The sequence below is a fragment of the Vanessa tameamea genome, chromosome 20, assembly GCF_037043105.1.
Source record: "Vanessa tameamea isolate UH-Manoa-2023 chromosome 20, ilVanTame1 primary haplotype, whole genome shotgun sequence".
Lineage (NCBI taxonomy): Eukaryota > Metazoa > Arthropoda > Insecta > Lepidoptera > Nymphalidae > Vanessa > Vanessa tameamea.
This window is the reverse complement of record NC_087328.1, coordinates 601,243-732,500: the sequence shown is the minus strand read 5'-3', so window position 1 is coordinate 732,500 and position 131,258 is coordinate 601,243. Positions and strand designations below refer to the sequence as shown.

Here is a 131,258-nt window from a genome sequence, read left to right as displayed (position 1 = left end):
AACATAATAATGTAAACATAAACCTTTCACAAATTGATCATGTTTCTCTTTTGTCAGAGGTTTTGTCAACAAATCAGCAATCATTAAATCTGTTGGCAAATACTTAACATTAACAATATTTTTCTTAATGTTTTCTCTAATGAAATGATGCCTTACATCAATGTGTTTAGTTCTACTATGATACATACAATTAGCAGTTAATTTTTGTGCAGATTGGTTATCATTATATAAAGTAACTTTACATTCAATATTCAACAATTCTTGAAGAAAACCTCTTATAAAAAGTGCCTCTTTACAACTATCAGAGATTGCCATGTATTCAGCCTCTGTGCTGGAGAGAGCAACAGTCTTTTGCTTTCGACTTTCCCAAGAAATCAATGAATTACCTAGCTTAAAAATAAAACCAGTGAAAGATCTACGATCAAGTTCATTCCCACCCCAATCAGCATCTACATGAGCAGTTACATCCAAACCACTCTTCTGAAAAACTAACCTATGGTTCAGCGTACCTTTAAGATAGCGAAGAACGCGCTTCAAAGCTTTCCAGTGAGTTTCAGTGTGACACTCATTGAATTGACTGAGCATACTCACCGCATGAGCGATATCTGGTCGGGTGCACACTGCTATGTACATGAGACAGCCAAGCAAATTTCTGTAATGAGAATTTTCACTTTTATGATCACACTTTGGTAATTTGATTCCTTTTTGTAGTGGAGTTGCAGCTGGTTTGCAATCTGTCATTTTGAACTTCTCCAATATCCTTTTTATGTATCCGACTTGATCAAGTGTAATTTTATTCTCACTTTTAATTACTCTCATCCCAAGGATATGGTGTGCAGGTCCAAGATCCTTCATTTCAAATGTGTTCATAAGTTCACGTTTCACTTTATCCTTTAAATTTGAATTGCTAGAAAACAATAAAATATCATCAACATAAAGTGCAATTATTAACAATTCACTTTTAATTTTCATGTAAAATACACATGGTTCTGAAGATACCCTTTTGAAGTGCATTTTCTCTAACAATACTTCATTTATCTTCTCGTACCACATTTTGGAAGCTTGTTTTAAGCCATAAATAGCCTTATTTAATTTATACACATAATCTTCCTTACCTTTTTCAATGAAGCCATCTGGTTGTTCCATAAATACATTTTCGTTTAGATCTCCATTCAAAAATGCAGTTTTAACGTCAAGATGATCAATGTCCATGTTGAATTCAGCAGCAATAGCGAGTAGAGTTCTAATAGTTGAGTGTCTTACCACTGGTGAAAAAATTTCCTCATAGTCGATTCCGTACTTCTGTGAATAACCTTTTGCTACCAGCCGTGCTTTGTATTTCAAAAGTTTACCATTCAGGTCTCTCTTCTTTTTAAAAACCCATTTGCACTTAATTGGTTTCTGGTTCTTCGGTTTCTCAACTAAAGTCCAACATTTGTTGTAGTTAAACGATTTATACTCATCTGACATAGCTTTAGTCCATTCAGTTGCTTCGTTTCCTGACAACGCTTCTTGAACTGTTTCTGGTTCATCATCATCATTGCACAACTTTTTAACTAACAAAACAGACATTTCAGCCTCATCGAGATCTTCATATTCTGATGAACTTGATGTCATCTCATCCAGTGTTGAGCTTCCTGGAACGTACGTAGGATCCGCAGAACTATTTGATTCTATAGTTGTGTCAATCTCACTATCTGAATCATTCACTGTAATTGTGGTCGACCGTGTTTTTGGTTGGTCATCAGAAAACTGTGGTCTTACGGTGGATGGTTCAGACTGGCTCGGCTCAGGCCGTTCGTCTTGCTGTGAGTACCTGTCACCATCCAGGATTGATTCTGGGTCATGCAAAACACTCACAGGTTTCTTCGAATTATCATTTTGAGGAAACTCAATTAACTCAGAGTCAAAATTATCATCATGTAATCTATTATTCTGAAATTTATTTTCCAAGAAAATGACATCTCTAGCTTTGACACACTTATATGATCTATCAGGGTCTAATAGTCGATAACCTTTAGTATCCTCACAATACCCAACAAAAATATGCTGCTTGGATTTCGAATCCAGTTTGTTTCTAATCGGTTTCACAGCATAGGCAGTACAGCCAAAAATACGTAAATGACTAACATCTACCTTTTTATTCTTCCATTTTTCTTCAGGTACTTGTCCAATTAGAGCCTTAGTTGGTGTCCGGTTTTTGAGATACACGGCGGTATTTACAGCTTCCGCCCAGAATTTGTTATCCAGGCCGGCATCCCTTAGCATACATCTGACTTTCTCAACAATGGTCCTGTTCGCTCTTTCTGCCACACCGTTTTGTTGAGGAGAATATGGAACCGTTGTGTGATGTATGATACCCCATTCTTTCAGATAAGCCTGTAGTTTAGAATTGACAAATTCACCACCATTGTCACTGCGAAGAATTTTAATTTTGTGGTTAGTTTGATTCTCCACAGAAACTTTAAAATTCTTAAAGTGTTCAAAAACTTCATCTTTATTATGCAAAAAATAAACAAATGTTTTCCTACTGAAATCGTCTATAAATATCAGAAAATATTTTGCACCACCAATAGACTGCGTTGGCATTGGTCCACATAAATCTGTGTGTACTATTCCTAATAACTGTGTGGCTCGTGTGTATGACTTTTTAGGAAAGGGAGCACGGGTTTGCTTTCCTTCGATGCATGCCACACAAGGATTAAAAACATTTGAATTATATTTAATACCTGTGACCATACCTTTATTCATCAGTGCCATACTTCTGGAGTTCAAGTGGCCAAGTCGACGATGCCATATTTCCTGTGACTTCTCTTCTACTGTACCTTTTGAGCTAGATGAAGAAATCATTACAGTCATTTCACTAGACTGTACTTCTTTGTTAACTGTACTGTAAGAAGCAAAATTGTTATTACCTGCCCCCCCACACAAAGGCTGATCAATGGTATCAAGTTGATATATACCATTCCTAAGAGTGGCAGTTGCCAAAACTTCATCCTCATCAGATACAATACATTTCTGGTAACTAAATGTTACTGTATAACCTTTATTTACTAAACAACTAACAGAAAGTAAGTTTCCTGAAAGATTAGGTACAAAGTAAACGTCTCTAATGGTTCTCGCACAGTCTTGCAATTTGACACGAACATTACCTTGTCCAGCTGTTGGTAAATTATCACCGTTGGCAACACTTACTTGTGATGTATTTTCTTCATTAAAATCACAAAAAAGTTCTCGATTATTGCACATATGGTGTGATGCACCGCTGTCCACATACCAAACACCACGCTGGATACTAACTGAGAGTGCAGTTAACAGAGCTTTTGATGGTCTATCCTTATCAGACTTCTTGTCTTTTTCTGGCTTCTTATTAAAATTCCTCGGGCAGTCCTTTATAAAATGTCCTGTTTTCTTACATTTATAGCATTTTGGTGCTTTTCTAGTTGTTGCAAATGCCATGGTACCTTCAGTATTATTCCTGCGGTCATATTCTTGTAATAATTTAACTTTGACCATGTCACTCGACAACTTTAAATTTGAATTTTCAAGTGCCATAATGAGTGGATCATAATTACTTGGTAACCCGCTGAGCATGATGACAGCCAAGAATTCATCATCCAGAGATGAATTGATATCATGCAATTGTTGAGATAGTTCCTGCAGTCGGCCAAGGTAGCTTTCCATGCTATTATACTCTGACAGTTTAGTACTGAACAACGTTCTCAACAGACCTAGTCTTCGGCACAGCCCTTTATCCTCATAGGCTTTGCTCAGGTTGTTCCACGCCTCACGTGCATCTTTTGCGTTCCTGACGTGGGGAAATGCACTCGTTTGAACCGACAAACATATTCTCGCTAGTGCCTTCTGCGATTTTTTCATATCTACATCGCTACGTGTTTTTTCTTTTTGCTCACCATCGATAGTGTCCCAGAGGTCTTCATGGATTAGTATCATCTTCATACAAAACTTCCATGTCGAATAATTTTCAATACCTTTGAGTTTCTCGATGCTTTGCATTGGTGAATTATTTCCAGCCATTTTTTTTTCCGCATGAATACGTAGAAGTTATAATTAATTTTTCTTCTAATTTCGTATTTCACGTGAAATATTAATATACCCGTGTTAATTTCGGCATCCTGGGCCCATAACCTGATAGATTAATGTCGGAAATGCAAACACCAAAAAGATTAGAAAAGATTTTTAATCCGTATGTTAATACATTCGAGAACGTTCCAGAAGCAAGTGAGAGATGTCAATCTTTTTTTTAAAACTATACAGCTACGGAACATTCTTTAAGACCCAATAATTAAACATTTATAGAGTAAACATTATGTGAGACCCAATTCATAATTATTTCCCTTATGACATTGTGTTTATAAAGACAGCTCTAATAATACATACATACATACATACATACATACATACATACATACATACATACATACATACATACATACATACATACATACATACATACATACATACATACATACATACATACATACATACATACATTCATACATACATAGATACATAGATACATGGATACATACATACATACATACATACATACATAGATACATAGATACATAGATACATAGATACAATGATACATAGATACATAGATACATACATACATGCATACATGCATACATGCATACATGCATACATGCATACATGCATACATGCATACATGCATACATATGTATATACTCACGGTATCACTGACTTACCTATTTTGTGAACCAACCAGATTTAAAAAATCGAAATGTTAACGTTGAAGAAGAGTAACTATTGAGTTTCTTGCCAGTTCCTTTCGGTAGAATCTGCATTCCGAACCGTAATATAGTTTGTTAAGTGACGATTAAAAAGTGCTTGTAAAAGCCTACTCGAATAAAGTATATTTTGATTTGATTCGACATTAAATATTGTCTTGTAATTGCGAAGTATATGAAATACTAGTTCCCGCACGCGGCCTCGCACGCTTTTTTGTACCCTTGCGTGTAAGCAGAATGTCATAATAATCCTGAGTCTAGTAGTTAAGACGTGAAGCGTGACTAACAAATAAAATTTATAATATTCATTAGGATTAATCTATACTAATATTATAGATACGAAAGTAACTCTATCTCTGTCTGACTGCCTATCTCTTGCTCTTTCACCGCACAAGCCAATGCACCGAATTTGATGAAGCTTTGTACGAATCAAACTTGAACATGAACTTCAAGGAAGTACACGGGCTCCTAGGCTTAAAACCTGACGACCAATCCCTGAAACGCAGGCGATTTAATAAAATCACTTCACTTAGATGTGATATCAAATTGTATGCAAGCTTTTTTTTAAATAGTATGTTTTGATACTACGAAAGTCTTAAATTCCGACGATAGAGTCAAGGCGACGTGTGATGTTATTAATAGTGTTTGTGGGAAACCAAGGAAGTAAGTGTTGCCAATCGAATCATATGTAGATATTAGATATTTAAATTTAGAATAATAACGGCTTGAGAGATATTTACTGCAAAGAAAAAATAAAACTGATAATATCTATAGTCTGAGTATCCGTGTGTGTTTATGTGTGTGTGTGTGTTTATGTGTGTGTGTGTGTATTAAAGTGAAGATATTTGTGTAATTATAAATACAAAATACAACTAAAAATATGTATATAACGAAAAGAAAATTTGTGGTGAGGTTTGTACCAACGATAGGCCTCGTAAAATGTATCTGACCCGCATAAAATGTTGTTCTTGCTGACTGATCGCTGATAAAAATTATGAAGTATTTCAATTTCACAAGTCACCGTGTTTTCGAAACTTCGAGCGTAGTGAGTTAATGATATTATCGATTGCATTTGTCTTGACGTGCGATGCGCCGACAGACAACTTGACAGGCCGCAAGTGCACTCGACTGTTCGTTTCCGATCAAAAGCTCAATATAGGCTTCGTTGTATCGACTTTTAAAAATAGCTTTGTATTTTTAGACTTCTTTATCTAATTATAAATTTTAGGTTTTAGTTTCTTTCCGAAATCGGGTCACCTGTGAGATATTTTTTTAAATCATACATTTATAGTTGAAGATTTTATCTACTTGAAATTGTCAAGTTTCTCCACAAAGTCAATTAAACACGCCGGAGATATTTTCGACATAAAAAAAATGTATATGTTTTATTAAAAAATATATGTTAATAAATAAGGTACATTATTGGTATGTAAGCCCTAACACGTGAAAACTGAAAATAAATCGTGTTATGGAATAACACGAGTTAAAGAGAAAATACTTTTTTATTTACATCCGATCCAATGAATATCGATTTATTGGATCGGATTGAGCTGAAATTTTGTACATATCTATATATAATATAAATATACAGATAATATAACATATATACAGCTAATATATACCCATTTTATATGGAATATAAAAATAACCTCCGAGTTTCTTTCGCCGTTTCATCTCAGATCTGAGTCTTATCTTTTTCGAACCGGATTAATTCAACAGTAATAAGTAAGTTTAAGAAGTAATCCTTCAATATTGAATAAAGGAATTTGATTTGATTTGAGATATATAATGAGCAAAAGCGCAGGAAGCTTACTTTATTGGAAGTAACAACCACCGCCCATCGACATTTACAACACCGGAGTGCTTACAAGTGTGTTCCCAGCCTTTAAGAAAAGATTAGACACTTTTTCGAAGGTTCCCAAGACAAATCAGTTTGAAAAAACCGCTATTGAAAACATAAATTCATACAGTTTTTTTAAATAATTTATTCTGTTTATTTGAGCGTTAAATTATTCAACCGATTTTTGATACAAATTGAATTACGAGAAGAAAATTAGTATCGTATTGAGTTGTCGATCATATATTATTTTAAGTGGCCTGTCTCCACGTCTACGTCATTTGTTACAGTGTATACATATTTCATAGCGAGAACATTCATAAATCAACTCAAAGCGTGATTTCTACACATGTATTGTACTTTAGTTCTTAATATAGTTTGCCTTTGAATTTAATTTATCTTTCATATACAAAATATTAAGTTGTTGAGCAATGATGTGCATTGGCGAAAGTTCTACGCCTGGTAGGGTTTCTGGGTACTTTTAAAATGAGTAACAGAGTAGTTTAACTATATTTTTAGCGTAATTGCCATTGTCTTTTTTTTTTTTTTTGTTAACCCGTTTGATTCCGAATAAACAATTGGACCAATACACGTAACAACTATTAACACACTTAGAAGTGTTGCCTTTTAATAACATTAATTGTGTTTATTATTGCGTGAAGTATGTTAATATAAAAAAAAACATAAGAGCCTCTTTTATATACAAAATATGTAATCTGTGCAGTCGTAATGTAGCTACATACGCGCGGAAGTGGGCGCGATCTCGCTTCTGAGAATCCTGTGTTCAGAACCGTAGAGCGAATATTCATTTATTCGTTCCGATAAAATTGTTCAATGAAATAAGTGTTAGAAATATAATATTTAGTAAAAATTTGTAAAATTGACAATGTCTAAATTTCACTAATATTATATGTATTCGACAGTATGTCAGAAGGCTATATCAGAGTAGGGTATATGCTTCACCCGTGAGCTCACAAGGAAGCACAGCACGGGAGGGACCGAGGAAGCGTTATATCGACACGACCTCGCAGCCTCTCCGATCTGTATGATCCGGGTTTTTGAAGGTATCCACTACGTAAAAAATGTGTCTGTGTGATCCAATATCGTATTATATATAAATATATATGTATATATATAGTGTAATTACTAGTTAAACAAAACAATACCCTTATATAGCGATAACAAACTAAATAAAAAAAATTAAAATTGTTATTAGTATTTATATGTATATAGTCAGACATACGACTCTTTCTGAAAAGCCTTAGCTAATCTGGTTAAGGGTTCAATCCCTTAAGGCCCCTTACACGAAACCGTCCGGGGGGCACTTCGTCCGTCCGTCTGGGGTACTTCTGAGATAGCGTAGGCTAATTGGTTATGATCTGGGCGCCAATTCTACGAACGAATTGATACTTTATAATAAATCTCAATTCAATCGATACTATCAATTTCCCATTCTACTAATACAACAATATCGTTGTGGTTCAGTCGAATTGCGTCGTAATTTAAGGGGGATCATATCAAAACCGATAAATAAATAGAATCGGCCCTCAGTTACGGTTAAGTTGAGGTTTATTTTTGTAAGGAATAGTCGAAGATGAATCGGAAACGTATCACAACCATTATATGATAGTAGAAATACCCCCTGGAAGGTAAAGAGCTTAATCATATGGCCAGAGATGATCGTCTTATTTTGGGAAATCATTTGGTTGAGCAATGAGAGTTGTGTGTTGTATATAGTTGTAGTGTAGTATGGAGGTTGACTTATAGTCGAACTCCTTTCACAATGATTTTTGACCAGCAATCAAATTCTGAATTTAATTGAAATATAAAAAAGATTATAAGATTTAAAAAAAGAATGAGATAGTCGTACGTTGAAATTAGTAACGAAATATTTATTTCGATTATTATTATTAAACTAAGAATTGTAATATAAATATGTTTGAGGATTGAATGAAGAAAATGTTATAAATGAAATTCTATACGTTATATGTCTCAGAGCCGGAGGTCCCACAATATCATCAACGTGGACAAAATAGGTGGGAAGCGAGTCGTTTCAAATGATGGTTCTGTTTTACTATTAGCTTGTGTAGAATATAACTAAACGTTTACACATTTATTTTCTTGTAAATACTGTTTCAGATCTTTGAGAATACTGCTTTTCGCCTTCGAATACATTCGACCACAAAAAATCATTACTATTATTGATATTTCAATATTTTTCCTACTCTTCTATTTTTTTAATTTATAACACTTGTCTATAACTACTTAAAAAAATCGGTTGACAAACAGCGGATAAAAAGGTACTGAACTGTTTTGTATTTAACTTTCTTATAACCTGTATATCAACTTTGCCTATTCAAAAAATTTAGAGCTCATGTCAAAAAAATATTGGTAAATAGGGTATATTACTCAGTATAAGATTATATTACAGATAAAAAAAGCATCGAATTATTGATTTCTAGGCTATATATATAAAAAAATATTTGTACTTTACTGATATAATCTGTAATTAAAATGGTGGCAAAGAGTAACTATTGAGTTTCTTGCCGGTTCTTGTCGGTACAATCTCGTTTCCGAACCGGTAGTAGCTTAACATTTAATTCAACAGTGTAACATGACGATTCAAAAGTGCTTTTATGATCCTATATAAATATATACATATATATATAACCAACCGCCTAGAATATATATATATATATATATATTATATTCTAGGCGTGTTAAACAGACAGATTTTCCTGTAACTATGGATACTCTCCAGATAGATGTATTGTTCAGGTGTGACGTTGGTTCTGGAAAGGTGAATAGTTAAGTGTGAGTTGCTTACGTTCTATGGTTTTATTGGTGAGAGCGCAGATGCAAGCACCCCTGGCGTATGACGCGCATCCATTGTATGAAATTTATTACAACCTGTACATTACTGTTTTAAAGTATTTTATATAATATATATCTTCCAGTTTGTATTTTAAATATACATATGCAACTTTAAGCCTAATTGTAAAACAATTATGTGTTAAATTCAAATGCATAATTTACTCTAGACGTGTAAAATTTAAATTTGTATTCATAGTTAGTCTAAATTTAGTATTTTGTTTTTAAAGTTATATGTGTTATTGAATAAATTATGGGAATAATTATTTTGTCCGCAGCACCCTCGTTAGCCAGGTAATGAACACGTTGCACGTTACAACGCTCACCTCCCCCGTCCGGTCCGGAGGCTGCGCGCTACCCCGATCGATAAAGATGTACTGCACCGCCCATCCCGGGCCAGTCTGCGCCCGGACGCCGCCGCAAGCCTTTTTCTAAGAGCGTTTTTTTATTATTTTTTAACATTTAGCAGTGGTTTTATAAACCCCTTTTCTAGAGTCCCTTTTCGATAGTGCGCGCTCCGGAGTTTTCTGGAGATGGGACGTAGCTAAAGGTAAGTATTATTTTTTAAAACTGCTCACCAATTTTTTTCACCATATACAAAAATAGATATTAAATCTGTTTTCTGAAATAATAATTAGGTAATTCAGTAGAAAGATTACACACTTTTATCGATAACGTCTAGATATTTTTTTATATATATTTTTTTTATATAAAAATTGTATAGATTATTTCTTAAATTTTCGAGCTAATATTGTACATAAAACGTTTACTTAAATATTAATCAATAGCAAAGTATTATTTTCCATTTTATTTCAATGAATCAAAATTTTATTGTGACGTCAATCTCAACGCCATCTGTTGGTGGAAAACATTGGCGACCTCGCCCATATTTTCTCTGAAATACAATGCAATTATGGCGCTGTGGATAAAGAAATAATCTACAATGGAAATAAAGTGTCGAATTGTATTTTACTTTTAATGTTCCAAATCGAATGCTTCTGGGAACAATTTATATCCCATTAAATCGAGCTCAGACGCCATTATTAATTCAGATATATTTGACAGATTCCAAATAGCGGCCATATTTGTAATGGCGACCGAGAAGTTTCCAATATATTAACGATTATATTTAATCTTTATTAAGTTTATATTCATTTAAATGGGTTATTTTTTTACCTATTTATACTAACATTGTTTTACATTTAAGTTATAATAATCGACTGCATCACGATTTATTTTTAAATACTTATTGGCAAAGGTCAAAAAATTTTTTTGCATTACTTAACTGGCGTTTGTTAACTAACGATTTTCATTTGATATAACTAAGACTATATGGGTTAAGTGTTATTAGTTAATCTACCAGCAAACAACCATATCTTGAGTAAGTATGATGTACGTGAGTGAGCCTTGGGCGCTGTCTGCCCTGTATGGGAAGAAAACGCTAAAATAGTGTAAACAGCCTAAAGATATACGAACTGCTTAGAGATACTAAAGTTTTACCTTCAATCCTGACCTTGAAGGTCCGTAGCAACAGCTAAATTTGACTTATATCGTGGCTAATTAACACATATACGATGGTCTTAAAATAGTAATTCCTTTGTTTTATAAATGTTTAAGAAAAATGGAATTCTTTTTTCGACAGTGTGTCATCGGTACGTGATAAATGAAAATCGGTAAAAATATTTATACTTATTTTTTTAATATTAATAAATATATATGCGTTTGGAATAATATCGTATTATTCCAAACGCATATATATTTATATAAGCTAAATAGCATTTAGCATAATATTAATGTTACGTGTGGCGTGGCGTTTATCAGATTTGAAGTTATATTGTAATTTTTTTAGTTGCGTGGTACCGTATGGTACAACAAATTTTTATCACATTAACAAACTTCTAAAATAGTTTGTATTAATTTGTTGCGTTAGATATTTCGTTTATTAATCTACATGAGTATTTTATTACTAATTATGCGAGATTTTAAAATAACAGTTAATTTCTTATTAATTGAACCGTACCTGTACCACCGCGAGGCAAACGCCTGTCTTTTATTTACTGGCAAAAACCTCATGAATGAAAAGCACACGGATCCTCAATTCCGAGCCGAGATGGCCCAGTGGTTAGAACGTACACATTGGTGCCGTAAGCAGTTCCAGCCATTCCTTACATCGCCGATGCGCCATCAACCTTAGGAACTAAGATGTTATTTCCCTTGTTAGTTAGTTATATTGGGGCTCTCTCGTTTTAAATCGAAATACAAAAAACAACTGCTTGGCAGTAGAATCTATATTGATAGCCTACCCAGACGGCCTTAGACAAAGCATAACCTCCAAGTTAATTTTATTTTGAGTATCAATTCTTATAAATCTGTTATATTAATTATTATGTCTCATCTTGGCGAAGGTAACGGTTCTATCAGCCAAAAGAATTTCGTTTAATCTATATAAATTGTAATTCGGTTAATAAGTAGCTTCCTAATGTATATTAAAATAAAAGATAAAAAAAAGTTCTGGTTTTATTTACTGCGATACGCAAATTCCAGGAAGTAAACAAGTTACTGTATATTTATTTGTATCTGTGGTTTGTTAATAAAAGCATAAATGTCAAAATGCAAAGGAATAGAGTATGTTCTTAATTTTTACGAATTAATAATATCAGATGTGATTTTATTTTGTCGGTTTTTTTTTTTTCAATCGAATATTCAACAGACGTATTTTCCGGTTAGGGTGAGTAGCCAGTAACTAGGGGCACGAGGGACATAAACTTAATTTCCAAGGTTGGCGAAGCATTGGTTATTAAGGGACGGCGAATAATCATATAACGCCTTTGTCTATGGACCATTCACCATCAGGTGACACCTATTTCATAAAAAAATATTCTTTATAAAGGATTTCGCGGCAGTTCTTTTTTGATGCGCGAACTGCGCAGTAGATGGCTTAGTACATTAGCGAGTTTGCGCAACAGATGTTCTCTATTTCTTCACTCCTTATCTAATGGGATGCGTTCCAAGCTGCTACTGAAATTATTACTTGATAGGAAAACCCGATAGCTTTTTCTTGACGAGACAGATATCGTGGTCGTAGCTCATGATAATGGATCAACAGCTTTACTAGTAGGGGATGAACGAGGGAGTCATAATATCTGATACGATTTATTTTAGTATTGCTGATATTATTTGAAATACTTCTATGTACCTACATATAAATAAATATAACTCGTAAATATATATTTAATTAAATGATAATTTAATGACGAAAATAATTAACTATAGAATTTCTTGACGTTTCTTCTCGGTAGTATTTACTTTCCGAATATTTTTTTTTTTTTTCATCAAATTGTGTAAAATTGGAATGGCTTTTTAGAGCCTATACGAGAAAATATAATAAATTATTGCGAAGTATATTTTTATATTGATTTTTTATTTCATAGAGCCTACATAATTAAGCCAATAGTAAAATTATATTATATTATTAATTACTTAATTATTAATATGACATAATAATATCATGTCATATAATATCAAGTAGCGACGAAGTACGACGTTCGATAAACATGTTATATTAAATTGAATATAAAGTAACCGTTAAAGTCGCAAATTGACCTGTCATGGTGACATTTACATATTTTGTTGTAGTTCAAAGGTTGTAGATATACAGCCACGGGGCCATGGCTTCTGCGCAGATGCACTGCGTCTAGGTAGATGTCTCCGCTAGCTGATTATATTTGACAGATTACGGTTACAACGACAGTTAGTTACGAGCTGTCTTCATGGACGGACGTGAACAATATTAAGGAAATTAGTGGGATATTAACATGTAAATTATTAGACAGTTTATTTAGTATTTAATTTGAATAGTGTGACATTTAGAAGTGCAATTGGCAAACGTGCGCTGTGGTTATTTATAAAGGCACATACTTTGTGTTTTGAGAATACGCGCGCGCATTCTTGGTTAGATATTTAAATAAAGGTATGATAAATAATTAAAAATAAATATCTTTATTGGTTTGAATATTGAGATAATTTTTTATGTTATTGAAATTATTTTTTTTTTTAATAAAAGTGTCAGGTGGCAATGGTGCAATGTGCATTTCACAAATAAAAAAAAATTACACGATAAGTAAAGTGATATTATGTATTAGGGTGATTGTAAGTAGTACCTAATTAGCGTTATTTTTATACAGCTTACCTTTATTAGCGTATTCCGGTAACTTTTCTGAATAGTTGGCGATTTTCCAATATCTATTTGATGTTAGTTTTGCTGTCACTTTTTTACGTGGGAAAATTTGACAGATTAAATTTTGTTTAAATCTGTGTTGAATTCTTTTGAAGACGTATTTTAAATACAAGTGTAACATTTTTCACGTCTGACATGATATATAAGCACTGAATTTACGACGGGGATTTTATTAATGTGTGGTATATTTTAGCGAATTTAAATCAACTTTTATTTTATTGTCATAATATAAATGTCGACTGACATTGATTTTTCTCGCTTAGTAAATCATTTTTTATTAAGAATTGGAACATAGTTTAATAAAATTCAGTTGTAAAAATTAAATTCAAACAAATACATAAAACACATTAATTGTTATTTAGACGTTAACTTGTCATCATTTTAGACGTTATATTTAAATCAAAGATAAAGTTGCGCATTCTTTTGAGTTGTAGCCACAAATTTCTTAATTCAATGTTGCCATTACAAAATAAAATAGGAGTAACAAGACTAATTTGTATAAAATTATAATAACATTGAGCAACAAACGGTATTGGTAACGTTTGGCGTTTGAAGTTTGGATCAAAGTCCATTCGAATAAAAATATTTAGATTTGCTTTGATCAACTTAACTGCCAAATAAAATAGATAAATTCGCAAGAAGGTAACTAAATTTTTATCACTCTTAATTTTGTCCAGATATGATCACGCGACTTTTATTTAACTCTAAAGTATATAGATACATTGTTACAAAATAACAATAATTATTATAAAATAACGTGTAATTAAAAGAAGTTTAATAAGAAAAATAATAATAAAAAAAAAATCTTGTAGCAGATAAACACTTTAATGCTCTAAGTAATAGAAATTATTTTCTCTACCCAATAGTGGGCCAGTAGGGGTGTAGGAAATTGGGTGGGAGGAGGACAAAAAAAAATAATGTAACGTAGGTTGCATTATTTATCGATTGTCGATAGCGACGCAAACTTCGTTGGTGTCATACGCCATTTCCCTCAAACTAATTTATTTACATCCGCCCTTTTCAAAATGGCGGTCGGGAGCTGATACAATTTTCGTTAGTAACTTATTTAGAGAGGGAGCGTCGAATGTAAATATGTTTTAGGTGCGGAAGTTACTAGGGTTAGTTAAGGTAAAATTGATTTTGTCTGCGATTTTAGTTGACTTTTAAAAACGTTTTTGTTGGTTGTATTGTTTACTTTACTTGGTGGTAGGACTTTGTGCAATCCTGCCCGGGTACCCAGTACCCACTTATCAGGTATTTTACCGATAAGAAGCCTATTTGCTCGTCCGCATATCTATATAATAAAAAAAAACTTAATTGTATGTGAGCAATGTAAAATTTTTATTCTTAAGCCCATTGCGAATATTTACGCACTTTTTTATATTTATAAAACTAATAATAATATCGGAATCAATAAGAAATAAAAATTACACAAAAAACTTTCTTAAAAATAAAAGAAAACGTAATCATTATACATAAATATAATTGACCTTAGAAATTTAGCTTGGCTTTACTTTTTTATTTACATTTTGATCATCGGTAGGACTATCAGTAACTAAAAAAAAAATTAAGTCGACTGTTCTACTGAATCTAAATAAAAAAAAACATTCCTTCATATTCTTTATTATTCTTGACACTGGCAGAATAGTTTGTGCAAAATATAGACTATAATAAAAAAAAATGCATGGCGTTATAAACGTACGTTTCACACGTAGTATGAGTTAAATTATAGCATAATAATACCTTCGTAGCAGTGCTTTTAACAATCCTTTGTGGAGTCACTTGGAATAGTTCTCAGTGTAATTATAGGAGGGAATGTTATAGTGTCGAGTATTTGATAAAGCTAGACGGAACTATGATTGAAGTCGTGCAATTAAATTTAACAATTTATTCATAATAAGTTTTGTTATTAGCAGTATCGTGTATCTGTATAGAAATTTCATATCGTTCCTTTTTGTTTAATATTTTAAAACGTTTTTATAAAGTGGGTAAAATTTTTATTATTGTCATTCGTTTTATTCACTGATTCATTAGTCTTGTTTATATACGAATTCACTAGATACGTTATTATTATTATTATAGAGTTCTCCGGCATATACCTACACATATTGCCTTCTGGCGTACTGTTATAATAGATACTTACTGATTTTGATCTGTAAGTATCACAATCACAATGAGACTAAGACTTTTTGACATTTTGATTTTTTTAACAAAGGAAATTTTCTTCACAAAATAAAAAAAATAAATTAAATTTTGCATTTATATCAGTTGGTGCAAATACACTGAAATGAGAAAATGATGCTCTACACCGTAGTGTACCATATCTTAATACGATTGAATACGAAATGAAAATCTGTGCTCATTTAAAATCTGTACAAACGGAAGCGGAAACATTAACAAGCTTAAAAAAGCTATAAATTTTGTCGCTATTTAATAATAAACGATATCGTTTTAATTATATCTGTGCACATAAAGTTGCATGTTAGCTTATTGCACTCGTATGACAGAAATTTACAATTTTATATGCACGCGACCGCGACAAACTCTGGATACTGTTTATTTTATTGTGAAAAATCGTGAACGTTACTGCGCCCGTGGCACGCAGCGGCCAGTCGTATAGTCTACACCCGAGACCTGGGTTACAACGCGTGCATCTTAACCGATGACTGCGACAAACCCAGGCTACATCCACTGAATATTCATGTGCTTAATTTGTGTTAATAATTCATCTATTCATTCAACTTGAACGTGTCTAGTTTCAATGTAATTCTGTCACATGTGTTGGGAAGACGTATTGAAATAGCGAATGGGACATATTCTTTAATAAACCTTTCTCAACAAATGGGCTATTGTTGTATCTGGCTAGTTATCCCAAGATTCTGAGAAAACAAGCTCTTTAACTTTATATATTAAGATATACAGAATATTAGTCGCATATCATGATTTAGTTTAAATCTATGTTGAAAAAAAAAGTACAATAAATTCAAACAGATTAATTGTTATGCCACACGTTTAAATATTGATTTTATATTATTAAATTCCAGTGTTAATGTAACTAAAACGGTGTTATTAAAATTAATAATGTTTGTAGAGAGGCCAAGATGGCCCAGTGTAGTTGTGATTCGTAATATGCGGTAGGATTTTCAGGGATATTTAGTATTATTGGGATCTTTTGGAAGGGTGAGTGAGCCAGTGTGACTACAGGCACATGGGACATAACATCTTAGTTACTAAGGTTGGCGCATTGGAAGGCGCATTGGCTATGTGGGATAATTACTATTTTTACAGCACCAATCTATGTAGTGGTGACCTATAAATAAACATAAAGTTGAAAGTAAAAGGGTATTTTTACTGAAGTTTTTTTTGTGTTTATTGCAGACAGAGGATGGACGTCACTCGGCCATCATGCGCCCTCCTTGTTCTACTAGTGCTATACATTTTAAACCTCGCAACGTAAGTAACCACTTTGTTTTTATATTATATTAATTGAAAGACTGTGTGTGTGGGAGAGATAAATACATAAAAGTAAGTGCATAAATATAATACGTGCACGTCTTTAATATACGAGCAGTCGAAAAACATAAATATATAATTAGTACAATGTTACAACAGCGTTAAAAGATACAGCTTCGCGCTTCATGACTCGTGGACTATAAGTTCTCTCAATGATTGGGCTATTTAACGAGAAAAGCTTTTCTAAATCAGACGAATAAAGTCTGAAATTAGCAACTTCGCAAACAAACTTGATATTATTATATTAGTATAGATAAGACACAGTAGTGTGTGAAGTATGACAATGAAAGATTTTACGCTCATGCAATACGGAGACTAATATTGTTGCACTAACATTATAAATTCGTAAGCAACTCTATCTGTTTGTTGCTCTTTCACGGCCAAACTACAGAAGCGAAATGGACGATTTGGTATAAAGCAAGCTTGAACTACAAGAAAGGACAGAGTCTACTTTTTATGCTTAACACCTGACAAACAAAACCTAAATCGCGAGCGAAACTGCGAGCGACAACTATGTAGTCGCATATATCAAATAAAAAAATCGAGATATAATATTCAATAAATACTAGATTTTTGTTTGGAATTCGTTGAAATAAACGTTTAATTTGTGAAACGATAATTCAAGTGTGTCGCAAAACTGTGTGACGGAAATTAATCTGGACTCTGGGAATTCAACACTGTGATGTATGATAGTAGTTCCATAAATTTAGAAATAAAACGTAATATTTGCTAGCTGTAATGTTTAATATTTCATAAAATTATTCTAGAGGAGGAGAAAAGCTTTTTTGTAACAGACAATTTAGAGAAAAAGTAGCAGGATACTTGGTAGTCGGGCTATGCGTAAGGCCCCCTGGGAAGTTACCGCCCACTCATCATATATTCTATCGCCAATCAGTAATACTAGTATTGTTGTGTTTTGGTTGTAAGGGTGAGTGAGCCAGTGTAACTACAGTCATGGTGCATAACATCTCAGTTCTCAAGGTCGATGATGCATTGACGATGTAAGGAATGGTTAAAATTTCCAATTCCCATGGGTTGTGGTACTTACTATCAGGTGGCCCATTTGCTCGTCCACCTCTGACAAAAAAAACAGAACTAAAAATTATTATAAAAATTACAATTAAAATAATTAATTCAATTCAAAATACAACTTAAGAATTTTATACTAAACCCTTGTGGCAATGTCAATAGGTAAGTCTGTCAGTCGGATGTGTACCACCTAAAACTGATTTTCAGTGATCTGCAGTTAAGGTCGACGATAATTAGTTATGAAAAATTAAAATCCTTGTTGTGATCAATCCAAAAAAGTGTACATATTAGCAATCGGGCTTAACAATGATCTGGAAAGGTATCTGATCCGACTGGATGCGGAAAACGTCTCTGCCTTGCCTAAATCCTAAAGCTGTAGACTACAGTTCACTGATTGATAGATTGAAATGCGATGGTACAACAAGGGCACGGAACGTCTGTGAGATTCAATAAATATACATGAAAATACGTAATTAAAAAAAAATCGGAATTCCATTCTGTTTTATGATTGTCAAAGTGCTGTTTGTCTAACTGTACTAATATTATAAAAAAGGTAAAATTTGTTTGATTTTATGTAAGTAATAATCTCCGAAATTAACGATCAAATTTCACAATTCGTGAGTGCAATAGGGTATATTATATTTAAATAATATCATTGTCTTCATCGTCGTCATCGGACGGGTGCCAGTGTTCAAATATAACGTCGAGGAATAAATTTGACAGTAATTAAGTAGATTATTTCGCAGACGCGTCGCTTTATCTCGAGTCAAGCAATTGCTACATTTAAATAGAGACTATATTATAGCAACAGGAATTTGAACTATTTACGAATCCCAAGGTTTACACGTACTCGTTCCAACTATGCTGGTGTTTAAAGAATTCAATTGAAAAGTATATTTTTTAATGAAGAATTATTATTGACAAACTGTAAGCTCGGCTTCGTGTGTGGTCTTTCATGTGGATCGAATTTTCATGTACCGTGCAACATCTTTATATTTAGGAATTTTATTAGTAAACTGAATTTTTCTCGTCAACATTACAACATTAACAGCCTGTAAATTTTCCACTGCTGGGCTAAGGCCTCCTCTCCCTTTGAGGAGGTTTGGAGTATATTCCACCACGCTGCTTCAATGCGGGTTTGTGGAATACACATGTGGCAGAATTTCGTTGAAATTAGACACATGCAGCTTTCCTCGCAATGTTTTCCTTCACCACTGAGCACAAGATGAATTATAAACACAATTAAGTACATGAAATTTCAGTGGTGCTTGTCTGAGTTTGAACCCGAAATCATCCATTAAGATGCACGCGTTCTAACCACTGGGCCATCTCGGTTTTTTTTATCGTTAATAGTTAATAATTAGTTCATGAATAAGTTATCAAGGTGAAAGGCCAGTTTTTTATTAAATGGGCAAATAGGTCACCTGATGGCACACAAGCGTTCAACACCCACCACCCAATAGGCATTAGTATCGTAATTAATATTAACCATCCCTTGGGAGCTAAGATGTATCTTGTGCCTGTAGTTACACTGACGTGGTCACCTCTCAAACTAGAACATGAAAGTAAAAATATTTCTTTTTGGGGGTAGGATTTGTGATGAGTGGGTGGTACCACCCAGATTAGCACAAAGCTCAACAATTAGCTATATTGTATTCAATGACTAAAATAAAAAAGTTAACGTCAAGTTAAGTTAGTGAAGTAACACCAGATTGTATTGGCACCACTGAAAGTATGTGCAAAATTTGAATTGGTTTTAAATCGAATTTATACTTTTAGCGCAAACAAAATTAGTTATTCATAAAAGAAGAAAATGTCGCTGAATTTGAAATAAAAAACGTAATGTCGAAAGTTCTAAATAAATAACGTGCTAGCTAACAAATGTTCTAATAAAATGTTAAAAATAAATGACCGGTAAGACAGCTGAAACCGAAGCCGTCAGACGGTTGAAATGTTGACATTGTTCCCAATTACGTATTACAAAATTAGAAAGAACTGTGTTTTTATAGGAATCAGAAATTTTCACTTTTGAAATGTAGAAAAATATTTTCTCTCTATTAAATAATGGAAGGTTAAATTATATAGGTGATGATAGATTCTCCATTGTTATTTCTTACAACATCGGACCAACCATGGAACCTACGATGTAATTCCCCTTGTCTCGTTTTATTGGCATTAGCTGGATACGTAATGTTAATGATAAGATTGTCAATATAATCAATTGATTCATATATTTTTTTAAAGTAGACAACAAATAAATTGCATTGCTCATGTTCAGATGTATGAATGCGAAGATAAACTTCAGGGAGAAAGAGAAACAGATCCTGGACCAGATCCTTGGTCCAGGACGTTACGACGCCCGCATCAGACCCTCCGGAATCAATGGAACTGGTAAGTAACTCATCTTCATAATTATTAAAAAATACATCTAAATTACTGTAAACTTTAAGTAATGTTATGACATGAGGCACAACGCTGCTTCGCACTTTGTCATTATTTAATTGAAAAATATCATTATTTGTAGCAACTGTAGTGATAAAATTACGTAAATACTTTTTATGTAATTCGTCACATAATTTACAATATTTTATATTTCGAATATAATCATGTTATCAAAAACAGAGACAAAAAATAAAGTGTAATATAAAATAGGTCCTTGTGGAACACCGATTTTACTATTCAGCTATTTTTTTTTTAAATATATTTTATTCGAGATTTACAAATTGATATTTCTTTTTTATTTTATGTTGCAACATTTATTAGAAGGATACTGATATAAACCACAAGCGTTATTAAATATTTTAAACAGAGAGGATCCTCCTAAAATTGTTACCATTATAGTTAAGTGAAAAATTGTTCATTGAATAGTGGAAGTGTTATTTAGTAATCGTAAACACCCACACAGTAAAATATTTGAATAGATAATGTAAGCGTCAATTGAGGATATCTGTAAGAAGAAAACTGACTGAAGAACCATCTGCCCAATAGTAGCACTTAAGTCGTAATCTATTCGTATTTGTATATTGGATAAACTGACAATACTCTCGCGAATAAATAAAATGCTTTTATTATGTTGGTACTATTAATAGGTTATCCATAATAATAAGCAAAATTGATTTAATTGTTTTAATTTTATTTAATGATGCTCCTATTAATCATCAATTATTTACCACTTTAATAATTGAATAAATACTTCTGATCTGAGATGCCACACGACTATTTCTTTGTTATTTTGAATATATGTAAGCAATCACATATTGACAATAAAAATAAATAAAAATTGCAGTTACAAATTTCTTTGTTTGTGGCCATTAAATACACCTTTTAAAAACTAAAAAGGTAAATCATGTTTAAATAAATATAACTTTTATTTAAGCGAAGTGTTTTCTTCTAATAATTTCATGTCATCATTTTCAAGACGATTGTGTAAGAATTCACTTAGAAAAATGTGATATGTTTTAACCGACTTACGGTGATACGCCATTTTGATACGTGTACCTTATAAATTTTATAATTATTATAGTGAATGTCGCATACTGGCATTATACGCTCGTTTTCTGCGGCGAGTGTTGAGTTTCTTCTTACAGAATACCTCTAGTTTTATTTATTATTCAATAAGAGAATAATAGTTCAAAAGTTAATATGTAATTGCCAGATTCACTAATATTCAACTGTATACATCATGTTGTATGGAACTAATCTAAATTTACCAAATGATCCTAAACTTGAGTTGTTTATTGAGGCCATTGAAAACACCCTCTATTCAACTCTTCGTTGTTACCATCAGATGACTATAAATTAGTGGAATTTTATTCGAATTACATTACAAAGTTTCATATAAATAGGACATTTTGAAGTTAAATAAATTGCTTTACCCGTTTTGTATAGTTCGTAATTATGATATTTTAAATAATTGTAAAAGTAAAAAGTAACATATTTAAATGAACATCTGTTGGGCTAAGGCGTCCAATTTTTTAGTAGAATATTTTTAGAGTTTATGGCACCATGTAATTTTGTAATTTTAATTACAATAAATATGTTCGTCTGTTTAAGAACATAAAGAAATTCGTATTACAATATTTAAATATAATTAACGAAATAGTTTATGGGTCTAGCGATGTCACAGTCATTAGTTTGACTGGTCCCACCAAATATAAAAGCTATAAGCAATTAGAAAGGAAAATGAGAACATAATTAATTCGTACAAAACAGGCATTTTCGTTATTAATATTTGTTTAAATCGTAAGGAATTATTTATGAATGCCAAAGTACACAATTTCATATTATATTTTATTTGTATTAATAATTATATTTATTCAGAATGTATATTCGCTGAAATTTTCTCTGGTAAGTTATATAATTGGCAGGTGGTTTGTTCTTTTCGAAAACTTTTTCTAAAAAATCTTTAATTTTATTTATATATAATTACCAAAAGATATTGTAATAAATTAAGTCTTTAACTTGTGTTTAATAATAACCCTGTAACCGTTTCGAATTTTTTTGTGTCTTTTATAGGATTAAGAAGATCAGATAAGATATTGTTTTAATAAAAATGAAGTAACATGGTAACATACCACTACTTGGCTAAGACTCTCCATTTTAAGGGTCGGGTTGGAACCTACTCCACTAGGCTGTCTCATTGCGGCTTGATGGATACACGTGTGAAAGACTTTCATCTAACACTATAGATTTTCTCACAATGTTTTTCTTTGTCACCGAGCAAGAGATAACGATAATGAAAATTCTATTCTTCGATCAAGATTCACGTACTCTAACCACTGGGTCATCTCGGTTTATTGTCGTATAAGTATTGATATTGAAAACTTATCAGTCTAAAAAAATTAAAAAAAAAAACGGTATTTATAGTTATGGTAAATAACCGAATCAACGACGATAGGAATAATTCTGAATGTTATCTGACCAGTATATTTGTTGATCTCTATTAATAATAAGATGATATAAAGCAAAAAAATTAAAAAGTCATAAAAAACAATGTAATCAAGTTTTGCTTTATATCCGTTTACCTCGGACCAGACAAAATGCTGTGTCTCGACAGCTGTATTGAGCTAGCCGGCTCCATGTAAGCCCACACAAGATTATCGTTAAATTTGAATTGTCATTATTCGAAATCCTTCTTTCTTCCAATGTTTTCATATTCATAAATCATATTTAACACTCAGGACGTAAGACGCTATAACATGTTTAACAGATGGACCAGCAATAGTTAATATAAACCTGTTCGTCCGAAGTATTACCACAATAAGTGACATTAAGATGGTTAGTAAATTTCAAGAAATAAAAAATAGTCTTCAACGGTCGTTCGCTTTGAATTAAACGTTTGTACGATATCTCATATTGCATATTTCATATGCATTTATTTATATTTATTGATGTTAATTATTTTTTATCGTGGCAACACCGTATTCCTTTTTCGAATTATTGTCATAGACATTTTTTTGTAAACGTATTCTAGATTGAGATATCGGACAATGAAACCGCTTAATCTCTTACCATGGAATTGTTATTAATACTGGTGATTTGATATATTTGAAACGAAACAGCTGTAATTACGTCGTATCGAGAAAGAGAGATAAATGATTTACAAATTATATAATAAAGTAATAAATTTAAGAGCCATTTTGCTGTAACCCTCCATTATTATTAAAAATAAAGCGAATAATTTTTTGATATTACAGTAAATCAATTCTGTTCACCGAAATCCAGTAATAAAACTTTTTTTATATATTTTCGATTAATTACTAATATTCGTAACTCTATGGTAAGGGAGTACCTGTAGGAATCCTGTCGAATCCTGTGTCTTTTTTTTTCAATTATTCCAATCCAATGCCTGAAAGTGATTCTGAGTGTCTTATTCGACGACTTCCGAGACATAAATACGCGAACGTACAACTATTTTTTTTTTTTAATATATCTTAGCAGTGTCGATGGTTTTTAAAAAATTATGTCTAGAAAGTCGTTCATTGTGAGTATTTTAACTAAACTCATGTTACGGCCCGGTGGACTTTTAACAGTTAGTTAAACGCCGCACGAGTGCGGGCGTGCTTCGATTGTTTTAAATAAAAACTTTTTTTTTTTATTTATTATCTGTTGTATTAAATAAAATCTATATTCATTTTAAACAAACTAAATAATAATTTGTCAACTATTTAATTTAATTATATAACGATATCAATAAGTATAATTATAGATTTATAATTGAAATATCAATAATATAATTTGAAACGAGATTAACACTCGTTTGAAGAATCCGTCCATATTGTTAATTCAAAATTATAATATGCATGTTTCTCTGATTTTAACATATAAATCATGAAAATTAAATATAAATACATGTTGGTCAATAACCTTCTTAAAACGACTGTAAACTAAATAACTACGTTACGAATGGTAAAATTTAAATCAGATTTGGCTCATCAATTGCTCGTATAGATTAAGTTATTCTGTTGATTGTTTTGGTCTGTTTTTTTGTTTATTCTTTATCTATTTTAGAAGTAGGAACGCTCATATTATGAAATAAAAGCCACGTGGAGCGTGCGGAACATTATTGTGAAGCAGCAAAAGTAAATACAAAATCTAAAGCGAATACAAATTTCCGGTGGTATGTCTTCATCTTTTTGTTAGTAGTCTCAAGTGTCACTTTAATAAATAATTAATTATTGACGTATTAACAAATCTTTAGTTACCACACTACTACCGGGAACTTGCAATCGCTTTTGAATTTGTATTCGCTTTTCTTGCTTCACTATAATGTTCCGCACGCTCCGCGTGGCTTTTGTTTTACAGTCTGAGTGGGAACGTATACTATTGCAGTTACATTTATTTTCATCCTATCAGTTTTGAGTCTAGTCATTATCAACACTTGTGTTGCACATCTGACGAGATTAACACAATTTTATTACATATAATTTTAATCAGTAAAATTTTATAATATTTAACATTCTTTACAAATAACTGTTTACGTGAATGATAAAGATTTTTAATGATTTATACTTTTTGAATTCCTGGCCTGAACACTAACACAAATTCCTATAAACAAGCCAACTTGTCTTTGTAAGTAAATATTTTAATTTTTGTTTTATACTTTGTTTTATTTTCATCGCCATTACTTTTTTAATGATTATTTCATCGACCTTTGTATCATTGACATTATAGGTACCGTATAGGACTTGAACATATACATTTACAGGGAACAAGGTGAGTAACATAGCAAAGCAAAAGTGTGTGGTTTTCAGAGTCGGCACCGCGTGACACGAAATGTTTGCTCCTATAGGGCTTAGTTATTTTGTAATATAATATCAACCGTATATTTTGCTTGGTACTTAGATGGGCCAGCGGTTGTGAGCGTCAATATATTTGTCCGAAGTATATCAAAAATCGATGACGTCACAATGGTAAGTCAACGACCGATCGGGCCATGCATATAGAATAAGATAATGTATGAGATTGTTTTTATTCCTTTGAATCGGTTTTTCATTTTCTCTAACAAGTCAAATGAATGGGCAATTCGCTCCTTCTGTTTTGTGGAGAGATTTACCCGATTTAATGTAAAGTTCAGTTTTATATAATATTATTTTTTTTCTCTTCCTCTCTTTGGTGTTGACGACCAAAATCGTTTTTAGCGCGATTTATTTTATCCCATTATAGCTGCTTTAAGGGTTCCTGCGATCTCGGATCTAATAAATTATTGGAAGGTCGGTTTGCATTTCACTCGATACTTTCCAGCGATTTATTTTTATTAGATTTTAAATCGATATTGCAATTGGTTTATTAATTTTTTTTTTTGTTAATTTTAGAATAAACGATTATTTTTATAATTTAACGAGTTGATATTTCATCGGCTTATCATAATGGAATGGACCGACGCCCGAACGTGTCGGCTCCATCTCATTGACTGTTTCAATATTTAACATTACTCCATTAACTTTCGTCTCTAAATTATCGTTTGGTTTAACATTTGAAAGGTTAAAATGTTTCATAAGCGAAAGCGGTTAATTTTTTTTTTAAATACCTGTCTTTTTTCTCACAAAGGCGAAGCGCCAACGTTAGTTCGCGTCAACCTGTATCTCCGATCCATCAGCAAAATAGATGATTACAAAATGGTGAGTGGTTTCACGTGACCAATTAACCAGTCACTGTCGCTTTTATTATAAAACAAAGTTATCGTCCCACACGTGTGTCGAGTCCTGTAAATATATATGACGTTTCGAAGCTTTGTTTGTAATAAAATTAGCGATAAACAGATGAATATCTGGCATTGATGCACTGCGCTAAACGTTCTCAAGCTATCGTGTTCGTACATAATTTGGATATGTTTGTGTTTATTTATTATATTCATTTATAATTATAATTTTTTGTTCCTATTTCCTTTTATTTACTTTTATATACATACATTTATGTATATTTTGCACTTTTTTTGTTCCCTGAATGTTCATTAGTCCGAAAAAAGTGTTTATACTTTACACACGTACAAGTCGAAGAGATTATGAATCACGGTGCGGTGCTGCGAAAACTGTAAACTTTAACAAAACGAAAACGTTTTCTTTCGAAATGAAAGTAACCGATGAGAGTCCTGTTATTTTTGTTTTTGATTATTTTAATTTCGGTTTCGTTTTTTTTTTTTTTTTGATTTTTTCTTTTTTTATTATTTTGTACAACCTTGTTATTAGAGGGCACGTTCCGGTACTCTTTGTATAAACACCTGATGGATATTGGCATACAAGTAGTCAGCACAAATATCAACCGCTTCGGTCAGCACGTTTTATTAAATTAAAAATCGATTTGATTGTAAGATATTAGATGAACTCGATTAACGACTCGCTTTATGTATTCGATTAGGACACGAGACAACGCGGCCCGCACCCTCAAACGTTCATCTCATACTTTTGTTTCGTTTCATCTTTTCCATGCTTCAATTTACGTTCTTGTCATGCAATTATTCTTTGGAAAATGATTTGACATAAAAACTATTTTGGTCGTGTACATTGACTGTGAAATAATTGATATTGTCTTGTTCATGTGAATTTGTGTTGTGTAAAGTTATTATTATATCGAGATCAAACGTCGCGTCCGCACTCGGTTCGGTGCTTCTGTTCGGTGGCTGACCACCAGACCGCAATATGTGACCCTCGCCCTGAAGCTAGTAATACCGTACCGTAGCTCTAGTTAACTGATCCTTGAGTCTGCATGAAGGTATAACCAAGCATTCCATCGACGAATGCGAAACGGTGAGTTGGTTTATAAATTGTGCTTGAATTTAAAGGAATGGACGCATGATTCCTTTGAAACATTTATATCGATATAAAATCTTATAAGCACATCACTATCACTCAACGGTCTATAGTCTCGATTCACATAAATTTGATCGTTTCCGTAGTTATATTTTGGGATAACAGTTGCATGATGATTCTTACAGGTGAAAAATTAATAAAACTCCCTAAAATCAACTGAATTCTGTTTATATCGATATATTTTATAGAAGTTAGCTTTTGAAAAAATTCATCGTATTTTCTTGGAATTCCAATATGAAAAATTCCAATGAGATTTTACAAACAGCTTTGACATATAACGGGAAGCATATTGTGTATACCTTCGGCTTCCCTTTTATATCGTATAAAAACTATAAAACATTCGATAAATGGTGGATACGTTACGACTCCCCTCTGGCACGTAGCCAATATTTTAAGTAATCCATTGTGATCAATTTTTTGGGCATCCATCACTGTCTTCCTCTCCGGATACTTTATCTATATAATTATTATCATTACTAAATTATTAGGGTTTTAACGTAAACTTTAATATTCTCCATCCTAATCGAAAAACAATTAAATATTTAGTAAACCTTAGATTGACATTACATTACATTACTGCTGGGCTAAGGCCTCCTCTCCCTTTGAGGAGAAGGTTTGGAGGATATTTCACCACGCTGCTCCCATGCAGGTTGGTGGAATACACATATGGCAGAATTTCATTGAAATTAGACACATGCAGGTTTCCTCACGATGTTTTCCTTCACCGCCGAGCACGAGATGAATTATAAACATAAATTAAGCATATGAAATTCAGCGGTGCTTGCCTGGGTTTGAACCCGAAATCATCGGTTAAGATGCACGCGTTCTAACCACTGGGCCATCTCGGCTCGTATTGATTGATATAATCCATGTGAATTGCTAATAGTTCTCCTATATTGTGCACTACAAACCGTTCTCGATGAATATATTTTTATTTATGATACATACATATATATTCCACTTAATTTTTTATAATTTTAATTTTACTTATAAAGTAAGATACGACATTCATAACGCCCAATTGTAATGTTATGGTTACCACAGTTTATACAAAATCTCGACCAATGATGTCCCGTCAACACAATGTCAAAGTTGTTCGGTTTCTTTACTCATTTTGTGGTTGAAGAGGTTGTATATATTTTTATAATTCGATTATTTATAGAAGATTTTTTTAATCTGTAATTGAATACAAAAGCTAACTTTTATAGCATGTTCTATTTATGTACATAATATTATGTAGCAAGCTTTCTATGTTACGATAATTCATTTGACTTGCTCTTTTGATGTCGATGGATCTGATTTTTTTATATTTTGATGTTATAATAATTTTAAATGAAAAGACCCTTCGACACCAACATTTTTTTTTTCTAAATATTTTTAATTGACTATTCGTTGAATACATTGTATTGATCATATTGGCTAATTAATAAACTATGCACCTAAATTCGCTGGCACAAATTATTATACAGTACGATAAACGAGCAAGTTCGTAGACTTGTGCTGCCCCGTAAGACACAATGACATCAGCCTCAATCTATCAAGGAATTGATATTGTCGCCGACAAAACTGCACCCATTGGCTGAATCAAACACTATTGGCATCGTTGCCAAGAACTTTATAAAGCGACAGAATCTTAGCAATTTAAATTCAATTCATTTTCTCACTAGTGTTCTCAAAAAAAGCTGTGTCAATTTTTCTCGTTCTTCGGCGACAAAATCATTTAATACCTGCAGTCCCAAACAGCTTTTTAGTATACTTCAGACGATAACGATGCCTATAGAATTACGAGATTTGAACCAATTAAATATAGTTTTTTTTTAGATGAAATCCTTGTGGGATTAATCAATATTTTTTTTTCATTCGCCTACGCTCAATAAATTAATGGTTTTGGAAATCATCTTTGATTATATCCCAAAGGATAATTCAGCCTCATGGAACAGTTTTCAAATAATTGGATATGTTTTCAGGAATACTCCGTTCAATTGACGTTCAGGGAGCAATGGTTAGATGAGAGACTCAAGTTTAACAACTTGGGGGGTAAGTGAAATTAAAAACTAACGGCTTTATTTATCTTGTTCAGGGAGTGACTAGTTAAACAATGCTATCTTCTTCTTTCTAATGTCAAATCAGTAATGAGAGAAAGAGATAGATCAGTGTTCAATTAAACATTTACTGAACAACGTTTTTAAATAAGGTCCATTAATTTTATGATATTTAGGAAAAACTAAATTAATATTCCAATTTTATTTTGGTCTGATTATCATTGAATTAAAAATACTTTTATTATAAATGGGGAAGTGTGGTAGCTGGTTTATTTGTTGGTTCTTCTGCCACGCAGTAACGTATCAATGAGGTTTCTTGCATAGAAATACATTTTGAGTTGAGATTTACATATAGGCTCCAAGTTATCTTTTCATTCTTATAATAATTATCATATTCAATTTCATTAAAAATCGTCATGGAACTAAACATAGATTAAAATTTTAAAGTAACTTAATCTTGTCAAAATAATGTTCCGACTTCACTAAAGTTATTTGTCGAAGGAATCTTTGTCATGCTTCGGTGACGTCATTATGGCGGCTCCGTGATGATGAGAACGCAGACTTCCCGAAACATAATTACGAGTATTCCTCAATAAATAACATATTTTTGAAGCTGGAACATTCAAAAATAATATTTATGCTTAAATAGTAAACTCTTTTGTTATTTTAGTTTGAATAAATATTTAAATATCTTCTCGTCCAGGTCGTCTCAAGTATTTAACCCTGACGGAAGCGAACAGAGTATGGATGCCGGATCTTTTCTTCTCCAATGAGAAGGAAGGTCACTTCCACAACATAATCATGCCGAATGTTTACATTCGTATCTTCCCCAACGGAAACGTGCTGTACAGCATTCGAATTTCCCTTACTCTCTCCTGCCCCATGAACCTCAAGCTCTACCCGTTGGATAAGCAGACGTGCTCCTTGCGAATGGCCAGTTGTGAGTATTAAATTATCATAATAGTCATCTCTTTCAATGATAATATTTTTTTTATAAATTGCCTACCTTGCCACCAAGCAGCAATACTTTTTATTATTGTGTTCCGGCTTGGAGTATGGGTGAGCCAGTGTAACTGAAGGCACAAGACACATAACATCTCACCAAGGTTGGTGATGCATTGCAATGTAAATATTGGTTATAGTATTAGGGCACCAATGTCTGTGACGCAGAGGCGACGACTTACCTGTCCACAGATGGTTTTTTAAAAGAGTATATGTTAGTGGTTGGATTTTACATATCAGTTAGTAGTTGTTCGATAAAATCATTGGTATGTTTTCGACTATTTCTATTACGCGTACGTGAATGTTTACGTTCAGTTACGAAAAAGTTCCATTTCTAACCACGTTAATATAAACACAGGTCTCCTTGAAATAAATTCAGATTATACTGAAGCAATGTATGTTAGTATTAACAGAAAATTATCATGGACGGCATTAATAATTGTAATTATTTAAATTAAATTTTAGTAAAAAGTAATCTTTATTTTTAAATTGAATTAATAATACATTTCAAATTAATTAAAGAGGTTGTCCTCTTTACAGCTTTTAGATATCCAAAATTTCTTGATCAACAAAAAAATTGAAATGTAATAACAATTCTATCAATATAATAATTAAAAATGGCAATTAACAACAAACAAAGAGACAACATGTAAAATTGTCAGCTTATTAATGATCGTTTTAAAAAAATCATATGTAATTATATTAATTATATATATTAAGGAAAGTAAAAACCAAATGTATTTCCAAATGTAGAATTTTGTCGCTTACACAATTCCTCCTTTCCACTGATAAATCATTAATTTTAATTCTAAAAACGTGACAATATTCTAACAGATGGCTGGACGACTGATGACCTAGTGTTCCTGTGGAAGGAGGGAGATCCAGTCCAGGTTGTGAAGAACCTACACCTGCCTCGCTTTACGCTCGAGAAGTTCCTCACTGATTATTGCAACAGCAAGACTAATACTGGTAAAAAATTTAAATTAGTTTTATTATTATCAGAAAATGATGCGGTAGCTGCTTAATGCTATGTACTGATTACTTTGATTGTGTGAAAGTGTGCTTTTTAGATATAACAAATAAAATAACCGCCCACTGACTCTTGGGTGCATTTTATTAATAAAGAAAATGATATGGTACAAATATATATACCCTATAACACTGAGGAACAATGTAACTTGTCTACCAGTGAATTTTTTTTAGAAGTATATAATTATTTATGGAAATAATCAGATACAAACAATCAAATTTTACCTCTTTATGAAATCAGTATATACTCTATTCCAACCATAACATTCTGTTAAAAAAAAGCCAAACATTTGACAGCAAATTGACGCGATATCATTGGTCGGGAGCTTGATTAATCTAAGATATTCATTATTTCGTAAAAAATGGCGTTTTGAACGTCGACGAAACTTTTATCGGAATTTTGGAAGTAAAATTAAAGTGGAAATAAGTAGTTATGTGCAATAGTGTTGTATTTAAAATATAGTTACATTAATCATAAACCCTTATTCGTGCACAATATAGCTGAGTTATTAGCAAAAAGGTTTGTTTATCTTTTTTCCTACTTCCATTGTTTAAAAAACTTCGTGACAGGTATGACGACAAAAGTAAAGAAAACTTGGTAAAATTAAAAAATAAAATCGTTTAATAAGCTGCTGGGTATTAACTAACATCGACTTTATTTACTAATGGCTTTCTATACACCCGTGTAGAAGGGAGTATCGATTCACATTTTAACGCCAAGCAGCAATAGCATACGTTTAAATGGTTAAAGGGACGTAACATCTTAGTTTCGATTATTGGTTACTTTAAGAAGTACATTACAATTCTTACAGTGACAATGCGTATATGCGAAGGCTTATACCATAAGGTGTCCCAATTACTTGTATTCAAAACCTAAATTTAAAAAAGAAAATCCGTGCTGGTTATCATTAGAATTAAACTTCGAAAGAGGAAGTTGATTATTATTTTACCTTTTTAATTTTCACCCCGTTCATACATAAATCTTTTGTAATTTTAATCTGAAGGCAGTTGACGAATTAATACATCAGACAAATGCGTCAGTCGCTTTGTTTAGTCACGCTTTATATTGCTTGTGTTTATTACAAAGGGGGGAGTGTAATGAGCTTCAATGCTGTAGTTTTATATGTTTTGGAAACGTAATTCACCATTGTTAAATAAATACTGACAAAATTACTGTTCAAACTTTTTCATAGCCCTATGTTTAATATTAACTCTATCGGTTCCGGTAGTAATGTCAAAGGCAATTGTAAACAACTAATAAATTATATTAATCAAAGACGCAATAAATATAATAACGTAAAAATAATACTGGTAAGAATACTAGCAACATTTTCTTGTTAATTTAGATTTTGTGTTAAATAAATCAGTCGTAACATAAATCAAAGACAAAAAATAGACTGTTGGATTAATAAGGTCCAAGTATTCCACGTGCGATGAACGTCATTTGAAGTTAGAATAATGTATTTTTTTTTATTTCAGGTGAATACAGTTGCCTCAAAGTAGATCTGTTGTTCAAGAGAGAGTTCAGTTACTACCTCATTCAGATCTATATACCATGCTGTATGTTAGTCATAGTATCATGGGTGTCATTCTGGCTGGACCAGGGAGCTGTACCAGCGCGAGTGTCTCTAGGTGATTTTTGTTCAAATTATATACTTGCCTTTTGATAATATAATCGGATTTTGGTCATTTGCTCGAGACTTCCAAACACAGACTCTCTGATCTGATACGATCGGAAAGAGTAAAACGGCCTTACGTGTACAACGGCCTTACGTGTTTTTAGAAGCACGGGGTAGTAAACACTGTTCGGTATTACCCACTATTTTTTAATTGGTCCGATCCAGAGATTTAATCCACTCTACCTCGAGATGTGCTTTATAAGTCGGCCTCGTTAGCCATCAGACTAACGAGGCAGACCAATTTAATAGAAGGCTAAACGATCGTGGATTTTGCAATGCAAGTGCTCTATCGATATTTTGAATAATTAACCAAGAACGTTTGACCCATGCGTGTAAGTTGAGCACGTCACACTTGAAGTAAAGTTAGTTAGTTCACTTGAAGTGAGCTTAGTTCTCCGTCAAGACAATTTCTATCTTGACTTTTTGTAACAGTTATCGATCTATTCCTTATTATTGCAAGCATCAGATTTATTCCGTGTATTAATATTAAAATGTATACGATAGGAGTAACTACACTGCTTACAATGGCTACGCAATCGTCGGGCATCAACGCTTCCCTGCCCCCCGTCTCATACACCAAGGCCATCGACGTATGGACGGGGGTCTGTCTAACCTTCGTGTTCGGAGCGTTACTAGAGTTCGCTTTGGTGAACTATGCGTCTCGCTCCGACATGCATCGAGAGAATATGAAGAAAACGAGACGGGAGATGGAAGCTGCCGCCAGCATGGATGCAGCATCGGACCTGCTGGACACGGACAGCAATACGACGTTTGCGATGGTGAGATCGCATTTGATTAAGATATTTATGGGTCTTGAGTAGATCGATTTGATTTGATAATTTGATGTAGGTACGTTCTAGGAGACTATTTTGATATGATATTTTTAAATTTATATTTGATTTTCATAAGTCATTATTGTATTAAATATTATCTGTCTCTCTCAGTTTTGATGGGATTGTTTTGGCAATTTTGGCATGATTAGAAGATTATTTTCTTATTTCGCTTATTTTAGTAGATTTTAGTATTGTATGAACAAATAAACAGTCTACCAAAAAATCTGTTTAAGCGTTTTTCAAATTTTGTGTTATCTTCTTAATAAGTGTCATGCCTCATTAGTAATAGATTTTTTGATAATAACGAAGGATATTATAATTCAGCTAGACGTAGTTAGATTGTTTAAGTAATTTTGAAGATAAAGTTACATAATGTATTATTCCTACGAGTCGAAAAGTAAAGATGTCTTGTTATATTTTGTTATAAAAGTGAGTTTTTTTGTAATAAAACTTTACTTACAAAATAACATCAAAAGTCAATGAAACCGATCTCGTGGCTAGCAGTCCCAAAAAGTCTTCCAAAATGCAATTTGTCCGTCCTCCCTGACTGGTCTGCAACTAACAGAAACCGCTGATGCGCGGTGGTGTGGTGGACTCCAAGATGCGGCAGTGCGAGATCCACATGACGCCCCCACGGAAGAACTGCTGCCGACTCTGGATGTCCAAGTTCCCGACGCGTTCCAAGCGGATAGATGTCATCTCCAGGATCACCTTCCCGCTTGTCTTCGCGCTCTTCAACCTTGCTTACTGGTAACGCATCGAATTGTTGTCGTTAATTATTTTTAATATAGTAATTTTATGAGAGTATTTACATTTTGACTTTAAGTCGTTTCTTTTTTTATAAAATTTATCTAACGTAATGAATGATTTTTTAACGTACAATTCTGAAGGAAAAAGAGAAACCTAAATAGTTATACTATAGCACCAGCAGAGAGCGACAGGATATCTAGAATCATCAATATCTTAGGACTGTCGCAGCCGATAAATGTAAAACCATCGGCAGCAGACGCGAATGCCTTTCATTCATTAAGGTTTTTCATTGACCGTCCTAGTCCCGGTTTTGTACAACGGTTCCACACGGATGTTTAAATAGTTATTCGATCGTGACCGTCCGTTTCACCTGGAACCAGAGGCACCCCCTGTAAATACTAGAACCCCATCGCTCTCTGCCGGCGTTAGAGGATAAAGGCGGCGTCCGTGCAGGTCGACGTACCTGTTCCGCGACGAGGACGAGGAGAAGTGATTCTCCGTGCCTACGTCGGGCGGCGTGGAGGGGGCGCGCCTCGCCGCCGCCGTGCTCGCGCCCTACGCGCTGTTCGCGCTCGTGTACTTGCTGTGTCTGCGTCCGCGCCCGCCCCGCGCTCCCCGCACGCCCCGCACGCCCCGCACGCGCCACCTCTGACTCCGCCGGCTCCCGTGTGCGGGTCTCGTCTCGTAGATGATCTCTCTCGTCGTCGTTTCGATATTCATCTCGTTGGTCGATGAATTGACGCGATTAAAAACTGAATTTGAGAGATTCGTATAAATTCCAAAAAGCGAAAGGATCATTTGCGATATGAGACCGTTAAATGCAGCGGACGTTGAGTCTGAAGTCTGTGGTCTCGGGGCCGTCGAGCGGTGGCGCCAATTTTGCCGGTGCGCTCGCGCAGTCCGCTTCTTTTGGCTCCGCACTTCCTTCTAGGTCATGAAGGCTTTCACCGGTATTGAGAATGGAAACAAACAGAGTGATCATCGACATCATCATCACATAGTCTACTTACACACTTCGACCTCGAATTGAAGGTTCTGAAAGGCATATACACGTAAAATACATCATATCATCGAAGCATTGGTAGAGCACACACGACTTGCCAAATGACCTCTCAAATTTACAAACATTTGGAATCGTATAAATTACTGGAAGAAATACAATTTAGGACAACATCTAGCACTAAACCTGACTCTGCGGAATTTTGGAGTACATCGCTGAAATTGAACGCATCAGATCTAGCATGGTTCTGACTTTTGGCATTTTAAGTTGTATACGTATTAATCGTTCGAATTCAATCTTCTATTACATATTCATTCATTTCATCACTATCTTCCGCTCAATTTCATTCTGTTTGACAGTTTTCAATTGTGCCAATAGCATAATTTGCCAATGTCACACATCTATCTGCCTTCGGGAATCTTATGTCAATATTAATTTAATTACTAAATCACAAACAATTTGCTTCCAGACTTCTTCAATCTAAACATTCGATACATTTATATTTACATGATAATTTAGCCAAAAAAGACCAAGAATGGACGAACTCAAAATCGATGACGAGCAATCTATTTACACAAGGCAGCGTTCAAGCGCGTAGATTCATTTCATCGTTTAGTTTAAGGAAGCACGACATAATTATATTATTTATTAAAACATTGTAAAATAAACATTATTTTCAATAAAATTTTTTGGATAATTTTATTCTAAGAATTCTACTTCGGTGTCATATATATATGTATGGGCTACTTACTGATAGGAAAGTACAACCAAGTAACTGTTTTATTGTCACTGATATTAATGAACTACGCACATTTAAAATATATGTCTGAACGGTTAACGTGTGAATTACATATAAATTAAGGAGAATTTGATTAGTTGCGGATAAGTCTACTTATTCTTATGATAAATAATATAAATATTGTTTTTTTTGTCTTAAAATAAAGAAATGTTTATAATTGGTCTCACTTTATAATCTTATTAATTAAATATTAATTCTTAAGTTGAATATTTGTTTTTTTTTTCTTTTCTGTCGTGTATATTCTCTAATTACGCGCAAAATATTTTGCCAGTTACGTATAGACAAAAAATATTTTTATTAAAAGAATAATTGTACTTATTCGCGATAATTGTCACTGTGGCTACTGCAATGCCACCCAGTAAATACGGTCTAGATATAGAAGACTGCAAACCCGCGGTCCATAGTATAGAAGTTTGAGAGTATTCAGATCTCATGATAGTATTAAATTGAATTGTGCTAAAATGAACCATAATCCTTATACAATAAGGATCACTTGACACGCGACAGAATCGATTTGGTCAGTAGTTACGAATAAATGTAGGTTTGAATGACTTAGTTTTAAATAGTAAAATATACTACAGTAGGAATTATGTGAACTCGACTTTTATCTTATGGAATAGAGTTCATATTCTCTTAGCATATTTAGTGTCCTTAGTCCATAATGTTCACAATTATTGTAGATCATAGTTATATAGGTGTCATTATGTCTTATGGCATGTTTTAAGAGAAATTCATAACCTAAAAATGATCATGTAACGTAGACTAATTGTAGGTAATGATAAATGAATGTGTAAAATTGTATCTTTTTCAGCACATAATTTACCGACAAAATGTTCCAGCTTCGAAATAACATTTAATCCACCGAACATCTATAGGGTAATTATGAATTGATAATCCGTTTGGAAGAGTTTATTCTTTGCTTTTTTTTTAATTAATAGTCGATGGTTACGATTATTATGCTGAAAAAGTTATCGTTCGTGTACTGTGAAAGTAGGTGATGAAAATGTATATACAGCCTACTCCACACCTGTGTCGCTCACTGTACAGTAAACTATACTTTAGTATTATATTTCTAAGAACTATCTATGTATCTATGTTCACCTCTGTAATCACTATTTGCAACACTGTAAATATTAAATGTATTTAAAGAACATCACAGCATGAAGGTTTTATATAATATTATGTATTTTATGATCATTTTATTTATCAAATGTGTACGAAACTCAACTCAAGAATCACTGAGTACCGATTTTATATTATTAGAATTATGATTGTTTTTTTTTTCAATAATTGTTTTCCTAACTGAGGATTAATAAATTTGAAATAAATGTCAACCTAGCCTTACAACTAACTACAACTACGGGGACTATGACCTCTTTATTGGTGATAAAAAAAAACATGAGAACATTTAAACGGGTTTATGACCTACTTTTGAAATTTTCAAACTAATCAATTCGGAATTTCTTAGTTTTCTATAACATTAATTCGCTCCGTATTGGGGCGGAGTAGAATACATTCCCCAATCCCACGTCGGGATACCAGGGTGTCGTAAGAGGCGACAGAACCCGACAGGTGGTAGGGCCGAGGGGCCTGCCTGGCAAAATACCACCCTCCTGTTAAAGTCTGTTCGAATTTTGCTCAAATTGGCTGCGTCTATCGTGGACTCTTAAACGATAGACTCAGCTGACTTGAGCTAAAATTCGACTGAAATCAGGAGTGCCAGCACATGGTGTGATTTTAATACGCGGGCTGTATTGACTGACAAGTGTTTCGCTTACTTTTTTAAGATTTTAATCTTTTGTGTCTTTCTTTGACGTTATCTTATGTTCATTCTTTTTCTTTTTCTTTTTCTTTTCTTTTTCTTTTTCTTTTTCTTTTTCTTTTTCTTTTTCTTTTTCTTTTTCTTTTTCTTTTTCTTTTTCTTTTTCTTTTTCTTTTTCTTTTTCTTTTTCTTTTTCTTTTTCTTTTTCTTTTTCTTTTTCTTTTTCTTTTTCTTTTTCTTTTTCTTTTTCTTTTTCTTTTTCTTTTTCTTTTTCTTCTTCTTCTTCTTCTTCGTCTTTTTCTTCTTCTTCCTCTTGTTATTTAATTTTACTTCTTCATCTTCACCATATTCATATCATCACCATTACGTTTTCGTTTTAATGCTCTTTAATTGTTTTATCTTTATTTTGACTAATTTAAAAATCTTCTTGGAGTATTCGAATAACTTGCCGATCGATAATGGAAAGCGAATAACTACGTTGAGAATGACAAATTAGTTGTAAGTTTTAGTGTAAGCTAGCATAATTGTAAATATAAATTTTCTTACAAAGAGATTAAATTAGGTCGAACCTTGAAATTACCAATTGTTAAAATTTATTCATGTTGACAAAGGAAGTTGCTCAGTTAAAATAGATTTTACGCCGAAAAAATCTACGGAATCACCTCTATGAATCTTATATTATTGAATATCTAGTATGTAACAGTGGGAACGCACAAACTTAATTATATTTCTAGAGGTATATTGTAACATAATCACCTTTTATATTTGTTTATTCTGTTCGTACATTGATTGATTTTAAACCTAGTAATCGGAATTCCCGCAAAGTGGCTGAAGCGACGAGGAGTCTGACAGGTCCGAGTATGTTAGGTCCGCGTGTCGCAGTATATCTATGGGCAAAATTCATTTTAAACATCTTTAGTATATTTGACATTCATTTAAGTTCTCTAAATTTATTATCAGCTGGTTCCCAAAAGATTCTTTGTAAATAATTAAGGACCTCTTTAGTTGTTTTTTTAATTTGTTACGATTTTGTGTGCGACAGTTTCTTGCGCTTAAGTCGTAACCACACCTGAGGACCAGCTGAATGATACTTTTAGAAATTATTTGTGTTTTTTTTTTCAGTTTATATTTGGACAGTAATTATGTATAATTTCCCGTATGTTTTAATTTGATATTGAGATTCATAGCAGTGATAATCTTTAACTGAATCGCTTTCGGTCTTGACATGGGCAATTTTTAACGGGTGTTTGCGTATGCCTGACACGCAGCACTCCAATAAAATATTTCATATAAATTTTTATTGGATGAATATAATACCTCTAAGGTAACATTATTAATTAAATTGTCAATAGAAAAGTGTAAAGAATATTGGAAAATATTTAATATAATCTGTATAAAATGTAAACCATGGAAACTATACACGATTCTTACCAAATATGTGTTAATATCGTGAGCCGAATAGTGTGCAGTTGTGTATTATTTGCCGGCGGCCTCTTACTTGACACATAAATATGATCATATGCCATTATTATTTACACTTTCTTATTAACATATTCAGTATTAAACCGTGATTGGTAGCTGCTGATGAAAATTACACATGTGTGTAGCTGTACACTGGTGTGTGTTACTGTTACAAGCATACGTATTGAACACACCCAAAATAAATTAAAAATGCATTTATTGAAATAAAACGATCATGCTGTGATGAATAATATATTTAAGTACGAAATCAATGTATTATATCACTATTGCTGTGTTCCGTTATAATAATAATTAAAATGTAAGACACAGTTATCAAATTTCGGAAGCCATTTTGTTTTTTTTTTTACGTATTTGCTCATTTCACTCTTTCCGTCCCTTTATTTCTGCGTTATGAGTTAGGTTGTCTGTTAAGGGGCAAATGTGTAACACTAAAAACTCCTTTGTTATATAATTATAATTTCATTGTTGAGATATAGATGTTGTCGAACAAAAAGTTCGAAACTATTTCGAATATAGACGTAATATATATATATAAATGTAATATTATAAAATTATACACATATTAAAATCGGTGTCTAAATGTTATTAATTAAATTTAACATCAAATGTAATAGATATTATAGTTAATTTTGAGTGCAATATTAACGTTGAAACGGTGAAGTTAAGAAGTAGCCCATTTTAGTCAAACCCTGTAGTTAAATGTGTCATATATATTTATTTAGATATGTTCGTGTTTGATATTCTTGGGCTGTGATGAATAGTTAAAAAAATCAACATTTTATTTTTCAAAAGCATAACAATGACACTGGCAACAAAATAATCTAAGCTTCCGGATACATCGTCTGGTAACATTAATCTGAAATAAAAAAAAAAACAACAATTAGGTCAATTAAATCATTTGTAAAAACATCGTCAACATATCGATAAATTCATTATATTTAATATCGATAAAACTGTCACCACTAATGGCATTGTATGATCGAAATAATCTAGAAATTACGATAAACATCTACGTAATATTTTATTTTATTCATAGGGAAAGAAATTACATGATATTTTTATGTAATGTTGCCATTGTAACTTTCTACCGGAATTTAATAATGTAAATCACTGGTTTCATTTTATTAATTATAAAGGAATGTTGTAATGAGAACGATGCGGAAAGGACTTTAATATAATTATACCCATCTTTGAACGCGTTTTATTTCAACCTTTGATTTTGTATAATACTAGCGACCCCGGCTTCGCAAGGGTGCAATGCTGATACTAAATATACTACATAATGTCTTCATATACAACGTTCACAGCTTTAACCCTGCACTTCAAATCTATAATATCTACGAAAGTTCACTTATAATTTCATGCTGTAAAGGGCGGTATTGATCTATATTATGTAGTGATAAGTATGAGTTAACTTCAACGCAAATAAAGACGTTTACGTAAACGAGAAGTGTTGAAGCCAAAGCTGTGCAAAGCTCCTCCTTATGTATAATTCAGCCCGTCCACACATCATATATATAATAAGAGTATATATATATATATACAAATTTTAGATTTAACTATCAACATAAAAAGAAAAACTCTTGTATTTTTCAGGCTAGGAAAGTAGAATAGTTGAAATTCTCAGAAATAGTAGGGATACTATATATGCATCTATTATACATATAAACATACCTCTTGAATCATTTGAACTCTTGATGAAAATCGCATTACAATCCGTTGTGTAGTTTAAAAGGTCTAAGCGTTTAAAATGAATAACTACAAGGGTAAGTACGTTTTAACTTATGTTTCAATAAGTTATTTAATATATCTTAAAGAATTTTAAGAAATAAAACATACTGTTATAAAGTTTTTAAATCAATATCAATGAATTAAAATATCCCGTATTTACGCTAAGAAAATCCACGCCCGTCGATCTAGAAGATTTAATTTTCAGACTTACGTTAACTTAAATATATTTATTATCTTTATCTTTGATGACCTCCGTGGTCGAGGAGTGTGTACACCGATTTTTCATGGGTCACTTCGAGGTCCAGGGTTCGATTCCCGGCCGAGTCGATGTAGAAAAAGTTCATTAGTTTTCTATGTTGTCTTGGGTCTGGGTGTTTGTGGTACCGTCGTTACTTCTGATTTTACATAACACAAGTGCTTTAGCTACTCACATTGGGATCAGAGTAATGTATGTGATGTTGTCCAATATATATTTATTATTATTTATTATTATCTGTGTCTACTAATAAAAGGTTTGCTATCATTATTTAGCTAACAAACTACCATAAGTGTATACGGCAACAAAATATGAAAGTTGAATGTTCTCCAAATATAAAAAGTTCAAGAACCACTTGCGTAGAATTTCGGCAGAATACAAATACCACCCATCTAAAACTGTGAGTTTGTATGTTGCAGTGTATATATCAAAGTTACTAACACCCGTATGGTGACATGATTACAAGCCAGAGTTGTTATCAGACAGGTAACTGGTTGTTAGTTTGCTAAATTCATTTGTTCTTGCTCACAGACTGCACCCCAAATAAATGACAGAAAATATTGTATTTCGTATCGGATAGGTACTAGTCAATTTTGCTGAATTGTGCGAGGATGTGTGCCCAAACACAGGTGCATTCTCTTTACTCGTATGTAAAACACAGGTGTATTCTCCATAGTCCGTGGCGCAATCCGACATGAAAACGATCAAGCGCAGGAATTTTTTAACTCCGGGCAGTTTCTTGACAAAAAATCTCAATCCGATTCGCGACTTGAACCAGTACTTCGGAATGGATAAGTTAGCTCTACTATAGCTAACAGCGTTGAACTTAAAGATATTAAGTTAATTAAAGTTATTAGATGTCGTTACGAAAAATAAAACTAAATCTGACTATTTCGTAAAAGCGGACTTACCGAAAGTTAAATCGTTTCAAGTATTCACTGCAGTTGATCGTCGAGGTTGATAGTGATCTCATCGTCTCTGGACCTCTTGCCCCATCCAGATGAGAACGTCAGCTGCCCTTCTGAAACCGCAAACAGATTAACAGCAACGAGGAGCAGGCACAGCGCTGCACGTTTGATAAAACGCCTTAAGTCAACCATTGCTTCTAACGGATGAGCTCAGAATGCTCTATTAAGAAAAAATACCCTTCTTTTATATCCGTGACGATTTATTCTTAAAAATTTGGACACAAACTATATTGCCCTATATGGCATTGCAATAAGAGTCAGTGTGCCTTATCGCGGGAATATCTTAGATTGTCTGTTTTTAATTTCAGCACAAGAGTCAAGTGAAATCGTACTTGTTGGAGAAAATTAATTGTCTTTTCTTTCTTTCTGTTCATTTCATACAATCATTAGTAGGATCGCTTCTTGTTTGTTTACAGATTCATCTGGACCTTGAGTCCCAGACCAGCGTTACGATCATTACCTTTGCCTCATTTATTAACAAATAATTTTGTGTTTTCTGACACTATCTCCCTGTCTATATAATTTAATAAGTGGCATACATCTACAAACTAATTATTAAAGGGTTATAATTCGACGACCTCCGTAATCGAGTATTGTGTACACCGGGTTTCATGGGTACGCCACTCTGAGTTCCCGAATTCGATTCCCGGCCGAGTCGATGTAGAAAAAGTTCATTAGTTTTCTATATTGTCTTGGATCTGAGTGTTTGTGGTACCGTCGTTACTTCTGATTTTCCATAACACAAGCTACTTACATTGGGATCAGAGTAATGTATGTGATGTTGTCCAATATTTATTTATTTATTTATAATTATACGAGTGGAGCCAATTGGTTATCTTACTTCTACCAACAAAAACGAGAATTTGTTAAAAATCCAAGTATTTTTATTCAAAATATTTATTTCGCTATTGTTCATTATCCTACTACCAAGTAGGTTGTACTTTGTTTTCACAATTTTTCCCTCGCTATCCATACTTGGATGTAACCAGGTTGTTGAAGGGTAAGCACGACTCCACAGAGGAGAATCAATGCCCTACGCAAGTAAAGATCTAGGAAAGAAAAAGAAAATAATTTATATATCGTTTTATAGACTGTGTGCAACACTAGAATTAACGTGAAATCGTGTTTTTTTCATTTCACATTATTATATGTACTCATAATTACTTTTACGTTTTCGTAATCAGACAAAGTCTGGTTGGAAAGTCGCGATGGAAACTGCTGAACAGGATTTACAAAGAAAATAACGGAATACTTAGTCTGGCAATTTTAGAATGTAAGAAAGGCTTTAAGAGTTGTCTTAATAATTGTTACCGAAAAAAACTTGAAAATTATTGTCATGTTTAAATAAAGAACTATAAATTTTTAAAAGTTAAGAGAATTTAAGTAATGTGTGTTAATCTCGGTTTAACCAAAACAGTTATCATTAGACGTCGTACATACAGTAACAACGTAATTAAAATGCGACATTTCCTCAAATGTACATAAAAGTAATGGACAGTAATCAAAGCTTTTAAGATAACGAAATATATAAAACCATTGAACAACACAATCGAACGGATTAAGCCTAAAAGTTCCTAATGTAAAGACTTGTTAAATGTATACAGTTGGTTGTGAACATAAACAAAAAAGAAATCTAAATATTATTTTAACGCGTAACATATCCCTGCTCTGTCATTTGTTTATTAAAAACCAAAGAGGCCATACACATAAGAATTAATTTTCTTCTTATAATTGACTGAACAAATTAAAGTTCGAAAGGCTTCGCTCTCGTATCTCGAGTATAAAAGGACATTCTTCGGACACTGGAGCATCACAAGCAGCTGAGCTTCCAACGACTATATTTGCAACACATTTTCAAAACACACACAAACAAAATGAACAAGGTTTTGTTTTACGTCTTCCTTGTCGCGTGCTTCTGTGTTGCGACCCAGGCGCAGTTAACTTTCACGTCCAGTTGGGGGGGCAAGAGATCCACGGGCCCTATGATGTGCAGGAGCGATGAGGCAGTCGCTGCCATATTCAGAATGATCCAGGTATATTTTTTTTATTGTGATATGGGTTATCGCTCTGTCCATAATTAAAAATAAAAATGTTTTATTAAAACAAAAACAGATCTAAATATAAATTATAATAATTTAATAAATATTACAATATATTCAATATGAAACATTTATATATTTTTTAAATCAAATTACAATTTATTTAAAGATATTATATTTCCTTAGAGATTGATAAGAAGAATTAAAAACGATATTTCTTTTTCAGAATGAAGCCGAAAGATTGATCCTCTGCCAAAAACCTTGAAGTGTTGAAAATGTATAACATTTATTTAAGACTACGGCATTCATTATTGTTTTTATACGGACTAATATTATTTCATGTAACACATTTATTAAATTTTAATTGTTATTCGATCAAATAAAATATATTATACAAATAAATATTTTTAAGAAACATTATCGTTTAATATTTATCCCTAATTATATAATAAGTCAAAAGAAAAATATGTTATAAACAATAAAATTACGAGGTATCTACTTTTTTTTATACGGGTGATAAAAAAAAAATGATAATGGTAATACAATACTATGCCTAATTTTATAAATTATTAAAATTGAGCCATCGACTTTTTAAAGTCAAATAATTAATACATTAAACAATTTGCAAGTTTTGTAGTAACTGTAATTACTTAACTTCCCATTAAAAAAGGAGTAAATAATCAATGGAATATATATGTATATAATGTGCTTTATAACAATATAAAAACAATTAAGTTATTTTTAAATTTCTAATGAATTTTCTGGTGGTTCGATTTAAAGATTTCCTGCAATTACTTGAGTGATTTTTTTACTTTTTTCAATTAAATTTATTAGGTAATAATATTTTATTTAACATTTTTAGGGCTATCACAATTTACAAAATCCATTAAATATATATTTGCTAAAATACGTCATAATTCGAATACATATGAGTATAACTTACCAAGTATTATAATAGTAAGTATGCCATTTTCTTTAAATTAACAGATTTCGCTATCATTTTAACCTTACAATTAATACGTTAGCTCCATGTCTCTAGATATGTCTATAGATAACATTATATAGGGTTTCACACTAAATCTAAATAATCCTTATTCAAGAGTGTCGCTGTTTATTTTAGTAAGTATTCCGGTGTGCTGGGTGCATCGGCGAGTACCACATAAAACTTCATGCGGAGGAAACTCCTTAGAGCGTATTTACAGAGAAAAAAAGATTAAAAATATCTGCGGAATCTTATAGAAACGTATATCATATCACAGGAAGATGGTTTTAACTTATAGAAGTTAATACTCGTTTAAGTTTGATGTATTAAGTTTACCTTCACTCACAAATAGTTAACTCAAGTGGCCCACTAATAGTAAATAAAATACACGACACCAGGTTTTCAATTAATGTGTCTCGAAGGCAAGCATCTCGAAATTGTTTTTATATATGTAAGCTTTGTGTTCACATTCGAGTGTTGGCAGTTTAGTCGAAGAAGGGCGTCTCAGTAAAAAACATATCATATTTTTTAATGACAAGTGTCAGTTAATTTAAATATTTATTTAAGATTCAGTTATAAACGTATTTTTTTATTAATTAGTGTTCATTTAGAGTGGAAAGGACAATTCCAGTTCTCTTTTAAATAAGTAAATAGAGCATGAACATTGCAATTGTCGATTCTCTGTTTTAGGTTTGTATTAGTCAGTCATTAGTATTAGTATTGTAAAATTCATTTGTTATTAACAAAATTAAACTCTGTTTTAGATGAATCAAATTGTATAATGCTTTGACAAACCCATGACATTATATATATATCGAACAAAATACGGTATGAGAAATACATCATCATCCATGGTTTCTCAGGTTTTAAATTTTATTAAGCATCCATGGATGTGTAACATGCATGCAAGCCCCCTGTTGATCAGGAAACTTAATACGGTGGGATAGGTCAAAAGAAAACTTTAATTTCATAACTTAACTGATGAGGGTACAATATGTTTATATATGGCAACTTTGTAGTTTTATTTTAATGATAAGTAGGCAACCTATGTTTCCTCAATTCATCTAGTATATAACGAAGGAGTTAGGCGTCAACTCGTTATCAGACATGGTGATATTCAAATCAAATCAAATCAAATCAAAAATCTTTATTCAATATAGAAGTGTTTACACTTGCTTATTGATAGTCAAAAATCTACCACCGGTTCGGAATTTAGCACCTCGGACCTGAGAAGAACCGGCGAAAGAAACTCAGCGGGATATATATATTTTTTTTTTCCATTTTGCATGTACAATAATAATTATATTTTAGTTATTTGAAACAGCCTGGAGGCGATCATTTCATTCCCAAGGTGTGCAGTCAACTAAAAAGTCATTAGTGTTGTAATATCCTTTAGCACACAAACGCTCTTTAACGATTCTTTTGAATTTTATAATTGAATAATTTTGAACGTTTTCTGGGATCCTGTTGTAAAAACGTATACATTGCCCCAAAAAAGAGTTACTAACCCTGTGTAATCGGGTACTTGGAGTAACAAGTTTATTCTTGTTCCTAGTGTTAATAGAATGTACGTCACAATTTCTGGAAAAATCGTTTATGTTTTTGCGTACATACATAACATTATCAAAAACAAATTAAGAAGCGACAGTCATTATTTTAATTTCTTTAAATTTATCTCTTAACGAATCTTTTGGGCCCAGGTTATAAATTGCACGAATAGCCCTCTTCTGCAGTACAAAAATAGTATTAATGTCAGCTGCATTACCCCAGAGTAGGATGCCATACGACATTATACTGTGGAAATAACTGAAGTACACAAGGCGAGCCGTATCCACATCAGTCAAAAGTCTAATTTTTTTTACCGCATAGGCTGCAGAGCTGAGTCTATTCGCCAACTTATTTATATGGGGGCCCCATTGGAGCTTAGAGTCTATTGTCATACCAAGGAACTCTGTTGATTCTAAAACATCTAATGCTTCCCCGTTTAAGCGTACACTCGTTTTGACACATCTTACATTGGGAGTAGTGAATTTAATACATTTAGTCTTTTTACTATTTAACATTAAATTATTAACACTAAACCAATTTACTATTTCAGAGAGAGTATTGTTCACATCGTCATATATTGAAAGACGTCTTTTTATTTTAAAAATTAAAGAAGTATCATCAGCAAACAATACTATCTCGAGTTTATCACCTAGGAGATGTGGCAGGTCATTTATATAAACAAGGAAGAGGAATGGTCCAAGAATTGATCCTTGAGGGACCCCCACAGTAACTGGAGACCCGGGAGATCTCTTTCCATTTACATCAACCCTCTGAATCCGATTGCTCAGATACGAAATCAGAAGACTGAGTGCAGTGTCCCTAATTCCATAATGACGTAGCTTCCTGACCAAAGTTTCGTGTTGCACGCAATCGAAGGCCTTAGATAAATCACAAAATATCCCTAAGTCTAGTCGTTCACGTTGCTAATATATTTTCGATATTCACATCTACTATGTCACTTTTCGGTTGTCACGTGCTCTTCTACGTCATACTGACGTTGCCGTACGATATGTACGATATGTACGATAAAAAATAAATAAATCCTAATCAAGCTTTTTGAGGATTCGACATAGGTATATATATCTTGTACCGTATCTTAGACTATACTCGTAGTTATGTACGTTCTTTAAGGCGTATATTTCGATATGCGATAAAAACTTTGGCAGAATAAGTAAATGTTACAATGGAGAAAACGTGTAGAAACAGATCAATTCCTCTCCAAATTCCAAAGATGAAATTATAAAATACGACATTTTTCTCTTAATAAAGACAATAAAAATCGTATTTACTAACATAACAATGATGAACATTAAGGCCTAAGCTATACACAAACAAAAAATTAAAAAGAAAGGGCGAAGACATTTGCAATAAGAGAGGAAGATTGGGATCGCTTGTTCGCTTCAGCTTTTTCTATAGCGGCTGCAGCTCTTAACTTTGTTCCTCTGATATGAGATGGGGCTAGCGTGTCAACACGTGACTCACGCTAGGGCTTGTCCTCTTTCCCAGGGAACCAGTGTCAGGTCATCATTGCCATAATCATCACTAATTCCACGGACCTCAATAAGAGCAGAATATTTAGAAAACCGTGGCGGAAAAGCCTACTAGTAATCTGAAAGAGTTCACCTTTTAGCCGGGTTCCCAGTTGGAGATCTATTGATAAGCAAAAATATTCACTGTCTAAAAGTGTCCCAAGATTTTAGGGGGTATCGTATGCTACCACTGACCCGACACTTTAGGTGATAAGGCTATGCTAGAGCTCTGGCAAGGTTTATTACAACAGCCTAGAGGCGAACATCTCATTCCCAAGGTGTGCAATCAACTAAGAAGTCATTATAAGCACACAAACGCCCTTTAACGATTCTTTTAAATTTAACAATTGTTTTTTACTGATATACTCTGTGATTAAAATGGCGGAAAAAAGTAACTACTGAGTTGCCGGTTCTTCTAGTGAGAATCTACTTGGCGAACCAGTGATAACTTTATATTGAATTCATGTAAAGTACTTTACACTGTAACGTGACGATTTTAAGGTGCTTTTATGAGCCTACTTGAATGAAGAACATTTTGATTTAATGTGATAGCTTTACATAGTACACCAACCCGCATTGGAGCAGCGTGGTGGAATATGCTCTAAACCTTCTCCTCAAGAGGAGAGGAGGCCTTTAGCCCAGCAGTGGGAAATTTATAGGCTGCTAATGCTAAAAAAATATTTACGAAATTTATTTAAAGTCGAAATAAATTAATGTATTAAGAAGGATCATTATAAAAGATATTTTTTCTTAAAAATATTTATTTAATGTGATTATTTTCATAACTAGGTAAAATTACAATTTGAATAAATGCGTTACATAAAATTATATTTGTCCGTATAAAAACAATATTGAATGCCGTAGTCTTATATAAATATTATTATATTTTCAATACTTCAAGGTTTTTGGCAGAGGATCAATCTCTCGGCTTCGTTCTGAAAAAGGAATATAGTTTTTAATTCTTCAATCTCTAAGAAAATTAATATCGTTACGTAAATTAATTATTATAAATTATATTTAAATCTAATAATATTTTTATAAAACATTGTTAGTTTTAATTGTGGACAGTGCAACATAAAAAATAGACCTGGATCATTCTGAATATAGCAGCGACTGCCTCATCGCTCCTGCACATCATAGGCCCCGTGGATCTCTTGCCCCCCCAACTGGACGTAAAAGTTAACTGCGCCTGGATCGCAACACAGAAGCACGCGACAAGGAAGACGTAAAACAAAACCTTGTGCATTTTGTTTGTGTGTGTTTTGAAACTGTGTTTCAAATGTAGTCGTTGGAAGCTCAGCTGCTTGTGATGTTCCAGTGCGTAAAGATTGTCCTTTTATACTCCAGAGACGAGAGCGAAGCCCTTCGAATTTCAATTAATTCAGTCAATTATAAGAAGAAAATAAATTGCTATTTGCTTCGTATATGTTATTGCTGTATATATGTTACTTTTGATACTTTTGGAAGCACATATTTGAACGGCCAATTTTAAATGCTTTCAATTGTTTTTACTTTTCAAAGAACATTGTTAAATAAGGCTTATTAATCGGTTAAAGCTAAGTATACGATAAAAAAGCGTAGAGTTGGTCGTTGAATTTTCAATTGTATCGTGTTAAAATACGTTGTTAGGAATATCACAATCAGTAAAAGGTTGTAAAGGTGTCTGTATCTAAAACTTAAAAACTTGTCCTTGATAAGTTAGTTTTACTTGGTGGTAGGGTTACTCATTTATTCTATCACCAAGGGGCAATACTTAGTGTTTTGTGTTCCTAGGATAAAGATAAGTGAGCCAGTGTAACTACGGGCATAAAGGTCATAACATTATAGTTCCCAAGGCTAGTGACGCATTGGCTTCAAATAACTGAAGGCACGCTAATATCTAAACGATACATAAAGAAGAACCTTTATGTGCCGTTAAAAGCCGGCGAGTATTAAATATTAAATCCAGTGGGCAACCTCTTAGCAGTTTCATCGTCATAATTCGAGTCGGCGCATCGAGTGGGAAGGATCTAGCATTTTTACAGCTAGCCGTAAAAATATTTGTATGTATATGTTAAATGCGCTTATGTGTGTGATTGACGTCTAACAAAAATACATAAGTGACTGTATACCAGTGCATATGAAGGTGCTAGTAAGATAGTGTAAAACCTATTTCAGTGACAGGAACATTTTACTAAGTGATTCTCTTAAGCAGATGTTTGTTGCTCTGACGTCAACGTAACTGATATTACTAACGCAAACATTATCTATATGACAACCAACGCTTTTACTGAGCTCGTCGATCAGCGGAATAATGTCAAACTCAACTCAAAGTCAAATGCCTTTTTTAATATAAAAGCATTATATTTACTTATTGATAGTCAAATTAAACACTAACACCGGTTCGGAAACGAAAATACCCTGGTTGAGAAGAACCGACGAAAGATTTTTTTTGTCAATTTTGTTATTTACATATATACTTACAATATGAAAAGAAATAGCCAGGAGGCGATCATTTCATTCCCAAGGTGTGCTATCAAACATAAACTCACTAATTGAATAACAAAAAACAAAACAAACCTTACTGATTGAAATTAAATTATTTTTCGCCCACAATCGTACCTTAATTTATTTTTTTAATTTGGTAACAGATGCATTTTGAAAGCTTTCTGAGATCCTGTTGTAGAACACACACACACGTATACATTGCCTCATGAAAGAGCTACTGACTCTATGCAGTCGAGTAACAGAAGTAGTTTATGTTTTTTCTTTGTACCGATGTTATGAGAATCACATTTTCTCATAAAATCATTAATATTTTTCCGTATATTACAAAATATATATTGACAAGCAACAGTCAATATCTTGATTTCTTTAAATTTATACCTCAATGATTCTTTAGCTCCTAGGTTATAGATTGCACGAATAGCCCTGTTCTGTAGGACAAATATAGTATGGATAGCGACTGCGTTACCCCAGAGCATAATACCGTAAGACATTATACTGTGAAAGTAACTTAAATATACTAGGCGTGCCGTATCAACATCGGTAAATAATCTCATTTTTTGACCGCAAATGCCGCAGAGCTCAGTCTACTCGCCAATCCGTTAACATGGGCATTGCAACTTGACACCAACGCTAAAGGTAAGAAATTCAGTTGACTCAGCTAGGATCCATCGATTCCCCATTGATAAGTACATCAGCTTTTACATTTTGCACATTCGGTGTACTAAATTTTACAATCTTCGTTTTTTTTATTATTTAGCCTAAGATTATTTACGTTACTTACTATATCAGAGATAGTATTGTTTACATCGTCATACTCTGCCTGCTTTGAATTCATTTTAAAAACAAAGGAGGTGTCATCAACATACAATACTATATCATGTTTGTTCCCAACAAGAAAGAGCAAATCATTTATGTATATGAGGAATAGAACAAGTCCAAGAATTGATCCTAGAGGGTCCCCCGTACCAATTGAGACCCCAGTAGACCTTTTTCCTTTAACGTCAACCCTCTGAATTCTATTGTTAAGATAAAACAGTCAAAAGGTCGAGCGCACATTCTCTAATTCCGTAGTGATAGAGTTTTCTGACCAGAGTTTCATGTTGAACACAAACAAAGACTTTGCATAAGTCACAGAAAACCCCTAAAGCATCCTGTGAGTCCTCCCGGGTTTCATAGATATTCCTTATAAGCTCGATACCAGCGTCGGTAGTCGAGCGACCCCACGTAAATTCAAATTGTTTTCTATGAAGCAGATTATGTCTGTTAGTGTGTGCTAATAATTTATTATTTTTTTTTTTTTTATAATTTTGCTGAGGGTAGGTCGTATTGAAATTGGCCTGCAGTTGTTGGGGTGTGATGAACTACCAGATTTAAATATTGGAATGTCAATGGCCAAATGGAAAAGCCTTCGAGATTACTTTCTTGTCTTACACCAAACTGTAGTGCATATTTGAATAAATAGTACCCCATTTTTCATATAATTATAGAGAAAGACAAGATATTTATGATTTCAGTGGGGTAGCCCAAGAAAAACCGATTTTTTATGTATGAAATATATAATTATAATAAATAGTTTTAGATGTTAGGATAATAATAAAATTTATTTGAAATTTTCAAAAAATAAAATATTGAAATGTCATAATGTTCTCGGTAATCCGACAAACGTTTTGCAGAGCAGTGTCGGACTATCGAAATTGTCGGATAAGGGTAAGACCCCCTAATAGTACGGGATTTTTACAAAAGAGTACATCTTAATCCGACAAATTACAAATCCGGTTCTATAGGTGTGTTACTCTCTAAAGTATAAAGAAGTGATAGCTATCACATGTAGTCAAATTCAAACTAAGCAATCAGAATCAAAACAAAAAACGCGTCGAGCACAATAGTGGTGGCGCACAGGTTGTAACCTGCTCTATGATGCATTATCTACATAAGCAAAGATTGTCAAAAAAATATTCGATAATAATAGAAGTATAATTATAAGGGGGGGGCGGATTATCGGGAGTTCACTGTATCGGTATTTCTTACCATTACTAGTTTCTCATTTTATATGTACATGTGTAAATAATCAAATAACTTAAAAAAATGCTATATTAAGGTACAGCATATTTTTATTAGGGATAAATATAACACGAAATTTGTCGTTAAAAATATTTATTTATTTAATAGATTTTCATGGATCCAATAAATATAAATACAATTTGATAAATGAGATACATTAAATAATATTTGTCCGTATAAAAACAACAATGAATGCCGTAGTCTTATATTAATATTATACATTTTCCATACTTCAAGGTTTCTGACAGAGGATCAATCTCTCGGCTTCGTTCTGAAAAAGAAATATCGTTTTTAATTCTTCTTATCAATCACTAAGAAAATATAATATCTTTAAATAAATTGTAGTTTGATTTAAAAAAAATAATAATGTTTTATATTGAATATATTGTAATATTTATTAAATTGTTATAATTTATATTTAGATCTGTTTCTGTTTTAATAAAACATTGTTAGTTTTAATTATGGGCAGAGCGATAACCCATATCACAATAAAAAAAAATATACCTGGATCATTCTGAATATGGCAGCGACTGCCTCATCGCTCCTGCACATCATAGGCCCCGTGGATCTCTTGCCCCCCCAACTGGACGTGAAAGTTAACTGCGCCTGGGTCGCAACACAGAAGCACGCTATAAGGAAGACGTAAAACAAAACCTTATGCATTTTGTGTGTGTTTTGAACCTGTGTTGCAAATGTAGTCGTTGCAAACTCAGCTGCTTGTGATGCTCCAGTGTCCGAAAAATGTCCTTTTATATTCCAGATACGAGAGCGAAGCCCTTCGAATTTTAATTTGTTCAGTCAATTGTGAGTCGCAAATGAATTGCTATTCGGTACGTATATGCTATTGCTGTATATATGTATGTTACTTTCAATACTTTTTAGTACATATTTGCACTGCTTTTCTAATGGTTGCTACGGAAAATGGGCTCAGAGGAAAACTTTGGAGGTAGGGCTTTGTGCAAGCCCGTCTGGGTAGGTACCATATACTCATCATCACCAAGTACTCTATAACCAAGCAGCAACACTTAGTATGGTTTAGTTCTGATTTGAAGGATGAGTGAGCCAGTGTAACTAAAAGCACAGGAGACATAATATCTTAGTTCACAAGGTCGGTGGCGTATTAGCGATGTAAGGATTGCTTTTTTTTTAAATTGAGCCAATGTCTTTAGGCTGTGGTGACTCACCATCAGGCCAAATTGAACGAAGGTCTCCCTATGTCATTAGAAAAATACTTGATAACAGTTCGTCCTGAGATAATAACTCGGGGCCACATGATGTTCAAGCTTATATTTCTGCTACAACAATTTAATCATAAAAATGGTGTACGTTTATTTGCCACTTTTAAATCAACCCAAATAAATAGATGTTATAATGTGTGTAGTCTTAACCTGTAAAAATGCCATAGCTGAGCTCACAATGACGCTTCATTACAAGTTTGTGGACACACATTTCAACACAGATTAAGCAAATGAAAATTCAGTGGTGCTTGCACGGGTTTGAACCTGCTGCAATCTCAGCTCTCCGTATCCATACTAATATTACACCTTACTCATACATAGTCTGCCGTGCTTTCAAGCTCACTTCATACCAAATTTCATTTGATTCAATTCAGTGGTTTAGCCGTAACAGCATAACAGACAGACAGACAGACAGTGTTACTTTCGCATTTGTAATATTAACTACTATAAATTATAGAAAAGTTGCAAATTATTAATATCTTAATCTCAATTGTCATGACCTTTTGTTTATTTGACTGTACGCCATAAGGATGAGTAGGGTTTATGCTGGAAAACTCTATTATAATTATTACATACATACATAAACATAGTGAAATTATTGGTTAACTAAGAGAAATAACTACCACTAACTACCTTTATAATAAATCCACTACAGATTTATATAATAGTCAGTGAAATCTTGTTAAATTTCAAAAATCTACCACGGGTTTTTCAATAAACACTAAAATTGGTTGCTATATCAAAATTGCCAAGGAAATTTAACGATTGTCCTTTTTGTTCAAAACAACCAAGAGGTCATTTTAAAATAAATTACGATATAAGATAAAATGTAACAAATTAAAAAAAAAAACAGATATTTACATTTCTATTAATAATATCTACATAGCATAAAATAAATTTGCTACCCGCCGTCTGTACTCTTAGATAGAACTACGCAACGGATTTCAATGCGTTTTATCATCAATAAACAGAGGGAATCAAGAGGAAGGTTTATTTATACGTCTGATTCATGCATATGTAGTAGATATCAACATTGTTAGCCTGAAAAAAGAAATAAATAAATTTATTTGTTTGTTCTTCAATATAAAAGTTGTATTTAGCCCTACTGACGTGTGCAGTTGGGACAGGTAATAAATTAAAAAATAAATAAACATAATTCATTGAAAGTCTAGTCTGTAAGTTGTCATATATATTTATTGTTATATTTAGAAAATAGGACTTATGTTTTAATTCACTAACAAAGAATGAAAGTAACAATTAAATGTATTTCGTAGGTATTTTGTCAGTTTATATAAACAAAATTAAAAAAAAATGCATTTATACAATTGAATTTTATAAATTTATGGTTTAATATAAAATAAAAGACAATTTTAATAAGTCATATCTTTATTTTAAATATTTATGTCAAAATTTCTTATATTAATTATTATCTATGAAGCAGATGGAGACAGAACTTGTGAAATGCCGCTCGTATCGAGTGACATTCTACTAGATCCAGTGTGCGGTAAGTCATCTTCATCTAGTGCTTCTCTCATACGCCTCTTATATATCTCACTATCTGGATTATTCTCTTGATTACGGCATCTGTCTAACTTCTTTTCAATTATTCTTACACGCTCGCGTGCTGGACTTTCTACCATTTTAACCATTGATCGTATCTTGCGTACTGCTTCGATGAGTATGGCTAATTTATCCTGTCCTGCATCACGGAATAACATATCCGTGACATAACTGTCCAAGTTCTCTTGTTCCTTGCTAGCTGCATGAAGAACCGCAGCTAAAGCAATCTGAGAAGGTGCATAAAGTAAACAAGCCTCAGTCAAAAATACTTTTTCAAGAAACTCATCAATGCCACTTCTTAAGCGCTCAGGGTTTGCGAGTGTGCATCTCGTCTTAATATCTATTAAAAACCCTTCAACAGGGCGGAATGGATTATGAATCGTTAAGTGATAGTTTAATTGTTGCATTAAAAGCAATTCATTATTTAATATGATGTCTGATGCCTTTTCCCTATCACCTTTGATGTTGGCCACAAATTGACCGATCGAAACATTAAACTCTTCAACTTTACAAGCTAAATACACGCAGGTAGCTAGAATCTCCTTAGGGTGATAATCCATTGATGAATTGTATAAATAAAACCTTTTAAAATAATGAAATGCAGTGCCAACTACTCCTTTCGGCATTGGAGGCATAAATCTTTTGCAGAATTCTTTCAAGTGAAGCTCGTACTGTTTTAGAAGCAGCCTCTCTTCTTCTGGCGAAAGAAAGAAGTTGTATCTTTGATATTCATCAATATGTTGACCGTGTTTTGATATGTATTCCAAGTTGTGTTTTTCCCGGTGACGAGCTATCTCGCTTTCGTCACTGAAGGTCCAAAACTTTCGTTGAGAGCTAGTAGAGAACATTTTAACCAATATTTATCTACAATCGTCTAATCAAAATCACCCAATTTCAGTCTTGTGTTTTGTAAGCAGTAGCAAAATAAAACGGTCTGTCTAGTGTCAAAACTTCAAATCGAAAATCTGACATATACATTATACTTATCGGTTACGATAATTTAAATAATTTTTGATAGGGCGATACAAATGTTTTATGATAATCATTGGATATAGATATATTTATTACAATTATATAGTTATTAAAGTTTCATATAAATAAATTAGTAATTGTGTTCTAAGTTTCGTATAATGACTGGTTATAGGTTCTTATTTTAAGTATTTTTTTTAGGTTGCAACATTTATGTTCAGCTGATATTAACGTTTCAATTTACTCAGTCTTGTATTCAGTAGTTTTTTCTCATGGTATTTTTAGCTTAAATGTTTTTTATAGTCTGTGATTTTGTAAAATGCTGCGTGTAACAAATCGTAACAATTGAATCATCCGTGACCGTCACTGAAATTAGAAAATACTGTAGTAGATAAAGTGTTTTATTTTCAATTTAGTAGTTATAATTGTTGTTATTCGAAATGTCGAGACCCGGAGATAGACCAAGTCAAGCTCAAACGTACAAGCTTGTTGTTGTCGGCGGCGGAGGTGTTGGAAAGAGTGCCATTACAATTCAATTTATACAGGTATTTTTGCCGTATTTGGCTATTGATACGCCTACGAGACGTATATTACTCTATTTTTAGCCACATCTACTCTCTAACTGAAATATAATTATAACTTGTTTTGTATATAATTGTCAAAAGAGTCATATTTATAAATAGTGTCTTAAGTATCAAGCCAAGGTCCATATAGGTAGAAGGCGACGCCGCCCACCGGTGTCATCATATCTACTTATTGACCAGGAAAACTAACATGTGGTAATTTTCTTATACAGCAACTAATATGAGAAACCATCACATAGTTACTAATTCATAAATATACTGTCTTCTAAAATTACATTCAAATTTTTCAAAAATCTTTTAATATAAATAATATTAAAATGTTTTACTATGAATGTGCTAATTTAAATGAATGAACATTCCTAATTAGTGAAGGTCATTCTTAATACATAGTTGGCTAGCAGCATGACTAATTATTAAAATTAATCACTTATAATTTCAAGAAATTAATGTTTATTGAAAATAGTCATAATAAACAGTAAGCTACCAATTATTACATGTCTAAATTTAAAAGATACCTTGGTTTCATTTACAGAACACAACAAATTGAATTGCAAAAGCTTAAAAAAATGATATATTGTCATATAATACAGCTGCCTGCCAGCTGTTTCATCAGTTTCGTAAACCTAAAAGTAAACATTGTTTTATGATAGTAAATATATTAAGTTAATATAATCAAAAATGAATAAAACAAAAAGTAACATACAACATAGATACTTAATATATAGGACTAATCTAATGAGGCCAAACTCCAAAAAAGTTTACTAGGCATTCTTGGATTCTCTCACCTTTCAGTTCCATCATCAGATTTTTTTGTACCATATTATTGTATTGTCATAGGTCCCTTATATGTGTGAAAAGATTCAAGTTAGTACAACATTTTGAAGTCACTGAAAATCAAATTTCAACTTTTCTTTCAAACATACATATAGATAGATAGATACAGTAAAGTTAGTAAGAGTGTGTTAAAAATAATTAATAATTTGTAACATTGGTTTATTTAATGATGGGAGATTGTCCAAAAAATTACTAAAGTGAATTCATAATACAAAATAAAATCCACCAGTGTATCTAAGCTAAGCTATAACATAAAATAAAGTATTTCAAATAGAATGCTAAATTGTATCACTATTTAAAAAGCTATTTAAATAAAAAAAACTCTGACTAGTATGATTTTTTATCTGTAAGCAAAGTGGGTGCATGAAACTGCACTTTCTATTCATAATCCAATTTAACATGGAAATGTTTAGGCATAGGACAAACGGATTTAGATACTTTCCAAAGACCGGTCATGTCCAAACTCGTACTAATGCACGTTGATAATAATTCAACACGACAGGGAATGACTTTGTGTATGCTTTAATGTATGCCTCGGTCTAGCTTCCAGCTTATAAAGTTGAGAGCTGAGCCTGAGGTTTATGTGCATTAGTAAGAGTTATAGATGCTCGTGTTTACTAGATGTCTTAGTTATTAGTAAAGACAGTGAAAAATTTCAATTAAATTATATTTGTAATTTTTGTTTTATAATCAATTTAGTATAAGGTTGTGCCTGTATGAATAAATACATCTGTAAGTTATTATGATTTAAATCAATTTGTTTCAGAGTTACTTTGTAACGGACTATGACCCCACCATTGAGGACAGCTACACGAAGCAGTGTGTCATTGATGACATTCCAGCTAAGTTGGACAGTGAGTCATTGGTCATTTTCTCATTAATCTATATTATTAAAAAAAATTGTGTTAATTCAAGGTCGAATTTACCTTTTCTTTTCTCAACAAGTTAAAAAATATTATTTAGCTTGTTCAATTACTGGACTTTGTCTACTTTTAAGAAGGTATGGTTACTCTACTGAACTAGTTCAATATGGGTCTCAAAATACACACAATTTAATTATACAAAAAAAATCCTTGGACACCTGTGGGTTTTCTCATTTTGTGTTCCTTCACCGAAAACAACATGAATTATAAAAACCACCACTACTGCCACGGTTCGACCCACGGTCATCTTGTCTCTCAGTAGGTACTTGGATTGGATATTTTTTTTTAATATTGTAGGCATGTGATGGTAAGTGGTCACTACTAAAAGACATTAACAAAGAACTTGATGCTGTAAAAAATATTCACCTTCCCTTATATCGCCAATGCACCACCTTGTAAATTAAAAAGTTATGTCTATTGTGCCCATAGTTACACTGGCTCACTCACCCTTCAAACCAGAATACAATTAAATATTGTTATTTTGAGTGGGAATATGTAATGTTTGAGTTGTACCTTCAAATAAAAATAGAACTGTATTGTTAAAGTTTTTTTTTTAATTTATTTGTTCCTCCAGTTCTAGACACTGCGGGTCAAGAGGAGTTTAGTGCAATGCGAGAACAGTACATGCGTTCTGGTGAGGGATTCCTCCTGGTGTTCTCGGTCGCTGACCACGCAAGCTTCGATGAGCTGTTCAAGTTCCACAAGCAGATCCTTCGCGTCAAGGACCGCGATGAGTTCCCCATGCTGATGGTGGGCAACAAGGCTGACTTGGAGCACCAGAGAGTGGTAAAGCTACAATCTTACTCTTATTTAATATTCAAACTAACATTTTTTAGAATACAAAGATGAATAAATATAAGTTACATAAGGGATTAGACAAACCTATTGCGTTGTAAACATAGTTAGATCATTTTTAAATTGTAATAATTTTGGGTTATGTTAATTTTATCGTAAAATTGTACCCATATAATTAAATAAATAATAATAAATATTGGACAACATCACATACATTACTCTGATCCCAATGTGAGTAGCTAAAGCACTTGTGTTATGGAAATCAGAAGTAACGACGGTACCACATACACCCAGACCCAAGACAACATAGAAAACTAATGAACTTTTGGTTCATTAGCTTTCTATGTTGGAACTCGGAGTGGCGTGCCCATGAAAACTGGTGTACACACTACTCGACCACGGAGGTCGTCAAAGCTCACTCAAAGTATAAGCTCATGCTATATGTATAGCATGTTCCAATGGCAGGATGACTAAGGAGAAATATATAACTTTGACCTTGAATTGACATGATTTTTAATCTCGACCAATGACGGATTCGTGAATACGACTTAAATGACGCAACTTGTTATCAGAAATTTGGCGGGAAAAAAGAGGATATATTTATTTCATTGAAATACATATATACAGTATTTCTATAATAAAAATAAATAAATATATTAATCAAGAATTTGATAAAGGTAGGGCTTTCTAATGTTTGTCGGTTTAGTTCAGTTGAATATTTTTCTTGGGTTACAGAAGTATGGATGGGAACACTGGTTTTCACACAATACTATCGTAGACACTTTCTGCTTTATACATTTATTCATGAAAAAAAAAAAAATGTTGAAGTAATTTCAAGTACGAGATAAAGATCGGTAATAATATTTTAAGAAGATATTAAAAATTCCAAACGGCTAAAATGTGATGAAAAATATTAGATAAAAAAAAATCGCTTTACCGAAAACTGTATGGGTGCCAGGCCCCGTAGACCCTGGCCTAGTGGTAGGCCGCGGCACACATTACCCACGCGTTTCGCCTCGGCTGGGCCTTGTTTATTTAGTAACACGTTGACAACACGGTAAACTATCGTAACAGTATAAATTACATACGATAACTTTTTTCTCACGATGACAAATGAATCAAGTAATGGGCCGATAAAGACGCTTAACAACCAGATAATTTTTCTGTCATTTAGCATAAAAATCGTACCAAAAAATCTTGAACAATGAACAAAAACAATGTTGACTTAATTAATTGCTAAAAAAATAAACTATTTTCTATCCATTCGTGCTTGTGATCACGCGAGAGAGCATTTTAAATAAATTTGTCTAAAAAAAAATTAAGTCGTAACGTGTCTTCATTTCCAGGTAACATTAGACGAGGCGCAAGCACTCTCCAGACAGTTGAAAGTGCCATACATTGAATGCAGCGCTAAGGCGCGAATGAACGTTGACCAGGCCTTCCACGAACTCGTCAGACTAGTCCGTCGTTTCCAGGAAGCGGAGAGGATCCACATCAAGTCAGATAACAGGATCAAGAAGAAAAAGTGCACTATCTTGTAACAGCACCGGTGTGAGATGAGCTTTATAAAAAAAATCGAACGTCAAATTCAAATGACAGATGTCAACATTTAAATAATTGGTGTCTGTCGTTCGAACATAAACATGGTGCTTCTAATCTGATGTTTTTGCAAAATTCACTTTTTGTTGTTTTTTTGAGAAGCCTTTTTTATTTAAATAGCACCCTACTTTTATTTATTTTTAAGTGCTAATATAATTCTTAAATATGTACAACCTCGTTTTTAGCGTTTAAGCTATTTATATTTAAATTGTACTGGAATTCGCTTTGAAATATTATTTAAAGCAATTTAGTAACACTGTTGGCATCGGAAGAAATTATTACAATAATACTTTATAAGTTAATAAATTCTCTGCCATCTTTGGCTGAGTCCGTTAGACATAATAATCATTACACTAAACTAATTTGACTAAACCCTGGTTTCTGTATTAAAAAACGACTCGGTTTCCTTACCAGTTGAATTGTGTAATTAACCATACATATTATCGGAAACCCTAGTATCAATAAAAAACTATAAATGTAATATTTATACATTTAACCCAGCATCGGTTATTTCTAGTCTTCATAAGCAAAACCATTTTATTTTTGGATGTATACATGACACAAATAAGATATCCTTTTCAACGTCATATATTGCCGCTGTAAGGGCTAAAGGTATGTAAAATTTAAGTTACAAAAGAACTCCAAAGTATGTAAGATATCATTGGAACAGTCAAGGGGAAAGTATGTTATTCAATTTAAAAAAAAAACCAATTGATATCTACCAATTCAGTTAAATTTAAGGCTTTAGTGTGATTTTGATGAATAACCCTTTAAAAAAGAGGATGCTTTAGCCCGCAGTGGGATAGTTGCTTTCTAAGGAAAGCTCTACCGTGCCACGAGTGGAGCACTACACAGGATCGGCCCCGGATGCGTTATATCGGTACGATCCAGTAGCCTCTGTTATTTTCTGATGCAATATTTGTTGGTAATTCCGGAACTTTTGTTGGTAATAATCAAATATAGCCCAATTCATAGGGCTTCCAGGTACCTTTCTGCAGTAGTGAGAAGTTACATGTTACTTATAGTCAGTGTATGCTTCCCTGCAGACAAAGTTCAGGCCTTTTACATCTTTACATTGGAATAATATTTCCTTGTATTTTATTCATATAAATTTCATATAATTGTTGCTATCATATAACTTTTCGCAATTTTAAATTGTACCCTAATTTGAACATATGACCTTTTGCTTTTCTAGTATCAACGTAAATAAGAGATTATTAGTTTTTACTTCAGTTAGATTACTTTAGAGAACATGTTTAATAAAATCGAGTTAACACAATTCAAATTGGTTTAACAAAATTTCTTCAATTATTTCTTAAGTTTTTTATATCGTATATATTGTTTTGTGTTATATATTAAGCATTATTCATATTTATTTCAAACTAAGCACAGTTAACTTTACAATCTATATAATAAAATTATATGTTATGGTCGCGGATACAACACCTGTTAAATTTCAATAGAATTTGTTCTGTAAACTGTACCTGTTACTATCCAGTTTTATGTAAGTTGAAATATTGATTATTTTTTTTTGTATATTCGTACATTTTAAGAGCAAACTATTTCGCACAATACTACAGAATTTTATAGTAATAATTACAAAATATCTGTCTACTAAAAAGAACTAAATATTACTGGTCATAAAAGTTAATCAGGATATATAGTTTAATAAGTTTTTTTCTTGTTTAATCTGGATCGGTATTAAACATTTAATAACATTTGATTATAAATGCAAAATTTTGCGAACTAATATCCCGGTTAAAGAAAGCGTTCCAAACTCTGTAATGGTAAAATATTTTATAACAAGTAATGTAATTATGTCAGTATCGTTTATTCATCCCTTCTATAATGTAATATTATGTCACCTTTACAATGATATTCTTGGTTTAATTTAATTTTTAATATGTAAGAAAACTTTATATATTTTTTTATATCAATATTCGCTGTTACAAAGTTATGTCTACTGTTTGTCGGGTATCACTATTAGTGAGCGACCGGCAGACGCGTTTGGGGCGTCGGGAACGCATTCTTTCAGGGAACGGATTAAAGTAGTGTTCACATCAACGTCTCGATACCAAATACTAATTTATACTGTATTTTTGTTTAGTTTGTCTATTTGTAACGTTTGTCAGCATACGGATCGAGTAAATTGATAAAGTCGTTTTTGAGATATTGTGCACAATTTTATTACTAAATGAGCTGTGAATGTTCGTAATGTTGTTATTATTGTTATTAAATGTTTCGATACATAAAAATTATCTATCGAGAAATGATCGATAAAATTGTGTTGCCAATGTTTTGCTGAAATATGACGAATTGGAATGTTTAATAATAATAATATAATGCACAAAGGACGGTCTTGACCTGGACGTCGATGGTCTTACAAATTATTTTGTATTATTAGTAGATGGGTCTTCCAATAAGTAACTCTTGTGAATTGGGTATTTAAATGAAAAAAATAATATCACTCATTTTAATAGATGAAGATGACGTTTCACGTTATGCAATGCCAATATTTACGACGTTGTGACGTCACGTTCGGAATATGTCACTGTCATTATGCTAAGTTTTTTTATTTTTTTTAATTTGTTTATATTATATATTATGTTTATATCTCACGAGCAACGGTTCTTGGATATACGGGACTAGCCCACTGCCACTTTAGACTGTTAATTATATAACTTCACTATACATGATTCACTTATGCTGATGTTTATCCTGCGGTTGGTTCGGTTTGTCATATGTTTCATCAATGAAAAAGGGATTTGACATACGCATTGGCAATATTTCTGCCAGTGAGTTTGTTCCCCAACATCATATCCGAGTCGGCGATAAATACGTAGATGCGCCCCTTATATACGGGAATCAGTATTTAACGAATAGTCATTGTACTTGAGAAACGGATCGTTTTTGAGTTGCGAATAACAAGTTGTTAGTGGTTTCTCTAGGAGATGTATGTATATGTGACTTTATTTGTTTAAGGGATGCTCTTGAATAATACCGCCTGGGTGCAAAACGAATCGTTTATTGTACAAAGTAATAGTACATTAGTCGGCTGTTTCCGACGTTGTCATGGCATTATACATTTATAATTATAAAAAAAAAAAAAACTAAAACTTAGCAACGTGATCATTCTATTTATGACAGGAATAATTTAAATACCCAATTAATCCCATCAGTGTTAGGTATTTTGTAACAAAGATATACATACTATATATTTTTTATATCGTATTATTTGTTTTTATGCATTTTTTGCTAAGTGTAACTTTACTTTAGGTGCACAGTTTTTGATACGATAATTATAATTTAATATAACTTGTAATATTATAACTTAGCGTAAATACGGCTGCGATTCATTTTAAAATGTCATTACTGTACATATCAAGATGAAATAACAGCTACCGAACTGGCTTTCAGGACTGGTTGAGCTACCAATGTTATTTAAAATTAATTCATATATATATTTTTCTTTTTTTTTTCATGTTATACGATGGCAAACGAGCATGAGGCTCATCTGATGGAAATGATGCAGATGTCCATGGGTGATTACTACCGCCCATGGACATCTGCAACACCAGGAGGGTTGCAGGTGCGTTGCCGGCCTTTAAAATAGAAACATATTCTGTTTGTATGTAATTATCTTATTGGATTGTCGTATTGTCCGGCTGCTGGGAAAATGCGCTGACCGTATAGACGACGAATCATATAATTATAAAGTATATCATTATTTGAAATTGCAATAAATAATAATATTTTTTTAAACTGTAATTGTAACAGCGTTACAATGCTATGTCAGCAGTCAGCCGTTAGTCAGAAACGCATTGTCCCAATGGCCGGACCTTAGATGTAAGGGGATTTGGAAATATTTATTTGTCCCATAATGTTACATATAATGAGACAATTACCTGTGTACTTCTATACGTTGTGCAATTTTTGTTGATTATTTTATTTTTAGAATAAGCTCAATCGGTAAAAAGTGTAATTTGATAAATGGTTATCGATTTCGGTCTCGGGCGAAACTACATTTTATTTTCGTAAAAAATATAATTATTTTTTTTGGTTTTGATATATTTTGTCTTGGCTTGGCTTTTTTAGTCGCTGGCTTAAACTAAGGACCGCGATATTGTAACTCAGTTGTGATAGGTTAGTTTATGTGTTCGAGCACCTGATTCGGCCATCGCTTAAGACGACTCGTCGTTTCGCTATGCGGCACAAAACTACTGCCGTTCATCATAGTCGTATCTTTACCAAAGACAGTTGTTATTACAAGGAGACGCATTAATTGTTAAATCTCAATGCAAAAGCGCTGATATTCTGGTTCACGTGATATGTCTCCTGCTCTTTTGAGCACACATTTTTAACAGTCAAGTTAAAAGTTTATTTTCAGGTATTTTGTTTTGTAAAAGTACTTTAACGCCGGTTACGTTAAACAAAGTATCAAATAAACGATGTAGTTTCGCCTTATATAATAGTGTCGTGTTTAGAGCTGGTGAGCACTGAGTAGGCGTTTTGTATAAGCGATAGAGTAACCAAGGGTGACGATAAGTTTCAAAGAGCTTTAACTGTGGGCTATACGCCCTTAACTGAATAACCGTACTGTTGTCAAGTAATATCTTATTGTAATAAAAAATATATAACAAATATGTGTTTTCCTCTATCCCTGATATTATACTATATAAGTCGCCAAGTATTAGCTCCACGCTTTTTTATCATATATATAATCTTGTAATTAATAATACATCTTCTTTACCAATGTAATTTTTACAAATGATTTGAATTTATGAATCGACAAATATAAAAATATCAGCTGTATTTTAATATAGAAACGGATACTTTGCGGTAAACTACACGTAAACGGTTATGGTTACGGAACTTTAATAACAGTTTAGTTGGGAAATAAGTAAATGTATGTTATCTAACAAAGCATGTTTCAGAATATACTACGATTTCAAATTCTTAAGGCGGTCGCCTTAATAAAATTGGCTGTTACGAAGTTTTTTTATTCAAATTAGAATCATTAGTATAGTCAAGCCCACCTTTGAAACATTGTTTTCGAAAACCTTTATAATTATAAGTTTTAAAAATAATCAAATTAAAATTAAGTTATTTATAATTGCAATAATTTGAGACATAACTTATTTTTTTTAAAATAAAACTCCGATAAACTATGGTACGTTTGATTTCAGTTTATTAACAATATACAGATAATAAATAACTATATTTTAGTTCTTCGCGAGCGCCGCCAGGTCTGCGATGCAGCGGTCCATGGCCTGCTTCTCCTGGTCCGGTGTGATGGCCTTGGTCACGTTGGCTACGATCCAGTCGACCATGTTCTTTTGAGCGATACGGCGCTCCAGGAGGGTCTTCTCCAGTTGGAAGTCCAAGCGACGCTTGACCTGTTCACAAATATCTTTATTAATAAGAGGCAAACACAGAGATTTGAATTTGTATTCTTTATGATTGGATCAATATGGCTTCAATTAACTGAGCCTTGTCTATACTAATATTGTGAATGCGAAAGTAACTCTGTCTTATTAGCTGTCTTGGCCATTCTTCTGAACCAAATTTGATAAGATTTGGTATGAAAGATTGAACCCTAAAGGACACAGCTTTATTTTTTTTTATAATCAACCCTAAAATCGTGAGCGAACCCGCGCTCGACAACCACTGGATATATCAAACTTAAACTCAAATAATTAAAGCTACATTAAGCTTAAATTAAACTAGTAAAATATTAGGTTGCATTATTGTTTTAACAATTTGGCAGATAAGTTATCAATACAGTTGGAGACCTGTATCGAAAGCCAGTTAAATAGCATATGTTATACAATCGCAGGCGGCCCACCTCCTGGTACGCGGTCAGCGCACGTTCCCTGTACGCGGCCTCGAGCTGCAGCAGAACATTCTCCTTCTTGGCTTCGATGAGCAGCTCCTGTCCCTGAGCCCTCCACTGAGCCTCCTTCTCTCCGGCGATGGAATCTTCAAGGGACTTGATTGTACTTAGGCGACCCGCGTTCCAGTTGGTTTCTACGTTCTGGAGGAATATAAATGTGCAATTTTATATGGCATTTTCGTACTGGAGAGTATTTTAACAAATTGGTGGAAAATATTTTGGCAATATCACATGGTAGAGAGGAGATTGGTCCGTTCCAAATATTAAGCTTATTATCATTAGCAGCGTTAACCTACTGATTGAAATTCGTCAATAATCATTATTATATATTTAAGAAAACCATGTTTTGTCTTTGCCTGTTTATGTAGTTATTATTTCGGCAATAAAAAAAAAATCAACAGATAATCTCAAATTTGCTTCTATAGCTTATTACATGTTTGTTTAGTTTTGTTTTTTAAATTCGTCTTAGGTACTCCATTTGACTATCTAAGAAAATGATTTTCAAAGTTCGATTTCTCGTATATTTCGAGTTGCCGAAAAATATTATTATATTAATCTCTCTAAGAATTTTCGATGATGGAACGGGATACCTTTGTCAAGTTCACACTTTTAGTATATATATTAAGAATGAATGATATATAGTTCTGGTCTCTATTATACTGTTTTTACACACTCATGGTACTACCATTCTATGATGGTGAATTATGTAACTTGTGGTTGATAGGACTTATGTGCTTATTGCACATGAGTGTTTAACTATTCTATAAAGTAATGGTTATCGTACGTTGATGTAGTGGGCAGATTCGTTTAGGCTTGTGAAATGGGGACAACATTAGACCAAGAAGCCATGATGAAATTACAATAATATAGCTAGACCATATATTGTTATGCTATAGCTTAATATGAATGAATTAAAAGTTATATCATTGATCACTTACGTCAACTTCCTTGTCGAGAAATTCAGCAAGTTTGGGTCCGAACTTGGTGCTAGCATAATAGATCATCACGAAGATGGAGAGACCGGTATAGTACTCATGTTCCATGACATATATTTCCTTGCTGAACAGGTATGTGGCGAGACCAACGCCAAATGTGTAGGGACCGGTCACACCAGTCTTTGCATGGAAGAATTGGAACCTGGAATAATTAATTTAATATTAATAAAAAAAATTATACTATAGAAACACTTTAAACAGATGAGGAAAAGTATTGAACTGTTTTATCTTTGCCTGTTTATACAGTTATTATTTCGAATAAAGACTAATTCATGTAATTTTTATATTATATTCTATTTATTTATGTTATGAAAACACTTTCATATGAAGTGTTCATAATTGAAATGTAAACAGAATTAGTAATAAAATTAAAAAGACAAAACGTGTTTGCTATTCCATGTAATGTCTTTAAAATAAAAAACATAATATTGTGTAACTAAGGGTCACTGTAAAACTTATACAAAGTCTTTATTAACATGTTTTTATATCAATTTGGGTTGGCATATTTATTTTATGGTGATTAAACCTGCTTCGTTTATGTAAAATCTGCCACATGTATATTCAGTGGAATAAGGGCTAAAACTTCTCCACACTAGGATAGGAGACCTAAGCCCAGCGGTGGCTGTAACAGGCTGTTGCTTTAATTTTTACTTTATGCAAATCTACATAGTACAGACCTTTAATATAAAAGCTGTTTATCTCTATATTACTGACTTCTTTCAAAGTACCTGTTGTGATTCTTAAAAAGTACTTAAAAGAGTAATTATGTAAATTTAAGACTAGACTTGTCATAGCTAACTCTGCATAGTTAGCCGAAGGTAACTTGAATTCAGCAAAAATTTCATAATTTCAAGATTTTTTTATATTCTTACCATTCTTCTGGAATGAAGCCAAGTCGCACTTTACCGGGCTCGCCTCTTACAGGCCGGGGGAAATTCTTCTCATCCCGTAGACCACTGACCTCGGTGGCCGAGCCACGAGCGACAAGTGCTGTTGGAGTGGACTGACGGGCCGCGACTGAGGAATAATATTTTTAAAAATTACTTATTATATGTTTTAAGTTTGATTAACTTTCTTTATTAAGTGTTACTGTGTTTCTTAAATAAATTATTGTTCTTTAAATATTATAAACATTCCATATTTAAAAATCTTACGTTCTGAATGCGTATAAAAATGATGTTTAGAAATTATTGAATGTCTGCACTGATATACATGATAAGAGCTTATATGTTTTATCATCCTAATATTCAAATAAATAAATAAATATGTTCTGTTATATATAATACTAAATTTTAATTTAAACATATTTAAATCCAATTTATTAAAGTTTAATTCAATGAATATCAGAACTATCAGCTGATTAAATTAATGTTAGGTTAATTTTTGATTGATAAAACTACCTTCGATGTTAACAGGCCAACGCTTTAAACAATACTTTTCTTCTAATTTTCGAGCTACTTACAATTACATTAAGATTTATTAATTTAAAAAAAAATACATTTCATTCGGCACTTGTCAAAAACGATTACATAAACCACCCTAACACAAGGTTATAATTTTGTTTCGAGAAAAGTAATTATTACGGCAAAGTATTCTTAGATAATTAAACGTACCTGAACGCAAAGCTAAGCGTGAAAACATTTTTAAAACGCAATTTTTATGAAATCTAAAAATTTTCGACAGCCCACAGTAAAGTACTTTGCGTTAGTGATGTGACATATGTAATTTATTTTATCGACTATCGAAAATATCAATGTTACCAATGTTAACGTACTATATCTTAATAAAAAAAATGTATGAGGATGTAAAGTATTCATTTTTAAAATAAACTTTAATCAGCAGCATAATAAACCTGGAGTATAAATAACATTCAAAACAATTATTAATACAAATATTTTAGAACTTTTAGCTCCCTGACCTAGTTAATATTTCTTAGTTGGTAATATTTTAGTATTGATCGATAAGTTGAACTTTTTCATAGTACGTTGTTGTACGGATCAAATAATTTATATTACTCGATACTTCAATTTTGCAGTATTTTATAATACCTGCAATAATGGCAAACATTAATACAATTTGGATGAGAATGGTTAGTTTAAGAATTGTAAGACTGAATGTGGCGTAGTGCAGTCTGTAGTTATAGTGAATTATATAATTATATTTTAAGATTTTATTTTGCTGTTTATTTAAATAAATTTAACTGTGCCTTTCCCTTATAAATAAAATCGAGATGTTTTCAGGATTTTAAATTAAATCATAATTATTAAAAAAAAAAATGTTGAACGTTTTTTTAAATGTCAATGTTATTGTCAATAAAATACTGTGTTAGTACATAAGACTGGAATGTGCAATTTTTTTGGCAAAATCAAGTTTTAATTAAGTTTTCCTAAAAATGGGAATATTCACATCCTGCTGTAGACCCTCAGCAACGGACTTATTGACTCCAGATGCAGTAAGTTGAATGTTTGGATTACAATCCAATAATTATTTACAGAAAAACAATAAGGAATGCCTGTTTTTTTCATATCAATAACATAGATGGGTAAATGTAATCGTACGTTAACGGACAGAAACAAAAAAGATTACTATATTTGTATAACAATTAACAGAAATAGATACATAAATATATCTAAGATTAAATTTGATTTTTGGAGTATCATTAAGATTCATGGATAGTTTGATAGTTTTAATAAGTGCCTTATTTAAATAACGTGTTTGGCAATTGAAGGAATCTATAAAATCAGGTTTTTTGAAGTATGATTTAATAAAATTCTTAAATTATTGAATCTGTTGTATATTATGTTAAAATGTATCTCATAATACCCACTACAATTGCTTATAAAAAAAAAATTACATAACATCAAGAAAATGTATTTAAAAAAATCCACAGGCAAAATACTTTTATAAACTGAAAACCTTATTGGTTAATGTTAAAAATAATACATGATACACAGATTTCACTTATAATTAAATTATGTAAATTGCTAGAAATCACCAAAGAATTTACATAATGATATTGTTCATTCACTTTTTGATAGATTAAAAAATAATCTATTACATTATTTGCTCATTTTTAAATTGTTTATGTTAAAATAAACTTGATATGATCTCTCATAAGTTCAGCTTCTTCCCTCGGCTAGTTTGCTCATCCGCTTACCTATATAATAACTAAAAAAAAAACTAATAACAATATAATATTATGTATTTATGAGCAGCTTTCAATGAGAGTCAAAACAATAATGATTCATTTTTTGGAGTCAAAAATATTTACATTAATATATAGTTTTATTCCTATTCTAAATGATGCCAGTTAATTGCAAGATTTTATTTAAAAGCACCTGTTATGACAAAATATACATGTTACACGAATAGAGGTGATGTGACAAAAACGAGTTCTGAGCATAAGATATGCAGTTTTTAGTCATTTCAGTCATTATAGTCATAAGACATACAAACTGTGGCAGTTTGTATGTCTTATTAGAAATATTTGAACATAATTATATGTGACCTTGGACAAGGAACCCATTTGTTAGTGGTATCATGAAACAGAATCAGAAATACTGAAGATAAAGTGAATTATCCATGGTATCAGGGCAAAATTAGCATAAAAACTTTTTTCTTAACCTCATCTAATCCAAAAGATATTTAACTCAAATTCACCAACCAATAAACAACATATGTTATGCTGTTATTATTATTTCTAATTTCTTCGAACTATTTCAACAGACTATGTAAGCTGCTAAAAATTTGCTTCACTGTAATATTTAACATTTTTGCATGTGTGTGTATATAATTTTTTTTAAATTGTTAACTATGCAAGTGCTGTGATGACATAATAATGATTAAATCATTATTTTAAGGTTGTATATGATGATGATGATTTCCATAAACATTACAAACATCTAACAGATTTTGGTTACAGCGGCTAATCTTACACAGAGACCAGCCTACTATGCAGTGGTGGTTTTACAGTTATAGCATAGCAATTGTTGCTATCAAATATTTGTTGCAGATTGATAATTCAGTATTACGGAGTATTATGCTACTGCATAGGTCCATAATAATGATTTATATTTTTTTCATTTGATTTGATATTAATTCACAACAAATATTTGAAAGCAACAGTTGCTATGCTCTGACCGTAATGGCCCTGCAGGACATATTTATAGCACAAGTGTGAGCACAAAAACACTCTTATATTCTGATGGGAAGGTTACTCACTTTGAACATTGATGGCCCATTTGATCGTCGTCCTACCTATATGATGACAAAAAAAAACAAATAACAATATCCTATAGAGTACTTATGAGCAGCATTCAATGAGAGTCAAAATGGAGTCTGAATATTTATTATATATTCATTAATATATTATGCTTTATTCCTATTTTAAATAATGATATAATAACAGTTAATTGCAAGCTTTTATTTAAAAGCACCTGTTATGACAAAATATACATGTTACACGAATAGAGGTGATGTGACAAAAACGAGTTCTGAGCATAAGATATGCAGTTTTTAGTCATTTCAGTCATTATAGTCATAAGACATACAAACTGTGGCAGTTTGTATGTCTTATTAGAAATATTTGAACATAATTATATGTGACCTTGGACAAGGAACCCATTTGTTAGTGGTATCATGAAACAGAATCAGAAATACTGAAGATAAAGTGAATTATCCATGGTATCAGGGCAAAATTAGCATAAAAACTTTTTTCTTAACCTCATCTAATCCAAAAGATATTTAACTCAAATTCACCAACCAATAAACAACATATGTTATGCTGTTATTATTATTTCTAATTTCTTCGAACTATTTCAACAGACTATGTAAGCTGCTAAAAATTTGCTTCACTGTAATATTTAACATTTTTGCATGTGTGTGTATATAATTTTTTTTAAATTGTTAACTATGCAAGTGCTGTGATGACATAATAATGATTAAATCATTATTTTAAGGTTGTATATGATGATGATGATTTCCATAAACATTACAAACATCTAACAGATTTTGGTTACAGCGGCTAATCTTACACAGAGACCAGCCTACTATGCAGTGGTGGTTTTACAGTTATAGCATAGCAATTGTTGCTATCAAATATTTGTTGCAGATTGATAATTCAGTATTACGGAGTATTATGCTACTGCATAGGTCCATAATAATGATTTATATTTTTTTCATTTGATTTGATATTAATTCACAACAAATATTTGAAAGCAACAGTTGCTATGCTCTGACCGTAATGGCCCTGCAGGACATATTTATAGCACAAGTGTGAGCACAAAAACACTCTTATATTCTGATGGGAAGGTTACTCACTTTGAACATTGATGGCCCATTTGATCGTCGTCCTACCTATATGATGACAAAAAAAAACAAATAACAATATCCTATAGAGTACTTATGAGCAGCATTCAATGAGAGTCAAAATGGAGTCTGAATATTTATTATATATTCATTAATATATTATGCTTTATTCCTATTTTAAATAATGATATAATAACAGTTAATTGCAAGCTTTTATTTAAAAGCACCTGTTATGACAAAATATACATGTTACACGAATAGAGGTGATGTGACAAAAACGAGTTCTGAGCATAAGATATGCAGTTTTTAGTCATTTCAGTCATTATAGTCATAAGACATACAAACTGTGGCAGTTTGTATGTCTTATTAGAAATATTTGAACATAATTATATGTGACCTTGGACAAGGAACCCATTTGTTAGTGGTATCATGAAACAGAATCAGAAATACTGAAGATAAAGTGAATTATCCATGGTATCAGGGCAAAATTAGCATAAAAACTTTTTTCTTAACCTCATCTAATCCAAAAGATATTTAACTCAAATTCACCAACCAATAAACAACATATGTTATGCTGTTATTATTATTTCTAATTTCTTCGAACTATTTCAACAGACTATGTAAGCTGCTAAAAATTTGCTTCACTGTAATATTTAACATTTTTGCATGTGTGTGTATATAATTTTTTTTAAATTGTTAACTATGCAAGTGCTGTGATGACATAATAATGATTAAATCATTATTTTAAGGTTGTATATGATGATGATGATTTCCATAAACATTACAAACATCTAACAGATTTTGGTTACAGCGGCTAATCTTACACAGAGACCAGCCTACTATGCAGTGGTGGTTTTACAGTTATAGCATAGCAATTGTTGCTATCAAATATTTGTTGCAGATTGATAATTCAGTATTACGGAGTATTATGCTACTGCATAGGTCCATAATAATGATTTATATTTTTTTCATTTGATTTGATATTAATTCACAACAAATATTTGAAAGCAACAGTTGCTATGCTCTGACCGTAATGGCCCTGCAGGACATATTTATAGCACAAGTGTGAGCACAAAAACACTCTTATATTCTGATGGGAAGGTTACTCACTTTGAACATTGATGGCCCATTTGATCGTCGTCCTACCTATATGATGACAAAAAAAAACAAATAACAATATCCTATAGAGTACTTATGAGCAGCATTCAATGAGAGTCAAAATGGAGTCTGAATATTTATTATATATTCATTAATATATTATGCTTTATTCCTATTTTAAATAATGATATAATAACAGTTAATTGCAAGCTTTTATTTAAATTAATTTGTTGTATGTGTGGGTTTTAGCAACTTAATTTGACGAGTTCCACCTAATCGCTTAAGCTACAATTTTTCAAATGTGTTGATTGCTGGAGACATATAATTTAGTACACTTACAAAATATTATTTCTTTTTAGACATGACATGACATATTCACATACATAAACTATATATTTGATGTGTGAGGTAATTTAAGAGACACAAGGGACATGACTGTTTTTGTTTATAAAATAGATACTCGGAGGGGCAAATAGGCCATCTGATAATGACTACTCGTCATTGCCCACGAACATTGGCATTGTACAAAATATCAATCATTCACCGCCAATGCGCCGCCAACATTGGGAACCAAGATGTTATGTCCCTTGTGCTTGTTATACTGGCTCACTCATTCAAACGGAAACGCAACCAAGTATTGCTGTTTGGCGGCAGAGTATGTGATGCGTGAGTAGCACCAACTCTTTCACAAAAAACCCTACCAACACACCAAGAAAAATAGTATAATACCTTAGTTCCCAAGGTCGGTTTGATAATATTTCGCACAGTGCCACTGTATAGGCTCTGGTGATGAGTTACCATTAGGAGGCCCATTTGCCAGTCTGCCTATCTATTGTATATAAAAATAAAAATTACTCAAAGAGTAAGAGGTACTTGTCTTTTTTTATGGTAGGATGTAAATTTTATTCTATTCTTAACGAATATGTCCAGTTTGCTTTTAGTTTCAATTCCACTCTCCATTTATTTGCTCTCAGGAGACCAGGCGCAGGCAGCAGATGGAAGCGGCTGAGAAACGCCGCGCCGAGGAGGCATCCCGTGGGGTCAAGAATCCAGAGAAGGTGAGACGCATGCAGCTTCGCGCTGAAGAGATGGAGAAGAGAGAGCAGGAGCTCCGTAAGGAGGGGGGAGCGAATTTAAAGGTATGTTGAATACTATATGTAATTTGTTTGTTAGAAACTTCATTTAATCTTAAATTTGAGACATATTTTCAACTTTATTTATTTTTTAAATCAATATTTATTAAAAACGAGGAACATTCTAAAAAGTTGATACATACCGAGGGTCACACGGAAACGCGATAGACTTATATATATTTTGACGACCTCCGTGGTCGAGTAGTGTATACACCGGTTTTCATGGGTACGCCACTCCGAGGTCCCGGGTTCGATTCCCGGCCGAGTCGATGTAGAAAAAGTTCATTACTTTTCTATGTTGTCTTGGGTCTGGGTGTTTGTGGTACCGTCGTTACTTCTGAATTTCCACAACACAAGTGCTTTAGCTACTTACATTGGGATCAGAGTAATGTATGTGATGTTGTCCAATATTTATTTATATATTTAACTATGAACAATTGAACACGTCTTGTATATTAAATAAATAGTAGGCAAAAGTATATAAAATTTAATTACAAAGGATAACGAATTAACTCTATGTAATAATTTACAAAAGAAAATCTTATATTTTTGTCGCATTGATATCCTTAATATATTTTCTTATTTCAGTGGACGGCCGACTGAGAAAAGGAGCAAGGTGGAAGCAGCGATACTTCCACCAACAAATACAAGTACAAGAATTGATTTCTTAGAACACGCTCTATTTTTTTTTACGTTGCTCTACATCGTACATACTAGGTCCTTAATTTTTGTCTGAAGTGCGCATTGTTTGTCCTCAAAGCAGATCTTATTTTATAGTAGTCTCTTTGATATGCTATTTATAATCTGTTTTATTTACATTCAGGTTGTTTTAATTCATACTCGATTTGTTTGGTGCGTATTTAAATTAGTTACGTTATTTTAGTTTTAATTGTGTAAATGAGAAGGGAAGAGTAACTTTAAAAAAAAGCAAAGAATTTACGATACTTAAAAACCGTATCGTTATGCTTAAATACAGTAAATGTTGTAATGATTATATTGAAATAGAATATTTATATTTTTGAAACCATATTGCGCTGTTACAATGTTATGTCAACTGATTATGTTTGTTTGCATCATTCTGTCAAGATCAAATGACAGATATCAGAAACGTATTAATACACAGTAGAGGGTTTACTTAAAGCAGCGTTGCAGAACTGTAGATAGTTTGACTATCGATAGTTGACCTGGAAAACTATTCAGGATATCGATAGTTCTATCGATAGTATCGTTTGATCAATACTATCGATAGTATTGCTCTCTCTCTAGCTCTCTGTAAGTAATACTATTGGTAGCAGCGATATTTTTGATACTATCGATAGTATCGATAGTTTTGGACGATAGATAATTTAGGTTAAAAGTAATGGTTTTTGCAATACTATCGATAGTATTGCACATGGAGAACTATCGATAGACTATTGATACAATCACTAACACCTTAACTATCGATAGTCTATCGATAGTGGACTATCGATATGCAACACTGATTTAAAGGATACAATTCAATTTTCATGTAAAAACACGCTTAAATCGTGATTTAAATTTTAACGATTTTGTACGAAGAGTAAACAAAAATTAGTAATTAAATAACAATTGTTTTCTTTTCAATTTATGAAACCAGTAACAGCTATATATTTAGTCAGATTAATTTTTAAATTAAAATATATTATTTTATATTTAAAAGTGAGGTTATGTGACATTTCTGTTTACGATTTGTACGAATCTGATTAAAATTTACCGTAACAATGAAATGGTCCTTATATCACGTTATAAATGTCAAATAATTATTGGTGTTTAACATTTATATTTATAATAGGATTTAAGTAAATGTTGTTTGTTTTAATATTGTAACGTCGAACGCTTTCCTTGTTAGAATTTTGACAATTTATTATATTCCTTCTTATTAAATTGTCGGTTCTAAATAATCATTTCTAACCGAACTACTGAAATATTGTATCTTTGCCGCTCTGAAGTTAGTTATTATATCAGACACGCATTTCCAAGCGCCAACAAAACTCATTGATAAAACAATAATAAGAATTAACCGAATGATTCAGAAAACAAAACTTAAATGAACTTAATTTGAAAATAATGTCTGACTTACAACCAACGTCCATAAATATTAGTACTGTAACCAAAAAATATTTTTTGTTTGCTTGCAAGTGTTCACAAATCTATAGACAATGTAGTATTATACAGTTTTTTAACATTGCCACCCTGCTTGTTGGCAACACAAAAAAATACAATTATCTGTCGCAACTTTAGATATCCTCATATCAAAAATCGTATTTTTTTTTAATTCTCTAACTTGCCCTTAAATAATTATAAATAATATCACTTTGATATCACTCGCATCAGAGCGGCAACATTAAAATATTAACGAATATCACTATGATATCATTTTCATTCATATCAGAGCGGCAACACTATAATTTTTCTGAATATCGATTGGACTCCATCAAATGTTCTGTAGTATTATTAAATACAGGGGCTGTTTGATATTATTTACAATTGAAATCGATTTAACACCTTTATATAGTATTCGATTTCAAAGTAAGCAAAAACAGGGCCAACTATACCGAATTCGATTGGACAAGGTACTTCTTATGATGCATTCTATATCTTCTAAGTAATTAAATGTATATTTAAGAATAAACATGTCAAAGAAATTCAATCACCTAATAAAAAAAAAGTACATTTCAAACCGAGTTAGAATTTATTCATGTTAAAACAGCAAAAATAAATGTATTGGGTGTTATTTTTTGTATGAAGCCCAATGATAGCCAACCAACCCGAGCAAAATCGATGGCACGCACTTATATATATATATATATGTATTTCTTTGAACAAAATCTCTTACGATTTTTTTAAACATTAAATATACTTTTTTTTATTGTACAATGTTAGTCTTATATCATGTTTCTATGCCACAAATAAATTAAAAAAAAGATGTCAGTGTTGTGTTTGGTATTTATTTATTCACGTTTGTTAAATTAAAATTATGTATTTTTTTAATCAACATTACACTGTTGCATATAAAAGTTTTATTATACGACCCAAGTCGTCGTTCTAAATTTAAAAGTGTATTATTGGAAATTGCCAGTATTAAATATTGTATTCAATTTTTTAATCAAGGCATATTATAAAAAAAAAAAATAAAACATTGCGTATCAATGACTTATAGACTGGCACATTTATAATTTTAAGAACATTTGTTTTAAATAAATATTACATTAATTTTATTGTTTAATATGAGATTTTTTTGATGATGATTATTTTGTCTGTTATAATAATATATAAAGTTAATATATGTTACACGTTTAATGTCGTATGTTATTGATGTTTATTGTAATAAGAAATATTATTCGGTGTCTTGAAATGTATAGAGTTTTTAAATTAAGAAACTTAAGTTAAGGCTTATTTCACACTATTTCTGTAGTTCCTTGGACCTTGGACCTTCTTGTGTAAAAAAATAAAATGTGTGTGGCCTAAGCACTTAACCGTTATTAATTTGTGTAATTATATTTATTATTATTGAATTTAGAACACGTTCGAATTTACGGTTTGAATAATTTATTCTGTGTTATTATTTTCTTAGCCATACAATGTTTTATAAAGAAATCGACCAACTTCTTAAGACTTGCCTAACTATAAAACTCATCGACTGTTCTATACTGTATATTTGGTAAATGTGTACTCTTAAGCTATATTTTATTACACAAATATTATTGTAGATCATATATAAAGGTAGATGTTTAAATACATTATAAATAAAATGTTATTTGGTGTGTAATGTGTTTTTTTTTTAATACGGTAGTAAATGGCTTCCGATCATAGTCGAGGCACCTTAGAAGGTCTTTTAAAAATTTTTTTGGGGGAGAGAAGATCGCCATAAGATCTGCTTACATAAATTTAACATTAATGCGATTAATAATTTGGATTTATACATTTGATAAACTGGTTCAAGTTCACTCTACCAAGTCTGAGCGTGTTAGATTTATTTTTATATATACTTAAGTACTAAATACTAACTTTGTATATTGATAATAGCAAAAAACACAATTCATATATCATAAGTTAAATGTTAACACCTCGCTGGCCCAGGAAAAAGTAAAGTGTTCTGTAGAGAGCTTCCATCAATAGGCTATTTGACAATGCGAAAAATAAAGTATCAATTATTGTAATCAGTACACATTATGACTTTAAAAAGGGTTATTTATCAACGAAAGTTGAAAATAATAATTAATTTATTTAAAATTCCATACATAAAAATGCATTATTTTAAACGTTTGTCACGTGAAACAAAACGCTCCTAATTGGTCGCGTTTTATGATGACGTCACTTGCTTGTTAACCTCGTTTGCCTACTGTATGTGGATTATATGTGCCACAGATAACAATACAGGCAAGTGACGTCACCGACCCCATTGCAGCGCCATATTGTCAAAGAAGCGTTTTCGCGGGCTTTTTAAATATGGAATTTTTAATTTGATATTTTTCAGCAAATATGTATTAGAATTAAAAAAAACAACTTTTACTGGGTTCCTTAACCTCTACTAAATAATATAAAATGGGTTTTAAAAACCAGTTAAATAGCCTATTCCTCACTACAGATCACATGACTCACGATAATGAACAGAAAAGTCAAACTACTGCCTTATTTAATATTAATGTTATCAATACAATTCAAAAATAATTTAAATTTTATTATTATTATAGAATTGATTCAAACATACAATAAATAAAGTAAGCATTTTTTGTAATCATCTAATTATTTAATAATTTCTTACTTAACCTGTCAAGCGCGTACGTTTAAATTTCACCCTTTAGCTGAGCAGCGCCATTTGTATTCGACATTTTGAGAGAAACTTTTTAAACACAGATAATTTACCTTACATCTATAGCCTGCTTCCAATCAGACAAGGTAAACAAACCTTAGATTTACGTGTCCACGAGATTTGCTAATAGCTCTGCTATATTATGCACTGGAAACAATTCTTTAATTTATAACACAACACTATTCTACTTAACTATTTATACCTATGTTGATTTTACTTTCAAAGTTTTTATAAGAGCCGAGATGGCCCAGTGGTTAGAACGCGTGCATCTTAACCGATGATTTCGGGTTCAAACCCAGGCAGGCACCACTGAATTTTCATGTGCTTAATTTGTGTTTATAATTCATCTCGTGCTCGGCGGTGAAGAAAAACATCGCGAGGAACCCTGCATGTGTCTAATTTCAACGAAATTCTGCCACATGTGATGTAATACGTAAACTAAAGGGCACGGACGTTTATCATAAGTATTAATAAAAAAAGCAAACAACCACATAAAATACATTTTTATTTTTTTACGACGATTATAAGTAATCATTCGGTTATGACTATGTCTCGACCTAATTAATATCTCGATTAAACTATAATTAGAGGTTTCCGTCATAACGAGACACGAACAGGCTCTATTTGAGTTAATCCTGGAAAGTTTTTGAGATGTAATTAAATTCTCGTATAATGTCTATTCCGAAATAGTTTTCACTTTTTAATCGACTTCAAAAAAGAGGATATTAATTCGATTGTTTTTATTGTTGTGTTTGTTACCTCAGAACTCCGTCATTTATGTACTGATTTTGATTACTTTTTGTTATTATACATTCTAACTAAATTTAAAGAAATAAATTGTAGTCGGCTATTTTTTTGTTGTAATTTTATATTATTGAATCGTATTGCAAAATTTACATTTTCGTTTTTTATTTTTATTTTATTGCATGTAATATTGCTGTCTGTAGACCTTTTTATATTTTTAATGTAACATATGTAACAATTGAAGAAGGAATAAAGATAAACAAACGTTAGATTTATGTATGCCAAACGATTTGCTAACAACAGCGCAGCTAGATTGAACGCTACTTGCACTTTTTGATGAATATATTTTAATTTATAATACAACACTAGTCCAGTAAACTACTTATATCAACTTTAATTGTACTTCCGAAGTTCCGATAACAGTTTCGTCGATGCTCAAAACGGTTTTTTTCGCAAATCCGTAATTAATATCTTGTATTACTCAAACTTTCAAGCAATGATATTGCGCCAATTCGATGTCAAATGACGTTTATTTGTCTTTTGTGCTCTTGTGGTTGGAATATATAAGTATTCCTATTTAGTAAAAACATCTCGAAGGGAGTCTCTAGTTGTAATATTGAAATTGTTCCTAACCGCTCGTTTTTAAAGAGTAATACCGTTTTATACAGGGTTATTGGTAATTCGACGTATCCCCGTTAGGAGGTAATAGGGGTGACTATAATGTAGAAGAAAAAAAATAGATTTTAATTGATACTTTTTTTTTAATAAATTTTTGAAGTTGCATTTTTGACTTATTTTGAAAAAATCTAAAAAAATATTATATAATTAATATTAAATCTATTCCAATCTAAATAATTATTATTAAAATAACTCAAAAATGGTTCACTTTTGCATCATTCATATGGGGGTTAAAATCGCAAATAGTCACCCCTATCACCTCCTAACGGGAACACGTCGAATTACCAATAACCCTGTATATAAGAGGCGTTGCCCCAAAGTAATCAACCATCTACACCATACTATGAAGATAGCTAAAATATACCAAACGAATAGTATAATTATCAGTTAGTCTAATTTTCTTAGTCGCATTTGATGCTGAGCTATTCATACGAGACTTGAAATGGATATGATACACGAAAATTCCATTGTAACTTAGAATCTAAAGTAATTTCCAAAATACTAAGCTAACATTGACAATGAGATCTCTATAAGGCATTTAATATTTGCAAAATATTTTGTTTAATTATTTCATAACAATAATTCTAGTAAATAAATATAAATAAATGTATTATATTATAAGAGCCCAGATGGCCCAGTGGTTAGAACGCGTGCATCTTAACCGATGATTTCGGGTTCAAACCCAGGCAGGCACCACTGAATTTTCATGTGCTTAATTTGTGTTTATAATTCATCTCGTGCTCGGCGGTGAAGGAAAACATCGTGAGGAAACCTGCATGTGTCTAATTTCAACGAAATTCTGCCACATGTGTATTCCACCAACCCGCATTGGAGCAGCGTGGTGGAATATGCTCCATACCTTCTCCTCAACGGGAGAGGAGGCCTTAGCCCAGCAGTGGGAAATTTACAGGCTGATTATGTTATGTTATGTATTATATCTGTAAAATATATTAATTTATCAGTTGCCTCAGTGGATATGTCACATGGATCTTAGCTGATTCACATTCGGTGAGCCCATTTCATGTGCTTTTCTACATTGCATAAAACAAAGTTGCTTCTTGCTGTCTGTACGTTTGGATCTTTTTAACTACGAAACGAATTTTAATGGGGTTTTCATCAATGAACGGTGATTTAAGAGGAAGGTTTATATAATACATGCATATTATAGTAGAGCTTAGAATTTCAACTTTCGTAGCTGGAAATAAAAGTAAGTATTTTGCTTTTTAGGTTTGTTCTTCCTATGTACTTAAAAGTTGTATAACTTAAATAAACCTTTTATGTGCCCGTATAAAGCTGGTCGGGTGGCTAGTAATTAATAATTTGTATTAATTATAACGTTCAACGGTGACGTAAACATCGTGAAGAGACTTGGATTGTTGGATGAACCCGCGCTGAACCGGTGGCATTGTAGATTACTCCACAAATATACTCGCGTTGAGACAATATTAGACTAGATTTTTTTATATCATACCTATGTATATAAAATATTGTTATGATATTAAATTATAAATTGCTATTCGTTATGTAATGTACACCTTGGGAATGAAACGTTCGCCTCCTGGCTATATCTTTTCATATTGCATATTTGTAAATAATAAAATAGACAAAAAAAGACACGCTGAGTTTATTCGCCGGTTCTTCTCAGGTCTGGGTATTTTTTCCGAACCGGTGGTAGGGTTCAATTTAACAATGAATAAGTTTAATGCTTCTATACTGAATAAAGGAATTTGATTTGCTGTGATTTGAAAATGTTCACATATAACACCTTGTTCATGTATAAGAATTTATATGTATTTTAAAACTTAATCAATAATGGATGCTTATTGTGAAGGAATTCGATAGAGAGTATGAGCAATTAATTCCATTGTGCTGTTAGTATTAAGATTAATCGCTGTAAGCCACACCAGTAATTACTTTAAGACGGCTAATCGATAAACATGTTAAATTTTTATTGATTTTACACTTTGGCATTCGATAACAATTTCGTATTACATATTTGGTAGCGAATATTTGTCGCGTACACGATAATTTAGACGTATATTCGATATAAACGCCGTAATTAGTCGAACTATGCGAAAAACGTCCGAGCTATGTGCTGGCACGCACATTTAAGATACCATGATTGAAGTTTTTTTTATATCTACCAACAAGAACAGAATTAAACTGGATAAATGAGGAACGTCATTATACAGATAGTTTTTGCGTCTGGCAACACTCATTACACCATTTCCTCCCGCGCTTTCTTGAAGAAAATTAAAGAGTTGCCGCATTAATTCTATCCGTATGTCGCAATGTTTTTGCCTCGGTTAGCCGGCGTTATGGCGGGATCGTTCCGTTTTTGCCGTGGACTGAGTTGCGACGTCGCTCGCCGCTTCCCAGACTCCGGCCGTGCAAAAAGCAACTGTGCCGCGAACGCGGGAATCTACACAAAAACATAACACCGCACAATAACTGGAGACGTCGATGAAATACTAAGAGTTCCTTTTTTATTTTTTACGACTTTCCAGCACGATTTGCATCGGCCGGGTTGGTATATTTAGTTTTTCCACATTCGAATTTCGAAATGATAACGCGTTCCGAAAACTGTTCAGTAAGAAGATAATATTGAAAGTCTTTCTCGGAATGGCGATTTATTAGCGATGGAATTTTTTAACGGCTCTGACACTTTAACGTGGTCGAAACAAAAATGGCTCCTTCTTAATTATTATAGTAATTTTCTCACTAATTATACTGGTTTATAAGTCATTTATGGAATAAAAATAGAATAATTTCTTAATTATTGAATAATGTTATTAATCATTTGCACGTGTTCAATTAACAAAAAAAAAAACAATTGAATATTATGAGATGGTTTTGTATTAGTTTTTTTGTAGTGCGACATTCTATATAGACGTAGATAAATTATAAACACAAATTAAGCACATGAAAATTCAGTGGGGCTTGTTTGGGTTTGAACCCAAAATCATCGGGGAAGATGCACGCGTTCTAACCAATGGGCCATCTCGGCTCTTTATGTTATCATAATGTTTTAACTGCATGTGCCTGTGTCCGATTAGCTTGCGTACAGTGGATCTACAAAGTGCACTCCCCTAAGAGTTGCGCCTCTGGCTGCCTGAAGATAGAACGCTGCCTTCAACTGTTGTAATTGTTCAACAATGAGATGCATTGATGCTATCATTGTCGCATATCACAATCTTACATTACTCGATCGGTGAGTTCCGACAGAATAGCTTAACTACGTGAAGTAACGTCGCGTAAAACGTCAGATTCGTTGTGTGTGTTGCGCGGCTTCAAATGCCAAGGTCTTGTGTAAAAAGTGTTAAATATTTTTTTTTTAGTTATTGTATAGTGCACAGTTGTGTACGAAAATACAAATGCACTCGTAATTCGATGGGATGGAAATCCGATACGACCTGGGAAAGTCCAGGCGTACCCACATGTTGTAAAAATTGAGAATGAAATTAAAGAGCTACAATATATTGATAGAAAAACCAAATTAATTTTATAATATTCTTTCATTCACGCCCTTTGTATCTGTATCGCCAGCCTAATGAACTAGGTTTACATAGAAAGACTAATTCTATTATAATCTGTGCAATGCTAAGCTTTGCTCGTCTAAGAATACGATGCGATTTCAAATAAAAGTTCTGTTTCTTTTCTATTTAAATTATGGTTCAAAAAATCATTCTAAACGTACATTGAATGGAAAATATGTCAACGTAACGAAACAGTAAAAATATATCTTTGCCCTATTAAAAAATAAAAGATTAAATATTTTAGTAGCCCAATTCGACTTCTTCATTCTAAATTCTAAATTAGAATGCATTCTAAATTCGAATAAATTTATTAACTGCTAATTCGATTAATTCTGATGAATATTAAATATGAAAGTGAGTTAATTTCTTTAATAGGATTTCACGTCTAAACATCATCATGAAATTTCACATAAATTTCAGTTCAACTGAACCCCACACACGCGTTCTAAGCCGATAGCGGAAACATTTCTCATTAAAACATTAAACGTCAAACCACTTTCCAATATGAAATATTTTTATACGGAACACTAAATCCGGATTATTACGGGTGAAAGGGTTTAGGTTATGAAGACAAAGTGCCACACGCCCTGTACAGGTTATCTTCGATTAGTATTGAAAATACGATGTTTGCGCCTGCGCATAGGCGAGGCCGATCGTGAGAAAATACTGATTCGAGAGTGTGTTACTATTAGTTACGGGCTATGAACAAGGCGGATTTAAAATTTGGAATAAAATTATAATTTATTTATTTAAACACGTAACATGACAATTATTTGTACCTACCTGATTATATCTCATACTTTATTTATTGAGGAAATGACGTTTTACGATGCGAGCGGTAATTTTTGCAAAATACCTATATCGCTATACGGTAGTATTCTACGATAAATAATCTTAGTAATTCTGGAATAAAAAATAGTAACAATATAATCTTAGATTATACACCCTGAAATGAATTATTTTAACCGGTTACTTACAAAGTGCTTCGTTTAATCTCTCGAATGTTAAATTAAATATGAGAAAAATATAGAGGACTGTGATTCTATTCATCTGCATACACAATTTACTAGCAACCGGCGACCCGTCCTATCTTTGCACAGGTGCAGTTTTTTTAATAAACAAATTGATATGTTATAAATATTATTTAAAGCATATAGCACAAAGGCATAGTGTAGCTAACAATTGAAAAAAAATTGAATTGGGTTTCGTCAATAGTTCCGAAGATTACTACCAACAGATAATGGCCACTGTTGTCTATCAGGAGCACATTTCGATAGTTTCAGTACGGCCATGGACTATATAACGGGTTTATAAAGCTATATTTTTTTAATATAGCTTATTGTGTTATTAATGTAAACCCGTTAATCCTGTTAGCGCGCATTACGGAAATATGGCCCTAATTACGTTCTTTTTTTGCAATTTGAACCAGCATAGATAATTATATGACTGGAAGTATATCTAATTAGTCATAATGTTAGCCTTCTACTACGTGATAAGTAGGACGAATCATTTTTCTGTACTACTATTTTGTAAAGGTCTGAGAAAGAAAAAGTGTGCAAAGTATTCAGTTTTAGCCACGTTTAGTCGAACAGATTACTTACATTACATACATTACATTAGCAGCCTGTAAATTTCCCACTGCTGGGCTAAGGCCTCCTCTCCCTTTGAGGAGAAGGTTTGGAGCATATTCCACCACGCTGCTCCGATGCGGGTTGGTGGAATACACATGTGGCAGAATTTCGTTGAAATTAGACATATGCAGGTTTCCTCACGATGTTTTCCTTCACCGCCGAGCACGAGATTATAAACACAAATTAAGCACATGAAAATTCATTGGTGCCTGGTTAAGATGCACGCGTTCTAACCACTGGGCCATTTCGGCTCCTCGATCAAATCTATCGAACAGATTACTAATAATAGGTAAATAATTCAATAGAAATGTTAAAGAAAAACTACTTCTCCGATTACATAGGTAATATTAGCTTATTTTATTTTAATAATTATGTAGCTCCCAGATCAGCGCGTTTAATGGCCAAAGTTTTTCTGTAAATATTATCAACGACAGTTAAGGTAGGTTTGGTTTTTCCTTGAGCCGGTGAAAGGTTGTCTGAGGCTAGCTGTTAGCTGGAAATATGTCGATATGATGATCAACTAACGGCCACTCGTACTGTGGGAACATAGCTTTTTGTGGAAACCGCGGGAAAAACTTTACGCTCGGAGTTAATGATGAAAAAAAAGTGTTGTCTATGCTACGTGACAAAAATATTGTTCTTTGTTTTATGGTTCGCTTTTCTGTAGTTAATGTGTTAATTGGGCAGAATATATTGATCCTAAGGGTAGTTAGTTTAATTTTAAATTCAAGAAAAAAAATAATGTAAGTTTTTTAACTATTCTAATTATATAGTCAGGCTTAAATGACTGATGAATGAAAGGACTTAAATATAAAAAATGTAAAATTTAAATAAACATAATCTCTATTTTATACTAATAAGAGTTGAGATAGTTCGATCTTAATCGAAGATCATGGACTTATATAGTAGTTAGTATATAAGACTTATATACTAGTAGCTTCATATATGGTCGAAGATCCTGTGGTCCAGCGATCAAACGCCAAGTCTGGTCATTAAAAATGTATTAGATCTGTCTATCGAAAAATCGCTGCAACAGCCGTCTTTAACATGGATGTGTTTGCGCACGGGACAAAGCTCAACGGTCGGAAAGTTCGTGAAACCGTTGGTTCTTTCTTTATGACCGTGTAGGATTTGCCGTTCTTTGAGAAGATAACACAGAGACCTACGTTGAATTTAATATGTTAAGATTATAAATGTTAATAAAATGTCACGGCTATTATATGTTATAAGAAGTTTTATTTGACTTATGTTATAAGTCTGTCTGGATAGGTACCACCCACTCATCAGATATTCTACCTAACAGCAATACTATATAACACTGTATTACGGTTTGAAGGATGAGTGAGACAGTGTAACTACAAGCACAAGGGGCATAACATCTGTGCTGCCAATGTTGGTGACGCATTGGTGATGTAAGAATGATTAATATTTCCTTCAGCGCCAATCTCTGGGCGGTGGTGACCATTTATCTTAAGGTGTCCCATTTGCTCGCCTACCTAGACTAAAAAAATAAATGTTTGTCGGTAAAATTTATACAAAATTTTACGTTATAATAATCTAAATTTTTTATTCGATTTATGGAACAATATTATTTTAATTCTATAACTTATTATAAATGATGAATTGTATAATTATAATTGAATGATAAATTATTTTAATTGTTTTCGTTATCAATGCATGCCATAATATAATTTAATTTTAAGATATTATTACATGTCGTGTTTGCTTTAATATAGTTGTACATTTAGAAAGTAATTAGTATGTAAATTAATAAATTGAATCATCAAAATGTAACAACTGCTAGCAAACCTAATTAAATAAATAAATAAAAAATAAATAAAAATAAAAACATGAATTACTTTGTATTTTAATATGGTTAGTAGGCTTTCTAATCTCGTTGATCAAATGGGACGGAATCGTTTCAATGAAACGAGTGATGCTGATGACTCATCCAGTTTTTCACCCCGGTGTGGCAAGGAAGGTTTGCCATTTTTTTCTCAAACTTGAACCGAATTACTCTCGAGATTAATCAATGATAAGACCATTCAATAAACATATTGATAAACTTCAACTTTCACTAAAAACATAACAATATATTTACGTATATATGTCACCCATAGATGTATATAAACATACATAAAATTGATGTCCGTTTGAGATTTTAAAAAAAAATCGTCAATATTTGACCGAATTAAATGCACGTAAAAATATTTTTGCATGGAGAATTTATAAAAGACACTTTGAAAACCGCCGGTAGATGGCGCTACAACATATAAAATGTATCATTCTAGTGACAGGACTTGACAGGACAATTGGTTTCACTCATATTTAAACAATATAGACGCAAAAGAAGGAATCTTCATTTTGCGAAATATTCATTTAAAAAGTTTCAGGACCTCCCATTTTTAACTACTTCCTCTAACCTATTCAGTCTGTCAATATTTTTAGCTCGCCAAGACAAATACTATGATGCTACAGTGGTTGGAACGCGTTTACCTTAATCGATAATTGCGGGTTCAAACCCGGACAAACATCATTGCAATTTCATGTGCTTCTTGTGTTTATAATTCATCTCGTGTCCAGCGGTGAACGCAACGTGAGAAAACCTGCATAGTACATGTGTCTAATTTCAATGAAACTCAGCCACATGCGAAATAAGCTCCAAAACTCTTAAAGGGAGGGGAGGCCTTAGCCCAGCAGTGGGACATTTACAAGCTGTTACTTTAAGACAAACACGGTTATATAAAATTAGACAAATATTTATTTGACAATATATTTATAAATTTCCGTGGGCGTGATTTCCGAAGCTAATGGTCGAAATTCTTGTAAGTAAACATAAGTTAACTAGTACTTAGAATATATTAGAAGAGAATTTGCTTTTGACAGTTATTGGAACTTTTAAAACAGATAACACAATTGTGCTTCTTCTAGTTTCATCTGCATACAACCCCACTTAATATTTTATCCCTATGTTTATAGATGTGTCTGTTTTAATCGTTTGGAAGGGTGAGTATTATTAGTACGTCATAGAGTAACGCTATGGCATTTTTGTTCAGCGCTCGCCTCACTTAAAACCCATCTACGATTAAAAGAAAGAATATAAATATTTTTATACATGGCAGAAATAGAAAAAAAATATATATTAAAGCATTGTTTTCCAAAGACATTATGTGCCTTGTTACCTTGGCTGATCGGTGGCTGATCAGTGGCTGTGTGTCTGTGGGACTCCAGTAAAGCGTTTCCAAAGAGTTTTTCATATATACAGGAATAAAACTAGCGATTATTGATAAGGATGTGAACCAACGAACAGCAATAAGGCGTACTGAAATAGTTCCTAATCTTAGGTTAGCTTGTGTTGGGAGTGGGGACGACAAGTAGTCAGGATCGATCCTGCGACTTTTTACATTCGCAGACGGCCCGTAAGCCATTGCACTATTGACGCATAAAGACGTTAAAGCTCTATATATACAATATTATATATTCTGTCTTACAGTCTTTTATTCTATCACGGTTGAACCATTTTTGATAAGATTTTGTATGAAGCAAGCTGAAACCCCAAGAAAGAGAGCTGAGCCTAAACGCGAAAGAAGCCAAGTGCGACAACGAGTATTGAATATAATTGAATCCTATGATATAATTTACTTGAACAAACACTACGTCGGTTTTGATTTTGTGTTTGTTATAATTAATCTCGTGGAATATGAAAATTAGCTTTACGTGTAGCCAAATCGCGTTTTCAAGTTTTTCATACGGAAAGGGCTACCAGACTTACTTTACTTTTTTTTATCTTATAACGTAATTGGAATGTTACTTTTACTTTTGTTTTATTACTTTTACCAGTTTTACATCTCATTATAATAATTATTATTCTTTTTTTTTTTTAATACGTGTTTTAAATCTTCACACGAAGAAGTAATAATAGGTCGTCAAATAAAAATTAATAACAAAATAAAAAATAAAACAAACTAAAACGCCGCCTTACATCGTTCGTGCCGAAATAAATTAAAAATGATAATCAGCTCGCAAAAGCTTAATTCTCCACTGCCTCAAAACCGACGGGTTCGTGGAAACTATAAAAAACCTATAAAATGGCGGCCGCCAACGGTACCGCGAGTTTACAAAAAAACGCGTATTAAGACTGAAATATAGGTTACCAGCATTTTGATTCTACCTGCTTTCATTTTGTGAAAAAAATACAGTAATTGCCGAAGCAATTTTCAATTACAATGACACAGAAGTAACTTTTTTTTTAATAATTCAGACTTTCAACTACTTATATGTTCAAGACCTTACAGGATATGAACATCGAATGTTTTACTTACAAAATACTAATCTTTATGTTGTTTAAGAAAACTGCTTGTTCTTTCTATTCATTGCAGTATCTGAGTTAGAATATATCGCAACTGTAATTTAAAAAGTTGAAAACTCGACCCGACGTCCCGTACCCTTTTGATCCCTTCACATAAAGACTCACAGGCATACATTAGCAAAAATTCGGTCCTTTATATTCTTTTTTATGTAAGTGAGGGCAAGGAAATTGTGGGGCCACATGGAGGGGCTGTGGGGTGCTGGGCGGGGCGATGCAGCTGCACCGGCATGACAGCTAGGGCTCCACCGCGGCCTGATGCGTTCAGTCGCGACGCGCACTTCATTACGTACACGTCACTGCGACTATCCGAATTTCGAACACGCGAGCGCAGGAATTCCAATCGGAACGCGCTTGACAGTCCTCAATTTTTTTTATTCCATATTTTTTTCTATTCTAGCCAGTGTTTTCTATTTTACTTATGATAATGATATATTATTGAGTAATAGTGAAGTTTGTAATTGGCGGGTTAATGTGTGCGAGTGAGAAGGGAGATATGGAGAGTCCAGGCGAGGATACGGGACGGGGTGCTCCCCCGCACACCCCCGCGCAACCGAACGGGTCCAATAAGATCATCGGTCGTAACGTGAATGGGACCAGTAAGTCACAATATAGTAAAAACAAGTTATTATTTAAAGTTAATTAAGACCAAAAAATAGAGTCATTTTAAATAACTGGTAATGAGCAAGAACTTGTCTTATGGATCTTACCTTTTTAAATTTATAATAAATATATCTTATTTTTTGTTCCTTAATATGCAAATTATCTTTAAGTCAAACTAATAAAACTATTGTACAAAATATTGTCTTTTAAAATTATTATACTAATACTAAAATAGGAAGAAAACAAAAAAAATATTACTATATTTTTTTTTGTTTTCATTTAACAAAATACAAGTTTACTTTTGGTATGGTTAAACTACATATGTATTAGTATAATGACCTTATAATGATTCCCTTATCTCTTCATGTACTCGACCAAAGTAACTTAATACATCACATAAATATTACACTTTGAATGTATTTAACCGTTTCTTTTAATAATTAACCACGTGACACTTAAAAATAATGGTTTACCCTTTCACAAAAAAAGTCCGATTATTGAACGTTAATTATTATAATTTTTAATTTAATATGCATCTGTCATGTGTCATAAAATTCTTAGCGTAACTTTGTCCGAATACAATAAAAAAATAAAAAGTACACGCTACAGATAAAAAAAAAATGTCCAAGAAGACAGGATATAAGTTTTACTATTGATCAAGTTGGTATGGTCACATTGAATAAATAAGAAATTATCGAAGTATTTCTCACCTTTGTAAATTAAACATTGTGGTATGTTTAATTTGTTCTATACGATGAATGTTAATTAGTTACGAGATAATCGGAAATCGAATTCTAAAATTCAAGATATGATCTAAATGTGAATTTAAATTTAATCGTATATTTATATTATAGTTTTGTTTAAATTTGAACTCAACAAAAATATATATATAAATACGTAGATTATAAATTAAATATATTTTATAAAAATATACTATCTACATAAGAGATACATATATGGACAGCTATCTACATAATAATTGAATAACTCCACGAGTAAGCTAGCAATATCAATGTTTAATATTCGAATGTTACGCATTGGGTCGAACTGACACTCATTTTTTTTATTAATAGAAGACAAAGGCCACGACGTGTAAGTCACTGTAGAAGTTTTATGTATAATGTGTACCCAATTTCTTAAAAAAATGTCCGCCGTGCCTGTAATTACAAATAATGTAAAAGCAATATTTTTATTGCTATCGTTGAATAACGGTCGAGTGGGTGTTTCCACAGATGGGTCTGAACAATACCCTACCACCCACAATAACACAATATTACATAATATTATAGAAACAATATATTCCCAAAGATAAGTAAAGGTCAGGATACATTTTTTCTTCGTCCCATTTTATAATAGATTAAAACATAATTTAAAAATTCTATCTTTTATTTATATGGCGAATACCAAATTCGGATCAAAAAATGAACTCGATCGTACTAGTTATATTTTTAGACATTGAATAAATAAAGAAATTTACTTTGGTATTTAGCACCTTTGCAAATTAATTGTGTGCCATGGAATGATCAATTAATGAATTCCATCAAGGAGTGTAATTTATTTTTTATTCACTTGTCAATACTAATGTCAATAAAGGTCTCATATGATAATTGAAGTGCTCGCATTTGAATCGTTAAGTGACGAAAAAATGACAATTCGAATTTATTATTTTAATATAAAAAAATAAATTATCAAATGTCAAATTTTGAAAAAAAAACTAAAAGTAGGTATAATTTTATCGTTATGTTGTTTTTGATTATTTTTAGAAATATAATCTAAAAATTCCTAATTTGAAATCGATTAATTTCCTACGGGTTATCTGTATTATTTGACAATGACGTCTTATTTTTCAATCAACTAACATTACATATTGATTTTGCAGAAAAAAAGGTATATAATTTTATTGGTGAAAATGTTTGTTAAAAATAACTAAGCAATAATGCAATAACTAACAAATTTTTTTTTTTTTACTGTAGAAATATTCTACTGAAACTTTATACATACCTACTTAGTTAATTCAGTAAAATAAACATCTTTTTTAATAAGTATAGACGGTTTGGCAGAATGATTGTGGACTCAAGCCGCTGTACATACACAGTAAAAAAAAGGAAAATGACAGTATTTGCATTCTGTTTCATTGACGTATGTACTTTTGTTAATAATATCTTGGTCGAGACTTGTGATGCGATTATGGTTTTATTTATTAATATTTTATATAAGTTATTGATATTACTATATATTCAGCCTCTAAAATGTTGATAGATTTTTAAAAATGTTGTATAGTTCTCTTGTTTAGTTGGGTTATATTATTATATTTTTATTAAATATATGCGTATCTTGTGACGTATATCGTTGGTACTTGATTAAAAAATCATTACAATGGGCTATCCCCAGTGGTATTAGGCGAATTAATAATCTGCTTCGGTTAAAGTAAATTAAACATGTCGAATTCGAAACAATACTATATTGTATAGAAATAATAGTAAAATTGTAAGTATATGAGAATAAATAAATGCTACATAAGTCAAAAGCATATACTTTGAATTATGATGTTTTTACTGAAACATTAAGTGCCTCCTAATTTACCCACTCGAGGAGTAAATTAAATTAAATAGCCTATCTCCATACCAAATTTCATCTAAATCGGTTCAGCAGTTTATGCGTGCAGAGGGAACAGACTTACTTTCCCATTTATAATATTAGCATAGATTAATAAATTTGCTTACGGATAAGCCCGTCGTCGTTTCTTTTTAGAACTTATTTCCTTCTTATTTTCGAACCGTATGTTTGACAATTGATTAGTAAGCGTAAGGCTGTCCACACACGGCACTGTAAAGGCGACGGTCGACTCAGGCTGTGTAATGAACTAAACTGAAATATTTTGTACTAGCGACCCGCTCCGACTTTGCACGGGTGCAATTTATTAATAAAGAAAATTATATGATGTGAATATAATTTAAACCTTATAGCACTTGGGCATAACGTACATTATTACCTGTGGAAACAGAATAGAATTGGATCATTGGTTCTGATTATCTTCTTTATGCAAACAAACAAGTTTTATCTCTTTATAATTCGTGTAACTTTTACGGTTTTTATAGCGCACGCCAAAATACCTTGTAGATAACATAAATTTTTCCACTTATCCTTATATTGCGCACAATTTAATATAATTATCAATATTTTTATGATTTATAGTCTAGTTGTCGCGTGTATGAAAGCGGCCTTATAAATGCAAAGGCAATTACGAAAACCGCCTACCACAACTTTTGCGTCACCGTCTGTAAACATCCTAATGCTTATATATTGAATGAACATTTTGACACTAAGTGTCAATTAGGTCAAATGAGGCCAATTAGGTTAACCACTTCATGCATCATTCCCTTTTTTATATTATTTTTTAGTGTTTTGTGAAGTTTCACTTTAAGTAAAATTTGTCATACTTTTCCGACCGACCTGCTGACGTAATCTGTTCGGAGATCCTCTTGCTGTTTCACGGCATCATATGCCGATACTCAGTTTAACTATAATACGGTTGCGACTAACACGAACAAAATATTCAGTCGGCTAATACGAGCTCGATTGGCTTAATGACGCCAGTCGCTTGTCATAGCTGAAATTAAAAAAAAAAGTAACCATAAATAACAGACGAAGTCACATTCTGGAGTTAGCGAACACAGTCTCGATTGCAACCAATGAAAAGGCATGTTTTTGTTCGCATTGCATTTCCTACAACAATCAGGCTGTTTTTTACGAGACATAATTCCGAATGATAAACATTAAACAAAAACATGGAACTAGCCATGGAACAGCGATCGATAGAAATGCCGCGCACTTGGAATTCATCGATACATTGTAATACTATAAAAGAACGTCGCACCGCCGTGTCCGTCTGTTTGAACGCGATATACTTAAAAAAATACAAACGTAATTTTATACGGTTTTTACTAATGGACGGTGTGTTTCAAGAGGAAGGTACATTTCATTTAGGTTTTGTGTATGATGATGATTATTGATGACTTGGTGGTAGGGCTTTGTGCAAGCCCGGCTGGGTAGGTACCACCCACGTATCAGATATTCTACCGCCAAACAGCAGTACTCAGTATTATTGTGTTCCGGTTTGAAGGGTGACTGAGCGAGTGTAACTACAGGCACAAGGGACATAACATATTAGTTCCCTAGATCGGTGGCGCATTGGTGATGTAAGGAATGGTTAATATTTCTTACAGCGCCATTGTCTGTAGGCGGTGGTGACCACTTACCATCAGGTGGTCCATTTGCTCGTCCGCCTACCGATACCATAAAAAAGATGACGAAACTATTCCGACTAGGAGTTTTATTGACGTGCACAGTAGACCGATAGATGTAGATCATTATTCCACTCGAGTCCATATAAACAAACCTTAGACTTACCTTGCGATTTGCTAATAGTCCTGCTATGTACACTACAAACAGTTCTTAATTAATACATCTTTATTTATAATACAACACTAATCAACTTAACTAATTATGTCCACATTAATTTTACTACCAACATTCCGATAATAACTCAACGGACATCCAAAATGCTATTTTTTTTCGGAAACCCATAAATTATTCCGGATCTCAGCCAATGATGATACATTAACTAAATGTCAATTTTTTTTTTATTTGTCTTTGTCTTGTGGTTATAATAGGCTGTAGTTTGTGTGTCTGTATGTAGACAAATGCCATTTCTCTGGAACCGTACAGTTCCGTGCTACGTTACAAAGAGAATTCCCATCACATGCGATGGGATTCGAAGCCGTTGCGAGGTAATTTGTGTTTTTCTGCGCCATCGGGGCCGCCGCTTTGTCTTAGGATGACTTTTTGTATGCCACTCTGCTTCTTAATGTTTCTACGCTTGGATCAGAGTGTCTTGATACTTGATTGTTGTGGTTAATTGATTTATTTACAGAGGTAATGTATAAAGACTCATCAATCTGTACCAGCGGGTTGTGATAATGTTATTATTCTTAAGTATTTAACGAGTTCGTACTAATAATATATAAATTTATATTTTTCATAAAGGTTTCTACTATAATTATGATACTTAATAAGCTAGTAATTTTATTTATATTATATTAAGCTAGGGAATTGTTTTCATGTAAACAGTCAGTATAAACATATTTAAGCATGTATTGCTTATTAAATTGATAAAAAATATACTCATGCAACACTAGCAAAACTCGACAGACTTAGGTATGTTTAAATATAACAATTTCATAGCGACCAGCTAATCAATATATAAAAGTATATCCTGTAACGTGCAAAAAGATGCTAGTTTCAAATTTTTTGTAAAATTCTTCATTATAAAATACATTAATCTGAGAGCATTCATTGTAATTTATTAATCTCTTATATATTTGCGATCAATAAACTGGCTTCGAAGTATTAATCTCAAATATATATTAATTTATATAATTATAAATAAATTACATTTATATTTTTAAACAGAAAGGGTATAAAGTTGATATAAATGGATTTGTTTAAAGTAAATTAAATATATTTATAAGTTACGGTAGAAATGTAATAATCATTTCGTTTTAATACTATAAATGATACTAATAACGCTTTATAATCACATAGTATGAATTTCTATCAATCAATATAAATTATAGTTCGATCATGCAACTGTAAGTATCCTAGAATTGAACGTTTAGTATCAAAACTGGTTGGTCGATGTACAAATAGTCGATGCAAAAACCGGAGTCTGTATGGAGATCGGAAAAACCGTGGAAATGTGGGAAAAACAACGCTCACATGCTACAGAGCAAAAAAGTTGCACTCACAAGTGTAGCAGTGGTTCTGTACACTGCTCGCCGCGTGGCTTTATTTCATTTTTTTTTTAAACTTTTTTTTTATAAATTTAAGTTTTTTTCTTTTTTTTCTTAAGTTATAGATCGATCAATAAAATCGATATTTCTATTGAAAGGTTATTATTTAAATAATAATATCATCATTACTCGTAGTTCGCATTCACATTGCCTACATTTATAAATGTAATTTATTTATTTATTGGAAAAGTTACACCATCAACTTATCCCTAAGCACTTAAAATTAATGTCTGACTTGGGTAACATACAAAGTGATACGTCTTTAAAGGTGTAAACAACATTGACTTAATACATTTTTTTATATCTTACTCTATAATTATATTATAAAAAAATGCAATAGTTTGCGTGTTAGAATGCTGGCTCAATCACGCTAAATTAACTTTGGCATAAAAGTTGTTGTCTTGGAATGGGAAATAGTTTTTTTTTTATCATATGGAGTCGGCTATTTTCTAATAAAACGTCAAAAAATATGACATAAAAACATTACAAGAACAGCAATTCAACATAATTTTGTGAGCTAATTGCTTTGCCAATAGTTCGTGTATCTGTTCAAATTGTAGTTACTAAAATCAATTAGATTCCCTCGACATCCAACGTTCTGAAACATTTATCTTGTAAAATATTATGTAGAGTATTTTGATTGGATTTCATAGAAATAAATTATATTATTGAAAAGTCAATTTTTTTTCTACTAACCATAAAAAAACAAGCAAGTTTTATATACCTAATAACCTCGCTATTTAGTTACGATAAGTGAATTTTTTGCGCTTAAAAATATTTTATATTTTAAGGCGATTGTAATTTTTTTTCTTAGCTTCGTACGAACGGGCTAAAGAAATGTTATGTAAATATTTTATAAAATGCAACCGACAAAAACAAATCATGCCTCGCTTTATAAACCTATGCCTGAAAAACACGAAACAAAATGGCGGACGATAAAAAAAATCCATAAAGAGCGAAGCGTTTACGCAGTGTTCCGTATGTTAGTTGAGATCATTTTGACGTTAAATAGATAAAGTATTATTTTATTTTGATATTGGTATTTCATTATAATTCTGTGGTTAAACTAAATTAAAAAAAAAAACAGTGCTTAGAGACACATTTTAATACTACGTTAAGTTATAAAATGATATTTTAATATCAATAATATTAATTTAAAATATCCCGTATTATTGCAAAAAATATTCACATCGATGCGATTGTCTGCGTGTGTGTTGCCTTATAAATATAAATTGCATAACATTATACCAATGTTGTTTTTATAAAACCATGATGCATGGAATTAATTTAAATTTATTTATTTATGATATTTGAAATATTTAAAAAAAATATATATTTCGATAAGTGATAGTGTATTTGTATATGTTTATAAGCAAAAAGGTTTTTGTTTAACTATACTGGCAAAGTAATTACGACGCCAATAAATTTAATAAAAAAACGTAATAATACACGTATACAGTAACTATAATATAGTTTATTATAAGCTGTGACTGTTGTAGAGACTATATATAGGACAAAATTTCAACTAGAACTGTTTTCGGTTGATATAGCCCCGTTTTATGAATTCTCAAAATCGGTTGTATAGACAATAAATTCCACTCATTAAAAAATGCCATTTATAAATTATTTCAGTAATTTTAAAGTTAAATAACAAAAAGTACTATGTAGTATAGATTAAATACATTTTAATTAAATAATTATTTATACAAACCATATATAAAGAAAATCTTTTAATTCCAAGCTCATTTATCGATATTATTATAAATGCAAGAGTAACTCTGTTTCTCTGCCTGTTGCTCTTTTACGGCCAAACCACTGAACCTTGATACGAATCAATTAATTTAATGAAATTTCTAACATCTACCCCCTAAAACGTAAGCAAATCCTCGGATGGCAAGTAGTCATGTATGTAATCTTGTACGATATAATATAGTTTATTTATTAGCACATGTTTTTAATAAGCTTTAAATTTGTTTATTCGTATGAAGAACCCCTCGTAAAAGCGTACGGACTTCTATTAAGCTCCAGTGCTTTACTTGTGTATAAGTTTTTTGCGGACAGACGGCTCGGAGCCTCTTCAAGAATGGATTAAGGAGTCGACGGTACCTTTGTATTGATCGTTTTTATAGAAATATTTATCACAATTTTATCTGTGTGGTCAACAGATAGTACGTTGTGGGGTTATGCCCCAGTCCTGGGCAAAGGAAACTCATCATGGATGATTTTCCGTTACGGTCCTTAACGCAATTTTTAAAGTTTTTAAAATTAGTACCAGAGTCTTATAATATTGAATATTTAATTGATATTGTATTGTATGAACTGCTACCCTTGGAAAATGATTTAGCAGAAAGTTATCTTTAGTGCCGATAAAAAACCATAGACACGATTTTTATATAAATAGTAACTGTTATCTGGTCGCTGGACATTTGAGAAAAAAAGGGGAAAGGATACCGTTGATTCAAAAAACTAATAGCCACTATATACGGACGTTCAGTTTCACGTGATTGACGCACAGAGAAAATAAATATCATTTTATATATATATAGATATAAATTTTGATTAAAATAGAGAAGCTGGCTAGCTAGATGTTTTTTTTTTTTAAGTTTTTAAATATTCGATCGAAAACTCACCTCGCCCTTAAACGTAGGATGGAATAATCTGCATATTATGTAGATTGCTTTAAAAAATTTACGCCATTTCGCACGATAGTACTAAAAAAATGTCTTGCTTATTTTTTAGGTTATTTCTTTATGACTAGTCCAAGAAACATACCATTTACGTTATTTGAAAGATCAATATAATAACTATTTATACTTGACTACCACCTTAGTTCATAGGGACGGTGGTTGGCAATTCGAATGATAACATTAATACCGTTTACAGTCCCAACGTCTATGGATGGTGACCTCTTATTGTTATTGTCATCTCATCACCATTGTATTAATCATCTCGCCTCATATACGAGCATTTTCAACTCTTGGCTATTTTAAATGAGAGAAGAGGGGGAGGGGGAGGTTACAAGTAATTATACTATATTTACGTTTTCATATTCAACACATTGGATCGGATAAAGTATATTATATGTTTATTAGTGGATAAGCAGACTAGCAAAATAGCCTTTTTAGGCTGGGGTAGGGGGGGGATAATGGCCTTTAGTGGTTACAACAGGACAATTCTTAAAATAAATAACTTCTAAATCAAAATATACTTTATTCGAATAGGCTTTTACAAGCACTTTGAAATCGTCATTTTACAAACTATATTAAGTGAAGCTACCACTAGCGAGAAGAACCGACAAGAAACTCAGTTTACTCTTTTTCAACATTTAAAAATACAAAGTTATGTTACTTAAATACAATTATATATGTATATAATAATAAATACTGCCTGGAAGTCAACAAATATTAGCTCCACGCTTTTTTAATCATCCATATAATCTTGTATTGAATAATATGCCTTCTTTACCAATGTATTTTTCACAAATGATTTGAATTTATGAATCGACAAAGATAAAAATATCTGCGGAATTGTATTATAGAAACGGATACCTTGCCCCAAGTAGGATTTATTGATTTTGCGCAGTCGGAAACTTGGCTTTATATTCTAATGACACGTTCATGATTACTTGTTCATGACTACTTATTCATATCGGTTACGATCCCGATTATATTCCGATTCAACTTTGACCGACCTGCACACTTGACACCAACGCCCCCCCTCCCACATAGACGAATTCGCGGACTATAAAATATTATTAAATAATCATTAAATTAACCAAATTTAATAAAACAGGACAATCACTGTGGGACAATGAGATCTAAGATTGTATGTCTCTTGTGTCTACAGACATAAAATCCATTGGGTCACTCACCATTCGAATAGTTAAACAGCAATTTTAATTAAAATACAAAAAATGTTTGGTGGATTAATTAAATCAGAATGTCATCATAAAATATGCAATATTCACTTCAATAATAAATTCAGAATAGAATTTGGAACTAATGTTAAATTTAAAATGATTTTATTGTAAGTGATTAGGCGAACTTAAATCTTAACTCAATTAATTTAATCATTATATTTGAATATAATAAAATATTACTCATAGTCGCCATTGTTATGATTTCGTTTATTTTAATGATAATAAAGGTTTTTAGATATGCCATAAGATTTGAAAAGAGAACGGATAGGCAAAGATGCATTAGTAAACAGTGCAACATAGGTAGTCCAAGTTTTTGTTGAATCTTTTTTCAAGTCTTTTGTACTTTTCGAGTTGGCTTATTTAACAATGCTGTTGTGTGAATATGCAAATCGTATTTAATTGTCTTGCGGTAGCCGCTTTTTATTGTTTGTTCCACAGTCCGTTCGGATCAGTCGACTCGTTTGAGTGACGCATCTGTCATTTCAAATATTAAAACGTTCCATTTGCCGCGTTCGAAAAAAACGGAAATGATTCAAAGCGACTTGCTTTTTATAAAAGCAAGTGAAGATTCAATGATAGATTTTTTAACGGTCTATCGTGAATGTGTAATGTAGTATCAAGGAACGAACTTTCAAGTTTTTCAGATATTCGCCATCGATAATGCATGGCTGAATTTTCATGAGCGCAATATTTATAGGCACAATTATGTCTGGCTTTGCGCCCTCGCCATATACTCCTCATTGATAATAATACAAAAACTGTCGCCGACAGCACAAATATACCTTTATCGAATCGGTATTTTTTTTACCGTTGTTAATTCCACACATAATGGTCGGAGTCAAATGACCGGGCGGCAATAAGAAATCGCGAGAATTTTAGCGATGCCCGCGCAGTCTTTTAAGCGCGTTTTTTGCTGGGACGGGTTCGGACGACGGCGGTTTTCGAAGTTTTTTGCAAAACCCCGATGAAAACCGTAATGGCATTTTATCGTGCATAAGAGCGGGCGGAATCATTAATTATTTATAATAGGCGGCTAGCGCCGAATCGCGACCGCCATGTTAATTTCGTCGGTCGCATCGCCAATTTTTCCCCGACGACATTTTCGCGCGCTGTCATTTTAGAATTTTTTACGTCTAGGAACAGAATGTTTGGTTTTTAGTTCTTGCCACAAGCCCTTTCATAAACGTTCTGAAAGTGGGTCGCGTCAATCATAATGAGAATATAATAAATATTATTATATAATATCGGATTGAGTCATGTTTTTAGTAAATTGTAAATGCAAGTGCAACGTTATAATTTTCAATTATGAATTTAGATGAAACGATATAGTTTAAAAATTAGAACGGTATTGCCAGCATGCAATCGATTGCTATAAAAATAAGGTTTTTGTAATTAGTTAAAATAATTGTGTATAATATAAATATAATGTTGTATCAAAATATATATAAATCAAAAATTCGTTACTTATTTTGATTTAAAGGATTATTAAAGTTACACAAAACATTAGATTTTGTATGCTTATTTAATCTGTTAATTCAGTTAATTAATGAATCGTACGGAAGCAAATCGATTGATTTTAATAAAACCCTGACAAAGTAATAAAGATTTTTTCTTATACGCTTTTTATGTCAATGTACCGGTAAAATTCAAGTAGTAAATTTGCATACACTGTATATGTCTGCCTGGTTGGTCTAAGTGCTCGAAAACGCCGTTGATCCCGAGATCTTGGGTTCAAATACATCTGGCCGATGAATGTTCATGGAGTTTTCAGCCGAAAAAGTCTCAGTACCATCTCGGAGTCTGAAAGTTGAAAATATGTAAACTGCCACGTCTCGGACAGCAAGTAAAACCGATGGTCCTACGCCTGAACTCTCCCCGGTCGTTTCGGATATCTGCATCTTACTGAAGGTTTCTACTGGATTAAAAAAAAGAGGCTAGTTTAGAAGGGCTGCACATTCCAAGAGAAAAATGGGTTAGTAGGTAGAGTAACAGCATGGACTTAGGATATTTTCAAGTAGTGTTTATTCTCCTGTGCCTCTGAAATCGTGTAAGGCCGTTGGTTCTGCGCCTCAACTGTTACCGGTCGTTCGGCCGTCCCATCGGATTATTAGAGTGAGGGAATAGAGTGAACTTCTGTTGGCGTATACATTTGTACACTATTTTTCACTTAATTTGCTAGCCTCTCTTAAGAATGACTGCTACGGGCGAAATCAGCCAGTAGGACAACATCGTCATAATTCGTCAGTGGAAATGAAGAAAAGCTTAAGACCCAAATTTTACTTTTGGAAAATGAGGGTTAAAGTTAAGCTAGTAAACCTCATTTCCCAAAAGCACTATTAGGCGCTTTACTATTTATTTCTTAACACTGAGGATATTGTAATTTATCATTGTTACAATTTTCTGTTATATCCTCTCGTGAAGTTGAGCAATAAAATATTAATATATAATTTTGCTATACACCACGACTAGGAAATTGTTAAATTTCATGCAGTCTCTTTCGAACTAAAACATTAGAAAGAGAAGCCAAGTATTTCAGTACTCTTAAATTAGTGAATTGATTGAGTTAACTGATTTTACATTTGATTGATTAATATATTAATTTTATAATTCAAATCCATCGTGAATAATTACAGCTTATTGTTGGTTTATCTTGAAATAATCTTCGTTCCGAACCGGTGTTAGCTTTGAGTTTAAATAATCTTGTAAATGACGATCCAAAATTTACTCAGTGGTAAGGATTTGTGCAAGGCTGTCTGGGTAGGTACCACCCACTCAACAGATATTCTACCGGCAATATTTAGTATTGTTGTATAAAGGTAATATAATGCCTTAGTTCGGTAGGTAGATGTTGCATTCTTCAATGCGTCGAAAAGTATTGCTTTATAAGGGATGACACAACATCTTTATCTTGGGTTATGCATTGGGCTACCTAAGGAATTATTAACATTTCTTACAGTGCCAATGAGTAGTTCGATGGTGACCACTTACCACCGGGTGGCCCACTTGCTCATACCCTTACCTATATTTTAAAAATGGTATTCATTAATCCGGCTTTGATCAAGTTTAATTTGATTTATCGAATTCGAGTTTATTGCATTTTAAAAACAAAACGAGTGGGATAAAATATATCAAGCTTGGTGTAAACTTTTAACGGGGACACAGATTATAAACATAAAACTTCAACTTTTTACGCAGCTCCCATATGTAGTTTTGCAAAACCAGTAAAGCCCGTTCGGAAACATCGATTTTTTGCGTTAACGATTATATCGATTTTAAAATCACTTAATTTTTTACGGCTGGCAATAAAACGTATGAAATTATATTAAGTATGTATTTAATGAGGCCGTATGTCTCCCTTACATTGTCGTTACAACGTCACCTTGTGATAATGACGATAAAAAATTAAGAGATTGTGTAAGGTAATACATATTATTTTTATTATTATTTTTTTTTTATATAAAGTTTACTTCTGACATTTTTTTACTACATGTGTTGATAGAAAAAATTGTGTTGTGATGTATGATGGATTTTTAAGTAATATCAATAATTCATTACTATAATTAAGTAATTGTGTAATAAACGATTGATGATCAATTCCTAGTAGTTTAGTTTAATTGGATCTAAACATCATAAGAAATGTCGTGTCAGCTATGATGACATTTCTTATCCACTGGACCAACTCGACTCTATAATATAACCAATACTTAATTCAAAAAGCTATAAAAAACCATTAACCCCTTCTAACGTCCACCCTGATTTGAAGGAATGGCCAAGTCCGATCTAATCTCAATTTGGCAGCTGTCGGGCAGATGTTCCCGCGTTTTGACGGACGACTGAATGAAAAACACGATCAATCAATGAAATATACACTTTATTCCTATAACTTAGATTCCTATTTACCTTGTTGCGATATTTCAAAACAGATAATAGTACCTTTGTTACGAATAAAATGTTACAAACAAAAAAGAACTCTTCGTAATCGGTGAAAGATTCAAATCACGTTGACATGTGAATGATGAGGTCATTGACCTTACCATAGAGTAAATATTGATAAATTGACAGATTGCTTGACTTCTGACAGGTGAAAACGTTCGGTTGATGGGTTGCGAATTTTGGATTTATTTTTTGATACGTAATTAGCTGGTAGTTGCTGCGTTTTTAACAGCCTCACATTTTACCTTAAAGTTTCATCGCAAATTAAATGAATATACTTAAATTATAGCCGTAACAATGTTTTTATTTTAAATACATATTTTATTTCAGTGAGTAACACTTATAATATTGTTTTTTTTTTACTTTATATTATATTTATTTTCATATAAGCGATTAATATCCGTCAAAACTAGAGAAAGGGTTAACTTTCAATTTCTTGTTTTAATTAACGATCTTAACACATGTTTGGACTGTCTGTTTGTCACGCTTTCTATAACCAATGAACTTTAAAATTAGAAGTATTCCTCAACCCTTTACCACCTGTCGATTGAAAAAACTATCTTAGTGTACGTTTTAGTTCCTTTGAAATAGGTACTTGGCTAGTCGTATTATAATATTACGTTTGATGTTCTTAAAACTATTTTTTACCGTTTGAAGATTCATAATTGTCATGGTTGCTGATAGGGCTGGATTTAGTAGTGTGAGGGCATCAGAGGAGTGGGTAAATTGAATTATTTTTTCAGTATACCCTACTGAAAAAATATACAGGGTTATTGGTAATTCGACGTATTCCAGTTAGGAGTATTACCTCCTATTTGGTGGATTTTTGTCCACTTTTTCACTCCAATAATGTTTATTGTGATAGTAATACCATCTTGATCAAATTTGAATTGGTCGTTCCCGAGGATTTTTTTCAAAAAAGATGCATCTTCTAAATCCTCATTAAGTATGAATCTACAGAAAGCAACACTTCTTTCAGCATCCTCTTTCCACTTTCCACTTTCCACCAGCGTCCTATCTGATCATTTTATTTGGTTTGCTTTGAAATAAATTCCTAGTTTTATACATTTTCGGAAAGCTAAGTAAACGATTACATAATAACATAACATAATCAGCCTGTAAATTTCCCACTGCTGGGCTAAGGCCTCCTCTCCCGTTGAGGAGAAGGTATGGAGCATATTCCACCACGCTGCTCCAATGCGGGTTGGTGGAATACACATGTGGCAGAATTTCGTTGAAATTAGACACATGCAGGTTTCCTCACGATGTTTTCCTTCACCGCCGAGCACGAGATGAATTATAAACACAAATTAAGCACATGAAAACTCAGTGGTGCCTGCCTGGGTTTGAACCCGAGATCATCGGTTAAGATGCACGCGTTCTAACCACTGGGCCATCTCGGCTAGTAAACGATTATGTTTTTAAAATAATCTGCAGAACAAGTTTCATAATGTTTTTTTTTTGTTTTTCAGGCATATTTGAATGAAAAAAATATTGAAATAATATCGTTTTCCGTCTCGCATTTTTAAATTTGGACCGATAATTATTGTTTAAATATTGAAAAAGTTCCAGTTATTAATCGTTTTTATAAATCAGAAGAAAAAAATAGATTTTAATTGATACCTTTTTTAAATAAATTTTTGAAGTTGCATTTTTGACTTATTTTGAAAAAATCTAAAGAACGCGATAACTCAAAAATGGTTCACTTTTGCATTACCATTAAACCTGTATATTTTTTTAAATTTCAAATTTTTTTTTGCGATATGGAAATATAGTAATAGATACAAAATACACGAACTATACTTGTATTTTACTATATCTACATGCTATGTGCTATGTATTTACTTGTCGGAATTGGATTTTTATTATTAAAATCGCAGTAATATCTCGTCGAGGCCCTGGTGATGTAGCCCTGGATGCCTTCCCCAAGTTTTTTGTTATATTTGACCACTACGGGCTGGGGATTCAAAGGTGTCAGTTTTTCAAATTTAATTTCCTTTACCAATGAAAAATAAACATAAATTATGTTCATGAAATTTCACCCGATTTTAAACCGGAATCTTCGTTTAAGATTCACGTGTTCTTACATCGTAGTTCAAAACCTTCGGCTTTTATTCGTTTAAAAGTCTTCGTTATTTAAAACATGGCATTTGTAATTGTTCTGTAAATAGTATTTATATTTATTCGACGGCTTAAGAATTTACGTACAGTAAAAAATAGTTCTATAGTTATGATAAGCGACGTGGTAAAAATAAAAAAAAAAGTAACTTTAAAAAACCGAATTCATAGACAGACTAAAAATACTTTTAAGCGTCAGTTGTTCATCTTCCCGCCTTTTTTTTGACGTCGACGACCACAGAAGTTTGTTTTATTTCTTTTTAATTGTCATCTAAATTTTTTGGTGAGGATGCGAGTGTTTTTACAAACGTTAACTGATTTTACTGGGCAACGTATCGGAAATAGCATGTGTCTAAGTTCAATCATTCCGATTTTATTGTGCTGTATAATTTGTTTTTACTATTTTATTTCCGAATTGTTTTTAAAAGGGTTTTGTTTATGTGTTGGTTTTTATAGATTTGTAATGCGTATTAAATTGGTAATAGAACCTCCCATGAAGAGTTTAAAGTAGTAGATAGTTATATAGTCGTATTTGATTTTTGATCGTTGACTTATTTAAAGCTTTTTTTTATAGAATCAGGTGACCTTGTACTATTTATATTTTACTGTTAATATCGAATAGTTAGAGCCTATTAAGACGATGGTGATCATTACATCTGGTATCCAATTTTGCCCCTCCGTTTATTTTATTTTATATAAATAAATCGGCAATATGTACGTTAACAATATTTTTTGTTTAATATAAAGTATGCTATTCAACATCAATATGACATTTTTTTGAAAAATAAATTTTATTTTCGGCTCAAAATATTTTTTCAAAACGTCTACGTACCCTTTTCTTTTTTTTTTGTTGATTTCGTCACCTGTAACAGAGGAAGAGGCACCGTGAGGGTTCATGGAAAAAAAGAAAAAAAAGCGTTCTAATGATCCAAACGTGGGAATAAGTTGGTGTAGAGCTAAATAGTTTTTATATCTTCAAGCGTTAATAGTGTACGCTGGGAGAAGTAACATTTGTTATTACTTGTAATGAGTATTATTTGATACGGCCAATGGAACACCTGGATTTCAACCAAACGTTTAAATCTGTGCGATTCAATCACTAATTTTGTGTCCAGAATACATCTCATACAATAAATGCTATTATGATCAAGTTCTCCTGTCTAACTTTGGTTATGGTGGTGGTAGATATTATGATGTAAAAATATGCGCTCACTTGACTAGTGAACTCTGTGTCCTCACTTTTATAGTCCGAAGGAAGTGCAACCCGTCAAGTTTAGCAATCAAGGGCAGGACTAACGGAGTCACTTGATAACCGAAGCACGGGAGTATCAAGGGTCAACTTTTCAAAGAGAAATAGAAATTCCTGAGTTATAATGGCCTAAATTGAAAATTCGAAACCAGCAGCCATCTTTGCCACTAGACCGAAAAGGATGTTTTTAAAATATTTAATTCACGACGATAGTTTACATTACGGGCACTTTGAGCTATAGACGGAAATTAACCATTTCGTGTAATTACTATTTCTTATTAATGTTAATAATTACTTACAAAATTCTCCGACTTGAATCTTTTTATTTCCATAAAAACATTTAAAACATACCATCGAGTCATTAAGACAACGCACCTTCAGCGTTTGAATCAGATAATATTTTTTATCGGCCCCATTTATTATTCATTCCTCGAGCAATAACTCTTTTTATCAAGACAAATGTCCACTCGCGACCCCATTTTAAGGTTTTTTATACTACCCTCCTATGTTCCTCTTTTTCTGTATGGTCATATTTAATGTTCTCACGGAAGAGGCTGAATGTGGGCTGAATGGACTATCACATGACTTTAAGAATAAAAAACACGGAAGGGTTGCCAGTAGTGAAATTATTAGTTTGTTTATAAGGTGCAGTCTGTGGGAATAAATGACCCCTGTTTATTTATGATTTTTTAACATCCGGGAAGATGTTTAAACGGTTTTAATGAGAGGATGTGGACGGACAAAAAGTATCCACATGGACCGGACCGTCATGTTCGGATAGAGCTTACAGCACTTATTTAATAAGACTCATTATATTTAAGTACACTTGCCATTGATTTTATGTCTCGCAATGTTCAAAAGCTTAAAAAAATAGCTATATATTAATTAATTCGTTTTATTGTCATTAATAGTGTCAAATTTATTAAATTATTTGTTGCGCTTTTATTTAAATTTAAAGTATGTATAAACTCAATCGTTTGCTTGTAAATATGAAGTCATAATCGTACATACAATTTATTTTCCGCGCTTCTTTTTATGGTATAATTAGGTGGACAGGCAAATGGGCCACCTGATCGGAAGCGGCCACCGTCCATAGACAATAGCAAGAAAGAAATATTAGCCATTCCTTAGATCGCCAATGCGCCACCTTGGGAACTAAAATGTAATGTCCCTTGTTCTTTGCGGCAACCCAGACGGGTTTGCGCAATACTCTATCTGTAGAAAATTAAATAAACTTATGCTTGGTAATTACAATTAACTTAACTAATTTACTAAAACGCATTATTATAAGCGAGGATTTTGTAGTCAAATTTCAAGATCGCATTTAAATGCAACGGATTATGTAAAGCTCACGATGTATACATTCGTGTAAATTGATCGCGTAATACTAGGTTAAATAATTGAAAATATAAAAGAAACCTTTAAATAGGGCATATTTATAATGTCAGTGTGTCGAGTGTGGACGGAAAGCAAACATTTGGTTAAACAGTTCACGAAGCTAACCCTTCCTTCGCGTCCTTATGACAGATGGCTCGGTCATAGTGACTAGGGTTGTCGTATCCTAAACAAATTGCGTTATATAAATGATTTTAATAATATCTAAATCTTTTACGTAGTTAGTTAATTTATTTTCAATGATATTGTAATTACTTTTGATCTCGTTGCTGTCAAATTCAATACATGCCTTGTGAAAAATATAAATCGAAAACTACATAAAGTATATTGATATTTTAAATAGAATAGGATCCTTTTAATGATAGTTTTTTTTTTAAATTAGTAAAATCAGCTTCGAAATATTATTAATTTGGCTATTTAAGTAAGATTACTGTAATTAGTTATATTAATTAACTATTCTTTTATCAACATTTGATTAACATTCACTTTAAAATAATATTCTAGTAATTTAAAAAAAAAATCGTATACCTACAACCCTGTTATCTTGACACAATTACCTCACCGCTGAGGGGTGGTCAGGGTTCCGCATAAATAATATCGATGTATTTTTTTTTTCACTAAAGTTTTATAAAAAAAGTGTTACTTAGGTGAGGTGCTAACTACGAAGCCCTGCGGCTCCAGGGTATCAATTAGAATGGTTTCAAAATGGAAACATGTGTAAAACGAAAGTGGCGCCTCGGGGGAAGGTCTTTGTTATTAATTACGTTTAAAAAAAAAAAACATTTAGAAACAAAAGTGAAATTAAATATTCGATTACATGCCATCAACGCTAATATATATTTTTATATAAGTATCTATCTATATCATAATCCTCTTTATAATGTAAAGAGGTAAATTTGTTTGTATGTGGGAGTTAATCTCCGGACCTAATGATACAATTTCACTGGTAGTTTACATTACTGCCGAGTGCTATCGGATACAAATTATCTTTATGTTAGTATATGTGCTATTTTGTTATCAATAAAACAATTGAATATAGAAGTATATTCTATTCCAACCATACCAGGAAAAAAAGCCAAATAAACAACATTTGACAACAAATTGAGGCGACATTGGTCGAGAGCTTGATTAATCTATGATATTCACTGTGGATTTGCGAAAACATGGTGTTTTGAACGTCGACAAAACTGTTATCGGAATTTTGGAAGTAAAATTAAAGTTGAAATAAGTAGTTAAGTGCAATAGTGTTGTATTATAAATGAAGAAGATATATTGATATAGCTAAGTTTAATTAGCAAATCACAATGAAATACGTGCAATGAATTTTCCTACTTCCATTGGAATAGTAACTTCAAAAAGAAAGTTTGATTTCAATTCATATCTATGAATAATTATTTTAAAAAAAATAATCAGATTACTAAACAAATAATCATGACTAATATTATAAATGTGACGTTTATTCTGTCTGTCTGTCTTCTGCTCTTTCACGGACAGACCACTGAACCGAATTTGATGTAATGGTGTACGAAGTTAGTTACTGATAAAAGTGTCAGTTTTGACGTATCCACAAAGATATACGTCATTTCAAAGTAACGGTCATTTGTACTCGTGTTTTTTATGTTTCGCAGACTCCGTCTCCCTTTTTGTTTTAAAATCTGAAGTCTTCATCTATTTGAAGTTAACATGATTGCGTTATCTGGCAATTAATCTATTAGGTAAAATACTTTTAACAACATTTAAATTGTTTGTGTGTGTATCAAATATTGCAAGCGGATTTTAAATTATAGACACGTAACTGATTGCGCAGTGATTTTTACTCATTTCTAGCGCAAGCCTCGCACAGGTCACACAGGTGCACAGGGTACAATCGATACAGTTGTATCAAATTTGAGACTCATAAAGATTTTTTAAATACAATATGTAAAAACTCTTTGAAATTTTAACGTAAGAGATTAACTTCGTGTTATGTAGAATTTGTAAAGTTATGTTTTTGTTTACAGAACTGCGTAATCCGTCTAGAATTTCACAGTTTTGTAAAAAATACTTTTAAATTATTCAATTTTTTTTTAAAACATGTTCAGTCTAACTAAAGAGATAGAATTTCAATTTAAGGCGAGACGTGTATTGAAATTGACCGGTCTAACTAAATGCAATTAAAAGCGCGCACACGGAATGTCGTAAAAAATATATAAAATGTTAAATAACTTATAAATGGTAAGTATAGTTGCATGTATATTGGAATTTAAGCTTTTTGTCTGTTCGTTTAAAAAAATTGGCTAATTTAATAAATGTTAGTAATAAATACACCAGTACACAGAATATTTATTTATTATTTGTTTTATTTTATAAATATTATGGTCCTGTTGTAAAATATCCATTTCACAAAAATTTCCTATTTTCAGTCCATGCGTGACTCCCTTTTTTTTTTTAATAATCTTTTTGCGCGGCAAAACATCTTGTATTATTTTTTAAAGCCATGCGAATGACGTTCTGAAATCGATTACACTTTTATGAAATTTGATACAATAACAAAATAAGAGTTTATTAAATATATAATTATAATATAAATGTAACTACATAAATAAGTATTTCTAACATTAGTAAATAATATAGAAATGTGGTGGCCCAGTGGTTAGAACACGTTACGTTAAACGTTACGTTAAACGAAGGTTACGAGTATGAACCCCAGTAAATTCCATTGAGTTTTCAAGTTCATCTTAAAAGGAAGGACCATTAAATACCAGATAACAGGCTGCCCATTAACACGCCAGTTATCTATTATAAATTAAAACATAAATGTAGGTTAAGTCGCTGCTATAAGTTGGTATATATATTGCATATCATGTTTTAATTGAATCGTTAAAGAGAGATAAAATATAACTACACTTAAACTTAATAATGATTCTCAATCATAATTGTGTCCACTTCACTCTCAACTGCATACTTAATCTCGTAACTCTATCAGAGGTATACCGGAAAGGAATCAGCTTTAAATGCTCTCCAAGGCATGCTAGTGTAACTCCACTCCCTAATTCAAAGTTCCATAGGAGATATGGGGGCGCTTAGAGCTTCCTATCGACTGTATCACAGTGAGTGCTCTGAGGAATTATTCTCTCTAATTCTTCTCTTCTTCAAACGAGACACGAAGAGGCATCTTGCGGACCTGCAGTGTTGTCTTCGTGTTTGGACTGTCCTACCACTTATCATGAGGTGAAGTGGAGTCATTTGCCTACCCAGAACACACTTTTATATAAAAAAGAATCTCTGGTTTGAGATGTTTCTTACAATTATAACGACCGTCGTTCGGTCAAGGGAATATTAACTTTGAGGTCATGTTAATCGAGATATTTGATTATAGATATAGAATAGTTATACCCCACGAAAGGGTCCGCTAACAAAAACCTCGGTTTTTTGTCGGCGATTTGAGATGAACTTACGATTTTCATATAGGGCTGACGAGGCAATCAAAATAATAAAAATATATTTAATATTATATGATTATCTTTGAACGTTAGACTAAGCAAAACAATATAGATTAAAAAACGTAATATTATATAAAATAATTCATAATTACTGAAAATAAAAAAATATATATGTATATACATATTCTTAATAGAGGTAAAATTTTAGATACCCATATACCTTTTAATACCCAATAACTGTAAATTAATTTTAATACTTATTACTTTTAAATAATCCAAATGGTAAAACCAAACGAGACAGCCCTCAGGACACGAGCGGGAAGTGAGCGGGGGCAAGTACCAATATGGGTCGTCGGTTTTTGCCGAACTCGCCGACATTAGCGGTCAATTTGTTAAATATTAAAGTTAATTATACATGAAGCCCATTAATTAAAGGTATGATTAAAATGTATATTAAAACTAGAACAACCTAGCAGATGTGTTCCTCCCATTTCATGTACTAATTGTCACGACGATCTGTCGAATCGCGTCCAATGCTGTAGCGCCATCTTGTGGTGAGTTATAACAAAATGGATGATATAATACCTTATTTTTTGAAAACTACAATTATCTACCAACGTCCACCATTCATAGTGTAGATCAGTCCAGGTCTGTCATCAGTCCAGAGTGTAGAGGGTGCAAAACCTGAACAGACCGCATCATTTTTTTTTTATATAATGACAAAATTCGCCTAGGCAATAGTTTAATGGCTGGAGGCATTCATGTACTCTTTACCTAGCCGTTGGATATGTATTAGAAATAAAATTTAAACTTAGCAACTGATAAATAAACAGCTTAAAGTAAATAAATAATTATTGTTATTATCATGAAATCGGAACGAGAGTTTTTTTTAATTATAATTACGGCGCACATAAAAACCTTGCATATGTCCGTCAAAACGCCGTCAAAACGCTATAATTTCTTTATTATATTTGATTAACCCTTCGAATACGAACGTTTCGTAATTTAAAAACAGATGCAGCACAGATTAATTACTAGAGAAGGTATTCACCTGTCTGATCACTTTTCATAGATAAAAAAACTTTTTTTTTTCTACAGCATCGAAGTTTTTTTCCAATTACGTATGTAAATCGACCAGTCATTGTCTTTGATAAAAAATACGACGGAAGTCGACTTGTAGACGGATTATATTAGTCTACTTTTTTATTTTAGTATTAAAAAGACTTATTTATAAATAAAATAAAAATGTCCGAAACCTTATTATCAGCTTTGCTGTAAATAAATTAAAACACCAAGTATATTTTAAAGATTTTTTTTCTAACTCTAAGAATTACTTATATTGTTAATTTACAAACAAGTGACGTATATCACTCGTCGAATTTGATAACTGATAAGGCGATACGCCATTTTGATACGTGTATCCTATAGTCAATGTCGCAAATCACTTTTTGACCTCACACACTTATGTTCTGCGATGACTTACGAATTTCATACTGAATACATCTACGAAATATTAAGCTGATCTTGATATGTATCATTTAATATATGGACCTTCGAACTATGTCCCGGTCGCGAAACTGAACTGTCATGCCATCCCTTGATTATAAATATCTGTGAATATACTAAAAGAAAACGAAAACTCACGAAAACTAAACAAACCCTAAAAAAAAGACCCGCTGAGTTTCTTTCGCCGGTTCTTCTCAGGTCATGGTGTTTCCTTTTCCGAACCGGTGGTAGTGTTTAATTTGACTATCAATAAGTGTAATGCTTCTATATTGAATAAAGGAATTTGAGTTTGAGATTGAGTTTGAAAATAATATCTTGTGTCATGTGATCCTGATAGCGGTAAAAATATTTCTATATCATAGTACGCTTACTAATACTAATTTTAAGTACCAAGTTAGTTATGTATAATAATAATATTTACTATCTCTTACATCGTAATAAAATAAGTAGTCGTCTCGTTAATTAAACAAATATAAATAACATTAAAAATGATCTCTAATCGACTCGACATTTTTTTTTTTTTGTTATCGACATGCAAAAATATTGTACATGGATAAAATTTTCGAACCTAATGCTAGAGATTTTAAACGAAATTGATAGTAGTTTTTTTTTTTAATTTATAAAAAGCCAAAATATTTTAATAACAAACAACTCTTTGCTTGTATTGTGACCTACTGAAAAAAAAATAATTCACCATCAAACATTCCGAGACACGATTTTCGCACGGAAGGCAAGTATAAAAGTAAAAAAAAAAGTCGTTAGTGACATTCATTCTATTAATATTCAAACCCAAAGATGCTATTGCGCATATCAATCACAACGCAAACGCGAAAAAATAGCTAATCGGATGCGCGCGCACATCCCGCCATCTTTGTCTATCTGTCATTAGCGCTTTTTTACTCTGGGAACCGTTCTTTTTGTCTGTAAGCGAACTTATTCAAATTTCGAACGCGACAATGGTGTGTTTTTGTTTATCCTCTAGAAAAATTGTATTATCTGTTGAATTTATTCAAATTGCAGGTAAGAGGGGTATTGAACGTCGTCTCGGGTACTAATTATAGTCGTATATTTCGGATTAGGCGTATTTTTCGCACGATTAAAATCATGTTACACGTGTTTATAGTCTGTGGTAACGAGATAGCTAATTATATGGCTTAAGATGTTTTTTAATATCTTGCTTTGTGATATGCTAATAAAACTGATTTAATGCACTAATTAAAATTACTTCTGTTTGTTGATATTTTTTCCTTCTTAAGCAAATGTATTGAAAAAAGTTAGAAACATTTTTTTTAAAAATACAAAGGATTTTGAGACTAAAGTTTTTTTAAAATTTAAAATAGGTAGACAGACATATAAGCAACACGGTGATAGGTAGTCAACCTTTATAAAGCCATCTTTTCCATCTTCAATGCCTTACCAACCTTGCCAACTCACTCTAACCCACAACACAATAATACTAAAATAAACTAAATACAAATGTTACTGTTTGAGGATAGAATATAGGCAGTGGGCGGTACCTATACAGACGGGCTTGCACAAAGCCCTACTATAATTTATTTTATTCTTGCCATCAAATGAATATCGAAGATTTTAAAATATATAAAAAGTCTTGTAAGTATTTATTAATTTATAATGAGTAGAAGATAAAAAAAAACTTTATTTAATAAACATTTAAAGTAATTTTGTGAAAAAGAGTCATTACTGAGCCTAGAATCAACAAAAACAGACTGTATTTAATACAATCTTGAACATGAATGCATTAAAAAAAAAGACCATTATGTCCCCGTTTGGAATTTAAGCACAGCCTGTATCTACAGCCACGCCTGCCATCCGTACACAAGTTTATGACCACTCAGTGGTGCTTGCCCAAGAAAATTGCGAACTTTTAAATACACTAGTAACGAAAGCAATTAAATGATAATAATTTGTAATAAGTATTATAATTTGGATTTGAAGTAATTACTTTATATATCGAATCAACAATAATAATTAATGTCAATTGGAATCGAACGTTAATTTTGTTAATCGATTTATGACATAATATAACATTTTATTATCTGTGGAAAAAGGATAAGTAGTTTTGGCGGGGTTTTAAAAAAATATTACATTTGAGAAAAATAAAATGGCGCGTTTTTTATAGCAGATCATATAGATAAATAAAAATCATAAATAGATCATTTAACGGTTACTTTTTTAATAAATAATTAAAATTATAGAACATAGTTATCTTGCACAAAGAGTTACTAGAATGTTACTTTAAACTCTTTTCGTGTATATGCTTATTGTTTAACTATTTATCGGCTTTTTGGACACGGGGATCGTGTTAATAATAGTAATCTATTTAAAATACATATTTTATATATTCAATAAGTAGCTGATCTTGCGGCTTTTTAAATTGATAAAACTTTTCCTATAGCACACAAACCCCAACCTCCATTTTACCCTCTCGAGGGGGGAATTAAAAAAAGTAGTAGTAGAGTTTGAGCCCCCGTTAAGGACGTGTGTCCTTAACGGGGACTCAAACGCCATCTTATCGATATCGGTTCGGGGGTTAAGTATAAAGAGGTAACAAGAAGACTAACTTTCGCATTTATAATATTAGTATAGATTTAAAAACATTAACAATATAAACATATTTCACACAAAATAAGTAAAAAAAATTTACTCAACATTCACAAATTTAAACATATTAATTTTAAAATATTTTATAATTAAATACAGAAATTCCATACGCGCGATGGACATTATAATATTCATATTTTTCGAGCAGAAAAACTCACAGACAAAACATATCTTAACGCGATCGATAAGTGACTTTTCTAGTACGTACGAACATCCAGACGAATGTCAAGCATAGCTTTTCCCCTGTCTGTGCATATTAAATTTAAAAAATATAAATATGCATGAAGCAAGTTCTTTAATCTGCATCTTTTAATTATAGAAATAAAAGTTACATATATTTTTTTTAAACTGGCAACAAAAACAAGACACATTCGCTTCATTTATTATGTGTAATGTTGCAATGGAAAATAATTTAAGCGGTAAAAACTCAACAGAGGTAAAAACGTACAGATGGTGGAAAAATATGACCACACCTGACTTTAATTTACATTACGAGCTGAAGTTAATGAATATTTTCAAGTAACAATGATACAATAAAAATTGTTGTAAAATTTATAATTTGGTAACGCAAAAGCCGGTGGTTGTGTGGATGGTGCACTTGGATCCGGAGGTTCGCTGGTTCAAATCTAGTGAGCTGAGTAATTATGTTCATGATTAATCTAATAATTAGGAAACCTAACCTTGGCCTATGGTGGATAAGCACGGTTGAATAAGCTCCAAGCCGATTTAAGAGGATAAGAAGCTTTTGTCCAGCAAACAATTGCATTAGGTAAAAACATTTACAATGAATACTAAATTTCATCTTCTATTTTAATTAGTATTCATATTTTAACTTAATATCGAATGTACTATATGTATGTTTACGCGAATATTCTAAAATTAAAAATTATCAGAAATTCGAATATAGAAAAAAAAACTATAAATCTATAAAAAAAAACTCCCAGGTGAAATAATCACACAGTTATTTCAAACAAATATTCTCAAGATAAAAACTGTCCAAAAAACTGTAGAGCATCGTGAGACTTGAATAAAATTAAGAAAGATAATTTTAAATTATCATTACCGAACGTGTTACGTGACCAATTTAAAAAAAAAGATTAAATAAAAAAAAAACAATAGACGAGCCATGTGGTCGTTCCAACCCCATCGGTTCGGTCTGAAATTTGCATACGCCGCGATAGTGGCGATTTTTTATACACAGACAGATTATGCAAATGCGTTTTTTGGACACTACAGTGATCTCACTGTAGTGTTTTTTTTTCGAAGAAAGTTCGTAAGAATGAGACTCGTCATAAAAAAAAAGAACAATTACGCTTTTTTAGGTCTGTGAACTTTCTGCGAGATCTTTTTTTTTCTGTATTTATGTTAAGTTACTGTTTCTATTGTCTGTTGTATTTAAGAATAGGGTTATATGATTTTATTAATAATACTTGACTAATTTATCTAGCATTTTATTTCTTAATCATATAAAACTATAGTAATTGAATACTCTACTTTAATCTTTACTCTGTAAGAACTGATCTCGTATCTCTGACTTCTTGATGCGCCATTTTGATTCGTGTGTCACTTACATTTTATCATTATGATAGTCAATATCGCATAACACTTTCTAGCATTTTACGGTTGTCTTTGCGTTGAAATTTGAGTTTGGTTTGTACTTGCAACATAGCTCTTTTGAATCGTATAAATAATTGGACCTCATTATCAATATTTTTATTAACTTGAAATTAATACTACTAAAAATACATATTCAAAAGCCGGTGTTAAGCATACAGATTAAATATGTTACAAAAGTTTATAAATATATAAAACCTATTTAATAAAAACTATCCAAATAACTACTACATTAGAAACATAAATGCTTTATGTAGTACATAACTGTCATAAATAACTAATGTAAGACGACAGAATTGTCGTAATTTTTTTTGTACATTATACCTGCCTGGGGTGGAGTTAAAATCGACCCGACGTTTTTTTTCCATTATAAAAACCAATAGTGCACGTCAAACGCGTTAAGGGTGGCAACTATTTTTTTCTATGTGGCAACACGGATCGATATTTTTCCCGCGCAACGACAGCATTGGCGGGTCGAACACAACCCGTTTGCTTAACAAAGGGGTCCTTTATGTAAAAATTTTATTCATCTATTTTTTCGTCCGGTGACGGTTAAACCAATTCTTTTGGTAATAGCAGGGGTTGTTTTAAAGAGGGTTGTTTTTTGTGCGGACGTCTCCTCACGCGATTTGGGAACGAAATTACTTAGAACACGCACTGTCTGGTTGAACTGCTAAATGTTTTGGATTGCTGATCAATTTGATAACTTTATACGTTTTAGTAAAAGTTTTATAATGATTTGATAATTTGGTTGCTTAAATGATGATTAATACTAATAATAATTATTATTATAATATAGATATTTTATTCAAGTAGGCTTTCTTACAAGCACTTTTCAATCAATTCAACGGAGTCATTTTACAGTATCATGTATATTAAATGTTACAACATTCAAAGTATAAAACGAATACTTAATAAGTTATCAGGCAAGGTAAATCTTTTTAGAAATAAACATCGATTACGAAAATAGCTGTGTGCAAATAGATACATTTTTGAAGTCAGTTTTTTTTATCTAAATATATGCTCCTAATGACCAGGTTTCAAATCTCCGAACCAACTAATATGGGATTAGATTTTATTATTTGACAAGAATTAATCCTTATCGTGGAGCTTAGATTTTGTAATTGTTAATATTCCCGTAGCTTGGAACCGCGTTAAGTTGGTCCTGCTTTACATAACCTTATATATCTAGATATAGCCTATCACAATGGAGGTAGGAAAAAAAATACCATTTGACAACATCACATACATTACTCTGATCCCAATGTAAGTAGCTAAAGCACTTGTGTTATGGAAAATCAGAAGTAACGACGGTACCACAAACACCCAGACCCAAGACAACATAGAAAACTAATGAAATTTTTCTACATCGACTCGGCCGGGAATCGAACCCGGGACCTCGGAGTGGCGTACCCATGAAAACCGGTGTACACACTACTCGACCACGGAGGTCGTCAAACCATAGATTTACGTATTACATGCGAATTGCTAATAACTCAGCTATGCTGTGCACTACTAAGAGTTTATGATTAATATATCTTTATTTATAATATCACTTATTTCCACTTTAATTTGACTTCCAAAATTCCGATAACAGTTTCGTCGACGTTCAAAACGTAATCTTTTCGGAAATCCATAGTGAATATCATAGATTAATCAAGCTCTCGACCAATGATATCGCGTCAATTTGCCGTCAAATGTTGTTTATTTGGCTTTTTTCCTGTTATATTTGGAATAGAGTATAGAGTGTTGCACTACAAAAGAACTGAAACAAACAAGCCAGCGTTATTATTTTGGTGTCCGTAAGTGCTACGCTTGACACTCGTCAAACATCACACTACTTTATTAGTGTGCGTGTACATAGTAGACAACTGTTGGCCACTATTTCTATTGACGCGTTCTAAGCTTTGACATATTCTAGTTTGACGAAGATCATCGTATTACAAGAGATGTGTCCTGATAGTATGGGCGTTGCACTATTATATCCAGCTAGCTAAATATTTATTTGAATAACGGAGATTTTATTAAATTTAAATTCAATACAAACGATAAAGGACGAGTGTTAAACTCGTATCATTCTTGCCGTTGAGGTATATATAGCTATTTATGCAAAGCCTGTTTTGTCTTTTTTAATATATATTTTTTAGTTTAAATTTTTTTATAAGGCACAAATAAGCATATAATAGGTTAAAAATTAAAAAAATGGCTGCTGTGTCTTTATATAATAAAAATCTTTTGGACATAACGACAATACTAAAATTAAATTTTTTTTAATATGACCCATATATATTTATATATATATATAAATGACAACAAAAAAAAATGACCAAACCATTGAAGAAATTCAAATAGAAATGTGATTTATGTAAATGAAACCTCTTACTTTCAGTGGTAGTGACATCAGCGCCAGCCAACGAAGCCGAACTGCAACTGTATCGAGTGATGCAACGTGCCAGTCTCCTGGCATACTACGACACGCTTCTCGAAATGGGTAATTATTGTATTAAACCTATATTTATACAAACATGTTTTGTAATTAAAATGGTGTACACGTATTTGTTTCCAAATTGGATTAGAATAACGACTAGTAAATATTTTTGGCGCTTCCTCTCGATAGAATACTCTTTCCGAATCGGTGACGTGACGATCCAAAGAATATTTTGATTTTTTAATATTTAAAAACGAATGACTGGTTGCACAAATTAACTCAAGTTAATTTAAGGGTGGGTTAATTAACGTAACGCATTCATTAGGGTTAAATGGATTTTTGTTGGTTGGCACGTAATTTTGTTTTTATTAAGAAGGTTTTAATCTTCTTTGTCGTTACAATATAGCTCTGGCACACATCAACATTCAAGTCGTCATTAGGTACAATTGAGGTAGGTATATGCACGGGCTGGACAACTTCCACTGTGTTTTATGTGCTAGTGATATTTTCAGTGTTGCAATTATATAGCCAAGCCGTATTTAAAGTATTAAAATAAACATAATAACAGTAATATAAATCAAAGTTTATTTGGAACGAATAGATTTGGCCTATTCATATATTTATTTAATATTGATTATAAAAAACAATTTCTCAAAATGATATCTTATCTCTCTCAAAACAAATATCTTGTATATAATCTGTGTATGTGTATGTGTATAATCTGTTAAGTTTATTTGAAGTTACAACATCAGTAACACTCACCCCCAAAGGGCTAAACTTAATTACTGTGTTACGTTTTGCACGTGTACACAGTGCACTTGTACGCAGAGGTTAAAGGAGTCTTCCCATAATGTCGGCAATTTCGATGTATCGGTCCATATTGTTAAAACGGCTCTTTACGAAAATCTGAATGTTTTGTTATAGTCTATACGTTAAACTTTGTTAACTCCTAAATATTTTTATCTACATTTTTTTTTGGGAGATAATCACTACATAGTATAAAAAAGTCGCTTCCCGCTGTCTGTCTTTAAAACTACGCCACGGATTTTGTTGCGGTTTTTTTAAATAAATGGTGTTTCAAGAGGAAGGTTTATATGTAATACATGCATAATACAATATAGCTACACTGATAATTTTAGACGTTTCTAATGTGATGTCGTAAATAATCACAATTTTTTGCACTTACATTTCAAACGCTGGCTGAACCCTACGAGATAGATCAAAATAATGTATTAGAGTATTGTACAAATTAAAAAATTCTACAAAAAAAGTCTGCCATAGTATATATCTATCTCTTAAGAATAATCCACAATAACAATTTTTTATCCTTTACTTTTTACGAGAAATAATGGCTTATTTACGAAGCGATTTTAAGCAATAAAGCATTAATCCTTATGCCATCAAAATGACCCTTTACAGTATGTAATTTGAATAAATATTTTCGAAGATATTACAGATTTAAAATGGCGGGACATAGTGGTTTCTATTGTCTAATGACAAAACAAAACATGTGAAAGTTTTATATAAAGACATTCTGTAGTGCATTTAGTATTAGCATTGAACCCGTGCGAAGCCGGGGCAGGTCGTTAGTTTGTGTTGCTTTAGTATTGCTAAAATTGTTAATGTTAATTTTAATAAGTAGTAGTAGTAATTTGTTTGAAGTAAAAGATAACAAAACATTTTAAAATTATTCTTACTTCATTTTTACTTTTCATATTTATAAAAGTCGTTAAAAATTTGAATATAGAACAAGTTCTTGAACTGAAAATCAATGTAAACAATTAACTTACTATACAACTTAAAATATCGGCAGGAACTTTAAAAAAAAACCTTTCTCATCCTCGCAGATCAGAGAGGCATCAAAAAACAAATTTCCATACGCGAAAAAAGCAACGCAGACATCCTATGCTAATTTTTTTTTTCTATTTTTATTTTTTAATTCTGGCAATTACACTCTAAGGAAGGGTTCGGCCGTTTCTTGGCCCCTTTTGTTTTTTTCCTCGAAGCCCCTTCGCAAAATGGTCACGTAAAGCATTTGCATATTCGCCTAAATTAAAACTGTGTGCTGGCCTTTTTTTTAAGAATCACACGTTTTTGCGGCGAACAATAATAGCGGAATGAACTCGACTTACTAGATGCAAATTAATGTGTTCTCGTTTAGTTTTTTTTAGCAGATAAGGTGTTTGTCGTTCCCAGTTATTATTAAGTAAAAACAACTCCGACTAAAGAGTTTGTATTTGAAATTAAATATGTTAAGAAAAAATATACGTACCACTGAAATCATTCAGTACCCATTAAGTTGGCTTCCGTCAATCGAAACTTAATCAATATATATTAAATTTAAGATATGAAATTTTTAACAATTATATGTATTTGTCTAGGTGGTGATGATGTCCAACAGCTGTGTGATGCTGGTGAAGAGGAATTCTTAGAAATAATGGCACTAGTTGGGATGGCGTCAAAACCTCTCCACGTGAGACGACTCCAAAAAGCCCTACAAGAATGGGTTAACAATCCAGCCCTTTTTCAGATACCTATCGTCCCGAACCTATGCCCCACCGACAATCCTTTCATGCAATGCAACCAAAGACTCCTAAATATACCGCCTTCAATCCCAAATTTACCTAGAAGTGTTGCGTCACCTGATAACAATAGGCCTATGTATAGTCCCTCACCAGGTGCTCCAGAGAATAGTTGCGGATCCAATGCCTCGGCACCGAACGCGAGTCCTGTACATAGTCATGCTGGAACGTTCACGAAAATCGTTCTTCCTCCCTCTCCAGCCCCCACCGCACCAGTAACAACGACAGCGAGATCCTTCTCTCCCCAAAGTGCCTGCCCGCCAGCCTCTTCTGGCTCTAGTCCTAGCTCAGTTACTTCTCCTGTACAGCTTACGCCAGTCCTTTTAGATATACATGTACAGAAGTTGGCTGCTGCGGCGGAGAAATTGAGCAAACATTTGCCACAATTGGAACCAAAGCCTCAGAATACGAAAAAGAAGATGTGTAAAGAATTGGAGCTGGTGATGATGATGCCGGAATCAGATCCGAGGAGGATGGAGGAAATAAGGAAGTATGCGGCGATTTATGGGAGGTTTGATTGCAAACGGAAACCAGAGAAACCGCTTACACTTCATGAGGTTAGTTGAGTTCAGATTGCATTTATTTATGAATATATATATATGTCATTAAACTTGAATAGATGTGTATTCAGATATTACAAAAATAAAATTTGTTCATTATTTTATAATAAATACAAATACACTTTAGTCAACTGCCATTTTATATTTTTCAACGGAATAGTTTTATTGAAAAAGTTCTCAGTAAAAAGTTTATAGTGTAAAATTTATATTATAAAATCCAAAAGTGAATGCATAAAAAATTCTACTATTTGCCAAATCTCAAATTTATAGGAAAAAAAATATAGGTATACAAAATAGGTGTTTTGTTTTTTTTCTATCTACAATGGATAAATGGATATTAACAATAAATGATATTACTTTATTTTATTTCAAAGGGATCTTTCGTTGAGTTCATTTCAAATTTCGAAACATATCCCACAACTGTTGGTTTCCTCCATTCGGATTGGTGCGGTGTGAATTTCTTATGAATATTGGTGCAAGGATAAAGAATTATAACTAAATATTTATCACGAGTAAAATGATTGCGTGAACTCAAAACTGTAACTAAAAGAGTTTCCCTCACTTTTCCACCAACCAACAAGTCCCATTAATCTTTTGGCTTTTACGATACTTATGGGTTGAGATATCATGGCTATAGAACCAACGCCATCGCCCCGTCGCCGTTAAAGCTTATTTAATAACACAAACTTTGATACTTTCAGGTAATGGTCAATGAGGCCGCAGCTCAGATTTGCAGATGTGTCCCCGCGCTGCTCACTCGCCGCGACGAGCTGTTTCCGCTGGCGAGGCAGTTGGTCAGACGAGCTGGTCTGCACTACTCTAAGCATGGGTAAAGATTATACTTTTTGTTATTAGACACCAGCAATGTGTCCTTCAAATAACACTATTAATAAGAGCAAAGTCAGGAGCGAGGATGATAATATTTCAGTAGATATTTAACCCTCAAATTAGTTTATAAATAGTTATTCAAAGTCTCTGAAATTTTTACACCGTTTTATATAGTTTGTTCAAAAATTTTAGATCAGTTTATTATATATATTATTACAATTATATATATGTATACCTACATCATCATTGCTTAAAAATGTAAGGGATAACATATATAATCATTAATAATTAATTATTTATTAATATTTTAGTACTCCTTATAAGAAGAAAATACAAGATAAGTTTATAATTAAAATCCTAAATTTTTCAGCCTCCCACCAACCACCGCGACAGAGGAGCGGGAACGCGACGAGGACGAGACGCCCAGTAAACGACCGCGGCAGGTCGTCACCACTAAGATTGACCTCACCAAATAACCTAGTCTAACATAGATAGATATAGCAAATTTAATAAATACTAACAGTTTAATACTAAAAATTATATCGGACTAATAATAAGGGGGAAGATTATTTAGCATGTAAATATTAATTTAAGTCGATTACGAAGTCATCTTCGTGTAATTTCGTTGTTGAATCTTGTTATAATCGTGTCTAATCAAATAAGAATTCGACTGTTCTAATATAGTTTCCTATTAGTATTCTATACGTAATAATAATTTAAATAAATTTTATTAAATAATTTATAATTAAACGTTCAAGAATAAATTGATTATTGCATAAATAATTTGGGCTAAATGAAAGCACCTAGAGGTACTCCACCATTAAAATAGCCATTTATTTTATTAGAAAGTTAAAATAAATTAAATAACTAAGCTATCACTATTAAAAACGTATTAAAATTATTTTATCTTATTTTGCTTTTATCTGTTCTTGGTAAAGGTAAGCATGATTATGTCGAACGCTTCTCTAAAATCTGTTATTATTTTACTAATAACTTATTGGTAATCACTTCAATTTCTTTCAGTTGCGGTAAGTAATATATACTATATCTTCTCTTCTATATATATGTATTCTATATAATTATATTACCATTTACTATATGATAACTTGCATCTTTTACTTTTACTTTGCTTTTTAACTAATGTTGCTGTTTAACTAGTAAATGAGGTTATATGTACTATTAATGTTTATAATGTATTCGAAATAGCAGACAAACTCGTTTTTAATTATAAATATGGGATTATCAATTGAATACTTTTAAATGAATGAATACTTTTCTATTATTAGGATGGAGATGACGGTAACGGTGTCAGGGCAAGTCCAGACACCGCCAGAAGCTCGAATCACAGGTATTTGTTTTTATTATGAATTATTTAGAACAAATTAAAAATACGAATTCTAACTGCAAATTATTATATTCTATTATTTTATGGTCATTACCACCCATAGACATTGGCGCTGTGAGAATCTTAGTCATACTTCACATCGCTAACGCGCTATCAACCTTGGGAACTGAGATATTATGTTCCTTATGCCCTTAGAAGATCAAATGGTCAGGATCCAATATGCAAGTTTCACATCAGGAGATGTCATATGATTATCGAGCTACCGATGCAATGTCTTCGCTCTATATAATTCCAATTAGAATGTCAATAATCTATTTGGTTCCAATACCAACAAGTTTTTACTATTTTGTTCTGTTCTTTTATGGCTCTGTTTGTGTGGAACACGAAAGAGTTTATTGTTCTAAATCCCATAGATCACCATGTTTTCAATTAAGATTATATATTATTTAAGACGGTGTAAGGGATACCGTTTTAAAGCCCTATAGTGTCCGGTTTATTAAAGATGAAAAAATATTTGATTTGCACGATTATACTGTTTCGGTAAGTTTCATACTAAGTTGGTTAATGTTTAATTTTTCCAGCTGGTGGGGGATGAAGACTGAGAGCGACGACGCGGACTCGCGGTGCTCATACTCCAGCACCAGCACTCCACCACCCGTAAGTTCTACTCGGTATATTATCGATGCATTCGAGGATACCGCTATTGTTTCCCGTAGGCTTCAACTTTGTAAATCTTTTGCCGTTTAAATGCCGATAGAAAGTCATAAGAACTGATCCTATAACTCACACAACATGTAATGACCCAATGAATGAATGAGCTAGGTATACTCCGATACTACATTAGAATGCTTTAATACTGGTACATCACTCGGTGACGTCACGGCCACATTAAAACGCATAGCGGCTGGCCGGCAGGAGGGCGAGGAGGCGCGGCCGCACGTGGTGGCGGCGCGCGGCGACAGCATCATCGCCGTCGCCAACCCCGCGCTGCAGCCGCCGCACCCCGCGCGCAACCACTCCAACTGACCGCCGCGCGACGCTCGCTTCGGTGCAGCTCGAGGGACACGCATCCGTCCTCATCTCGTTCATTTCACTGGGCAGCTCAATATGTCTGGCCCGGAAACGTTTCGGATAAACGAGATTCTCTGTATCGAGGAGTATGAGACTGTGCCCCCCGAGTCATTCCCTCGCCGAACGTCGCGTGCCAAAGGTGCGGACCGTCGGAGCAGTAGTCCGCGTCAGCCTCGTGTCCGTATCCAACACGCTCAGGGCACGGGCACGGTTTGAGCCGGTACACTTGTGGCCGCCTTCGGGTTGGAAGAACCTCGTCGAGGGCGTCGAAGCGGCGCGGTAGCGACACGGGGGCGTCCGCGCACTCGCGCGAATTTTGACTTGTCGTTACCCGATTCTCATTTAATGCAGTGACCGAGGAAATATAATAATCATCTAATTGAATATGACCAAATTTCATAATTAAAACGGCTTAGATTTTATAAATTATAATTAATTATTAAATACAACAGTAATCCGTTAATTGATATATTTTTAGAAAGAATGGTTAATTATGATTTATGTTTCTTCGATGTACTAAAACATTTATGATACGTATTAAACGTATTATATTTGAAATATTGACATATTATTTATTAAATTAATTAAATATTATTAAACAAAAAACTATACTAAAGCATATATACTTTATGGTATGTGGCATGGTACATGCGTACATGTATTTTCGTTTAACTGAGTGAAAAGATTTTGCAAAGAAAACATAAATTTTATGTATCAAATTCCATCCACACGGTCACTAAACTTCGGTCGGGAAATTTCTCTCTGCACTACTAACTACGATGAGTACTTACACCCGGTTTATTGACAAGTAGCTTCAGTATTGTTTGTGTAATAAAATACTTTTGATGAATCTACTTTTTACTATGCGAACGCACTGATCTGATCTCTGGTTAATTCATTTGCGTAGCTAAGCTCAAAAATAAAGATTGTAAACAGTGTCTGATTATTTTATATTTATGGAATTAATTGTAAAACATCGTTGATACAATTATGAAAATATTATTCGTTGCTGTAATTCATCATATTGTATAAAATAAACCAAATTATAAAGTAAGAGGGCAATTCACAACAGTTCTCACTTCAGCGTCGTCACTTGCAGCGAAACTATACGTTGGATAACTATCCAGTTAATTTACCTAACAGTCCCTCTCATTGAGGCATATTATGTCCATCACTGAAGTATTAGCGTTAGTATTATTTCTATGGACTTTAGGCATTTCATAATATATTTATGATTTATTTGACGTTTAAAATAAAACGAGAACATGAAATTGAACAAGGGAAATCTTTCCACCAAATAATTAAGCAATATTTAATTATGTACATAAATTTAGTTATTTAAAAAGCCATATATGCCTTTTAGTCATTATTTATGTAAGTCGTAATTAGATATCGTGTAAAATTAAGCTTGTAATATATATGTAAACTTAAAAATAATTTTAACTGTAACTTTGGTAACATAAAGGTATTATTAACAATCTCCTATATTTCATTTGTATGTAAAATTTAATATACGTATATATGTAATTGTAGATATTAGGTATTTAATTTATCCTCGGTTAAATAATACATAGTTGTGTCGAAGTAATTTGACAAAAAACTATGATGTATTTGAAGAAAAACGATACGGAAACTGGTGCGATTTGGTTTGCGCGTTATATTTGCACATCGCGCTTTATTGCGCAAACTGTTTTGCACAAATAAAATTTCGTCAACTTATGATTTTGAGACCGTTATAATATTTTATCAAAGTATAAAACATTTGAATGTAGGTATGTTTTAAATTCATTTTTTACTTGGTGGGTCTGAGTAGGTAACACCCCCTGATCACACATTCCAGATAATACCAATAGTTAATAGTAACGTGTTTTGGTTAAAAAGACAAAACTATTAAGTATTGAGTGAGCCAGTGTAACTACAGGCACAAGGGATTTAACATGTTACT

The 131,258-nt window shown here is 32.4% G+C and overlaps 6 protein-coding genes across 13 annotated transcripts; 4 read left to right on the top strand and 2 right to left on the bottom strand.

Moving 5' to 3' along the window:
- The first annotated feature begins 9,885 nt into the window (after nt 1-9,885).
- Nucleotides 9,886-35,532, top strand: LOC113403810 (glutamate-gated chloride channel). Of its 7 annotated transcripts, none has more exons than XM_064218046.1 (11): nt 9,886-10,033; nt 17,099-17,173; nt 20,541-20,653; nt 26,312-26,382; nt 29,538-29,607; nt 30,316-30,552; nt 31,449-31,583; nt 33,123-33,275; nt 33,827-34,101; nt 34,757-34,905; nt 35,359-35,532. In XM_064218046.1, the coding sequence occupies exons 2-11, from the start codon at nt 17,106-17,108 to the stop codon at nt 35,396-35,398; spliced, it is 1,311 nt and encodes a 436-aa protein (XP_064074116.1). In that variant the 5' UTR covers nt 9,886-10,033; nt 17,099-17,105; the 3' UTR covers nt 35,399-35,532. The 7 variants fall into 7 exon arrangements, with proteins under 7 accessions (XP_064074116.1, XP_026500197.1, XP_064074117.1 ...); XM_026644412.2 differs by having other exon boundaries at nt 34,721-34,905; XM_064218047.1 differs by lacking the exon at nt 26,312-26,382 and adding an exon at nt 25,607-25,674.
- A 20,623-nt stretch (nt 35,533-56,155) lies between these two features.
- On the bottom strand, nt 56,156-57,313 carry LOC113403807 (cyclin-H). The gene has a single exon (XM_026644408.2). The coding sequence runs from the start codon at nt 57,193-57,195 to the stop codon at nt 56,218-56,220; it is 978 nt and encodes a 325-aa protein (XP_026500193.1). The 5' UTR covers nt 57,196-57,313; the 3' UTR covers nt 56,156-56,217.
- A 281-nt stretch (nt 57,314-57,594) lies between these two features.
- On the top strand, nt 57,595-65,273 carry LOC113403739 (ras-like protein 2). The gene is made up of 4 exons (XM_026644319.2): nt 57,595-57,861; nt 59,501-59,588; nt 60,232-60,443; nt 61,799-65,273. The coding sequence occupies exons 1-4, from the start codon at nt 57,757-57,759 to the stop codon at nt 61,991-61,993; spliced, it is 600 nt and encodes a 199-aa protein (XP_026500104.1). The 5' UTR covers nt 57,595-57,756; the 3' UTR covers nt 61,994-65,273.
- A 1,941-nt stretch (nt 65,274-67,214) lies between these two features.
- Nucleotides 67,215-70,706, bottom strand: LOC113403738 (ATP synthase subunit b, mitochondrial). Its single transcript, XM_026644318.2, has 5 exons — nt 70,553-70,706; nt 69,812-69,956; nt 68,883-69,081; nt 67,897-68,085; nt 67,215-67,447 (listed from the first exon to the last, which is right to left on the bottom strand). The coding sequence occupies exons 1-5, from the start codon at nt 70,578-70,580 to the stop codon at nt 67,274-67,276; spliced, it is 735 nt and encodes a 244-aa protein (XP_026500103.1). The 5' UTR covers nt 70,581-70,706; the 3' UTR covers nt 67,215-67,273.
- A 197-nt stretch (nt 70,707-70,903) lies between these two features.
- On the top strand, nt 70,904-77,607 carry LOC113403740 (small VCP/p97-interacting protein). 2 transcript variants are annotated; one of them, XM_064217997.1, is made up of 4 exons: nt 70,904-71,028; nt 71,180-71,391; nt 76,319-76,483; nt 77,066-77,598. In XM_064217997.1, exons 2-4 carry the CDS (start codon nt 71,332-71,334, stop codon nt 77,078-77,080), a joined length of 240 nt encoding a protein of 79 aa, XP_064074067.1. In that variant the 5' UTR covers nt 70,904-71,028; nt 71,180-71,331; the 3' UTR covers nt 77,081-77,598. The 2 variants fall into 2 exon arrangements, with proteins under 2 accessions (XP_064074067.1, XP_026500106.2); XM_026644321.2 differs by lacking the exon at nt 71,180-71,391 and having other exon boundaries at nt 70,917-71,028; nt 77,066-77,607.
- Nucleotides 77,608-92,520: 14,913 nt separating this feature from the next.
- Nucleotides 92,521-129,284, top strand: LOC113403834 (NGFI-A-binding protein homolog). The gene is made up of 8 exons (XM_026644451.2): nt 92,521-92,865; nt 122,889-122,990; nt 125,309-126,066; nt 126,771-126,898; nt 127,268-127,340; nt 128,184-128,245; nt 128,824-128,899; nt 129,158-129,284. The coding sequence occupies exons 1-8, from the start codon at nt 92,739-92,741 to the stop codon at nt 129,266-129,268; spliced, it is 1,437 nt and encodes a 478-aa protein (XP_026500236.1). The 5' UTR covers nt 92,521-92,738; the 3' UTR covers nt 129,269-129,284.
- Nucleotides 129,285-131,258: the final 1,974 nt, after the last annotated feature.

Coding starts and splice junctions, on each gene's coding strand:
- LOC113403810 (XM_026644412.2), top strand. CDS start 17,106: ATGGACGTCACTCGGCCATCATGCGCCCTCCTTGTTCTACTAGTGCTA. Junction 20,654..26,311: donor CTCCGGAATCAATGGAACTG/GTAAGTAACTCA, acceptor TTTCTCACAAAG/GCGAAGCGCCAACGTTAGTT. Junction 29,608..30,315: donor CAAGTTTAACAACTTGGGGG/GTAAGTGAAATT, acceptor CTTCTCGTCCAG/GTCGTCTCAAGTATTTAACC.
- LOC113403807 (XM_026644408.2), bottom strand. CDS start 57,195: ATGTTCTCTACTAGCTCTCAACGAAAGTTTTGGACCTTCAGTGACGAA.
- LOC113403739 (XM_026644319.2), top strand. CDS start 57,757: ATGTCGAGACCCGGAGATAGACCAAGTCAAGCTCAAACGTACAAGCTT. Junction 59,589..60,231: donor CATTCCAGCTAAGTTGGACA/GTGAGTCATTGG, acceptor TTGTTCCTCCAG/TTCTAGACACTGCGGGTCAA. Junction 60,444..61,798: donor ACTTGGAGCACCAGAGAGTG/GTAAAGCTACAA, acceptor CTTCATTTCCAG/GTAACATTAGACGAGGCGCA.
- LOC113403738 (XM_026644318.2), bottom strand. CDS start 70,580: ATGTTTTCACGCTTAGCTTTGCGTTCAG. Junction 69,957..70,552: donor ACGCTTAGCTTTGCGTTCAG/GTACGTTTAATT, acceptor ATTATTCCTCAG/TCGCGGCCCGTCAGTCCACT. Junction 67,448..67,896: donor CGCTGACCGCGTACCAGGAG/GTGGGCCGCCTG, acceptor ATTTGTGAACAG/GTCAAGCGTCGCTTGGACTT.
- LOC113403740 (XM_064217997.1), top strand. CDS start 71,332: ATGGGAATATTCACATCCTGCTGTAGACCCTCAGCAACGGACTTATTG. Junction 71,392..76,318: donor ACTTATTGACTCCAGATGCA/GTAAGTTGAATG, acceptor ATTTGCTCTCAG/GAGACCAGGCGCAGGCAGCA.
- LOC113403834 (XM_026644451.2), top strand. CDS start 92,739: ATGTGTGCGAGTGAGAAGGGAGATATGGAGAGTCCAGGCGAGGATACG. Junction 92,866..122,888: donor TCGTAACGTGAATGGGACCA/GTAAGTCACAAT, acceptor TCTTACTTTCAG/TGGTAGTGACATCAGCGCCA. Junction 126,899..127,267: donor CTGCACTACTCTAAGCATGG/GTAAAGATTATA, acceptor TAAATTTTTCAG/CCTCCCACCAACCACCGCGA.